Source organism: Rattus norvegicus, chromosome 3, assembly GCF_036323735.1.
Source record: "Rattus norvegicus strain BN/NHsdMcwi chromosome 3, GRCr8, whole genome shotgun sequence".
NCBI lineage: Eukaryota > Metazoa > Chordata > Mammalia > Rodentia > Muridae > Rattus > Rattus norvegicus.
The window spans coordinates 159,150,510-159,261,388 of record NC_086021.1 but is presented as its reverse complement, the minus strand read 5'-3'; the positions used below and the strand labels follow the sequence as shown (position 1 = coordinate 159,261,388).

The 110,879-nt window shown below is 41.7% G+C and overlaps 1 protein-coding gene, 1 long non-coding RNA gene and 2 pseudogenes across 8 annotated transcripts; 1 reads left to right on the top strand and 3 right to left on the bottom strand.

Moving 5' to 3' along the window:
* Window positions 1-9,895: 9,895 nt before the first annotated feature.
* Zfp120 (zinc finger protein 120) lies at window positions 9,896-55,217 on the bottom strand. Of its 6 annotated transcripts, none has more exons than XM_063285044.1 (5): window positions 54,423-55,217; window positions 14,971-15,097; window positions 14,717-14,777; window positions 13,494-13,615; window positions 9,896-13,375 (listed from the first exon to the last, which is right to left on the bottom strand). In XM_063285044.1, exons 1-5 carry the CDS (start codon window positions 54,423-54,425, stop codon window positions 13,113-13,115), a joined length of 576 nt encoding a protein of 191 aa, XP_063141114.1. In that variant the 5' UTR covers window positions 54,426-55,217; the 3' UTR covers window positions 9,896-13,112. The 6 variants fall into 6 exon arrangements, 5 of the variants coding, with proteins under 5 accessions (XP_063141114.1, XP_038962570.1, XP_063141113.1 ...); XM_039106642.2 differs by lacking the exon at window positions 54,423-55,217 and adding an exon at window positions 37,206-37,366; XM_063285043.1 differs by having other exon boundaries at window positions 9,896-13,615; window positions 54,423-55,203.
* On the top strand, window positions 21,026-23,042 carry Agfg1-ps1 (ArfGAP with FG repeats 1, pseudogene 1; annotated as a pseudogene).
* Window positions 54,427-64,903, bottom strand: LOC108350494 (UPF0472 protein C16orf72 homolog pseudogene; annotated as a pseudogene).
* Window positions 64,904-78,870: 13,967 nt separating this feature from the next.
* Window positions 78,871-90,243, bottom strand: LOC134486179 (uncharacterized). 2 transcript variants are annotated; one of them, XR_010064961.1, is made up of 4 exons: window positions 88,796-89,436; window positions 83,853-88,481; window positions 83,626-83,716; window positions 78,871-80,823 (listed from the first exon to the last, which is right to left on the bottom strand). It is a non-coding gene; the product is annotated as an uncharacterized LOC134486179 (long non-coding RNA). The 2 variants fall into 2 exon arrangements; XR_010064960.1 differs by having other exon boundaries at window positions 83,853-90,243.
* Between the last annotated feature and the right edge of the window lie 20,636 nt (window positions 90,244-110,879).

The following is a 110,879-nucleotide window of genomic DNA, read 5'->3' as shown; positions in this document are numbered from 1 at the left end:
TTTGATAGCTGAGTAATATTCCATTGTGTAGATGTACCCCATTTTCTGTATTCATTCCTCTGTTGAAGGGCATCTGGGTTCTTGCCAGCTTCTGGCTACTATAAATAAGGCTGCTGTGAATATAGTGGAGCACGTGTTTTGTATATGTTGGCGCATCTTGTCAGTATATGCCCAAGAGAGGTATAGCTGGATCCTCAGGTAGTTCAATGTCCAATTTTCTGAGGAACCTCCAGACTGATTTCCAGAATGGTTTTACCAGTCTGCAATCCCACCAACAATGGAGGAGTGTTCCTCTTTCTCCACATCCTCGCCAGCATTTGCTGTCACCTGAGTTTTTGATCTTAGCCATTCTCACTGGTGTGAGGAGAAATCTCAGGGTTGTTTTGATTTGCATTTCCCTTATGAACATTAAGAACATTAACATTCCCTTAAGAACATTTCTTTAGGTGTTTCTCAGCCATTCCGCATTCTTTAGCTGTGAATTCTTTGTTTAGCTCTGAACCCCATTTTTTTAAAGATTTATTTTATTCATTATATCTATATCTATATCTATCTATCTATCTATCTATATATCTATATCTATATCTATATCTATATCTATATCTATATATATATATATATATATTGATCTCTTTACAGATGGTTGTGAGCCACCATGTGGCCGCTGGGAATTGAACTCATGACCTCCGGAAGAGCAGTTGGGTGCTCTTAACCACTGAGCCATCTCTCCAGCCCCTGAACCCCATTCTTTAATAGGGTTATTTGTCTCCCTGCAGTCTAAGTTCTTGAGTTCTTTGTATATTTTGGATATAAGCCCTCTATCTGATAGGTCTGCCTTTATATGTTACTTGACCTTTTTCCCTTACTCCTTTTAGTATTCTTTCTTTATTTTGTGCATTTGGTGTTTTGACTATTATGTGACGGGAGGTGTTTCTTTTCTGGTCCAATCTATTTGGAGTTCTGTGGGCTTCTTGTACGCTTATGGATATCTCTTTCTTTAGGTTAGGGAAGTTTCCTTCTATGATTTTGTTGAAGATATTTACTGGTCCTTTGAGCTGGGTGTCTTCACTCTCTTCTATACCTATTATCCTTAGGTTTGATCTTCTCATTGAGTCCTGGATTTCCTGAATGTTTTGGACCAGTAGCTTTTTCCGCTTTACATTGTCTTTGACAGTTGAGTCGATGATTTCTACGGAATCTTCTGCTCCTACGATTCTCTCTTCTATCTCTTGTATTCTATTGGTGATGCTTGTATCTACGGCTCCTTATCTCTTCCTTTGGTTTTCTACATCCAGGGTTGTTTCCATGTGTTCTTTCTTGATTGTTTCTATTTCCATTTTTAATTCCTTCAACTGTTTGTGTTTTCCTGGAATTCTTTCAGGGATTTTTGTGATTCTTCTCTGTAGGCTTCTACTTGTTTATTTATGTTTTCCTGCATTTCTCTAAGGGAGTTCTTCATGTCTTTCTTGAAGTCCTCCAGAATCATGATCAAATATGATTTTGAATCTAGATCTTGCTTTTCTGGAGTGTTTGGATATTCTGTGTTTGCTTTGGTGGGAGAATTGTGCTCCGATGATGCCATGTAGTCCTGGTTTCTGTTGCTTGGGTTCCTGTGCTTGCCTCTCGCCATCAGATTATCTCTCGTGTTACTTTGTTCTGCTATTTCTGACAGTGGCTAGACTGTTCTATAAGCCTGTGTGTCAGGAGTGCTGTAGACCTGTTTTCCTGTTTTCTTTCAGCCAGTTATGGAAACAGAGTGTTCTGCTTTAGTTTTTCCTATCTCCAGGTCTTCAACTGCTCCTGTGGGCCTGTGCCCTGAGTTCACCAGGCAGGTCGTTTGGAGCAGAAAAGTTGGTCTTACCTGTGGTTCCGAGGCTCAACTTTGCTCATGTGGTGTTTCTTATGAGCTCTCCGCGGGGGCAGCAACGTGGAGGACCTGCGCTGCCCTTTCCGGGAGCCCCGTGCACCAGAGTCCCAGATGGCGTTTGGTGTTTTCCTCTGGAGTCAGAGATGTGGGCAGAGTGTAGTCTCTTCTGGTTTCCCAGGCGTGTCTGCCTCTCTGAAGGTTTAGCTCTCCCTCCCATGGGATTTGGGTGCAGAGAACTGTTTATCAGGTCGGTCCCTTCAGGTTCTGGCGGTGTCTCAGACGCAGGGGACCTGCTGCTCCTGGGCCCTTATCTACGGGAACCCAGATGCCATATACAGTTTCCTCTTGGGCCAGGGATGTGGGCAGGGGTGGGCAGTGTTGGTGGTCTCTTCCACTCTGCAGTCTCAGGAGTGCCCACCTGTCCGGGCAGTGAGCTCCACATTTGAGGCTTTTATGCTTGTGTATTTATTCTGAGCTTCTTTGCTGGAAAAGATCATGATACATCAAGAAGAATGTGCTTGTGTTTAGGTTCTGAGAGCTATGAGTGGTTACATCTTAGATTTTTCATAGTGGAAGTTTATGAAGATGAAAATTCTGAAAACATGATCAACAGCAGTGAATCCTTAAAGCAGATGCTGCTCTCAATCTCTCAGGAGCTCCTATCTCTGAGGTGAGGATAATGCCCATGCTGTGGGGAGCTTTTGTCTAAGACTTCTTCTTCTTCAGGGAAGAATGTGTAGAAGGCACACTTTGCTCTATACCCTTTCCTCTCATCTCCTACAGCTCTGCAAGAGTGGAGAAAGTGAAATCTTGAAGTAGAGGAGCACTGTTTTCCCACCTTAGAGGCAGTGGGTTGTTGAGAGGTTGTACAGGGATCTGGGTTCTCTTTGATTATTTTTTCCTCTGAGGAAATCCTTGATGGGTCTTTAGCATGGCTCAGCCATGGATGTAGCATAAGTACCAGAATTACAAAATTCCATATGATCCCATCTTTGGTAATTTATTTAGTAGATCTTTAAGTTGAGCAGAGAGGAAATCTTGCATAGAATTTAGCATACAGTAAAATCTGCCTTTGATTTCTGTCTGTCTGAATGGGAAGTGTCTAGTCACTAAAAGTGAGAGGACCTATCCAAGGCTCCACACGTCAGTGGAAAGCCCTTCATACTATGTGTATGCTACAACACATTGAGGGAACAATATTGTGTAATCCCATAGTAACTCTCATCCTTTTCTCGAGAGGTGAGTCTTTCCCAATATCCAAATCACTGAGTTTAATAAGCCTGTTTCAATCTACTGAGATGTTCTCATGCTTAGTAACTGATTGAGCAAAATTGTGAGTATGCAAAGGTTAAGTAGTCAAAGCCCTTTCCCTAAAGAGAGAATAGGCCCTCTTCTCCTCCAGATACACACAAATTTCAGCAGAGTTACAGCATCAGTAAGGGTTCTGTAGAGTCATAGAAACTAGCAAATGTCTCTACATATTAAGGGAATTTATTGTAATGACTTATAGTCTGCAGTCCAACTACCAACCCAACAATAGGCAGCTGTTAATGGAAAGTTCAAGAATCTAGTAGTTGATCAGACTCATGAGGTTAGTTGTTTCAGCTGATCTTCTGTATAAAATGTAATCCTGAAAAGGTAGGTTCCAAGAGACGTGTTGGCAAATAAATGCAAACAAGTGAAGAAGAATTAAGTTATTCTTCTTAAAGATGTCCTCATGTAGGCCTCCAGGAGAAGGTGTGGCCCAGGTTAAAGGTGTGTACCACCACGCCTTAATCTGGAACTTGCTTTGTCCCAGGCTGGTTCTGAGCTCAAAATTGGCTTACTTCTGTCTCCTGAGATTAAAGGCTTATACTACTTTGCCTGGTCCTAAACTTTCCATGGCCATTATGCCTCAAGATCTCCATGTTAAGATCTTTGTCAGAAGCCTGTGTCTTCCAGCCTCAAGAACTGGATCACAGATGTGCCCTCCATTTCTGGATTGTAGTTTATTCCAGATGCAGTAAAGTTGACAACCAGGAATAGTCATCTCAGTTGCCTTTGCAACATATTCCAAACCAGGTGGGTTTTATTCTGGTTTCCATGAACTGAAGCATTTGTGTGATGTGAGAATGATGCAATGCTTTTAGGAGCTTCATCTGAGAGCTAATCAAGAGGATTGTTTACCTCTTCCAAGTATTTTGATAGCTACTAGGTCTCAGTCATAAAATGGAAAGTCAATGGGGCCTGAACTGAGAGTTCCTATGATGTTGTTGTTTGTTGTTGTTGTTGTTGTTGTTGTTGTTGTTGTTGTTAAGGGTTTATTTAGAGAAACTGGCCTTGAACTCCATTGTCATTATCACACTTTTCCTCTGTTCGCAGAAGTGATCAATAGCAACAGCAAAGAAAAACATCAGAAAATGGAAATCTACCTAGATGTCACTTGTATCGAGGTGATCCTTGGGAAAAGATTTTATAATTAAGAGTCATCTCAGATAGAAAATCTTAATAAATTTCAAGGCACATCTGACCTACTGAAACGGAACCAAGATGTTAGAAAATGCTTAAGCAAACAAATAAAAGTCAGAGAACTTCTAATAGGAAGAATAAAACTTGTATCCTCAGAATGGAGACTCCAAACTGGAAGTAAACACTATGAATTCTCCCCAAGGTTTATAGAACAACTGTGTCCTGTGCTTTTTGGGATGTTCCTTGAAGTAGAAAGAAAGGATAGCATCTATAGGCACTCCAAGAAGTCATTATTATGCCATCCCAAAGTTGGATAATGACAAAATAAGAAGCAAAAGTATAACAGTATACTTGAGCCCAATCCTCAATACATGGCTAAGGATATGAATCAATGACCAAAGTACCTTCCAGGCAAACATGAAGCCTCAGCTCTCTAGCACAAGTATAAAAAGCCAGATTTGATGGTCATTATACCACCTTGTCCATCAGACATACCCTTGTGATCAAAATTAAAGTGTGATTCTTTTTATTATTAAATACTTAGCCATTACATTATTATGTTTTGTGTGTATTCAGGATTCTTTCAGCTCCAGCATTCTGTATGTCACTGAAACAATATTTCTGGCATAATGTCAGAAATTTGTCTCTCTCTTGTTTTTCTGAGCTTATAATTGATATTTCTTCTCTGTGGCACAGTCATTGGTGTGTTGCCATGACTTCCATGACTGTTGGCATCTTTGTGGCATCTAACACCATATCTGATGGCTGAGAACCCTCAGTTTCTGAGAGGTAATGAGGAGTTAGTGGACTTTTCAACTTGATTTTTGAATTAAAATCTCCATTACTTTTAGTGTGAGCTGCCCAGGTACTGAAATTGTAGTTTCCCTCCAAGGCTTCCCCTCAGTGGGAAGCTCTTAATGCTATTTTTGCCTTAATGCTATAGGCTCTTAATGCCTATGAGGCACAAATTTCAATCTAAGGCACTCCCTGGTATGATAGCCATATACATTAATGAGGGTCTGTTTTCCTGGAAAATGGGCTGTTATCATCTGAGGTTTCTATTCCTTGGTTTTTACCCTGAGGTTCCTGGCAGCAAAAATGTAATTCTTATATTCTAGAATAATGTGCTTGTGTGTAGGTTGAGAGCTCTCAAGGCTCGTGTTTTGGATTTGTTCATATTTGAATTTTGTGAACATGGGCTTGTTGATAATAAATCCTTGTAATGCATAATGGTTTCAGTCTCTCTGCAAGTTTTGTTCCTGAGGTGAGCATGTGTCCATGCTGTGGGGAAGGTTTTGGATGGGAAAGTACTCCTCTTCCAGAAGATAGGATGGAAAAGATAGTAACGCAGGTCCCCCCACTCCCCACCTCAGATACAGGAAATTTTGGAATCTGTTCAGGAGTTATTGTTCCACACTGTCCTCTAATGTGAAATAATTTCCACTGGTTCTGGATCAGTTTCTCAGTTATGGTCAAATATATTGTCATTACATTGTCTTAAATATGTTGCTTTAAGACATGCTTGATATCCTGGGTTTGGTATTTCATCAAAAAAGACTTCTATGAGGGGTTAGGCTTTTGTTTCCTTAACATTCCCTGTGAGGACATTTGTGATATGTCTTTTTCATTGCTCAGCCGTGGATATGCCAAGAACTCAGTGACTGTGGGCCTCTTTGTGTCAACCAAAGTCAGTAATTATTAAATGAAATTTTTAAAAAATTATTTTATTCATTTTGCATCCCAATCGGTGCCCATTTTCCTGGTCCCTCCCCCATACAACTCCTCTCCTCCTCTGAGAGAGTGGAGGTCTCCTTGGGTATCTCCCTGCCCAGGCACATCAAGTCTCTGCATGATTAGGTGTGTCCTTTCCCAAGAGGCAAGACAAGGCATCTCAGTTAGAGGAACAGACTCCACAGACAGGCAAAAGCTTTTATGAACCCCCCCCCCACACACACACACTATGGATGTTGGGGACCCACATGAAAACTGAGCCATACATCTGTATATATGTGCCTACAGCTTTGATCCAGCCCATGTATGCTCTTTGGTTGGTGGCTAAGTCTCAGTGCCCAAGGGTCCAGCTTAGTTGACTTTGCTGGTCCTCCTGTGGAGTTTCTATCCCTTTCAGGGTCCTCGATCGTTCCCCCACTTTTTCATAAGAGTCTCAGCATATGTTTCAGTCAGCTGCTGGGTGGAGACCCTTAGAGGACAGTTATTCTGGGCTCTTGTCTGAAAGCATAACAGTGAATCATTGATGGTGTTAGGATCCAAGAATTGCTGGCGCAATACCCCAGCCTCAAATAGTATGCAAAGGCCAATAGTGTTTATTCTGCAGAAATTACCAGCATGCAAGAGTGGCTTATAGGCCACCTTTTATGCAGGGGTGGGAGAATTTTCCAGAAGAGTTAGGTAACCTCTACTGCTATATATGTGCTTGGGGCCTCAATCCAGCCCATGTATGCCATTGGTTGGTGGCTAAGTCTCTGATGATTTTGATAGGAGGCAAAGTAAATAGGCATTAGTAGAGGTTTTGTTTTGATTTGATTTTTTGATTGGCTGCTATGTTAGTTCCATTATACTTGGTGAGCCCTTGAAGAATGCTGGAAACCAGCTCAGTTCTGGCCTTGTTATCTCCTCAGCCAGGTGTCCCAGGAGCTGACTCAGCTCCAGACTTATCGTCCCTAAATCAGGGCTGTCATTGACTAAAGGCCCTTGTCAGTGACTTCTTCTGAGGAGTCCATTATGCTTCCTGGGGAATTGAAAATTTTTATTACTTAGGTTGTTGGAGTTTTCAATATCAGACACTGGTGCTTGCCCATGAGTCTCAAGTTGGGCTGGTTATTGGTTGGCCATTCCTTCAGTTTCTGCTCAATCTTTGTCCCTGCGTTTCTTTTAGATGGGACTCATTTTGGGTCAAAGGTTTTGTGGATGGGTTGGTGTTCATATTTCTCCACTGGTGGTCCTGCCTGGTTAGAGGAGGTGGCTTCTTCAGGTTCCATATCCTCATGCTGTGTATCTCAGTTGAGCTCACCTGCTTTGATTCCTGGCAGCCTCCCAACCCAGGTCTCTGGCAGGTCCTAGTGATGACTCTAACCCCACCACCAGCTGCAAATTTCCATTCATTCTCCTGGCCTTCTGGCCCTCTCTTTTGCTTCTTCCCACCCTGATCCTGATGCCTCTTATTCCCCTCCTCATCCCCTCTGCTACTGAGTTCTCTCCCTCCACCTGCCTCCTAAGACTATTTTATTCCCCATTCTAAGTGAGATCCACTCATTTGAGATAAAATAATTCAGGTAAAGATGATCAAGGCAAGAGAGAAATGCAGAGAGAGAGAGAGAGAGAGAGAGAGAGAGAGAGAGAGAGAGAGAGAGCACATCGAGAGAGATGGAGGAAGGGAATGGGGAAAGAGTGGGAGCAGGAAGGCAAGAGCAAGAGAGCAAGGAGGGTACAAGCAGCCCCTTTTATAGTGAGTCAGGCATGCCTAGCTGTTGCCAGGAAACTGTGGGGTGGAGCTTAGACAAAATGCTAACAATGGATGTGCCTTGTCATGTTTGTCATTGCCATATTCCCCATTTATCTGGCTTGGTGTGAGTGGACACTGAAAGAGCTTCAGTGCTTATGTGGGTGTCATTACTTTCTGGCTGATAGTCCATTCTGTCGGTCAAGTTTCCCACAGATCAAAATGAAGATGAACTTTCATGGGATGACGCTGTTTAGATGAATTAGTAATTTTATGAAATTCATGATTTGATTAGTTGTTGGAAGCTAGATTGATTTGAATAATTTTGGAAAGTTAGAGTAGTTGAGGTGGAATCAAGAACAGAATGTGCTCCTTCCTCATAGAATGGGAAGAGCTTCAGAAGTTAGAGAATGGAGTAAAGTGAGCATGGCACCTTACAAGCACGTACCTGTAGTGGCACACAGGCATGGCAGATTTGGGGTTGAACGTTTTGTGGGTGGGTTGATGACACCCTCCCTTCTTTGGAAGTCCCACCTCACTACAGGAGGCACCTTCATATCCCCATATCCCCTGCTGCTAGGAACCTCAGCTTGGGTAATTGGCATAGACTCCCCTTAGCCTCCCCCATCCCAGGTCTTCAGTGAGTCCCAGAGGTGCCCCTCACCAATTTCCCTAACTCCTTACCCAAAACCTAACCCAAACCCTAACCTAACCATAACCCTAACCCAACTTGAGGTTCTTATCATACAAGTCTTTCACTTCCTTAGTTAGAGTTACACCAAAATATTTTATATTATTTGTGGCTATAGTGAAGGGTGTTATCTCCCTAGCTTCTTTCTCGGGCTGTTTCTCGTTTGTATAAAGGAGGGCTACTGATTTCTTTGAGTTAATTTTGTATCCAGGCATTATGGGGCAAGTGGACCATTCGACCAAACAGAGGAACTGACAAGGTTGAGTGAGACAAACCCTGTAAGCCTCAGACTTGAGAACGGTAGGAGTGGGGCCACTTCCTGCCTGCCTCTACACGCTCTGGAACAAGTCATCACTGACACTCCACTGAGAGGACCGTGGCAATCAGTCACATAGAACCTGGAGTTCTCCATACCTATGAGGTATCTTGATAGGCCCATTTTCAGCCAATGAGCTCCCCATCCTGGGCATCACTTCCTGCAAAAGTATTTAATCCCTGGTTCACCCTGAGTAAGGGGTATATATTCACATCCACCACCCAAAAAAGCAGTTTGAACAAGCAAGGACTGTCTCTTTATCAAGGACCACTGCAAGGGAGACCTTCATCATCAAGAGCTATGCCTAAATCTCCCAGAGAAGGCCTTCTCTCTCCCAGCCCCTGTATTGCCTGCACTCACCGGGAACCAAACTGGGCTCTGCCCCATCCCTGGCTCTGCCCCCTCCTTTCTGCCTGGTATGACCTGAAGGAAGTGTGAATCTCGCACTCCTATTCCCAACTCCCAGCACTATCCCTATGGCACCTGGATATATAGGAGACTGGGAAGCACAAAAATAGTCCCAGACTCTGCTGTTTCCCTCCCAATCCAAGGACCTCCCATTATGGACTGTTCTGCCTCCAGAGCTGTGTGTAGGTGGCACCAACACCCTTCTGGAACCATAAGCCAGATTTATACCTTTTGTAAGTTTCTTAGACATCGTGTTTTATCACAGCAACAGAAAAGACACTAATACACACTCATAAAGTTTTATGCCTGGATGAGTTATTTCATGTAATTGATGAGAATAGTGAAATCTAAAAGGATTACCTTATTGTTTAAATTCAATTCATAGGGCTTTGTTCATATTAGCACGCAAGTATAAACAAGGAGGGACAGCATCCTGTTTGAACAGATTGTTGACCTTGTCATGCTTTTTCCCTCAGAAACATAATTTTGTGTAACTGAATTGCCCAGGACCAGTTTCAGTTGTTTTGAGGGTCTTGAGACTGGATGGATTGGATCCACACGAAAGAAAGAGTCTCAGGCAGGGGTTGGGGATTTAGCTCAGTGGTAGAGCACTTGCCTAGCAAGCGCAAGGCCCTGGGTTTGGTCCCCAGCTCCGAACAAAAAGAAAAAAGAAAAAAGAAAAAAAAAAAGAGTCTCAGGCAAGGATGCAGGTGCAAACTGACAGTAACTCATTGTTGTTCTGAGGCTGTGCTCGGAGACAGCTTTCAGGTTCTCTCTCTGAGTTCACCTCAGTCTTTTATTGGTTACACATTTCCTTGTTATACAATAGTACATAATCAAAAGCCTTTTCATTATTTTCCTCAAACCCATTATTTTTTCTGAAAAGCCCTATGTAACTATGTCACCAGAAAGCACAATGCACTCAGTGTCTGCAAAAGCAAGTTATACGTTAACTTTTAACTCTCAGAAAACCCTCCACATCTCAGGTCATATGGGCACAAACTAGTGGTTACAGCATTGGCATGAGAATAGAAAGGTGCTAAACAGGTCAGGGTTATAGTAGTAATTTTAGCTTGTTTAACTTTGCAGACTCTCTTCCTCCAGTTTACTGAACTCCTCCAAATATCTATTTCTACAGTATATTTCAAACTCTCCCATATGCAATATTAATTTTTTTTTACAGCTTCCTGCAGGGCTCCTTCACAAGCTCAAATTCTATCTCTTAGAACTTGTACCCTAGTTTCTTTAGGTACGTGATGACAGGGGGTCAAATTAATATGTTCCAATCTTTCCAGGAAAGTCAGTTCACTAATCTAATGACCTGCTTGAGGGGTCCAAACACTTCTACTCCTCTTTTTATGTTTTGTATTATACATGTATCTTCCAATTTTCCTTAATAATATTTCTAAATCAAACTTTCTATTATTAGAAATCTCCTCTCGTGGAGACTCTCACCATTGCTCACTTATCCACTAGACCCAGTTTTTTTCTTCCTCTAACTTGTTCATTGTATGGTCATCCCTGTCCGTAGTGACTCAGGCACAGTGTTGCTTTTCCTTGGGGGTCTTCTTTCTTTTAACTACTAAACCTTCAGGTTTCTCAAGAACATTTCCTGCTTCGAATATTTCCTGGTACAACATAATCATCATAAGTTGGCAATAATGTCCCAGAGAACAATTAAGGCAGTCAACTTCCATACAATCCCTTGTCCCATTATGCCTGAAATGACTGCTTGAATAGCCAGGGCTAGAACAGTTTGTTCCTAATAGACATCAGAGTCATTTCCTTCTCTAGTAGTGGCCTCAATCCTTTTCCCAGAATTTTTTACCTGATTTGTATCTGAGGACAAATATGGCATAGAAAAAGTGCAATGACAGACAAGCATGCAAGAAAGAGCAATGCCATCTGTGTGCTAAAAGCCAGAGGTGCATGATTCAGACTGAAAATGCTCCCGCAGCTGAAACCGTGTTGTGCAGCCATAGTCACAACCATGTTGCACTTGGCTGAATGTAAGGGTGTTAGCTACAGATCTTAGCAAATGCTTAGTCATAGATTCTCTTCGGTATCAGTTCTTTAAGGTCCTCAAAGACTACTGTGATACGCAAAAGCTTTCAAGATTAATTATACTCTAAAGGTTTACTATTGTATAAAGATACTATCAAGTGCAAATATTACCATCCTGAGTACATTTTTGGGTTCCTTTGCAATATGTCGTTTAGTCATGATTTTTAAGACTACTGTTACATACAAAGGATTTACCCTACCACATTGCATATTCATAGGATTTCTCTCCAACATGTGTACTTTTATGTACATACCTGTGTTCTAAAACAGCTTTATCATGTTGATTACAACTTACAAGTTTCACTCCAGGGAATACTTTTAAGTATTCAAAAAAAGTGCCTTTGATATGCAACTGTTGGAAACAAGTAAAAGAAACCTGTCCAAGGTATTGCATTTTTTGTTATCAGCCTCCATTTATTCATAGGGTACACCTAAGTTCAAGTTCCCTGGCCCTGTGGTAGCTGGGGCCTTCCCAATAGCAGACCAGCTTCCATTATTCATATATGCCCATGAAAACATATTGACTGTCCCTAACCACAGCTTCTGTTATTCATCTTTTGTTCCTCAAAACATAATGGCCATTCCTAACCACAAAAGAATAAATGGATATGATTAGTTAGACTGTATCAATTGACATAGACCAACTAGATAAGGAAAGCCCTTATCACTAAATCCTGATTGACGGAAAACAAAATGGAGCTGTAACTTGGCACAGATATTTCTGGTTTTCAAACTTAAAAGCTCTATGCCATACTTGCTCTGAGTGGGGAGGTGGATGGGCAACATGTGACAGCTCAGTTTCCAAGTATGTTCTCTGACCCTGATCCATCCGTAGCAGCTTGATTGTATAAGTTCTTATCACTTGCATTACCTGAGTTTGAGTTTTGTTGATCTCAGAGAACCCCATAACACAAAGGCTTTACCACATTGCTTACACTCACAGAATTTCTCTCCAGTATGAATGCTTTCACGAAAGGCTTTGCCATATTAAATATATTCATAAGGTTTCTCTCTGGTATGAATTATTTCATGATTATCAGGACTAATGAACTGTGAAAAGGCTTTAGCACATTAAATACGTTCACAGGGTTTCTCTCCAATATGGATTCTTTCATGATGATGAAGGCTATAGAAATGAGCAAAGCCTTCACCATACTAAATACACTCACATTGTGGGTTCTTTCAGGCCTTTGAAAATTACTGACATGCAAAGGCTTTACAACATTGACTACATTCATAGGGTTTCTCTGCAGTATGTTTTTTTTATGTATTCAAAGATGACCATGATATGTAAAGGCTTTACTACATTGGTTACACTAATAGGGTTTCTCCACAATATTTTCATTTTTATGTATTTGGATATTACTGTTTTGTGAAAAGCCTTTATCACACTGGTTACACTCAAAGTGTTTCTCTCCAGTATGAGGTCTTTCATGCATCCGGAGACTACTGTAACATTCATAGTCTTTACAACATTGACTACATCCATCAGGTTTCTGTCCTGTGTGAATTCTCTCATGCCTTTGAAGAGAACTGTGACGTCCAAAGGCTTTACCACACTGATTACATTCATAAGGTTTCTCTCCTGTGTGAATTCTCTCATGCCTTTGAAGAGAACTGTAGCGTCCAAAGGCTTTTCCACACTGGTTACATTTATAGGGCTTCTCTCCAGTGTGTGTTCTTTTGTGCACTTGGAGACTATTGTGACACACAAAGGCTTTACCACATTGGCTACACTCATAGGGTTTCTCTACAGTATATCTTCTTTTATGATATAGGAGACCACTTTGATATGCAAAGGCTTTACCACATTGCTTACATGCATAGGGTTTCTCTCCAGTATGTATTCTTTTATGTATTAAGAGATGACTGTTTCGAGCAAAGGCTTTACCACATTGGTTACATTCAAAGGGTTTCTCTCCAATATGTGTCCTTTTATGTATTTGAAGATGACTGTGATGCACAAATGTTTTACCACATTGATTACAGTCATAGCTTTTTTCTCCTGTGTGAATTCTTTCATGCCTCTGAAGATGACTGTGGCGTCCGAAGGCTTTGCCGCATTGATTACATTGATAAGGTTTCTCTCCTGTATGACTTCTCTCATGCCTTTGAAGATAACTGTGATATGCAAAGGTTTTACCACATTGGTTACACTCATAGGGTTTGTCTACAATATGTGTTCTTTTATGTATTTGGAGACTACTGTGATGTGCAAAGGCTTCAAAATATTGGATACCTTCATAAGGTTTCTCTCCAGAATGAATTCTTTCATGTCTTTGAGGATGACTCTGATATGCAAAGTCTTTATCATACTGCGTAAATTCAGAAAGTTTCTCTTCAGTATAACTTCTTTCGTGCCTGCAAACATAATTGGCATATGTAAAAACATTTCCACACTCAATGCACTGATGGATATTTTTATGTATGAATTACTTTTACAATTTGGTCTCACTGTAATGTATTATCACTCTACTGACTCTTCATTATGGGTTGTTTGCATCTTTGACAATACATGGGATGGGAAGAGCATGGATTACATGGCTCATATTAATAGCATCTTTTTTCATATGTCTGAAGAGAACTGAAAGAAGTCAGAGCTCTAGCACAACAATTGTATTCATAAATCTTGCCTATAGTGTAGGTCATACTACATTTGCGGAGTGAACCAAGACAAACAGAAGAATTCCATAGTCCTAGTACTCATAGCAATTTTCTACAGTATAAGTTTGTGAATGTCACCAGTAAAATTAGAAAACCAATTATTTGTAAACTTATAGCATATTTAGAAAGTCTACTCAATGTGGGGAGTACTACAGATCTTCTAATTGTGCTGGAAGAGGGAGAGGTTTGTTGTGTCTTTCAATATTCCTATGTTCACATGGCTTATATCCATTGTGATGTTATGACCACCTATTAAAAGGAGAATAACAAGTAAAGGGTTCCACATGGCAATCACACAGTTTGACCTTTTTTCTCATATAGATGTGGTACAGGGATTAAGGTTTTTCCACAGCAGCATTCTTGATCATAAACTGCCCTTCTTACTAAACTTAGCAACATTATTACAAGTATATGATTGATGCCAACTTTAGTGTGGACTATTTGCCTATTAGAAGGTTTTGAACATATACTTATCACCTATTCAGTATGTACGCCTCACAATGTCTAAGTGGTATGGGATTAAACACACTGGCAGTTCCACAGCATAACTATTGGATATGCTGTGATTTAAATGGTGAGATCTGTTGAGACATTATTTCCTTGCTTTGTACTTAGAGGAATGGCTTGAAAATACAAATTATATACCAGGGACTGAGATACATCGTTTGCCTTATGTAATAATCACCCATAACTTAAAGCAGTGCTTTTTTTTTACCCTGTTGCTTTTCTTTAAAACTTGCAGGACATACTAAAATTTCTCCAGAGGCATATTCTTATCAGCTTGCACTTGAAAATTACCTTCCATCTCTTCCAGAACTTAGAAAATGTCCTTCAGTGTTATGGTCTTTCCAAATGTAGCCTGAAATATAGTACCAGAGACTATGTTATATTATTGGAAACTAGGCAAAATTTAAGTTACTATTTTCAGAGATCCTTAGAACCATGACTGAATTCACCTCATCCTCATTCTCAACTGAAATTACAAAAAATAACAATAACAAAGAGACAGTCACCCTAGATTTTAAAAAGTGGAAGAAATTTCACTGTCTTACCTATAGCAGCGAGATTCCGATAGGTCTCCAGCATCACATCTTTGTAGAGACTCTTCTGAGAGGGATCCAGCAAAGCCCACTCTTCCCACGTGAAGTTCACATGCACATCATCATAGTTCACTACATCCTAAAAGAATCCCATACATGTGTACATGAGAAAGCATGACACTGGCAACACAGTACATGGATACTTCATTGACAATATATTCAAGTAATTCTGGTGCTTACACCAGAATGAAATGACCTCTACTTATACCCTGACACAAATGATAAATGGAACCACAAAGTCATTTTAGAAGGAAACTGAATAATGAATGAGGTTCACCTCTGTCATTTCTGCACCCCTTGAATATGATGAAAAAAAAGACATAAAGATACACAAGTAACCAGATCATCAGTATTAATTTAAGCGCACATCGGCTAAATTGTATGAACAAATACTAACTAAAAGATGGTGTATCACTCATGCCTTTAATCCCAGCATTCAGGAGGCAGACTCAGGTGTGTCTCAGAGTTGGAAGCTAGCCACATGCGTGAAATGAGTGAAATGAGTTAGAGGACAGTAAGTGGTACATATTAATGCCCAACTCCCCTGCAAAAATCAGTCTATAGCTGTTGCCTGAGAGGCTCTGCCAGAGCATGACAAATACAGAGGTAAATGCTCACAGCTGGCCATTGAACTGAGAACAGGATCTCAATTGGAGGAGTTAGAGAAAAGATTGAAGGAGCTGAAAGGGCTTGCAACCCCATAAGAACAGATATACCAACCAACCCGAGCTCCCAGGGACTACCAAAAAGACTACACATGGCCAGACCCATGGCTCCAGCTGCATATGTAGCAGAGGATGGCCTGGTTGGGCACCAATAGGAGAAGAAGCCCTTGGTCCTGCCAAGGCTGCCCCCGCCCCACTCAGTTTAAGGGAATGCTAGGGCGGGGAGGTGGGAAGGGGTGGGTGGATGGTTGGGGGAACACCCTCACAGAAGAAGGGGTGGGGGATGGGCTAGGGGGGTTATGAACTGGATACTGGGAAAGAGGATAACATTTAAAATGTAAATAAAAATGCCCCCCAAATCAATCAGTCACACAAACAAAAAAGAACACAGCACAGCGGTATTCACTGAAGTTCCTACAAAGAATTGTACATTCACTCCAGTTCTGTATTCATCTTCTAGAAACCTAAAGTTTAAACTATAACATTAATAAGATCTTACTAAAAAATGAATGCATGTTTAAACAGCTACAAATGGATGAAAACATTAGCAATATAAATGTTGATCAGAAAAAGCAACATAGGGCAGGAGAGATGGCTCGCCAGAGCTAGGACTGGTCATGTCAATAATTGCATTAGGGTTAACTGCCAGTATTTACATGGAGGCTCAAAACTATCCATTATACCAAGTTTAGGAGGTCCTGAATATCAGGCACACATGATAAACATATTCAAGCATATAGGCAAAATACTCAAATTCATTCAAAAAATTTAAAACAAACACAACATGGTAGTAATAATGCCACACTTAAATAATCCATGACTCAGAAGGTCCAGGTAGTATGAATGCCATGAACCCTGAGGAAAATAATATACTCTCTGCTAAATTTCAAAATTTAATATGTAGATGAACACCAGCCCGACAGCATATGCTTGCATGTACAAAAACTAACGGAACAGTTTTAACCACAACACACTAGACACAAACAGGAAATGGGTTTAGTGAATGGTATAGACACACAAATATCATACCTAATAACTTATCCACAATGGCCCGCACTACAAAAATTTCCATATGCTCTTCAGAAAAAGCCACAGAGGAGAGACAAGTGTTCAAAAACACCATCCTATCTAGGAGCCTTTTTGATTCTATCAAGTACATTGTGACTCTAGGATAGTAGTCATCCTATCATAAAAATATATTTAGTCTACATTCCATGATCCTAATAGTCTGCAACAGCCCCTATACTGTTGAAACGTCCAAAGACTCTTGACACTCAGGGTAATCTCTTGATTGCCACATCTTGTAAAATCAAAAAACAAGTTGCATCTTTTCAACATGCATTGGCACAGAATACCATTTGCCATTCCAATAGAGAGGAATGTGTAAGTTGTACCAAAGCAAGAAAACTGATAGGGGCAAACATCAAATTCTGTAGCTCTGTCTCAGACACATTGGGGCTTCAGTTTCAAAGGTCTTAGATGGCTCTACCTCTACGACCTCTCATACATCTCTCAGTTTCAGTATGTCCACTCCTTATATGCACATCTCCATGGCAGATTCCTCATAGCTTAGGAATATAATCATCTTGTGGTCTCAAAATACAACTCAGGCTTCATCCTCATAGCTTCATGCAATGAACTCTTATAATATCCTGACTGGAGCTCAGACTCTGCCAAACAAAGTTGAATAGAACAGTGCTGAACTGAAACCAGAGTGGGAGAATCCATGACCATACATTTCGCATTCTCGTTTCCAGAATCAGCACAAGATGGGAGAGCTTCTGAAAATTGGCTTCTAAATTGAGATGAACCTTGCCACATGTCTTAGTCATGGTTTCTATTTCTGCACAAACATCATGGCCAAGAAGCAAGATGGGGAGGAAAGGGTTTATTCAGCTTATACTTTCACATTGCTGTTTATCACCAAAGGAAGTCAGGAGTGGAACTCAAGCAGGACAGGAAGCAGGAGCTGATGCAGAGGTCATGAAGGGATGTTTCTTACTGACTTTGCTTTCCCCTGGCTTGCTCTCTTACAGAACAAGACTACCAGCCCAGGGACGGCACCACCCATAATGGGCTGGGTCCTACCCCCTTGATCACTAGTTACAGGTGGATCTCATGAAGGCATTTCCACAACTGAGGCTCCTTTTTCTATGATAACTCCAGCTTGTGTCAAGTACACAAATACACAAAACTAGCCAGTACACCACATGTGGACCATAGTTGTAGCAAATTTTATATGAAGTTCCTTTATGGGAATAGGAATCACTTTGTCTACTCCTTCTGTTAACTGAAGGCTTAGCAAGAGGGAGTCTTACTCTCAGGTCACCCTCTTAGGCTTCCAATCCAGAGCAAGGGCTTTTTCTCTTTAATGGTGATAGTGTCCTTGAAAATTTCTGCCCCTATTTCAGCACTGACTGCATCTGAAACTACCTAGTGCTCTTTTTCTCTACAAACCACAGACTGCATTTCTTTCAACCCCACTTGTTGCTTTTTTCCCACTACAGTCCTGAATGAGTCGAGGTAATAACCATCCAAAAGATTCAATATTCCAACTAAAAATCAGCCCCTTATCTTTGAATTTTGCCTTACTCAGTTCCTCAAGGTACGGGCAGAATAACAAACATTTGGGGCCAAAATATCACACATGACCTCTAGCTAAAATTTTCATGACATCGCTTTCCCCCTGAAATCCTATGACGTCAACTTCCTGTGCCTGTATTAGTCTACAGTGTGGTCTGTCAGGTCCCACAAGAACAGCAGATGAAGATCCGTGTGCAGCTTTCTGTGCCTTTGCCATCCCAGTCCTTACGCTTTCCACATTCCTCCAAAAGAGAACATTCCCAGGCTCTGTCCAGAATCAAAATCAATTTTATGTATCTTTTTTTTGTTGTTGTTCTACTTGCTACTCAGGTAATGAATGGTTTTTCTTGATGCTTCTGTCCAGTTATAGCCCATCATTTTGAGAGCTTAAGACAGAAACTGAAGCTAGAAAATGCAGGCCAAAAACCATGGGGAAACATTGTTCTTAGATTGCTCTCTTGTTTGGTCACTGTCCCCTGCTCAGGTAATTAGCTCTCTTATCCAACCCAGGCACACTTGCTTAGGGATATTATTGCCACCTCAGTGAAAGTACCTTCAAACATCAGTCATCAATCAACACAACCTCTCACAGACATACCAACCAGCCATTTTCCTGGGGCACACCCTCAACTGAGGTTCCCTCGGGTGACTGTATGCTTTGAAATGTTGAAAACTGAAGCTACCTATGATGCTCAGAAAATGACAAAGTTTTAATAACCCTAAACCAATGTGCTACCCACACCGATCACTTTAGCGAAGCCCCAAACATTGATGATCACAACTAGAAAACATAGATTTGCCAATAAATGCACAGAGGTGAGTCTTTGAGATCAAGAAAACTAAAACTGTTTCTTCACATAAAGTCCCCCAAACCAGCAAAAACTCAAGGAACTCATAACATATTAAATATTCAGAAGACAAAAAAAGGCGGCACCACTGACTAAAGTAGAAGAAACAAAGAGAGACCTATAAATATGCCACAGCCCTTTAAACAAGAACTATGGGATCACAGTCAAAATCAAAGAAATCACTGGCCAGCACTAAAGCTGTGGACTTTGCCAATAGTAGAAAATGAATTGGGGAGGGAGGCCTATTCTAATTGGAGAGGTTTGCTTAAAGCATACAAATGTTTCAACGTTGGAAAAAGTAATTTTCACTGCTAAAAAATACCTTGTTCTCTTATGATGAAGAAAAGGAAGTCTGTTAGGGTCATTTAGAAATAAATCATTTTGTTTCCTATGATTATGACTGCATACAAGTCTGTGCCAGTTTGAGGTCATGCAAACTTTTAAAAGCCAAATGCAAGAAAGCAGATTTTTTTCAACAGCGCATGGCTTGTACTATACCCCTAAACATCTTGTTTTACACTAAATGCTTTATAAGTATAATCACTTTTAAAAACATATCTATTCCCATTTTATATGTATGGTGTGTATGTGAAAGACTGTCTTCCCTGTGTATACAGGTGGTACGCAGGGGAAGAGGGTTTCAGATTCCCTGGACCACTCTCTGTAAATCCAAAGAGCCAACAGAAACCCAGGAACAAAACTTCCGCCTTGGAAGATAAACCTGGAAATTAGTACCTAGACCTAAAATCAGACTAAATATAGACGCGTAGACACCAGTTTAGGAACGTAATTATTAACAGTCAGCAAAACATGTCATCAACAGAACAAAACTATCCTCACACAAGTCCTAAATATTCCGACATAGGTGAAAGCACAAGACGAAGACCTTAAAAGGAACTACGTGACGATGACAGAGGTCCTTAAAGAGGAATGGATGAAATCCCCTTTATAAAATCTAGGAAAACATAATCAAACAACTGGGGGGAAAAACAACAAGAAATTCCATATATCAAGGGAAGAAAAACCAAGCAAACAATTGGAAAAAAAAACATAACTGTTCATGACCTATAAATGGAAATAGAAACAATAAAGAAAACACAAACCGAGGAAATCCTGGCAAGGAAACTTTTGGATTGCAAAGAGGAACTGTAAAGGCAAGGTTTACCCACAGACTAGAGATCGAGGTAAGAATCTCAGGCATTTGAAGGTTTAATAGAAAAAAACAGATACACAGGACAATTATCTTTGGATAATTACATCTAAAAATGACTTCTGGTCTGCACTTCCACCGGGGCAGACTGGCCTGTCTGTACCTCTTAACATGCCACAGACTGCAAGTCACTTAGGAGATCTGCTGTAGTCAACCAGGGTAACAGATAAGACATCTGGCCAAATAACCACAGAAGCTGGGACCCACAAGAAGCAGACACAGGTAGCCCCACTTCCCACAAAATCCATCCTCCTTTCCATGTGCACCTCTGCCAGGGCAGATTCTGCTGTCTACCACTCTTAACACCCCACAGTCTGTAGGTCTCCCAGGAGATCTGCTGAAGCCAGGGCCACAGGTCTCCCAGGAGATCTGCTGCAACCCAGTGACACAGAAGACAGGCTCCAGATAGAGATACCCAGGCCACTTAACACTAGAGATAACCAGATGGCAAGAGGCAAGCACAAGAACATAAGTAACAGAAGCAAATATACTTCGATACCATCAGAACCCAGTTCTCCCACCACAGAAAGCCCTGGATATCCCAACACACCCGAAAAGCATGATGTTGACCTAAAATCCCATCTCATGAAGATAATAGAGACCATTAAAGAGAATACAAATAACTCAAAGAAATACAGGAAAACATAGTTAAACAGTTGGAAGCCCTTAAAGAGGAAACAAGTCTCGTAAAGATATACAGGGCCGGCTCCTGGCACTGCCGGCCTCCTCGGTCGGTCGGAGCCGTGGCCATGGCGGCCAGCGCGAGGCGGAAGCAGGAGAAGCACCTGAAGATGCTACAGGGCATGACGGGGCTGCCGCACAACCGCAAGTGCTTCGACTGCGACCAGCGCGGCCCCACCTACATGAACATGACAGTCGGCTCGTTCGTGTGCACCTCTTGCTCTGGCAGCCTGAGAGGGTTAAGTCCACCTCATAGGGTGAAGTCTATCTCCATGACAACATTTACACAACAGAAAATTGAATTCCTGCAAAAACATGGAAATGAAGTCTGCAAACAGATTTGGCTAGGATTATTTGATGATAGATCTTCATCAATTCCAGACTTCAGGGATCTACAAAAAGTGAAAGAGTTTCTACAAGAGAAATATGAAAAGAAAAGATGATATGTTCCACCGGAACAAGCCAAAGTGGTGGCACCGGTTCTCGCTTCTATTTCAGGGTCCTCTATTTCAGGGTCCTCTGCCAGCAGCACAAGCAGCACCCTGGAGGTCAAGCCCCTGAAATCTCTGTTGGGAGAGTCTGCACCAGCACTGCACTTAAATAAGGGCACACCTAGTCAGTCCCCAGTTGCAGGTTGCTCTCAAGGGCAGCAACAGGAGAAAAAGCAGCTTGACCTTTTGAGTGATCTTGGTTCAGACACCTTTGCTGCTCCAGCTCCTCAGTTGACAGCTACAGCCAATTTTGCTAACTTTGCACATTTTAACAGTCATGCAGCGCAGAATTCTGCAAATGCAGAGTTTGCAAACTTTGATGCATTTGGACAGTCTACTGGTTCGAGTAATTTTGGAGGTTTCCCCACAGCAAGTCACTCTCCTTTTCAGCCCCAAACTACAGGTGGAAGTGCTAGATCAGTAAATGCTAATTTTGCTCATTTTGATATCTTCCCCAAATCCTCCAGTGCTGATTTTGGATCCTTCAGTACATCCCAGAGTCATCAGACAGCATCAACTGTTAGTAAAGTTTCAACAAACAAAGCTGGTTTACGGACAGCAGACAAATATGCGGCACTTGCTAATTTAGACAATATCTTCAGTGCTGGGCAAGGAGGTGATCGAGGGAGTGGTTTTGGGACCACGTTGGTTTGGCTCCTGTTGGTTCTGTGGTTTCAGTTCCCAGTCATTCAAGTGCATCTTCTGACAAGTATGCAGCCCTGGCAGAGTTAGACAGCGTGTTCAGTTCTGCAGCCACCTCCAGTAATGCGTACACGCCCACCGGTGATCCTAGCAGCAGTGTCTTCGGAACAGTGCCTGTGGGTGCCTCTGCTCAGACACAGCCTGCTTCAAGTGGGCCTGCTCCATTTGGAGCTACGCCTTCTACGAATCCATTTGTTGCTGCTACAGGTCCCTCTGCGGCATCATCTACAAACCCATTTCAGACCAGTGCCAGAGGAGCAACAGCGGCAACCTTTGGCACTGCAACTGTGAGTATGCCGGCAGGATTTGGCACTCCTGCCCAGTACAGTCTCCCCACCAGCTTTAGCGGCAGTTTCCAGCAGCCTCCCTTCCCAGCCCAAGCAGCTTTCCCTCAGCAGACAGCCTTTTCTCAGCAGCCCAATGGTGCAGGTTTCACCACATTTGGACAAACAAAACCAGTGGTAACACCTTTTGGTCAAGTAGCAGCTGCTGGAGTGTCTAGTAATCCTTTTATGACTGGTGCACCAACAGGACAATTTCCAACAGGAAGCTCATCAACCAATCCTTTCTTACAGCCTTACATAGAATAGACACTGCGCTGGAACGAACTTTTATGTGACCATGTTACATCTCTTCGCCTCTAGCACTGTTGTCTTGTTTCTCTCATGTTAAACATGAGAGAAGTCTTTAAAATGCCTGCATTGTGTATTAAACACCAGGTAATATGTGCAAAACAGAGGGCTCAGCAACAATTTTTCACTTGTGAATTGGCAGGAAAAGGTAGCGGCATCATGTAAGTTAAAAATTGGCTAATGTTAACCCACATTCATTATGCTGCAGCACTGTTACATATTTTTCTTAGAAATTAGCTATTTGTGCATATCAGTATTTGTAACTTTAACACATTGTTATGTGAGAAATGTTACTGGGAAAATAGATCAGCCACTTTTAAGGTGCTGCCATCTAGCTTGAAATGAATGATTAAAATCATTTGAAACATTGCTTCTGGAAAATTCAGATTGGAAGGTTCTATTCGTTCTTGAATTTTTCCTTCTGAAGAGCTCTTCTATTCGTACATGGCTAAGTTCTTTAAGGATGTGGAGGACACCTGTCTGCGGCTAAAGCTGATCATGTTTTGCTACAGTTTGCAGGTGAACAAAATAAATACTAGAAAATATGCTATTGTTTTTGTGTTCTTGCTGCAATGCCTTTACCAAAGTGGCCTTAAATAATGAGTAGAGAGTCAAGAACATCTTGAACTCTTAAAGACTTGTAGTGACTAACTTTTTTAAAATGGCCATGTAGAAAATTTATTAAAACTACTACTAGGACTGCTATATTCAGGAATGTGACAGTGGAAAAGCATTTAAATGTAGCTTGTCAGATTCACCATGCTACTTCTAATTTCTCTGCAACTTCTTAATTTTGTGAAATTTGTAAATATGTAGAGAATTTGCATGTATGTGTATTTACAAATATTTTTAAAAGATCTTGAATTCTCAGACTGCAAAGTGCCTACTTTAACTCTTTTCCCTTCTGTGTGCATTGTCTCTGAATGTACTGGAAGCAGACGTGCACTGACCGTGACCATGACGTGGTCGCACCAGAGGTCCCCTCACTTTCTGGACAGACTAATACTGTCTGTCAAACGTTTGTTTGTGTTTGTTTTGGGGATAAAGGAAAAGGAACCCAATGTTACCGTAAAGTGATGAAATACTTGTGTAAAATGGTAGCAATACTAATATTAGTTTATCTTTTTGTTAATATTCAAATGAACTTGTTTAAATATTTATATGTATAATGCCTCATTCATCACGGGATAATTTGGCCCTTTCATCAAAACCAAATACAACTAAGAATTGAAATGATTAAAACAATTTTCGAACAATAAAAAAAAAAAAAAGATATACAGGAAAACACAAACATGTGAAAGGATTGAAAAAAGTGGTCCAAGACCTAAAAATGGAAGTAGAAACAACAAAGAAATCAGAAATGGAGGCAACCCTGGAATTGAAAAATCTAGGGAAGAGGTCAGGAGCTACAAATGCAAGCATCACCAAGAGAATGCAAGAGATAAAAGAGAGAATCTGAGGTGCAGAAGACACCATAGAAGATATTGGCACAATGGTCAAAGAAAATACAAAGCAAACAAAGCCCCTGACCAAAACATCCAGGAAATCCAGAACACAATGAAAAGACCAAGCCTAAGAATAATAGAAATCGAAGAGAGGGGCTGGGGATTTAGCCCAGTGGTAGAGCGCTTACCTAGGAAGCGCAAGGCCCTGGGTTCGGTCCCCAGCTCCGAAAAAAAGAACCAAAAAAAAAAAAAAAAAAAGAAATCGAAGAGAGTGAAGATTCCCAACTCAAAGGACCAGAAAACAACTTCAACAAAATCATGGAGGAAAATTTCCCCAACCTGAATAAAGATGGCCATAAATGTACAAGAGGCCAACAGAACACCAAATAGACTGGACCAGAAAACAAAATCCTCCCATCACATAATAATGAAAACACTAAAGGCACAGAACAAAGAATAATAATAGCTGTAAGGGATAAAGGCCAAGTAACATAAAGGCAGACCTATCAGAATACACCAGACTTCTCAACAAAGACTCTAAAAGCCAGATGATTCTGCACAGATGTAATCTAAACACTAAGAGAACGTACATACCAGCCCAAGATACCTTGTGAAACTTTCAATCAGAATAGATAGAGAAACCAAAATATTTCAGGATAAAACCAAATTTTAAAAATATGTATCTACTATTCCAACTCTACAGACAATTCTAGAAGGAAAACTCCAACACAAGAAAGGTATCTATACCAAAGGAAAAACAAGAAATTAATCATCTCACAACAAACCCAAAAGGAGACAATCACACACACACACACACACACACACACAACCACCTCCAACAACAAACATAATAGCTTTAATATCTCTCAACATCAGTGGACTCAATTCCCCAATAAGACATAAGCTAACAGATTGAATACACAAGCAGGATCCAGCATTTTACTGCATACAAGAAACACACCTCAGTGACAAAGACAGCCACTATCTCAGAGTAAAAGGCTAGAAAAGTTTTCCAAACAAACGGTTCCAAGAAACAAGTGGGAGTTGCCATTCTAATAACCAATAAAATAGATTTTTGATCACAAGGTTATCAAAATAGATGTGGAAGGACAGTGCATATTCATCACCAAGAGAAAGCCTCAATTCTGAACATGTATGCTCCACAAGCAAGGCACCCACATTCATAAAAGAAACTTTATTAAGCTCAAAACTCACATTGAACCTCACACAATATTAATGGGAGACTTCAACACCCCACTCTCACCAATGGATGGGTCATTAAACCAGAAACTAAACAGAGACACAATGAAATAGAAGTTATGAACCAAAAGGATTTAACAGATATATATCTACAAAATATTTCACCTGACAACATAAGAGTGTACCTTCTTCTTCTCAGCATCTCATGGTATCTTCTCCAAAACTGACCATATAATTTGTCACAAAACAAGCCTCAACAAATACAGAAAGATCACAGACTAAGGATAGACTTCAACAACAACAAAAACAGAAAGCCAACATAACTATGGAAAGTGAACAACTCTCTACTCAGTGATAGCTTGGTTAGGGAAGAAATTAAAAACGTTCTAGAATTCAATGAAAAGGAAGACACGGCATGCTCAAACTTGTGGGACATTTATATGAAAGTAGTGCTAAGAGGGAAATTCATGGTACTAAATGTCTTCATAAAGAAATTGGAGAGATCCCACACTAGCAACTTAACAGCACATCTGAAAGCACTTGAACAAAAAGAAGTAAACACACACAAGTGTAGTAGATGGCAGGAAATAATCAAATTCATAAACATAATAAAAGCAATATACAGCAAACCAACAGCCAATACCAAATTAAATGATCAGGTACTTGAATCAATCCCACTAGAATAGGGAAAAGACAAGGCTATCCACTCTCTCCATATCTATTTAATATAGTACTTGAAGTTCTGGCTAGTGCAATTAGATAACAGCAGATCAAGGCGATACAATTTTGAAAAAGTCAAGGTATCACTCTTTGCAGATGATATGATAGTACACATAAGCAACCCCACAAATTCTAACAGAGAACTCCTACAGCTGAGGAACAACTTCAGCAAAATGACTGGACATAAAATTAACTCAAATCAGTAGCTTTCCTTTATACAAATAACAAACGGGCTGAGAAAGAAAATAGGGAAACAACACCCTTCACAATAGTCACAAAAAGTTTAAACTATCTTGGTGTAACTCTAACTAAACAAGTGAAAGATCAGTATGAAAAGAACTTCAAGTCGCCCAAGAAAGAAATAGAAGACCTCAGAAGATGGAAAGATCTCCTATGCTCATGAATTGATGCTATTAACATAGTAAAAATGGCCAACCTACTAAAACCAATCTACAGAGTCAACACAATCCCCATCAAAATTCAGCACAATTCTTCACAGACATGGAAAGAAACATTCTCAACTTCTATAGGAAAGAAGGAAACCTAGGTTAGAGAAAACAACAATAAAACAACTACTGTGGGAATCACCATCCCTGACCTCAAGCTGTATTACAGAGCAATAGTGATAAAAACAAGCAAACAAACAAACAAACAAACAAACAAAAAACATGGTATTGGTACAGAGACAGACAGGTCGATCAGTGGAATAGAACTGAAGACCCAGAAATAAACTCACACATCTATGGACACTTGATCTCTGACAAAGAAACCAAAGATATACAATGGAAAGAAGAAAGCATCTTCAATAAATGGTGTTGGTCTAATTGGCAATCTTTATGTTGAAAAATGAAAATAGATCCATATTTATCACCTTGCACAAAGCTCAAGTCCAAGTGGATCAAGGACTTCAACAAAAAACCAGATACACTCAATCTAATGGAAGAGAAAATGGGAAAGAGCCTTGAACTTAAAAATTAGCACAGGGAGGAATGCCCTAAACAGAACTCCAATGACTCAGGCTCTAACATCAACAATTGACAAATGGGACCTGCTGAAACTAAAAAGCTTCCATAAGGCAAAAGACACTGTCAATAGAACAAATCGACAACCTACAGATTGGGGAAAAAAATCTTCACAAACCGCACATCCCACAGAGCAATATATCCAAAATATAAAAATATAAAAAGAACTCAAAAACCTAACCTCCAAAAGCCCAAACAGTGCAATTAAAAAATAGGGTACACAGCTAAATAGAGAATCACAACAGAGGAATCTCAAATGGCAGAGAAGAACTGAAAGAAATGTTCAAAGTCTTCAGTCATCATGGAAATGCAAATCAAAAGAGCCATGAGATACTACCTACACCAATTAGAATAGCTAAGATCAAAGAACTGTAATGACAGCACATGCTGTCAAGGATGTGGAGAAAGAGGAACGTTCTTCCAGTGCTGGTGGGATTACAAACTGGTACACCACTCTGGAAATTGGAAATCGATCTACCTGAAGACCCAGCTATACCACTCTTGGGCATATACCCAGGAGATACTCTACCAGGAGATGTGCTCCACTATGTTCATAGCAGCCTTATAATAGCCAGAAGCTGGAAACAACCCAGATGTCCCTCAACCAAATAATGGATGCAGAAATGTGGTTCATTTTATACTATGGAATACTATTCAACTACTAAGAATGAGGACATCATGAGTTTTGCAGGCAAATGGATGGAACTAGAAAATATCACCCTGAGTAAGTTAAGCCAGACCCAAAAGGACATACATGGTATGCATTCACTAATAAGTGGATATTAGCCAAAAAGTGCAGAATGCCTAGGATATAACCCACAGAACTTAAGAAATTTTACAAGCAGAAAGGCTCAAGTGAGGATGCTTCAATCTCACTTAGAAGGGGGAAAAATAAATGAGGCAGAAGGGGGGAGGGATCTGGGTGAAAATGGGGACAGGAAGGAGAAAAGTGGAACAGGATCAGGTATGGGGGTGGAAGGAGAGAGGAGAGAAGGCGAAAGGACCAGTAGAATGAATAGAAATATGCAGCCTTGGCTGCCCACTCTCTCCCTATTCAATATAGTTCTTGAAGTTCTAGCCAGAGCAATCAGACAAGAAAAGGAGGTCAAAGGGATACAGATTGGAAAAGATGTCAAAATATCACTATTTGCAGATGATATGATAGTATATTTAAGTGATCCCAAAAGTTCCACCAGAGAACTACTAAACCTGATAAACACCTTCAGCAAAGTGGCTGCGTATAAAATGAACTCAAACAAATCAGTAGCCTTCCTCTACACAGAAAAGAAAAAAGCCGAGAAAGAAACTAGGGAACGACACCCTTCATAATAGTCCCAAATAATATAAAATACCTCTGTCTGACTCTAACCAAACAAGTGAAAGATCTATATGATAAGAACTTCAAGCCTCTGAAGAAAGAAATTGAAGAAGACCTCAGAGGATGGAAAGATCTCGCATATTCATGGATTGGCAGGATTAATTTAGTAAAAATGGCCATTTTACCAAAAGTGATCTACAGATTCAATGCAATCCCCATCAAAATACCAATCCATTTCTTCAAAGAGTTAGACAGAACAATTTGCAAATTCATCTGGAATAACAAAAAACCCAGGATAGCTAAAACTATCCTCAACAAAAAAAAGACTTCTGTGGGAATCACTATCCCTGAACTCAAGCAGTATTACAGAGCAATAGTGATAAAAACTGCATGGTATTGATACAGAGACAGACAGATAAACCAGTGGAATAGAATTGAAGACCCAGAAATGAACCCACACACCTATGGTCACTTGATTTTTGACAAAGGAGCCAAAACCATCCAATGGAAAAAAGTTAGCATTTTCAGCAAATGGTGCTGGTTCAACTGGAGGTCAACATGTAGAAGAATGCAAATTGATCCATGCTTATCACCCTGTACAAAGTTTAAGTCCAAGTGGATCAAGGACCTCCACATCAAACCAGATACACTCAAACTAATAGAAGAAAAAGTGGGGAAGCATCTGGAACACATGGGCACTGGAGAAAATTTCCTGAACAAAATACCAATGGCTTATGCTCTAAGATCAAGAATCGACAAATGGGATGTCATAAAACTGCAAAGCTTCTGTAAGGCAAAGGACACTGTGGTTAGGACAAAACGGCAACCAACAGATTGGGAAAAGATCTTTACCAATCCTACAACTGATAGAGGGCTTATATCCAAAATATACAAAGAACTCAAGAAGTTAGGCCACAGGGAGACAAATAACCCTATTAAAAAATGTGGTTCAGGGTTGGGGACTTAGCTCAGTGGTAGAGCGCTTGCCTAGCAATGGCAAGGCCCTGGGTTCGGTCCTCAACTCAAAAAAAAAAAAAAAAATGTGGTTCAGAGATAAACAAAAGAATTCACAGCTGAGGAATGCTGAATGGCTGAGAAACACCTAAAGAAATGTTCAACATCTTTAGTCATAAGGGAAATGCAAATCAAAACAACCCTGAGATTACACCTCACACCAGTCAGAATGGCTAAGATCAAAAACTCAGGTGACAGCAGATGCTGGCAAGGATGAGGAGAAGGAGAAACAATCCTCCATTGTTGGTGGGATTGCAGACTGGTACAACCATTCTGGAAATCAGTCTGGAGGTTCCTCAGAAAATTGGACATTGAACTACCTGAGAACCCAGCTATACCTCTCTTGGGCATACAACCAAAAGATGCCCCAACATATAACAAAGACACGTGCTCCACTATGTTCATAGCAGCCTTATTTATAATAGCCAGAAGCTGGAAAGAACCCAGATGCCCTTCAATAGAGGAATGGATACAGAAAATGGGGTACATCTACACAATGGAATATTACTCAGCTATCAAAAACAATGACTTTATGAAATTTGTAGGCAAATGGTTGGAACTGGAAAATATCATCCTGAGTGAGGTAACCCAATCACAGAAAAACACACATGGTAAGCACTCATTGATAAGTGGCTATTAGCCCAAATGCTCGAATTACCCTAGATGCACAGAACACATGAAACTCAAGAAGGATGACCAAAATGCGAATGCTTCCCTCCTTCTTTAAAAGGGGAACAAGAATACCCTTGGGAGGGAATAGGGAGGCAAAGTTTGGAACAGAGGCAGAAGGAACACCCATTCAGAGCCTGCCCCACATGTGGCCCATACATACACAGCCACCAAACTAGATACGATGAATGAAGCAAAGAAGTGCAGGCTGACAGGAGCCGGATGTAGATCGCTCCTGAGAGACACAGCCAGAATACAGCAAATACAGAGGCGAATGCCAGCAGCAAACCACTGAACTGAGAATGGGACCCCCGTTGAAGGAATCAGAGAAAGGACTGGAAGAGCTTGAAGGGGCTCGAGACCCCATATGAATAACAATGCCAACCAACCAGAGCTTCCAGGGACTAAGCCATTACCTAAAGACTATACATGGACTGACCCTGGACTCTGACCTCATAGGTAGCAATGAATATCCTAGTAAGAGCACCAGTGGAAGGGGAAGCCCTTGGTCCTGCCAAGACTTAACCCCCAGTGAACGTGATTGTTGGGGGGAGGGCGGCAATGGGGGGAGGGTGGGGAGGGGAACACCCATAGAGAAGGGGAGGGGTAGGGGCTAGGGGGTGTTGGCCTGGAAACCAGGAAAGGGAATAAGGATAGAAATGTAAATAATACCCAAGTTAATAAAGATGATAACAATAACAATAATAATAACAATAACAATAATAATAATAACAACAACAATAATAATAATAATAATAATAATAATAACAACAGGGGGAAAATTCCTAAAAATGTATAACAGGAACACTGATTCCAAAGCTATATGTCATGAGAAGACTCAGAATTCTCAATAGGAATATGAAGAAGTAGTACTCTGGGGCAATGTGACTTCTGCACTTCCAACAAAGATATGATAATCCAGAATATGTACAATATTTGTGAAAAGCACTGGAGATGGGGAAAAAAGACAAAAGCATAAGCCTAAAAATAAAAATATATTCAAGTTTTCATCTAAGTACCTAAGGAAACTACACCAGAAAAAAATGTGAACTTGACCAATGTTACCTGTGATTGTATGGGTATATAAATTAAATAAACACAGATGCCATAACTCCTATAAAAATGACTCGAGGGGCTGGGGATTTAGCTCAGTGGTAGAGCGCTTGCCTAGGAAGCGCAAGGCCCTGGGTTCGGTCCCCAGCTCCGAAAAAAAGAACCAAAAAAAAAAAAAAATGACTCGAATAGTTTCCTAAACTGTTATTATTTTGCCCCATGTCTCTGTAAATGGAGGTGATCAGAAAGGTGGGCTATGACCCTGCAACCACTCATGACCCCTTGTGGTTTCATGCAGACACAGCCCTTCTGAAGCCCACACAAAATAATGCTGAAGAACAATTTACTGTTTGCTTCATGCCACACGGATTATGTCACAAGATGTGCAATTTGTCCAATCCACCTACCCACCACCACGCACACCTGAGAAACGCCTGCGTCTCAGAAACTCCTTTTGTACCCTGACTTGAATTTCCATGAATCATGCCATTGTGACTGGAAGTAACAGAAAAGTAAAAGATTCTAATCAAATATGGCTGAAGGATTATCCCTATCACCTCCCTTCTCCCAATTTCTAAACCACTTATAAAACTTCTCAGACAGAACTGAGTGTGGAACGCGAGGGTCAGTACTTACGGAAACCGGACCTTCAGTTCCCCAGTGTCTCCCTACTGTGCAGCAAGCACACTGCCTTGGGGTACACCTGGAGAGTGATATCATGAGCACCCCAGCTTTGCACTGCCAGTGTTCACCTTAACCTCCCCATCCCAGGAAATCCACACTCAGGGAGGGCCACAGGACAAGAGCCTCTGCTCAGATCACAGCGCTGACCAACGGAACCAGTCTGACTCACAATCCGTCTCAGTCACAGCAGATCAGACGCTGAGGGCTCAGCAGTCTCGCTCCTCCTGGACTGGGGACACCAGTCTCAACTAATCTGGAACCCTGGAAGCTCCCACACAATAAACATGGCACGGCTTCCGGTCCTCCTCACAGCGTGCTACACCTGCATCTGAGGAGAATCCTGTAAAGGATCTGCATGCTACCTTCTACTGGTGATCCTGACTGCTAGGCCTCCCTCATAAGCTTGGAAAACCCAACTGGACCTCATGACGGTAGCAACTCCTCTCCTGAGGGATCAGAGACCAAATGCCTCAGACAACTGAAGCCTTCCTAAGTCTGCCTTTCCAGCCTAGGTGCAGACAGAGCCCTAGTCTGGGAAGATTATATTTAATGGAATTTTCTAGTCTCTTAGAGCACTTCTTTCCTCTTCCAAGACACTGGGTCCTCTGTTTGCATATTCCATTACACACACAATGTCCAGTCCACCCATCTCTACTTCATAGTTGGGAAGTCCTGCAGTCAAGTTCAAATAGTAACAATAATTAAAGCAAAACATGGTCATGGATTTTACAGCAAGAAGCAGTTAATGGGAGGTGAATGGAGGAAAAAAGAAATAAAAAAAGAAAGGACAAGACTGCTCCTACTTATCATGGAGGACAAAGTTTACTATTCATAAAACAGGAGAACATAGCCAGAACCAGGAACATGTGGGAGAGTCCAGACAAGTGTGGAGAGAGGAAGGAGGGAAGAAGCAGGAGTCAGACCAAGGCATCAGTATGATAACTGATAGATGTAAAAGAGGAGGTAACCCTAACCAGCATGGTTGGATTATATAAGGAATGGCACCCATGAGAAGGGTGGTCCTAGACCTGGGCTACAGGGCAAGGTACGCCAACCATACCCTACGTCAGGTAGGGACTGAGGTCTGCTAATGGAACCTGACAGGCAGGTTTGCTTTGCTTTGCTAAATGGGCTCTTCAGCCATTTGTCCCAGGGTTTCAGACTTAACGGTAGGGGGAAAGGAGAAGGGTGAGATGATTTAATTATACTCCCAAAAATTATTTTTAAAGTTAAAACCTGCTTTATGATCCAATATTCTTCAGGGACTAAACATATGTCCTAGAGCCTCTCAAGTATTATCATATCTTTCTGCTCATATTGTGTATTTTAAGCTAGAAAAAAAAAAAAAACAATATTCCTGTTTAGGCACAGCCACACCAGTTTGTCTGGATCTTATGTTACATGAACTAGTTTAAATAGAGAAATTTGGTTTCTAGAAATAAGTTCAGTTCCTCATCCAGATTCCTGATTACTCTGCTCTGGGAACCTCCTAGACGGTCGGTTTGGACTTCTACTGATTGTCTAAAACTGATTACCTGACTACTCATTGCTATTACCAACCACTGTCAAAACAAAAACGGCCCTTCCCCCTGCCTTTCTGTGCTGGGATTACACCAGCTTCAAAGTTGGTCAGTGAACTCAATTCTTACACAGGTCCCTCTTTATTTGTAACCCCCTCAGCCCAAATCCAGACATTCATTCACTACTCTCCTTTTCTTTTCACTGACCAGTCAGAGCCCAGCCTGAAAGGAGTTGCAGAACAGTCTTCGAAGCACCAGGCCGCAAAGGCAGGATTAGGTGTTCATAGCATGTCTTAACTACGTAGCAGACGGAAAGGCTGAGCTATAGGAGACGTTGCTCTAAACAGACACAAATACGAAATACCTTTAGAAAACAATGAAATTCTTAATGAGTGGGAAACATCTGAGAATAAAATCAAGAGATCAGAACTGCAATAAATACATAAGGAAAGTGATATTTAAGAAGTAGCACCAACAATTGACTTTGTAAAAAGATCAATATAATTGGAAGGACACATAGGTATAATGACTTAGGAAAGGAGCAGTCTTCTCTGGTAGAGGGAAAGGCATTAACGTGATAGTGTTTGACCTTGCCCCTGTGTGCAATGTTAGCTGCTGAGATCTTTAACCTGACACACAGGCAATGGCATGTGTTTAAAATCTATGAGCTGACTTAACTGTGCCAATCAGGATTGCACATACCTATATAAGTCCCATAAATAGAAAATATTCATTCGTTCCAACTAACCTAGTCAACGCGTACACCCACCAATAGGGTCTGTTTTCATTCACATGTATATTAGTCAGGGTTCTCTAGAGCCACAGAACTTATGGAATGTCTCTATGTTAAAGGAAATTATTAGAATGACTTAGTCTGCAGTCCAACTAACCCAACAATGGGCAGCTCTGAATGGGAAGTCCAAGAATCCAGTAGTTGATCAGTCCGAGGAGAGTACGTGTTTCAGTTGGTCTTCTCTATAAGCTGGAATTCTGAAGAAGGTTCCAACAGATGTGCTGGCGAATAAGTAAAACCAAGAGAAGGAGGAAGAAGGAGGAAGAGGGAGAAAGAGGAAGTAGAGGAAGAGGAGGCGGCCTTCCATCTTTCATCCTTATGCAGGTCTCCAGCAGAAGGTGTGGCCCATATTATAGGTGTGTACCACCATGCCTGGATTTGGAACTCGCTTTATCCCTGGCTGGCCTTGAACTCAGATCTTCTTCCTCTGTCTCCTGGGATTAAAGGTGTGTATTACCTTGTCTGGATCTAAGCTCTGCATGGCCCCTATGTCTCAAGATCTGGACCATAAGCTTGTGTCATCCCAGGTCAACATCCGAGTCAGAAACCTGTCTTCCAACCTCAAGATCTGGACTGCAGTCCATGCATAAATTAATACATGCTGTAAAATTACAAAGTCATTCACTCTGCCTGAGGTAGGTCCTTTGCATAATGGTGACGCCTGCAGCTGACTCTTCAGCGTTAGTCTGCGGTCTAGCTACTGCCCATCCTGTTTCATCTGACAGTGTACACAGTAAACTGTTCCTCCTGAAGGCAGAAGGCATGCTCCACAGGCAAAATACTTTTCCTCTTACTGAAATGGACAGTTCATTACGTAACTCAAATGAGGAATCTTAAAACACTGTCATGGGTACAGTCAGTCCTTTAACTCGAGAATTTAGGAATTTTATTAACAGGAAAACAAGTTCATTGACTGGAAAGCATGAGACTAGGATCAAAGGTACCTGAGTCAACATGGCTTGTCTTAGAAACATTTCTATAAAAGGGAAAAAGATGCAACTGTCCTAGAATTAATATACTGTCTCCAGAAGAAATCACTCCACAAATGCTTTCAAGATTAATTAAGAAAAATCTCTTTAGTGATAGCATACCTTCAGCTCTGGCTAATGCTGAGAGCGGAGACAGCCAAGACCAGACTTGACATTCCACATATGCTGTTAACCCTTAAGTCTCTTTTAGGTTCAGGCTCAGGTTATGTTTTAAACGATCTAAATATGGACTAGAGACTGCAAGTCCCACAGATGGGAGATTTACAAAGAAATGATATAACCAGAATTATTTCTTACGTATTCCAGTGCACTGAAAAAGCAGACTACTCTTCGGTGATGGAGTCCTGAGTTGGAGGTGCCCGAAGATAGAACATAGGAAAAGTAGAAGGAAGAATATGTAAAAAGCTGGGATGGAGAGGTCTTATACAGCACTGTCTTATGTCAAGTAGGCTTCTGAAGAATAGAATCTTGTATACTTTTTACAGGGGGAAAATGGAACAAAATGGAAGACTTCTGTGAAGTCAGCACAAACTACCATACAATGGGAAAAACACCGGAGGAATCTAATAAAAGAAAGCCAAAAAGGGGGGAACAGAGAACATCTCAAAAACATTACTATTGGCCAAGTCCAAGGTTGATGGGGACTGAGAACCATAGCCTCATGTGGTAGGAAGGGCTGGGATCTCAGGATCTGAAGCAACCCAACCCCAAAGGCCCTGGTCCAACCACTACCTGATTTCCCAAGCACCTTCCTTGCTCTATTTTACTCTCACTACAACAGAAACATGGGCAAGCTCCTAAGGCCTAAGCCCCAGGCTGTTACTGGCTCTGGAGAGTGAGAAGGAGCTGTGCCAGCCTCCATACATGAAGGCCTCATAAGAAGCCTTGCTTGGTCAGGCCAGTCCTCAACACAATAGTGTTTTCTTTTCTTTCTTCCTTTTTTTTAAAAGTGAAGTTCTTAAAATATATATATATATATATATATATATATATATATATATATACATACACACACACACATATAGATACATACATACATACACACACACATATATATATGTATGTGTGTATATATATATATATATATATATATATATATATATATATATCCAGCCCGTCCGTTTTTCCTTTTCAAAGAGTTATCATCCAGTGTAGTCTTGCCCACGTGGCAAAACTATGCTTTTCTCAAGAAGGGGACCTTTATGGCACACCACGGCCTTAATGTTGGTCATAACCCAATACTGCCCCCTTGAGCAGCTTGTCAGAGGCCTGCTCTTTGATATCAGGATAGGTCTAGAGGCTGATTGTAAAGCAGAGTTGTCTCCTATCTTATGGTGTGTAGACAAATGTCTAGATAATCCTGATAAACTAACACATGGATATTAGCATCCTTTTCTCTAATAGGCCGTTTTAGTACATATCTGTGTGATGTTCGAGAGGCAGTCCTCCCTCACCTACATTCTACTTGCTGTCACTATAAGCATTAGTAAATCCTTTACATCACCAATTCTACTCTTCCACATCACAGCTTACTGTTGGAGTGCTTTTGGACACATGAGAGAGGACACGCGAGATGCCTTTTACAGGCTCCACAAAATTAACTCGAAATGGATCTTAAACCTACATGTAAAACGGCTAAATGCTAAGGGCAGAACTTAAAGAAGATACTAGAGAAACTAGGGCTCTCCGAGTTTCGCATCCTGCCAAGGGTATTTCTACACACAAGCCCCTACCCCAAATGTTTTGTGCAGATGCAGCAACCAAGTGAAGTTATTCCCAACCCACCGCCGAGTGCAGGGAGAGAAGAGGACCAGAGGGAACCTCACAAGTCACCACAGCTTCTGTCAGGCTGCTGTTTACCACCGAGCACCAGTGACGACCCAGCACACCGGGCCCCTCGGCTCAGCCGCCTGCTCCTCCCCTTTGTGGAAGAAAGCCCTGTACTTACCATTTCGGGACTCCTGAGCTTGCCTGAGCTTCCCGCACCCAAGAGCGGTACACGGAACACATCAAGCAGAAACATTCACGACTGTCAGCTTCAAAGAGGAACTTGCACGATCGCACCCGGAAGAGCCCGCCTTCTCTTTGGATTGGCCGATCCGCCTACATGTTCTGATTGGCTAGTGAATCTTGAGTGACATAAGCACCATCCATAGGCTTAGAGTGTGCTGAAGGGACACAGCGAACTAGTTCTAGGCACAGGTGGCCAGTCCTTTTCCGTATCTGTAGAAATTTGCATTTCAGTACCACTTGTGTCTCTCCTCCAATTGCCTACCGGTCTGTTTTCCCACCCTGGTCAGGGGAGGACCCACAACTCCAATTTGCTATTGCTCCGTTACCTGCTCCTCCCCTTTGTGGGACACCTTGTAAATTTGGAGCTTGTCTGAGTGAGCTCCAATCACAACTCTCAATTAGGCACTTGACCTTCTTCCTCTAGGAATCAAGGTCCATAACTTGCATAGACCATTACTCAGCTGCAGTGGAGTCATCGGTCTGTCCCACGGGTGGAAGGGTGTCCAGAGAATTATAAAGAGGAATTATAGGAGACATAATTTTTATTTTGTGTCTTCAATCTGGATTCAGGTAAACTGCAAGTACTTTTCACTTGATGAATATGAGCAACCCTCAGCGTAAAGTAGGAAACACGTGACAAACACTGTGGAGTACTATTGTTACCCAGCACAGCTTCCGCAATGGGTAGGGAGAAACAAACAAATAAAAAGACAGCTAGAAAGTCCACACTCGCATTAATAAATGTTCTCTTGATGAACAGAACTCATAGAATCAGACTATTATCTAAAAATTGAATTTACTAGGAAGACTCAAAGGCTGTGTGGCTCAACTAAACCAACAATGCCCGCCTGCCTGTGGAAAGTTAAAGACTCCAATAGCGTTTCAGTCCATGTGTCTGCAAGCCGCAGCGGGTCTTCAGTATACATGAGAATTCTGAAGAAATAGGCTTTAATACCAATAAAAAAAAAAAAAATGAAGCTGGTAGCTAGAGGTAGAGCAAAAAGACGCAGAGAAAGAGGTATCTATCATCTTCAGTGTCTTGTATATCTGTACAAAACCAGAAGCTGTGCCCTATTTTAAAAGTGGATTTTATCTCAGAAGATAGAAAGATGCTCATGGATTGGGAGGATTAATAGTGTAAAAATGGCCATCAATCTACAGGTTCAATACAATTCCCATCAAAATTCCAACTCGATTCTTCATAGAGTTAGAAGGAGCAATTTGCAAATTTATTTGTAATAAAAAAAAAAACCCACAGGATAGCCAAAAGTATCATCAACAATAAAAGAACATCTGGGAGGAATACCATTCCAAACCCTGCTATATTACAGAGTAATAATGATAAAAACTGTATGGTATTGGTACAGAGACAGGGAGGCAGATGAATGGAATAGAATTCAAGACTCAGAAAAGAACTCACACACCTATGATCCCTTGATCTTTGACAAAGGAGCTAAAAGCATACAGTGGAAAAAAGATAGCATTTTCAACAAATGGTGCTGGTTCAACTGGACATCAGCATGTAGAAGAATTCATTCTTATTGCTCTTTACAAAGCTCAAGTTCAAGTGGATCAAGGACCTCCACATAAAACCAGATACACTCAAATTAATAGAAGAAAAAGTGATGAAGAGCATCCAACACACGGGGGCTGGGGAAGTTTTCCTGAACAGAACACCAATGGCTTATCTCTAAGATCAAGAATTGACAAATGGGACCTCATAAAACTGCAAAGCTTCTGAAAGGGAAATGACACTGTCATTAGGACAAAATGGCAACCAACTGACTGGGAAAAGAAATTTACCAATCCTAAATCAAAATATACAATATATCCAGCATATACAAAAAACTCAAAAAAGATAGACTTCAGAGGATCAAACAACCCTATTAAAAATGGGGTACAGAGCTAAACAAAAAAATTTTAACTAAGGAATATTGAATGCCAAGGAGAACCTAAAGAAATGTTCAACATCCTTAGTCATGAGGGAAATGTAAATCAAAACAAGCCTCAGATTTCACATCACACCAGTCAGAATGGCTAACATCAAAAACTCAGGAGACAGCAGATGCTGGTGAGGATGTGGAAAAGAGGAACACTCCTCCATAGTGTGTGGGACTGCAAGTGGCTAGACCTACTATGGAAATCAATCCAGAGGTTCCTCAGAAAAATGGACATAGTATTACATGAGGACACAGCCATAACACTCCCGGGAATACACCTAAAAGATGCTCCAACATATAACAAGGACACATAGTCCAATATGTTCACAGAAGTCTTATGTATAATAGCCAGAAGCTGGGAAAGTCAGATGTCCTTCAACAGAGGAATGGATACAGAAAATGTGTTACATCTAAACAATGGAGTACTACACAGCTATTAAAAACAATGACTTCATGAAATTCTTAGGCAAACGGAACTAGAAAATATCATCCTGAGTAACAAAATCACAGAAAAAATATACAAGGTATGCACTCATAAGTGGATATTAGCCCAAAAGCTTGGATTACCCAAGACCCAATCCATACCATATGAAGCTCAAAAAGGACGATCAAAGTGCAGATGCTTCAGTCCTTCTTACAGTGGGGAACAAAAATATTCACGCGAAGAGATATGGAAACAAAGTTTGGCACAGAGACAAAAGGAATGGCCATTCAGAGCCTGCCCCACCTAAGGATTCAGGACAAATATGTACAGCGACCAAACCCAGACACAATTGGTAATGCCAAGAAAGGCATGCTGACAGGAAGCTGATAAAGCAGTCTCCTGAGAGGCTCTGCCAGAGCATGACAAATACAAAGGTGAATGCTCCCAGCGAACCATTGAACTGAGAACAAGATCTGCATGAGAGGAGTTAGAGAATGGATTGAAGGTGCCGAAGGGGTTTGCAACCCCATAAGAACAATACCATAGAAGCAGAACTCCCAGGGACAAAACCATTACTCGAAGAGTATACACACAGCCACCTAAGGCTCCAGCTGCATATGTACCAGAGGATGGCCTTGTTGGGCACCAATGGGTGGAGAAGCCTTGGTCCTGCCAAGAATGAACCCCCCATTCCCCTGCAGAGAAATGTCAATGTGGGGAGGGACACAGGAGTGGGTAGGTTGGTGATGGAAAGCAGAAGACATTTGAAATGTAAAAAAAAATCCAGTAAAATTAATTAATTTGTTATGAAATATACACTGCCCATTAGGTTCTTATCTTTATACCCCAAAATTATTACATCTTTCACAAAATCCAGTAAATTATTTTTAAAAAGTGAATTTTATCAACACAAAGATACAAATTAAAGAAAGGTTTGCCCACTTCAAAAGCTAAATAAGAAAATCTCAACAGTAGCAAACTGTTTGGGTTTTAATTCCAGATCTACTCAAGAACAGACAACACAATAATTTGGACAGGACAGCTGAGAAAGTCCCCCCCCCCAAAACCCCTAGTGGCAGGCAAGGAAAGCATGGCAGCCATTTCCAAATCAATAATGTTCTTCTAAAGAGAGAAGCATTAGGACTTTGTTAGGGAATAGAGATGAATTCACATATTGATTTGCCTGCTTCTACATTCTGCACATGCTATGTTAAATCCTATTCTGAATTTGGTTACGAGGTAAAAGCAGAGATTTTTAAGGACATTCTTAACTCAAAGGCAGAGAGAAACAGCTGTAAACTATATAAGCGGTGGACGGAAATGCCTCTGGAATGTTCTTCTTGTACGACAAGGTCTTAGCTGGAAATCATGTAGATGACACTGTGAAGCCACATTGCTCTGGAGCCAATGCTACCTGTGAATCATTGCCTATGATCTAACCAATAAATGGATCAATGCCACCATTCCCACGTATAGAAAAAACAGAGAACACAGATGCCAAGGACTGACCTTGACTGGGTCTGGGTTCCTAAGAGAGGGCACTTTTGAGAGCAGCAGGGAAACATGGGTCTAAGTTGGAGGCTTCTGTTCGGCTGAGATACCTTTCCAGATGCGATGGCTTCCCCGGCTGCTTTCTCTCTGTGTGTAGGCTCCAGCTGCTCTGCTCTAGACAGATTTTACTTTCTATTCTAAAAACTCTCTGGTTGAGACAGCTAGCATTCTGCTTGAGACAGCTCTCTCTGCTAGTAAAAATTCTAAAAGCTCTCTGGATAGCTCATCCAGTCATCCTTTTCTGACTTTGGCCAGGAAAACTGATCTCAAAAGTTCTTGGCTCTTCTTACCAAGTCAAAAACACGGTTAGAAAAATTCAAAAAGTAATTCGTGGGTTCTCAAAATCAAAAAGAAAAGAATTCTAGGTGTTCGCAGACTTTGCAGGGACGCCTCCGCTCTCTAACACCAGCGCCGCGTCTCCTTCGCTGAGCTCCAGCTGAAGGAGAAGTGGGGTAAGTAAGGAGGCGCCCATACCTTGGCTTCTGTAAAGCAGACTGCCTGCAGATCCACCAGTGCTAAAGCACCCAGGAAACAACTGGCCACAAAAGCCGCTCGCAAGAGTGCGCCCTCTAGTGGACGCGTGAAGGAACCTCATCGTTACAGGTCTGGTACTGTAGCACTCAGTGAAATCAGATGCTGTCAGAAGTCCACTGAAATTCTGACTCCCAAACTCCCCTTTCAGTGTCTGGAGCGAGAAATTGCTCAGGACCTCAAAACAGATCTGTGCTTCCCGAGTGCAGCTGTCGGTGCTTTGAGGCCTATCTGGTTGGTCTTTTGAAGGTACCAACCTGTGCGCTATCCATGCCAAACCTGGAACAATTATGCCAAAAGATATCCAGCTAGCACGCCGCATACGCTCAGAAAGTGCTTAAGAGTCCACTACGAGAGGAAACATTTCATTCTCTAAAATAATTTTTCCTCTTCTTCCTGATATCTGTAGTTCTAAATGTTAGATTATTTTTTCCATGGGGTCCAAGGTACCTAAGTTATGAGGCAAAACATAGGGAACAGGATCAGGTATTGGCAGCTCCTCCACGTTCGTCTGTGAATTTGTAATATTAATGCAACATGTAAAGCATTAATGCAAGCAAAATGTTTCAGTGAACACATTTGAAAACTCCAACTTTATAAAAAATTATAAACAAAACCTGTTAAAATTTTCTGGATAAAAGAAAAAATTCTAAAAGAGCAGTGTTCACTCTTCATATAGCCTTCTCTTGATAGCTGCTAGGGAACATTTGAAAAGAGCTGTGTCAACGCTCCAAGAAAACCAGGGTTTTTCCTCCTCAGAAATCCTGGTAGAAACAATTCTGAGAGTTGTATTTGCTCTCTGGTGATCTCCAGATAGCTCAGCTCTCACCACAGAAAAACAAATTTCAAGGTACTGCTATCACTTCCTGCTAGCTCATCACATGCAGACCAAAAGCCCAGGTTTTTTTTCTTTTATTACATGTGAATTTGGTTATTTATTCCAGGGTCCCTTTTGATCATCTGATGTATCAGCAGCCTGTTACCCAGCTCCTTGATACTTAGGAGACAGCAAGTACATTTTATTTTTCTCTTAACATTGCTAAAGATTTCAGAGATCTTACCTGCCCGGGATAAGAACAAATGACAATGTGGCTGGGTGTGTGTGTGCTGGAGGGACAGCACAGAGTTGAAAGCAATGGGCTGTCCTAGTAGGAGTGTGGAAGACAGTTGCTGAGAGTGACTTAAACTGCACAGACCTGGCCCGAGAGGTTTCACGGGAGAAGAATTTTACTATGTGGCCTAGAGACTGTTTTTGTTGTATTTTGGGTGAGGAAGATGGCTGCTTTATGTCCTTGTCTGAAGAGTCTGCCTGAGGTCAAGGTAGCGAGATTTACAGTAAAGGTATTGACAAAGGAAATCCCGCCCCCAGAAGACATTCTAGTGGAGACTTTGTTCTTTTGTTTTTTCTTAAGAAGAGTGTTTTGCAAAGGGGTAAGCGGAGAAACGGAAAATATAAAATGCATGGTTCGAGTCATGAAGTGCACCAGGAAGTGAAATGAATCCGATTTGGCGGTCAAAGGGATAAGCAACATAAGGGGGTAGTGGCACTCAGGCAAGATCCCAACCAACAAAGCTTAGGACTAAGCAGGATAGTACACGCCTTTAGTTTCAAGAGACAGAGGCAAGCAGGTCTCTGAGTTCAAGGCCAGCCTGGGGCAGAGCAAGTTCCAAAAACAGAAAAGCTTAAGTGCAGGTGTGGTGGTACAAGATTGTGATCCCAGAATTCAAAAGACAGAGCCTCACAGATCTCTGAGCTCCAGGTCAATCTGCAGAGCACGTTTCAGGACAGCTAAGCATAGGCCATGAAGGAGCTGGAAGACAGAAAGCTGGTGATAAAGTACTTGAAGTAGGAGGGCATGTTCCAGCCCCAGCAAGCAGCAAAACTCAGTAGCTGTGGCCATGTGGCTCTGGCTTTAGAACAAAAAATACACAGCTCATGGGCATTGGGAAAAGTTGCCTGAACAGAACACCAATGGCTGATGCTCTAAGAACAGGCATCCAGGAATGGGGCCTCAAAATATTGCAAAGCTTCTGTAAGGCAAAATACACTGTCATTAGGACAAAAGAGCAACCAACAGATTGGGAAAAGATCTTTATCAATCCTACATCTGATAGAGAGTTAATATCCAATACATACAAACCTCAAGAAGATAGATGGGAGAGAATCAAGTGACCCTTTTAAAAGATGAGGTACAGAGATAAACAAAGAATTCTCAGCTGAGGAAGATCAAATGCCGGAAAGCACCTAAAGAAAGGTTCAACATCTTCAGTCAGGAAAATGAACATCAAAACAACCCTGAGATTCAGCCTCACCCCAGTCAGGATGGCTAAGATCAAAAACTCAGGTACAGCAGACGCTGGTGAGGATGTGGAGAAAGAGGAACACTCCTCCATTGTTGACGGGATTGCAGTCTGGTGACCACTATGGAAATCAGTCTGGAGGTTCCTCAGAAAATTGGGCATAGAAGTACTGGAGGACCCAGCTATACCACTCCTGGGAACACACCCAAAACATGCTCCAACATATAACAGGGACACGTGCTCCACTATGTTCATCGCAGCCGTATTTATAATAGCCAGAAGCTGGAAAAATCCCAGATGTCCTTCACTAGTGGAATGGATACAGAAAACATGATACATGTAAACAATAGTGTATTATGCAGCTATTAAAAACAATGACTTCATGAAATTCTTAGGCAAATGGGTGGAACTAGAAAATGTCTTCCTGAGTGAGGTAACCCAATCAGAGAAAAGAATACATGCACTTACTGATACGTGGATATTAGCCCAAAAGCTCAGATTACCCAAGATACAATCCATACACCACATGAAGCACAAGAAGAAAGATGACCAAAGTGCAGATGCTTCAGTCCTTCTTAGAACCTGGAAAAAGTATTCATAGGAGGAGATATGGAGACAAAGTTTGGAGCAGAGACTAAAGGAATGGCCATTCAGAGCCTGCCCCACCTAGGGATCCAGCCCATATACATACATACAGCCACCAAACTCAGACGATATTGCTGATGCCAAGGCATGCATGCTGATAGGAGCCTCATATAGCTTTCTCCTGAGAGGCTCTCCCAGAACATAACAAATACATAGGCGAATGCTCATAGCCAGCTATGGAACTGAAAACGGGGTTCCCATTGGAGGAGTTAGAGAAAGAATTCAAGGAGCTGAACAGGTTTGCAACCTTATGAGAACATTACCAACCCACCAGAGCTCTCAGAGATTAAACCACCATCCAAAGAGTACACATCGACAGACCCATGGGTGCAGCTGCATATGTAGCAGAGGATGGCCTTGTTGGTCACCAATGGGTGGAGAAGCCCCTGATCCTGCTAAGGCTGGATCTCCCCAGTGTAGGGGAATATCAGAGCAGGGAGACAGGAATGGGGGAGGATGGGTAGGGGAACATCCTCCTAGAAGAAGGGGGAGAGGGGATCAGATAGGGATTTAAGAACAGGAATTCTGGAAAGGGGATAACATTTGAAATGTTAATAAAAATATCCAATAATAAATAAAAAAATGTAGACAGGACAACTGGGACAATTGATACTGGTTAGCCTGAGCTAAGAAAGTCGCCGTGATTAAGAGAGCCTAGCATTACTGAGGTAAAATCTGGGAAGTGTCTTCTGAGAGCACAATGAAGCTGTGTTCCAGAGATAACTAATATTGTACCTTGTGCTGCAGCTGGACTTGGTAAAGTGTAAGAATCACCCAGGTGTGAGTGGTTTTGATGGTATGAAGAAGTCATGGAGAACAGCTGATGCTTGAGATGGTGAGAAACCAGAGAAGGCCATTGGTGAAGGTTCAGTTGACAGCCTACAACCGAAGGGTCATGCAAAGAAATTAAGGCTTTCAATCATCAATCAAGAAAATCCCAGATGAGTTAGCCTAAAGACGAGTCTTACAGATGCATATTCTCAATTAAAGGTTTTCTTTTCACAACAGCCTCTAGGTCAGATCAAGTGACAAATAATTATTTACCATGAACCACCACATACATATCATACACATACGAATAAGTAAGGTTATATAAACTGGCATTTTATTTTTAATGAGTTACATAGCTCAAATACCAGCAAATTCGTGTTAGCATTTGTTCTAATCCTTGCATTGAAAATGAATTGTTAGAAGAACAATTCAAATGTAAAGAATGTGTATCAAAAGAGTAAAGGAGGGTATGACCACTGGGATTACCCCTGTAAATGGTTAAGTATAAAAAAAAAAGAAAGAAAATGAATTGTTTCTTAAGTGTTCATATTTTAAAAGGCAAAGTCGCTTTATTCCTCCAAGAGTGCATCATATTTGCAGATAAAGTTCTAGGATTGTCAAAAATATTTGGAGTAAGTTTCTTTCCTACAGATATAATTACTAGAGATACAGTTACCACCTGTAGTGGCTTCCAAAATGTATGCAAGATTACTAAGGACATAATAAATGGTCTGCCTTAATACAGATCCTCTCCAAACTAACTATGTCCATAACTACACACTGGAATAAATACATCATACACTGAAGCAAAACAGAAGTACCATCCTCTCATGTTAGAAAACCTGAACTGAGGTCGTATATGGGAACTTAGGGAATGTTGGCAGCAAAGCCCAGTCCTTGTGTGATCTGCACAGTCTTCTCTTAAAGGGGAACAGGTCAGTGGTTTGTCAGTTCTCTGTTGGGAAAGCCAGTGGCTAGTCCCACTATGGAACCACTGTGTCCATAAGCATTGGATTCACCAGATAGCATGGTGGTCCTTAATTAAAATTAAAAACCTGTAATCTATAAAACAAAAAAAAATCAATTTAAAACTAATAACTCAGGATTGAAGCCATTCTAGGCAGCAACACAAGGCATGAACCAACCAAGATAATTGGTCTACAAAAATACTTTTAAATTGGCTTAAGAATTTCGTATAATTCCTCTTCTGTCCTAAAAAATCAGGTTTATAGAACATTAGCTTTAAGACAATGCTTTTGTTTCCCAAGGACAAAGGCTTGTCTTATTTTAATGTCTGAGCCATGTGAGGCCACAGCCAGGCCACAATGAACAAACATGAGGGAAGTTTTATGTCTTGGTCTCTTCCTCCTTGGACAGAGTCTTGATGATTTCTTCCTTCTTGGCCTGGAGGCACTCGTCCTGGAGCTTTCTTGCTTCCTTGGTCTTAGACCTGCGAGCCTCAGCCTGGTCAGCCAGTAGCTTCCTGTGGACCTTGTTAGCCTTCAGTTTGTTGATATGCTCCATGAGACTCCGCTTTTTTTTTTTAATACATTCCCTTTGACCTTCAGATACAGGCTGTGATACATATGGTGGTCAATCCCCTTAGATTTCTGGTATCTCCTGAGAAGCCTGCGCAAGATCCTCATCCTTCTCATCCAGGTCACTTTCTCGGGCATCCAAGCATTAGCAGTACCTTTCCTCCCTATGCCCATATGCCTGCCCTTCCAGCAGCAAACCCGGGAATGACGGTTCCTGTCAGCCTGCACTTCTTTGCTTCATCCATCTTGTCTAATTGGGTGGCTGTATATGTATGGGCCACATATGGGGCAGGCTCTGAATGGGTGTTCCTTCTGCCTCTGTTCTAAACTTTGCCTCCCTATTCCCTCCCAAGGGTATTCTTGTTCCCCTTTTAAAGAAGAAGTGAAGCATTCACATTTTGGTCATCCTTCTTGAGTTTCATGTGTTCTGTGCATCTAGGGTAATTCAAGTATTTGGGCTAATAGCCACTTATCAATGAGTGCATACCATGTGTGTTTTTCTGTGATTGGGTTACCTCACTTAGGATGATATTTTCCAGTTCCATCCATTTGCCTATGAATTTCATAAAGTCATTGTTTTTGACAGCTGAGTAGTATTCCATTGTGTAGATGTACCACATTTTCTGTATCCATTCCTCTGTTGAAGGGCATCTGGGTTCTTTCCAGCTTCTGGCTATTCTAAATAAGGCTGCTATGAACATAGCATGTGTCTTTGTTATATGTTGGGGCATCTTTTGGGTATATGCCCAAGAGAGGTATAGCTGGGTCCTCAGGTAGTTCAATGTCCAATTTTCTGAGGAACCTCCAGACTGATTTCCAGAATGGTTGTACCAGTCTGCAATCCCACCAACAATGGAGGAGTGCTTCTCTTTCTCCACATCCTTGCCAGCATCTGCTGTCACCTGAGTTTTTGATCTTAGCTATTCTCACTGGTGTGAGGTGAAATCTCAGGGTTGTTTTGATTTGCATTTCCCTTATGACAAAAGATGTTGAACATTTCTTTAGATGTTTCTCAGCCATTCGGCATTCCTCAGCTGTGAATTCTTTGCTTAGCTCTGAACCCCATTTTTTAATAGGGTTATTTGTCTCCCTGCAGTCTAATTTCTTGAGTTCTCTGTATATTTTGGTTATAAGGCCTCTATCTGTTGTAGGATTGGTAAAGATCTTTTCCCAATCTGCTGGTTCCCATTTTGTCCTAACCACAGTGTCCTTTGCCTTACAGAAGCTTTGCAGTTTTATGAGATCCCATTTCTTGATTCTTGATCTTAGAGCATAAGCCATTAGTGTTTTGTTCAGGAAATTTTCTCCAGTGCCCATGTGTTCCAGACACTTCCCCACTTTTTCTTCTATTAGTTTGAGTGTTTCTGGTTTGATGTGGAGGTCCTTGATCCACTTGGACTTAAGCTTTGTACAGGGTGATAAGCATGGATCGATCTGCATTCTTCTACATGCTGACCTCCAGTTGAACCAGCACCATTTGCTGAAAATGCTATCTTTTTTCCATTTGATGGTTTTGGCTCCTTTGTCAAAAATCAAGTGACCATAGGTGTGTGGGTTCATTTCTGGGTCTTCAATTCAATTCCACTGGTCTATCTGTCTGTCTCTGTACCAATACCATGCAGTTTTTATCACTATTGCTCTGTAATACTGCTTGAGTTCAGGGATAGTGATTCCCCCTGAAGTCCTTTTATTGTTGAGGATAGTTTTAGCTATCCTGGGTCTTTTGTTATTCCAAATTAATTTGCAAATTGTTCTGTCTAACTCTTTAAAGAATTGGATTGGTATTTTGATGGGGATTGCATTGAATCTGTAGATTGCTTTTGGTAAAATGGCCATTTTTACTATATTAATCCTGCCAATCCATGAGCATGGGAGATCTTTACATCTTCTGAGGTCTTCTTCAACTTCTTTCTTCAGAGGCTTGAAGTTCTTATCATACAGATCTTTCACTTGCTTGGTTAGAGTCACACCGAGGTATTTTATATTGTTTGGGACTATTATGAAGGGCGTGGTTTCCCTAATTTCTTTCTCGACTTGTTTCTCTTTTGTGTAGAGGAAGGCTACTGATTTATTTGAGTTAATTTTATACCCAGCCACTTTGCTGAAGTTGTTTATCAGGTTTAGTAGTTCTCTGGTGGAACTTTTGGGATCACTTAAATATACTATCATGTCATCTGCAAATAGTGATATTTTGACCTCTTCTTTTCCGACCTGTATCCCCTTGATCTCCTTTTGTTGTCTGATTGCTCTGTCTAGAACTTCAAGAACTATATTGAATAAGTAGGGAGAGAGTGAGCAGCCTTATCTAGTGCCTGATTTTAGTGGGATTGCTTCAAGTTTCTCTCCATTTAGTTTAATGTTAGCTACTGGTTTTCAGTATATTGCTTTTACTATGTTTAGGTATGGGCCTTGAATTCCTATTCTTTCCAGGACTTTTATCATGAAGGGGTGTTGAATTTTGCCAAACGCTTTCTCAGCATCTAATGAAATGATCATGTGGTTTTTATCTTTCAATTTGTTTATATAGTGGATTACGTTGATGGTTTTCCGTATATTAAACCATCCCTACATGCCTGGGATGAAGCCTACTTGATCATGGTGGATGATTGTTTTGATGTGCTCTTGGATTCGGTTTGCAAGAATTTTATTGAGTATTTTTACCCTGGCATATATCTTTATGCCAAGGATAATGACAACTTTTTCTAATGTTGTGGTGAGCCCAGTTATAAAATAAATAACCCATTTGCAGGCAACCATATTAAAAATGTCTTTTGACCCCCAAATCTTGCAACTAATATGTTGAAAAATTGTGCCAAGTTCTTTTTCAGACTGCCTTGTATCATTATTACATCATAAAATATGAATTCTTCAGTCTCTGGTGTTAAGTTGTGGACCTAATTTTAGTCTTTTATTTATTTTATTTATCTATTCATCAAGATTATATATTAATAAAGACATAAAAATATTTAATAAATGTTAAAATGTCTCATAGCCTTATAAGTTCAGTCATTTAAAAAAGACATACTTAAAAATCATATAACAAAAGACACGTGCTCCACTATGTTCATAGCAGCCTTATTTATAATAGCCAGAAGCTGGAAAGAACCCAGATGCCCTTCAACAGAGGAATGGATACAGAAAATGTGGTACATCTATACAATGGAATATTATTCAGCTATCAAAAACAATGACTTTATGAAATTCATAGGCAAATGGAGGGAACTGGAAAATATCATCCTGAGTGAAGTAACCCAATCACAGAAAAACACACATGGTATGCACTCATTGATAAGTGGCTATTAGCCCAAATACTTGAATTACCCTAGATGCACAGAACACATGAAACTCAAGAGGAATGACCGAAATACGAATGCTTCACTTCTTCTTTAAAAGGGGAACAAGAATACCCTTGGCAGGGAATAGAGAGGCAAAGTTTAGAACAGAGGCAGAAGGAACACCCATTCAGAGCCTGCCCCATATGTGGCCCATACATATACAGCCACCCAATTAGACAAGATGGATGAAGTAAAGAAGTGCAGGCAGACAGGAGCCGGATGTAGATCTCTCCTGAGAGACACAGCCAGAATACAGCAAATACAGAGGCGAATGCCAGCAGCAAAACACTGAACTGAGAACAGGACCCCCATTGAAGGAATCAGAGAAAAGACTGGAAGAGCTTGAAGGGGCTCGAGACCCCATATGAACAACAATGCCAAGCAACCAGAGCTTCCAGGGACTAAGCCACTACCCAAAGACTGTGTACATGGACTGACCCTGGACTCTGACCTCATAGGTAGCAATGAATAGCCTAGTAAGAGCATCAGTGGAAGGGGAAGCCCTTGGTCCTGCCAAGACTGAACCCCCAGTGAATGTGATTGTTGGGGGGAGGGTGGTAATGGGGGGAAGATGGGGGGAACACCCATATAGAAGGGGAGGGTGAGGGGTTAGGGGGATGTTGGCCCAGAAACCAGGAAAGGTAATAACAATCGAAATGTAAATAAGAAATACCCAAGTTAATAAAGATGGAGGGAAAAAAAGTATTGTTACAGCAAAAATAATTAATTAATTAAATAAATAAATAAAATAAAAGATGGATTTATAACTTCCTTCTTTGAGAGGGAGGAAGAAACTATGAAAGTTCTCTGAGCTCATTTCCCGTCTCTTGTTTATATAATACCTCCTAAATCAACTCAGATTACTTCCTGTCCTAATAAAAACTTTTACAGACAGATCCCATGTCTTGCCAAGGGAATGATAAATAGCAATCCTCTCTGTAAGTGATTTCTCGTTTTTAACTGATAAAAAAACCAAAACAAAGCAGAATTTCAAAGAGTTTTTCTAAGTAGCACCAAATAATTTGACTTGTGGCTTTTAATGTTAACTACATAAAACCAATGAGCATTCGGTTATGGAATTTATGAGGTAGAGCCAGTTTCTGTAGAGTGCTTTAGACTACCATTAGTATTCTACATGACATAAGCACCAGTAGGCATTGTACACATGGGGAGGGAAGCATTGTTACAGTAATAGTCCATTGTGTTTACTTCCAGGATCACCTTTAACATTGCTCACCAATTAACATCTTTAACTTAAAGGTGTTATAAAATGTTTGGGAGGTCATAGCAGATATGGCTGCTATAGAAAGCTTCTTTGCTTGTGGTCTGGCTTTTAGAAATTTTTCAGTATTCATTGGTAAGATATATAAAAAAGATGACCTTGGTACTTCTTATTGAGTATATACATTTAATCTATATCTAACATAAATATTATTTTCAGTTTTACTTCATTTAATCTCTGTAATTATAAGTACCTTCCTTTATTTTTCCTTTTGTTACTTTATTATAGTTCACTCTCTCTAAATAAATCAAATCCATTCCAACAAGGCCTTTTTCACTAAACTGTAAATGGATTTAGCTTTTTTAACAGAATTTTAAAAATTTGCAGCTTTTTGTGGATATCTTTTTTGTGTGTACACTTTCGGATTTTCTATTATATAATTATACCATCAGTACACTTTTACACCTTTAATAAATTTTAGTTGTCTTTCTGAAAAAAAAATATGTGCCAGAGTAGCCATATACCTGGGGTGTCCCCACTGTCTCAGAGGAGAATGGGATGGAGTATGGGGGAGGGACTGTGTATGGAGGGACGGGGGCAGCATTGGGTTGTAAGATGAATAAATAAATTAATTAATGGAAAATTATGTTTCTCCTTGCCTAAGATCTTTTCAGGCTAACAGAGACTGATTTAAATATATATGTCCAGACTGAAATAAAACTCATTATCTTCTTTCTTCTACCTCCTTCAGCGAATCTTACCAGCATTCACCCAGGATCTAATGGAAGCAGATTCAGAGACTCACAGCCAAACATTAGATGGAACCGGAAGTGTCTTGTGGAAAAGTGGGGGAATGATTGAGCTAGCTGGAGTGGTCAGGGACACAAAAAAAAGACCTACAGAGTCAAGTAACACGGGCCCTTGGGGACTCACAGAGACTAAATCACCAACCAAAGAGAATGCATCGGCTGGATTTAGGTCCCCTGCACATGTGTAGCAAATGTACAACCTGGTCTTCATGTGGGTCCCCTAAAAAACTGGAGCATGGTCTGTGTCTGACTCTGTTGCTCCTAGCTGGACTGCTTTGTCTGGCCTCAATGGGAGAGGGTGTGCCTAGTCCTGCAGTCTTGGTACACAAGAGGAGGAGGGGGAGTGGAAGGGGGTATAATGGGGGTTCTGGGAAGAGAGGAGTGGGGCTGAGATCAGGATAAAGTGAATACATACATACATACATACATACATACATACATACATAAATAAACAAACTTTTTTTTGTTTTGAATTGGTGCTTTACTGTAAGTTCACCATAGGCAAAACTTATTTTTACTGGTTTTGTATTTATGCTTATTAATGCCATCCTAATTTAAGCATAAGTAATAGTGCTTTCTATAATGATAAAACTTTTTTGATATAAATTCTCAATTAAACCACAGGTTGAACAAATTTGACCTGAAAAAAAAATGCAACAGCAGTTAAGGGCAGAGCAGTTTGTTTCCTCGTGGACTCTGGGTCACTTCTTTACTATACAGTATACCCTGCCATGGCTATCTAGCAAGCATAGCTCTTGCTTTGTTAAGACTGTCTTTGTATCCAGGAAAAACAGTTTAAGCATAAATTCAATCACAAGCCACACTGGAAGAAAATGGCAATATTTAAGAAAGGAAACTATCATCTTCTGCTTCTCCCTAAATTAATCTGACACCTTATACACACTTCTCTTGGAATAGTTTTTCCAAATTTAAGGGGAAATCTGACAACTAATCCACCTAATTTTTTTCCGGAGTTTCAAAGGTGAATAATAGAAAAAGTATTTAGCCCTAAGAACTGCATCCCTACAAACTTCTTAAAGGGTTTTAACTTTGAGGTAAATCTGAAGTGGGGTGGAGGGAGGTGACACACTCTTCCAGCTCCCATCTTTTCATTAAGGGCACAAGAAAATACAGATTGGCTGCCAAAGGGAGGACGGTCTCTGGAGACATTAACATTTCTATAACATGGAAGCCATTTTTACATATCCATTGATTATTAGCAGGTTAGCTTTATTTTAAACGGCCTATGACCGTTTATTTCTCCGACCTAAAAATGTTAGCTGTTGATAGGATACATGGCCTAACTCACTCACTCGTCCCTGGTTATCTGTTTGATCATGTGTCCATCTTGGTTTCTCCAAGTCTTATTTGGTTGCTGCTGTTTACCCATAGCTGCCTACCATGCCACACAGTAAGCAACCCTCTCTCTCATATCGAAGTCTGTAGTAGATAGCAACATCAGACTTATCACTGAGGACATTTGTCTGTCCAAGAATACTAGATCCTGAGCCCAGAACACATTTGCACAACAGACCTGGCCTGGGGAATAGTGACGACTTGGCCATTGACTACACCTCTCATATCCTATCCACCTAAACAATAAGGGTCCAGGGGACAGCAAGCAGAGGGAGTAGGACTTCTCCAACGTCCCTCCCTGGGTTATCAACTCTCAGTCTCTAAACTAAACAACCAAAAGTGTTAGAGGCAGTTCCTGACTCCCATGAGAACCAACTCAACAATTACCTGCCTTACTTGACTATCATGGATGAAGCACTCCAAGCAACCATAAATAGAACTCTTAATCAAGGACTTGCCCTTTGACTCAAGAAAATTAAGAAAACAATGAATTCAATCAGTGATGTGGAAATAACTACTGTAATACTGATAATAAGCTCAAAGTAACCTTTCAAATGGACTGCCAATGTATGCTCTAAGATTGCATTCTATTTCAACACTTCTAGAACAAGAATTACTTACTGTACAGATAGAAACAGGCTACATATCTGGACCTAACCCTAACCGTGAAAATGGGTCCACAGGCACACTCTTAACCATTTTCCAAATAAGTATGTTAAACAGCTTTACCATGCAGAGTTATGGCTTCCCGGAAGGGTTGCAAATCAGTCTCTACAGATGAGCTAGCTTCCGTTGAAGTAGCCCTGTTAGGGAACACTACAGTCAGTCTTGGGGGAGCTCTAGAGTTTTGTGGTGGAGGAACCTTTCCACATAGGAAGCTAATCAAGTCTTCTCGAGGAATAGTTCTTCTGCGCTTTTTAACCCAGGCCAGCACATCCTTATTATTGCGTCGCTAATTGCCAATCTGAATTCCAATATCAAAACTTCGCTGATGGGTATCTACACTTTCTTTATAGAGGTTGGTGATGGCGGTGGCTGCGTTTTAGAAGGGGACCCAAAGAGAAAGTCCTGGCTGCTGACACATTCAGTCTTTGTAGAGCTGAGTCACTGCCATGGCCGAGTTCTGGAAGAGATGCCACAGCTTCTGTTGCTTGTCCTTGGGCTGCTCGGCGGCCGCCGCCTCCTCCCGCAGCTCGCCGGACAGGGCTCATCCTGCTCGGCCTCTGCGAGGCACTGCCGCTCCCACTTGGAGAACCCGTGCTCAGCCCGTGCTCCTGGATCTCCGCCACGCCCTCCTCCTTTCGCTCCTCCATCCTCCGCGGCCTCCCGCGGCCTGGCCGCCTCCTCCTCCTCCTCGTCCTCCTTAAGCGGGGCCCCCACGGGAGCATCATCGTCGACAGGCCCCGGGACAAGGAGCCCGGAGGCCGGACCAGGCCTCTGTGCAAGCCCGCGGAGCCGGACACCACCCCGCACAACCCGAGGCCTCTGCCCACCTACCCTGCTCAGAGGCGCTGCACCCTGCCCTGGCCTCGCCTGCACCCTTTTACTGCCCGCCCACGGCCCGGTGGCCTCGCTCTGACCGCAGCCGCTCTCCGACCCACGTCCATACAAACCTTTTTTTTTTTATGTTCCAATATTTATTAGAGACTGGTACAACATATGTCTATCGCTGCGCTATTTAATAATGTCTTCTTTTTTTTTTTTTTTTTTATTAACTTGAGTATTTCTTATATACATTTCAAGTGTTATTCCCTTTCCCGGTATCCGGGCAAACATCCCCCTCCCCCCCTCCCCTTCCTTATGGGTGTTCGCCTCCCAACCCTCCCCCCATTGCCGCCCTCCCCCCACCAGTCTAGTTCACTAGGGGTTCAGTCTTAGCAGGACCCAGGGCTTCCCCTTCCACTGGTGCTCTTACTAGGATATTCATTGCTACCTATGGGGTCAGAGTCCAGGGTCAGTCCATGTATAGTCTTTAGGTAGTGGCTTAGTCCCTGGAAGCTCTGGTTGCTTGGCATTGTTGTTCATATGGGGTCTCGAGCCCCTTCAAGCTCTTCCAGTTCTTTCTCTGATTCCTTCAACGGGGGTCCTATTCTCAGTTCAGTGGTTTGCTGCTGGCATTCGCCTCTGTATTTGCTGTATTCTGGCTGTGTCTCTCAGGAGCGATCTACATCCGGCTCCTGTTGGTCTGCACTTCTTTGCTTCATCCATCTTGTCTAATTGGGTGGCTGTATATGTATGGGCCACATGTGGGGCAGGCTCTGAATGGGTTCATACAAACCTTTTAAGTTCAACATGTGACAAGATTTGAAAATATAAGCTAATGTTCCAAGTTTTAAATTTGTGCCCGTGGAAAAAAATTATTTCATCAGAATAAATTCCTAAAATAGAGGCCTCTGAAGCAAAAAAATAAAAAATGTGTCTAATGTCTAACCTCATTGTTTTCACTAGCCGTGTAAAGCTGTAGCTGTTTATTTTGGAAAACTGAATCAAAGAAGAAGCTTCTTTTTTTGTTTGTTTTGTTTTGTTTTTGTTTGTTTGTTTTATCTTTTCTCTTTTTCGGAGCTGGGGACCAAACCCAGGGCCTTGTGCTTCCTAGGCAAGCGCTCTACCACTGAGCTAAATCCCCAACCCAAGAAGAAGCTTGTTATGCTCTATAATGACATACCATTTAGGAATCAAGAAAGTTTCCAGTCTCTATGTTTACACGTCTTATTTTGATACTGAAAGAGCTTTAATTCAGAAATTGTAATTTCTTATTTTAAATCATTAAGAATAATTAATAAATGCAAGTTAATAGTCACTTTATAATGACCAAATTCTTTAATATGTTTAGAACTATATTTGTAGTCAGTTTGTAGTCATGATAAATATAATCAATTACAGGCTTAAATCCTATTTAGCCTTTTGTTTCATGATCAAATAACTAAAACCAGACAAAGATTGTTGAACTCAGATATGTTTTGTACATTCTTGCCCTCAAACCTGCCAGATATGTGTGGAATATGGCACCTAAGAGGCTTAATTGTTCTATGACAGAGACACTCAGATCTTAATAATGACCTCTCAGGTCTCCAAGAAGATAATACATGCAGCAGAAAAAGACTCCACCTGATTGTGTTAATACTAACCACTGGGAATGAAAGCCTCACCCACTCCTAGTGCATGAAGTGGAAACTTTAAGGGTTCTTTGGAAAGTCATTTGTGTTGAACGGTGTTTCTTCGATGGGGCAACCATGTGAAGGACTGTTTTGTTAAAGTGGACACAGGTGTGAAAGACTAAGGCAGACTCATGAAGTAATGTTTTGCTGAAGCAGACACAGGAAAGAGGATGTTCTGCTACAACAAGCATGTGAAAGGGCATGTGACAAAGGAGTCTTTGCTAAGAACAAGCATGTATTAGTCTGCCTTACACTACTTAGTTGAGCTGGATTTGTTGGGACTCCATAGAGAGAACATCAAAAACCTTCTCATGGTGTTCTGCAGTTTCCTGTTGGCTTCTTTGGACTCAGGCTGATTGGCAGTGATGTCATCTGAGACAGACGCATGTGCTGAGGCAAGACCCGTGGAGGACATGTGATGTTTGGAGGGTATAAATAGGACTCCACAAACAGTGAGACCACAATGGTGGCTGAGCTAAGCTCTACAATGCTTGTGGGTCTCGAATCTTCACTGATCTTCGCTTCCCTGAGAGAAGCATAGCTGAGAACTTCAGGCATTCCTCCTCATCCCTCATGCAGACTTGAGCTGAAGCTGAGGCCGAGGCTGAGGCTGAGGCCTGGCTGTTCCTGCTAGGTCCTGTCATTGCTGCTGCTGACCCAATATTTCCCTGAGGTGTTTTTAAGTGGTTCTGGCTACCACTGCTAACCTGTAAACTGAAGTACTGATTTCCAGACATCACGGATGGAAGTTACTCCAAGGAATTTTTTTAAACAGGCTCACTTCCTCCATATCCATCTTTTCTATTACTTCTGGAAGGTGGTAGGATAAACAGAGGTTAAAGAGTTTAAGAACCATCATTAAAAAATAAGCATTAAAAAATTAAAGTTACAAAGGCATGGCCAAAAATGTGGGCAACCAAGTCACAGAGACTTGGTCGCCCCTCTTTGCCTAGGTAAGTTGATATCAGTTCCTGCCATTCTCCTTCTCCATAGGAAGGTATACCTCTGTACCCATTGCCATAGAGACCCCAGGAACTTGGAATGACTGTCTAGGTAATGGACTATGGATTAGCCTCTGTTATTTAAATCGATACGTGGGCTATTATAATTTATCCTTCTCAGGCCTCTGGTCATATTAACAAGTAAACTGTAGTTTTGTCAGTCATGCAGGAGCGGACAATCAGCTCCTTCCTCCAAGGCTACAAGCACCTTGTTAGTTCATTAGTCCTTGTTCGTTCATTCATTAATTAAAGCTACTGGGTCTTTGCTTTAAAAAAGTGTAAGCAGGTTTATCTTGCTTTCAGGTTTCATGCTAAAGGATACACAGGTTTTAGATCTCACTTACTACTAAAATAACCTGTTTTACAATGACTTTTTCAATAATAATTACTTATTTATCTGAAAAATGATTAAAATTGTCTCAAAGTCCATACAAGGTATAAGCATATAAAAACTTAAAAAAGTTCTAAGGATCTCAAAAATGATTTCAGATTTCCCTCCCTTTCTGGGTTATTATTGCCCTGGGATTTTAGAAGCACAAGATCTGATGGAGAACTGACAACTTATTACTTAGTCGGAAGCTTAGAATTCTGAGTTTTCTTTGGTTATATTCTAGATATAAATTAAAGATGCTTTTACACCTTAAGAAATGTTCAACATCCTAAGTCATCATGGAAATGCAAATTAAAACAACCCTGAGATACCACCTCACATAGTGAGTCAGAATGGCGGGGGGGGGGGGGGGACAGGTGACAGTAGATGCTGGCAAGGATATGGAGAAATAGGAACTCCTTCATTTTTGGTGGGATTGCAAGCGATACAACCACTCTGGAAATCAGTCTGGAGGTTCCTCAGAAAATTGGACATAGTACTACCTGAGGACCCAGCTATTCCATTTCTGGGCATATACCCAAAAGATGCCCCAACATATAACAAGGGCACATGCTCCACTATGTTCATAGAAGCCTTATTTATAATAGCCAGAAGCTGGAGAGAACCCAGATGTCCTTCAATAGAGGAATGGATACAGAAAATGTGGCACATCTACACAATGGAGTACTACTCAGCTATCAAAAACAATTACTTCATGAAATTCATAGGCAAATGGATGGAACTAGAAAATATCGTCCTGAGTTAGGTAACCCAATCACAAAAAAAAAGCACATGGTATGGACTTATTGATGAATGGATATTAGCCCCAAAGCTTGAATTACCCAAGTTACAATCCACAGACTACATGAAGCTCACGAAGAAGAAAGACCAAAATGTGGATGCTTCATTCCTTCTTAAAAGAGAGAACAAAAATACTTATGGGAGGAAATACAGGGACAAAGAGCGGAGCAGGAACTGAAGAAAAGGTCATCCAGAGTCTACCCCACCTGGGAATCCAGCCCATCTGCACCCACCAAACCCAGTCACTATTACTGATGCCAAGAAGTGCTTGCTGACAGGAGTCAGATATGGGTGTCTCCTGAGAGGCTGTGCCAGAGCCCTACTGATACAGATGAGGATGCTTGCAGATAACCATTGGACTGAACAAGGAGACTTTAATGGAGGAGTTAGAGAAAAGACTGAAGGAGCTGAAGGGGTTTGCAATCCCATAGGAAGAACAATATCAACCAACCAAATGCCACCAGAGCTCCCAGGAACTAAACCACCAACCAATCAATGAGTAAGCGTGGAGGGACCCATGACTCCAGCCACTATGTGGCAGAGGATGACACTGTCCAGGAACAATGGGAGGAAAAGTCCTTGGTCCTGTGAAGACTTGTCTCCCCAGTGTAGGGTAATCCCAGGGCATTGAGTTTGGAGTGAGTGGGTGGGAGTGGGAGCAACTTCATAGAAGGAGGAGCGGGGGGAAGAGGGTATGGGAGAGGGAGGAAAGGAGATAGCATTTGAAATGTAAATATATAAAATATTCAAGAAAAAATAAAATTTAAGAAAATGATGCTTTTAATCAGGCTAAAACATCTCTGTCAAATCTATATACCTTGTGCTCTGAACAAATATATGTACATTTATATATTCATATTCAACATATATATGCCTTTTAACCTAAAACCATATTTTTTCTAGAACACAAATTCTCCTGTTGTTTTACAGACACATGTTAACTGATTTTTCTACAATATGGATTTCAATATAACTGTAATGCTAATATATCTTCTTTTATAAACTAAAAATTCCTGTAAAATTCAGGGAATCAAAGAAGTCATAAGACTTGGGTCTACCTGTCACAGGTCAAGTGGACTCTAGATTAATTACACCCTAAGTTTCAGCATCTGCCTATTCCTGAGAATGGGATTTGCCCCTGGTCTTGGGAATAAGTCCAAGCTATGTGGACTGGGGCCACCTTGGTCCTAGTCTGTTGCTCTGCAAGGTAATGTCCTTGCTGTCTTTCTGACTACACCTTCTAATTCTCAAATTAAAGGGCTCTACGATTGCAGTTTTAAAATAACTTCTTTGAGTTGTGTAGGGGACTGTCCATAGCAATAACAGGGAAAGGATTTGAATGTAGAGCATGGTTTCTGTCCTCGGAGCAGAATTGAAAGAACGGTTTGTTATACACACCGGGGAGTAAATAGTGTAGGCAGTAGCTAGATCAGAGGCTGAAATTTAAGGCATTCGGCTTCCTGGGTCACCATTATGAGGAAGGACCTGATGGGGCAGAGTGAGTGATTTTATAATTCCTCAGCATATATTATTTCATGTCTATGAATGACGGCAGGCTAAGGTGATCAATGAATAACTTAGAGAGCTTAGTTTGATCCAAAGAATACTGAATTTCCTATTAGGGAACTCACCTCTGGTGACATGTACAGTCCTGGTTGGCACCAATAACTCAGCTCAGAGGTTTGAATCACAGGCTACTTACAGATTGGAGCTCTAATTTCCACTAACAGATCTAATACCATTAAATGTATGTGGAATTTTGTTCTAATACTTGCATTAGACATGAATTTTTCCTTAATGTTTATTTAATAAAAGACAATGATCAAAATTATTCCTCTAAGAGTGTCTCATGTAGGCAGATGATATGTTATGATTATCCAAATATTTGATTTAAGATTCTTTTCTACAGATAAAATTCCTGGAGACTCAGTAGTCACCTGTAGTACCATCCACAATGCATGTAAGATTGCTGTGTGTATAGCGAATAAACTGTTGTACTATGTCCTCTCCAAATTATGTAAAGAACAAAACAAAGAAACGAGCACAACAGTGACTAATGCAAGGAAGAAATAAGATTCTCTCATTCTGGGAATTTTTAACTGATATATGGGAGCTAGAGATGCTGAGGCCTACATGGTTCAACACTGCCCAAGTTAGACTCTCACTGTGAGTGACAGGAAGTAAGCAGGAGAGTTTGTTCCTAATAATCTGTCAGCAATCCTTAATACCTATGGGAGATGGCAGGGAACACATAGTCAAGCTGTTGATCGGATGCCTCACTGGGATTATGGCAGACTCTACAGAATTGTGAGGGGCACCGGACAAAACTTTTAACCCTAAGAACTCTTCCCTCTTGGTCTTTTGAAAAGTCCCTTTAGAATTCCAACGGAAACACTTCTATTAATCGTGCTTAAATCTGCATTGGTTGTAATCTTAACCATTGGGGGGGGGGACTCTCATTCATGTAATAGCCCAGCTCAATGATATGTTTCAGGTTATACTATGTATCTTTATGTTTCTCATGAATCTGTAGTTATAGACAGATATGTGCTGTTCTGTGGGATAAAAGAGGCTATTATTTCTGCAGCCAAGAGAGCTTGAAGGTTTCTCAACCAATGAAATGAACCGACTGAAGCAAATCAGAAAAGGCAGGTTCACTGAGAGGCAGTTCTCAGGAGAATTCACTGATTTCACATGCGGAGGTCAGTGACGTCACATGCCTGGGCTAAAGCAAGGGGGGGTTTATGGGTTTGGGGCATGGGATGATGAACTAGGAACTAGGAGCTCTGATTATGCCCATGTAAGGTTAAAATAGCTGAGCCCCTAGGTGGGCACACTTGGGTGAGTAATGAGAAAGCAAAGACAAGGGAAGATGAAGTGGTAGCCCAGGATATTCTCCTTGAGGGTGGGCTTGGGGAGAGAAGAACAAACAAGGTTTCTTAGCTTGTTCAGGGGATAAGCAGGGGTTCCAACCAAACAGAAACACCTAAGTCCTTTGTAGTCCAGGCATCATGATCTCAAGATGCTAGAGAAAGAGCAACAGAGCTGACATTTGCCCTGCTAGAATTTAGACTTGCTCTGGTTTGACTCATTGCTGGACTCTGATTCTTCTTTTGGGATTTTTTTCTTTCTATGACACTTTATGAAAAATATAATGTAGAATGTAGAATGCAAAATAATAAAATTATTATGGCCCCAGAGAGCATTGTAATGTTTGTACTGCTGGAGAGGTCATCTGGTGGATATAAGCTGAGAGAAAAAATAAAATTGCTAGAGATTTGCTTTATCCTGTGCGTGTGTGTGCGTGTGTGTGTGTGTTTGTGTGTGTGTGTGTTTCATTTTAGCTGGCCCCAGAGAGCATTTTGTTGGCCTCAGAGAATTAAGATGTTTTTCCCTCAGAGAAAAATTGGCTGAGTGACAATTCCCTGCCTCTATGCCCATTCTCAATTTACCCCACTTGTAATTCAGTAATAGGAATGATCCCAAAATTGACCAGTCAAGACTGCCAAGAAGCAACTCAGCTAAGAACATGCTCCTTTACTTCTAACCAGACCAATATCAATCACTTGGAAGCTCCATCTTCTGTAGAAGACTGTCATGCTAGGAATGATGGCCCAAGGGCACAGGATTAAATATATACCAGTACTTAAAGATTCAATGTGTGTTATCCATTATACTTCAGGTAGTGAACTAAGTCAGCTGGGGTACTAGATGAGACTTAAATTGAGAAAACCAATCAAAATTATATTCACTATTTTTTCTTTTCTTTCCTTTTCTTTTTTCTTAAATTATTTTATTTATTTACATTCCAAAAGTTACACCTTACTTGTCCCCCCTCCCTGAATTCTTGATCCCATCCCTCATTTCCTACCCCCTCAGGGTGTCCCCACAGCTGTGCAACCACCCCCACCTCAACCCCACTAACATCTCTCTTCCCTGGACCATCAGGTTTCCACAAGATTATGCACATCCTCTCCCACTGAGGCCAGACAAAGGAGTCCTCTGCCACACATGTGCCCAGGGCCCCTGAGCACATGGTTTTTGGCTTAGTCTCTGAGAGTTCTGAGGGTTCCAGGCTGGTTGACACTGTTGTTCTTCCTGTGGGGTTGCAATCCCCATCAGCTCCTTCAGTCCTTTCCCAACTCTTCTACATGGGTCCCAACCTCAGTCCAATGGTTGGCTGTAAGTATCTGCTTTTGAGTTTAGTTTTTAGTTTTTATCTGTTTTTAGTTTTAAGTTTCTGGTAGTCTCTCAGAGGACAGCCATGCCAGGCTCCTGTCTGCAAGCACAATATGGCATCAGTAATAGGTTCTGGGTTAGGTGTGCTGACATGGGATGGATCACAAGTTGGACTGGTCATTGGGTGGCCTTTCCTCAAATGGGGACCACGTTTATCTACTGGAGGTAGAATTTCACTACTAAGCCATTTGCTTAACCTTATGCTTGCTTGCATTTAATTATTTATTTTTGCTTTGTTTTGGTTTTGTTTCGTTTTGTTTTCAAGGAAGTATATAGTAGTGTCTTAGTTTGGGATTTACTGCTGTGAACAGATACTATGACCAAGGCAACTCTTATAAGGACAACATTTAATTAGGGCTGGCTTACAGGTTCAGAGGTTCAGTCCATTATCAAGATGGGAACATGGCAGAATCCAGGCAGGCATGGTGAAGGAGGAACTGAGAGATCTACATCTTCACTGGAAAGCTGCTAACAGAATACTGGCTTCCAGGCAGCTAGGATGAGGGTCTTAAAGCCCACACCCACAATGACACACCTACCTCAAAAGGCCACACCTACTCCAACAGGGCCACACCTCCAAATAGTGCCACTCCCTGGGCTAACCGCATACAAACCATCACAAATAGACACCTGTAAGTTATCCTACTACACACTCATCATGGAACAACATGGAACAAGTGTATACACACGGTTAGCTTTCTTCCTTTAAAAAATTAATTCTTTAGGGGTTGGGGATTTAGCTCAGCGGTAGAGCGCTTGCCTAGCAAACGCAAGGCCCTGGGTTCGGTCCCCAGCTCCGAAAAAAAAAAAAAAAGAAAAAAATTAATTCTTTATAAAATATATCCCCACACAACATATCGTCTTTCCACTCCTCCCATTCCTACCCTCCCTCTCACAATAATCCACAACTTTTCTATTTCCTTTCAGAAAACAGCAGGTGTCCCCAGGATATGAACCTAACACAGCATAATACATTGCAGTAGGATTAGTCAAAACCCCTCATGTCAAGGCTTGACTAGGCAACCCAGTAGGAGCAAAGGGATATGAAGAACAGGCATTAGGATCGCAGATACCGGCCGCTCTGGGTGTCCCCTGGCCCCAGAGCCCAAAACCTGCCTGCTGAGCCACAGCCCTCACCCGGTCCCCGGGACCTGCATGCTAAAGGCCGCCTCCTCCGCTGCACACAGTGCGGGCCAGGGGCGGAGTGCCTGGAGGGGCGGGGGGCGGGAGGATTGGGTGAGGCCGCAGGTGGAAGTGGGACGGGGAGACAGCGTGGTTCCCCTGGCCGCACCTAACGTTGCGGCGAGCGCAACGGAGCCTCTGCCGCCGCTGTCCTGCAGGGCTCAACCTCCGCATCAGTTGCCTTCATTAGCGGCTTTTCTTCCTCCTCCTTCCAATCCTCAGAACCAAAGATTGTAAAGGGGGTCCATTGAGGGCTCACGTCCGCGCATCCTTTTCGGCCACCTAGACCCTTCACCACCAACCTTCAATGGTGACGGCGAGCTGGATCTGCAGTTCTACTCCAACAGACCAGGTGTTGGCGGGACTCCAGGACCCGGGTCGCCTGGGATAGGAGCAGTGGACAGGCGAACAGCGCTTCCCCTGTCCTGTGTGCAGAAAGTACTTCCCATTCAATTCCATCCTGGCTTTGCACCTGAGAGCCCATCCTGGCCTCCAACCTTTCCAGTACCCACATTGTGGCCTCCGCGCAGCGCAGCGGGCTCTGCTGAGCTCACACCTCCGATCACACCAGCAAGAGCATCCACTCAGCCCCGCTGCGTGGCTGCTCCTATCCCAGGCGACCCGGGTCCTGGAGTCCCGCCAACACCTGGTCTGTTGGAGTAGAACTGCAGATCCAGCTCGCCGTCACCATTGAAGGTTGGTGGTGAAGGGTCTAGGTGGCCGACAAGGATGCGCGGACGTGAGCCCTCAATGGACCCCCTTTACAATCTTTGGTTCTGAGGATTGGAAGGAGGAGGAAGAAAAGCCGCTAATGAAGGCAACTGGGCCTGGCGCCTCATCTGCCTTCCGTTGCCCTTTCTGCAAAGGCAAGTTTTGCACCTCAGCGGAGCGGGAACGCCACCTGCAAATCCTTCACAGGCCCTTGAAGTGCAGCTTGTGCAGTTTTGGTTCCAGCCAAGAGGAGGAGTTGCTGCACCTCAGTCTGACCGCTACGGGACTTCCGAACGCCCCCTGGTAGTTACTGCTACGCCTGAATCCCAGCCTCCAGCGCAGCAAGAACCCAGTTCTACCTGGAGCCTGAGCTTGTACCTAAGCCAGAGCCTGAACGTGAGGCAAACCCTGCCCCAACTCCTGCACCTCCGGAGGAGCCCCCTGGCCCACCAGAGTTCTGTTGTCAGGTGTCCTGGTTTCTCAAGGGTCACATGAGCAAGCACAAGGCCTCTCTTGATCATGTGTGCCCTGTATGTGGTCGCTACTTCAAGGTGCACACCAGCAAGCTGGGTCCTTTGTATGCTCCAGGCCCTGGCTCTGTGCCTGCCAGTGCCCCTCAGGCTCCTGACCTGAGCCTGCTGGCTTATGAGCCACTGAGCCCTGCACTCCTCCTGGATGTTCTTTCCTTCAGTCTCTGCTCTACACTTTGTCTCCATATTTCCTCCTGTGAGCATTTTTGTTTCCCCTTCTAAGAAGGACAAATGCATCCACATTTTGGTTTTCCTTCTTGAGCTTCATGTGGTCTGTGAATTGTATCTTGGGTATTCCCAGCTTTTGGGCCAATATCCACTTACCAGTAAGTGCATACCATGTGTGTTTTTCTGTGATTGGGTTACCTCACTCAGGATGATATTTTCCAGTTCCATCCACTTGCCTCTGAATTTCATAAAGTCATTGTTTTTGATAGCTGAGTAGTACTCCATTGTGTAGATGTACCACATTTTCTGTATCCATTCCTCTGTTGAAGGGCATCTGGGTTCTTTCTAGCTTCTGGCTATTATAAATAAGGCTGCTATGAACATAGTGGAGCACGTGTCTTTGTTATATGTTGGGGCATCTTTTGGGTATATGCCCAGATATGGTATAGCTGTGTTCTCAGGTAGTACTATGTCAAATTTTCTGAGGAACCTCCAGACTGATTTCCAGAGTGGTTGTAGCAGCTTGCAGTCCCACCAACAATGGAGGAGTGTTCCTCTTTCTCCACATCCTCACCAGCATCTGCTGTCACCTGAGACTTTTATCTTAGTCCTTCTGACTGGTGTGAGGTGACAGAGGTGTTTTGATTTGCATTTCCCTGATGTCTAAGGATGTTGAACATTTCTTTAGGTGCTTCTCAGGCATTCAATATTCCTCAGTTGAGAATTCTTTGTTTAGTTCTGTACCCCATTTTTAAAAAGGCTATTTGATTCTCTGGAGTTTAACTTCTAGCCCTCTATCAGATATAGGATTGAAAAAGATCTTTTCCCAATCTGTTTGTTGCTGTTTTGTCCTATTGATAGTGTCCTTTGCCCTACAGAAACTTTGCAACTTTATGATGTCCAATTTGTCGATTCTTGATATTGGAGCATAAGCCATTTGCATTCTGTTCAGGAAATTTTCCCCTGCCCCATGTATTCGAGGCTCTTCACCAATTTCTCTGGTTTTATGTGAAGGTTCTTGATCCACGTGGACTTGATCTTTGTACAATGCAAATCGACCCAAGAGTAGACTTTCTATGAACATAGGAGAGCAAGTGTCTATGAGATATGAGGGAGAATCACTGCAAACTAATGTTTTTATTTTCATTTTCTAATTGCTGTGACATAAATATACTATGAAAAAAGAACATTCTAGTATTATTTATTTTTCCAGTATGTGTTTTTTTTCTCTTTCTGTGTCCTATATTTTCTGACTCATGGGTACTTAAGCTGAGATAGCAAATGGGAAAATATACTAATCCTTTTCTATTTCAAGCTGCCTCACTCAAAGACAGCCATCTCTAAAAAGGAGAACTTAGCCTGGTTATCATGCTTGCCTCATATCTGGGGTGAGAAATGTAATAGTGATTAGCAGATTATACATTTGGAAACAGGGTTAAGAGAAAATTTCAAAGAAGTTTATCCCACAAGACACATAAAGTCTCAATTACCGAAAGTCATTAAGGTGACTGATTCCTCTGGTATGTGAGTTTGAATATATCCATTTCAGAAGTTTCGCTGGATGAATATGGAGCAGACAGGCTAAAATCAGACACACAAACACGCAAGGGGAATTCAGTGATGTCCCTAGCATGCCTGAGTCAAATGTCTAGGAGTGGACGATCCGTACAAGCCCTGTCTTCTGCATGACTGGTAAATAGGAAGAGGTTTCCAGATCCATATCTGTCAAGCAGCTAATATGGGAGTGTAATCTACTTCTCTCCTACTTAGGATCTGATTACTGTGAAGAGACGCCATGGCCAAGGACTCTTCCAAAGGAAACCATGTAACTGGGGCTGGCTTACTACTTCAGAGGTTTAGTCCATTGTCATGACTGCAGAAAGCACGGCAGCAGGTAAGTAGACAGGGTTCTGGAGAACAAACTGAGAGTTCTACAACATATTCCACAGGCAGGAGAAGGAGACTGCAAGATCAGGTTTAGCTTAAACATAGAGATCACAGAGTCTGGCTCCACAGTATGCTTCTTCCAACAAGCCCACATCTCCTAGTAACGCCACTCCTTATGTGCCAAGCATTAAAACATTTGAGTCTATGGTGGCCATTCATATTCAAGCCACCACAGTAACCATGAAAGTAAAAGTAGGAGCTTAGAACTGCTCTTCAGGGGCAAGGGAAGAAAATCTTTACTGTCATTTTTATTTATAGATGGGTAACTCTCAGTAAAAACTCCCTCTCTCTGTCAGTTTATTCTTTGGGTTCTCTTTATTTCTGGGCCTTTATTTATTTATTATATATAAGAACACTGTAGCTGCCTTCAGACACACCAGAAGAGGGCATCAGATCTCATTACAGATGGTTGTGAGCCACCATGTGGTTGCTGGGATTTGAACTCAGGACCTCTGGAAGAGCAGTCAGTGCTCTTAACCACTGAGCCATCTCTCCAGCCCATTTCTGGGCCTTAAGAACAAAGTGTCATTAATGTTCCTTACACAGGTCTGGTTTGAATATAACCTGTGGGAAAAAGAGTGCAACTTACAGAAAAATATCAGAGTATTTTATTTTTCTACAACTCAATCTCTTTACAGCATTGGGGTTACTAAGTTTTCCAGATTTTTGCATCTACTTGCAGATGCACCTAAACTGATTGTTTTATTGGTCCCACCAAATCTAGCAAGAAACCATGCAAAGGTTGTGCAACAAAATGATCCCCAAATGGATCCTAAACTTCATTGTTGAATATATGTGCAGAACCTCTTGAAGATACCAGAAAAATTTCACCTCTGAGTTTGGCAAACTGCCTTACACAGCTTTAGTCAAGATGCACTGCACAGTGATTCCAAATGAGTAACATGTCTTTAGGCACAGACACTGCTCCCCATATTGTAGAAAGCACAGTTTGCCGAACAACTTCATTCAGAGGCAGTGTCCTGACCCAGGGTGTTGCAAAGACCACTTGGGCAACAGCTGGATATTGTGTCTCACCTCTATTTCCCTCCGTACTCCTCCATGTCTCTGGAAAGCAGCCCCTAGCTCACTATGTCAGGTCTTCTGAGCTAAAAGGGGCTCACATAGACACTCCTCACAGATCACAGCAATGGTTTTACAGTGTTCCACATGTTCCCACATGAGTGGTGGAGCAAGCCTACAACTTGGAACCTAGGAGAGTTCTCTAACCCTTCAGGCAGACGGGTACACGGGAGGTCATAATTGAGGACCTTCCTTGAGGAGTCAAGTACTAAAGACACACAGCAGGTCCTTATGGACCCTGGCTTCCCCCTAACCCCCGAAAAAGACTAGTTCCAGTTCTGCAGAGACTTGCAATTCAGAATTATTCATTCCTGGCCTCCAAAACCTGACCATGGTGTCTCCCCTTACTTAACCAAGCTCCCAGGAGCAGTTCAGTCATAAAGGCTAGATGTCTCAGCTATATAAGCAGGAAACTAAGAACTTTGCCCTGATGCCATTCAAGGAATGAGCTTGCTAGAGAGAGCTTGGGTAAACCAAAAAGTACAAGAGCTTCCTTTTTCCCTGTTTTGTATATAGACCACTAACAAGTGTAGACCAAATTAAAGGTGGATCGTCTCACCTTAAAATAACAGAGTAATGGTCAATTTACCACTTAATGTAATTTTATTAAGAAAAAACCCTGTTTCCGGTTTCCGCCGGAAGCTGACCAGGTGCCACAGTTCTCTGTACCCAGATCCCGTGAGGAGTGAGATGGACTCTCAGATGTAGGGACAACCCTGAGAGTACAGCTGAGACCACCATTTCTGCTTACATTCCTGGCCCAAGAGGAACACGCCTGAACCCCTCTGGACACAGGAACCAAGGAACAGTCTGGGACAGGAGCCTACCAGTTTACCTGCATCCTGAGCTGACTCTGTGACACAGCTCTCTGTACCCAGATCCGGCCGGGAGGAAATGGACCATTTTCTAGACAGACCAGGTACCAAAGTTAAATCAGGATCAGATAAACCATCTAAACAGTCCCATAACTACAAAATCAACAGAAGCAGTTATTAAAAGTCTCCCAACCAAAACAGGCCCAGGACCAGATAGATGGGTTTAGTGCAAAATTCTATCAGACCTCCATAGAAGATCTAATACCAATACTGTCCAACTGGACAAAATAGAAACACTACCCAAGTCCTTCTATGAAGCCACAATTATGGTAATAACTAAACCATTCAATGACCCAACAAAGAAAGAGAACTTCAGACCAATTTCCCTTATGAATATCAATGCACAAATGCTCAATAAAATTCTCACAAACCAAATCCAAGAACACATCAAAATGATCATCCATCATGATCAAGTAGACTTCATCCCAGGGATTCCGGGATGGTTCAATATATGGAAATCCATCAATGTAATCCACTATATAAAAAAAACTCAAAAGAAAAAAGAAAAACAACAACACATGATCATCTCATTAGATGCTGAGAAAGCATTTGACAAAATTCAACACCTGTCAAGTTAAAAGTCTTGGAAAGTCTTGGAAAGATCAGGAATTCAAGGCCCATACCTAAACATACTAAAAGCCATATACAGCAAACCAATAGCCAACACCAAACTAAATGGAGAGAAACTTGAAGCAATCCCACTAAAATCAGGGACTAGACAAGGCTGCCCACTCTCTCCCTCCTTATTCAATATAGTTCTCAAAGTTCTAGCCAGAACAATCAGACAACAAAAGGACATCAAAGGGATACACATTGGAAAGGAAGAAGTCAAAATATCACTATTTGCAGATGACATGATAGTGTACTTAAGTGACCCCAAAACTTCCACCAGAGAACTACTAAGTCTGATAAACAACTTCAGCAAAGTGGCTGGATATAAAATTAACTCAAACAAATCAGTAGCCTTCCTCTATTCAAAGGATTAACAGGCTGGGAAAGAAATTAGGGAAACGACACCCTTCACAATAGTCACAAATACTATAAACTACCTTCGGGAGGCTCTAACCAAGGAAGTGAAAGATCTGTATGACAAGAACTTCAAATCTCTGAAGGAAGAAATTTTAGAGGATATCAGAAGATGGAAAGATCTCCTACGTTCATGTATGGCAGGATTAATACTGTATAAATGGCAATTTTGCCAAAAGCAATTTACAGATTCAATGCAATCCCCATCAAAACACCAATTCAATTCTTCATACAGTTAAAAAAGCAATTTGCAAATTTATTTGGAATAGCAAAAACCCAGAATAGAGAAAACTCTCCTCAACAATAACAGAACTTCTGGGGGAATCATCCTCCCTGACCTCAAGCAGTATTACAGAGCAATAGCCATAAAAACTGTATGGTACTGGTACCGAGACAGGCAGGTAGATCAATGGAATAGAATTGAACACCCAGAAATAAACCCACACACGTATGGTTACTTGATCTTTGACAAAGGAGCTAAAACCTTACAGTGGAAAAAATATAGCATTTTCAACAAATGGTGCTGATTCAACTGGAGGTCAGCATGTAGAAGAATGCAAATTGATTCATTCTTAAGGCCCTGTTCTAAGTTCAAGTCCAAATTGATCAAGAACCTCCACATAAAACCAGATACACTCAAACTAAGAGAATAAAAAATGGGGAAGAGCCTCAAACACATGGGCACTGGGGAAATTTTCTGGTACAGAACACCAATGGCTTGTGCTCTAAAATCAAGAATTGACAAATGGGACCTCATAAAATTGCAAAGCTTCTATAAGGCAAAGGACACTGTCATTAGGACAAAACGGCAACCAACAGATTGGGAAAAGATCTTTATCAATCCTACTTCCAATATATAGGAATAACACAAAATTAGACCCCAGAGAATCAAATAACCTTATGAAAAATGGGGGTACAGAGCTAAACAAAGAATTCTCAACTGAGGAATATTGAATGGTTGAGCAGCACCTAAAGAATGTTCAACATCCTTAGTCATCAGGGAAATGCAAATCAAAACAACCCTGAGATTCCACCTCATGCCAGTCAGAACAGGTAAAATAAAAATCTCAGGTGACAACAAATGCTAGAGAGGAGCTGGAAAAAGAGGAACACTCCTCCATTGTTGGTGGGATTGCAAGCTGGTACAACCACTCTGGAAATCAGTCTGGAGGTTCTTCAGAAAATTGGACATTCCACTACCTGAGGATCCAGCTATACCTCTCTTGGGCATATACCCAAAAGATGCTCCAACATATAACAAAGACACATGCTCCTCTATGTTCATAGCAGCCTTATTTATAATAGCCAGAAGCTGGAAAGAACCCAGATGTCCTTCAACAGAGAAATGGATACAGAAAATGTGGTACATCTACACAATGGAGTACTACTCAGCTATCAAAAACAATGACTTCATGAAATTCATAGGCAAATGGATGGAACTAGAAAATATCGTCCTGAGTGAGGTAACCCAATCACAAAAACAAAACAAAACAAAACAAAACAAAACAAAATGCACATGGTATGCACTCAGTGATAAGTGGATATTAGTCCAAAAGCTGGGAGTACCCAAGATACATTCCACAGACCACATGAAGCTCAAGAAGAAGGATGACCAAAGTGTGGATGCTTCAGTCCTCCTTAAAAGGGAAAACAAAAATATTCATAGGAAGAGATATGGAGACAAAGTTTGGAGCAGAGACTGAAGGAAAGGCCATTCAGAAACTACCTCACCTGGGGATCCAGCCCATATACATACAGTCACCAAACCCAGACAGTATTACTGATGTCAAGAAGTGCATGCTGACAGGAGCCTGATATAGCTGTCTGCTGAGAGGTTCTGCCAGACCTTGACGAATACAGAGGCGAAAGCTAGCCGCAGACCATTGAACTGAGAACAGGATCCCCAATGGAGGAATTAGAGAAAGGACTAAAGGAGCTGAAATGGGTTTGCAATCTCATAAGAACATCAATACCAACTAACCAGAGCTCCTAGGGACTAAACCACCATCCAAAGAGTACAAATGGACAGACCCATGGCTCCATAAAAGTTGAGAGGATTTTTCACATTCAAAGTGTTATAGAGTTAGTTGTAGAGCAGTAGTTCTCAACTTTCCTATTGCTTTGACTCTTTTATACTTTCTCATGTTCTGGAGCCCTTCACTATAAAATTATTTTGTTGCTACTTCATAGCTGTAAGATTGCTAATGTTATACAATGTAATATAAATATCTGATACATAGGATATTTGGTATGTTCCCCTGTGAAATTGTCATTTGAACCAAAAGAGGGTTCAAGACTCACAGGTTGAAAAGCTATGTTATGGAGCCTACTCACTGTATATTTATTGTATTGTAACACAGATTAGATTGACCCAAACTCCCTGTTCCCATATAATATCCTAATAAACACCTTTTCAAGCCATACTAGCAGAATAAAGAATATTATGAATCAGTATATTTAATATATATTATTGGAAACACTATGTAAGTGCATTACATCCAAGTAAGGAAATCTCTGTTACAGACTTTAGGTAGGATCTCAAAACAATGTCAGTCTATGGGTGTATGCATGAACTATAAAATATGCTTAGAAAAACTGTGATCACTGTAAATGTTAAATAAACAGAAACAATCATTGTTTTGATGAACAGTAACTCTCTTCAATATTCTGCAGTGTCTTATTTTCAACTGGTAATTAATTTCATATGTTCTCGATATTTTGATTATTTTCTTTTCTTTGTTTATTTTAGCTTTTTAAAATGTTCTGTGTGTATAGTCTTGTGCTAGAGTGTGTATTTCTCACTCAGAGGGCACCTTACAGTTATCGATTATTACTTCCTTCATGAGTTCTAGAGATCAAACCTAGATGGTCAAATTTTTCAGCAAGTGACTTCATTGGCCGTTTTTCATTTAAAAATTATTTATATATGTGTTGTTGTTGTTGTGTGTGTCCATGTGTGTGTGATTGTACGTGTGTGTGTGATTGTGAGTGTGTGTGTGTGTGTGTGTGTATGCATTTGTGCATATGCCACAATTGAAGTGTAGAGATAAAAGAAAAACATAGTAGTAATATGGGTCTCTTAGAGATTGAACTAGGGTCATCAGGCTTAACAACAATCAATTTTGTCTAGTGTGACAATTCTCTGGCATCATTTGTGTTTCTGAGAAAGTGTTATGAGCAAGTGTTTAGTCCTAAGAATAAACTAATACATTCCAAAAATAACAACAAAAGCATGTTGGTACATTTCTTTAATCCCAGCATTCCTGAGGCAGAGGTAGGCACAACTTTGTGAGTATGAGGTCAGCCTTGTCTCAAAGAGAGATGCAGGACAGTCGTCAGGGATACATAAAGAAACACTGTCTCAAAAATCCGAAAGAGAGTGTCTGTGTGTCTGTGTGTGTGTGTGTGTGTGTGTGTGTGTGTGTAGGGAGTGGCAGTATTATATTGTGTTCATTTGCAAATAGAATATTTTATTAGATTTTCCTGTGTTCCTTCTATCCTTAAATGACAATATGCTTGACAAAATGATTGTGTGAGTTAGAGATGATGTTTTACTGAATTAATGTTCCTGTTAATCTTATGTCATTGCACTTGGGATGCCCCATTAGGAAAATAATGTGTGCAATGCTGGCAACCTGACCTTGACGACCATATAATGAGGGTCAGTAGAATGTCCACAAAGTTTTCTTCTACTTCACACATATCTAACGTGGACTACAAACTCACATCATATCACACACACACACACACACACACACACACACACACACACACACACACACCACTATGGCTATTTTAAAATAAATCACTTTTCATTTACATTATCTGGCATGTCTATGTAATTTCCTTAAGATGCAATTAAGAGCTTGAAGGGGCTCGAGACCCCATATGAACAACAATGCCAAGCAACCAGAGCTTCCAGGGACTAAGCCACTACCTAAAGACTATACATGGACTGACCCTGGACTCTGACCCCATAGGTAGCAATGAATATCCTAGTAAGAGCACCAGTGGAAGGGGAAGCCCTGGGTCCTGCTAAGACTGAACCCCCAGTGAACGTGATTGTTGGGGGGGAGGGTGGTAATGGGGGGAGGATGGGGAGGGGAACACCCATACAGAAGGGGGGGGGGGTTAGGGAGATATTGGCCCGGAAATCGGGAAGGGGAATAACAATTGAAATGTAAATAAGAAATACTCAAGTTAATAAAGACAAAAAAAATAAAATATACTTAGTCTAAATTCAATGATCCTTATTGTCTACAACAGCCCTTTATGCACGGAGCCATATTGGATTTGGGCCTAGCCGCTTTTTGACTGCATGGTTCAAAGTGACTCTGGGCTGTTTGGCCACAGAGACTCACCCCGAAGATGACTGCCATAAGTCTTAAGATTGTTGGACAGAGCCTCTCCCATGAATTTACGGCACAGGAGTATAACATTCAAGGGATGCCTCAGCTCGAGCAGATACCAGTTATCTCCTCAGTCAACACCCAGTGTCTCCACCACCTGACCTCATCGCCTGACTTCTTTGCCTCCAGCTATCACTGCCTATACCCTCATCTCCCCCTCCTTCATATTTCACAAAGGTCACTCCCCCTACCTGAAAGCCTTAAAAGCTGCAATGTTCATCCCAATAAACGAGACCTTGACAACAGAACTTTTGCTTGGTCTCCTTCTTCTCTTCACCCCCATTTTGGCCCACAGGTAGAAAGCCTCTTCGGGACCCTGAATAACTGGGTCCCCGCTGGCGGGGACACCTTTACAGTGTTCAAAGGGCTCCTTTGACACTTAAAGCAATCTTTTGAATGCCACATGTGTTTTAGGGTCACTTGGAAATCATTCTTATGATTAATGACTGAATACAAGTCTGCAATAGTGTAAGGAAATACAAACATTTAAAACCAAATGCAAATAAGTAGATTTTTCAAAAACTGTATATATTTTGTATTATAAACATAAACAACTTGTTTTAAGCTCACTGCTTTATAAGTCATAAGCACTTTTGAAAGCATATCTATTCCCATTTTATGTGTATGTTTGTATGTGTGAAAGATAAAATGCCTTCCATGTGTGTACAGAAGACACACAAGGAAAGAGGGTGTCAGTCCCTTGGATCTGGAAAGCAGGTAGGTAAAGGCCTCCCAACTTGGGTTGGGTGTTGGTATCTGAATGCAAGTCAACCCCAAAATGAATAGTTTCTGCCCACCCACATAGTACTTTTTATCCAACAAGCAAACAGTGTTTCGTAGATGGACAACAACAAAAAGCTAAGTAAATAAATTAGCCCTGGGAACCTGATGCCTCACTATTAAGGAGCCAGGTAGGATGCTGCCAGACCAGACCAGTTTCTGCTACCTGAGACCCATTTCTTAGTTAGGATTTTACTGCTATGATCAGACACCATGACCAAGGCAACTCTTATAAGAACAACATCTAATTGGGTCTGGCTTACATGTTCAGAGGTTCAGTCCATTATCATCAAGGTGGGAACATGGCAGCATCCAGGTAGTTATAGTGAAGGAGGAGCTGAGAGTTCTACACCTTCATCTGAAGCCTGCTAGTAGGATACTGCCCTATAGACAGCTAGGATGAGGGTCTTAAAGTCCACACCCACAATAACACACCCACTTCAAAGAGACCACACCTACTCCAACAGTGCCACTCCCTGATCAAAGCATATACAAACCATCACATTCTACCTCCTGGCCCCCATAGGTTTGTTCAAAAATCACATGAGTCTATAGGGGCCATACCTATATGTACCATAATGCAAAGTACATTAAGTCCAACTTCCAAAGTCCCCATATTTTATACCAGTCTCTACAATGTTAAAAGTCCAAGTGCAAGCAAGGTCTCTTCTGAGATTCATCACAATCATGTAACTGTAATGCCCAAAGCAAGTCAGGAAAACAGCTGAACAAAGTCCAAACTCTGCATCTCCATGTCTGATGTCAGATCTCCAACTCCTTTTCATCTTTGTTGACTGCAATAAACTTCTTTCTCCTAAGCGGGTTCCACTCCCTGTTAAAAGCATTCCCCAGCAGATATACCATGGTTCTGGCATCTCAAACCCAAAGGGGTCTCCAAGGCAACTTCTTGTTTTAATGTCTGGGATCCACACATGATCTTCTAGGCTCCTCCTGAAAGACCACCGGGTTGGGGAAGACCCCCACTCAAATCTTGAGACAACACAACCCCCAAAAACTCACAAGGAACTAGTCTTGATGTAATAAACAAGAGGTGTATTTGAGGAACCAGAGCTCTGGGGACGACATGTATCTCACACAGGAGACAGAGGAGTTGACCCCGAGCCCAATTAGGGGGAGATATTTATAGGGAAAATTACATAGGCAGTTGGCAACAGTCACACAAAGCAATTTCATTGGTTGGTTTACATTGGCACACATGATCTAACTTGGGCTCAGTTCAACTCTAGACCACCCTGCTCCTGGGGCAAGCTGACCCTAGCTCTTGTTTTTCTCAGGACTGTTGAGTCAGGCCTTAACAAGCCAGATGGTTTGTAATGGCTATGGCCAGGCTACATCCCCAAACATATTATGTTATTCTTTTGTGAGGTGCACTTGTCCTCACAGCAGGGTCAGTGGGGGATAGTTTAAAATCTTTATTCTTTCACTCCAAATGGCTGGCATCACTTCTCCAGCTCTACCCTCTGTAGCACTCTAAGCTCAGGTTGTTCAATTTCCACTGCTGCTGCTGTTCTTGGTGATCATCCCATGGTACTGGCATCTCCAAAACACTGTGGTCTTTCGCTGCAACTAGGCCTCACCAATAGCCTCTCATAGACTGTTCATGGTGCCAAGACTCAAATCCTTTGCATGGCTCCTTCAGTCCTGGGCCATTAACTACAACTGAGGCTATATCTTCACCAATGTCGTTCCATGGCCTCTCATAGTGCTGAGCCTTAGTTGCTCTTCATGACCCCTTCATGCTTTCAAGCCCTATACCACCTGGGTGACTCTTACACATTTACCAAGTCCAGCTGCAGTACAAGGTACAACCTTGGCTATCTCTAGAACACAGCCTCTTTGTGCCCTCAGAAAGCGCTTCCCAGAAGATTTCACCTCAATGATGCTAATCTCTTCTTAATTACAATTCATTTCTTAGCCCTAGCTAACCAGCATCAATTGTTCCAGTAGTCCCTTCTATTTTTCACTCTAAAGCCTGATCCAAATAGCTAAAGCCACCAAGGTCTGCTGCTTGCAGGAGCTGGAACATGGACACCCCTCCCTTATTCTATTACCAGCTTTCTGTTTTCTAATTGCCTCACTGCCTAGTCTTGTCTTTCCTGGAACTTGGTCTGTAGAATTACATTGAACTCAGAGATCCACATGGCTCTGTCTCCTGTAATGCTGGGATTAAAGGCGTATACCCCAGGCCTGGATTTAATCTTTCCTTCACCTAGAACCTGATTTGTCCCAGCCTGGCCTTACACTCAGAGATCTATTTAGCTTTGTCTTCTGGGATTAAAGGTGTGTACCACCATAGCTGGATCTAAACTTAGCTGGGTATGATCTTGCCCCAAAATCCCTTTATCTGTTATCTCCTAGAACATAAGATTCACCTCCATTTCACTTCCTAGTGCCCCTTTAATACTTGAACCAAATATTTTATATTTTTCCTTTCTAAGCTTGCTACGCTTGTTCAAAACAGTCCTCATGAGACTTAACCAGAGAACAAAAAGTCTCTGCTGGGATTTTCTGAGACTTCCTTTGTCAATGCAATTAATATAAATCTCTTTATGCAAGCAGACTCTTCTGACAAGGGCAGAAAGCAGCCACATTCTTCACCAAAATAACAAAAAAAAAAAGTCTCTAGACCACATACTGAAATTCTTCTCCACTGAATACTTTTGGGCCAGGTCTTCACAGTTGAAATCAATCTCAGCAACAAATTCAAGGATACCCCTTTAAGCACCATTTAAAGCATTCCACTGCTTTCCAAGCCCAAAATCCACATTCTTCCAAACAAAAGCATGGACAGGCCTATCATAGCAATACTCCAGTTCCTGTTCCCAACTCCTGTCTTAGGGTTTTACTGCTGTGAACAGACACCATGACCACAGCAACTCTTACAAGGAAACATTTATTTGGGGCTGGCTTACAGGTTCAGAGTTTTAGTTCATCATCATCAAGACGGGAACATGGAAGCATCCAGGTAGACATGGTACAAGAGCTGAGAGTTCTACATCATCTGAAGGCTGCTAGCAGAATACTGGCTTCCAGGATGAAGTCCACACCCACAAGGCCACACCTGCTCCAACAGAGCCATTCCCTGGTCCAACTATATACAAACCGTCACAGATCCAATGCTCAAGGTTGTCCTTAGGACTGTAGCTTCCCATCATATGTCTGTGCCTCCCATAGATCCAAAGATCATTTCTATCTTCCTTTCTGTTCTTGCACTGTCTTTGTATTTGAGCCCTCGACTCTACACAGAAACTTCCTACTGAAAACCATGCCAGAACTGCCAGAAGACCAGGCATTCTGTCCAGAGGCTATCCCACTATCTGTATTCTAGAACCAACTCTCATACTTGCCCAAACACTGTACCACAATAGGAGGAAAAGCTTTTTCTCCCAGTTTCCATGGCCCCAATAAATACCACAGAAAATCCTCAAGTGCCCTTCTTCTCCTGTCTCACCTCTATGTTCCAGCCCCTGCTCAGCAAGATACACACCTTCTCAACCATATGCCATGCTTGCCAGAAGACCACTTAGGCTGTTCTTAGATCTAACACACTATCTGTTGCTCTAGACGCAATTTTCAGTTTTCCCTAGCACTGGACTATATAACACAAAAGAAAGCTTCCTCTCTCTTCTGTCAAATGTCCTATGGATTACTAAGATCATCTTTCCCTTGTTTCCTCTTCCCCCAACCTCCAAAACCAGCAAACACGCGCCCTTAAACACTCCCAAAAACCAAATCAGTAAATGAGCAACACTCATCCAACATACTCCCTGAAAGGGCAGAGAACATAAACCTAGGATCAAAATTCCCTCCAAAAGAAAACACAGAAATCAGCACCTAGAACTATAATCACAACAAACCTAGATGCCTAGACACCAGTTTAGGAATATAACAGCCAGAAAAATATGTCATGATAGAACAAAGCTTTCCTCACACAGAAAGTCTTGAAAATTCTACCATAACTGAAAGCACAAGAAGAAGGCCTTAAAAGCAACAGTATGAAGGTGATAGAGGTCCTTAAAGATGCAATGTATAAATCCTGGAAAATATGATCAAACAACTAGACAAAACCAAGAAATTCCATAAATGAAGCAAGAAAAACTAGCAAACTGTTGAAGAAAAAAACAATAGTTCATGGGGTAAAAATAGAAATAGGAATATAAAGAAAATACAAAGGACAGGTTCACCCCGCCCACCACACCCAGCAGCTGCAGATTCCCATTCGTTCTCCTGGTCCTCTGGGCTTCTCTTCTGTCTCCCTCCATACCTGATCCTCACCCCCTTCTCTCCTCCTCTTCTTCTACTCAGATCCCTCAGTCCCTCTCCGGGGAGCATACATGGGCTGGTCTGTGGTTGTAGAGGGCCGCAATAACATTTGCCACCACAAGATGGCGCTGGCTTCCACTGCACCCCACGTGGAAAGCCAGGATAGCTTTCGCCATTACAAGATGGCGCTGGCCTCCGCCGCGCCAGCCGACTTCCTTTCAGGAAGTTAACTGTGTGCACATGTGCAAGAGTGCCTTCGTGCCAGGTCTTTGCCCACTCCGGGGCGTGCCTATGAGATCATGGGTAAGCGACAAATCAGGTGTGGACGCGCCGCACTAGGGTGTATTTAAGCAGCGCCATTCTGGGCCCCGGCTCTCTCCTCTTCAAGATGCAATAAACGCTTTGCTGCAGAAGGATCCTGATGTCCGCGCGTCGTTCTTGCTGGCGAGACGTTGGGCGCGCGACATGTGGTCCCAGGCACATATGTAACAGAAGAGAGCCTCTTCCGGTGTCAGTGGGAGAAGACGCACCTAATCCTGTAGATACGTATGCTCCAGGGAAGGCTGATCCTGGGGATTATGAAATAGGGCAGGGGTTAAGTTATGGGGTTGGTAGTTGCTTGGGTAGGGGAGCACCTTCTCAGAAGCAAAGGAGTAAAATGGGATGAAGAACTCTAGGAGGGAGGGATGGGGGGAGCAACATCCTGAGCGAGTGAACCCAGACACAAAAAGACATGTTGTGCATTTGAGTTCTGGAAGCCTTTCACATCCCAGGTCTATTGGTCTTTCAGCTATTAAAAACAAGGACACCATGAATTTTGCAGGCCAACGGATGCAGCGCAAAAATATCATCCTGAGTGAGTTAACCCAGACCCAAAAGAAATGTAAATAAATAAAATAATGTAAAAAAAAAACCAATAAAAATAAAAAAGAAAGCACAAACTGGGGGAATCCTGTAAATCAAATTTTTAGGACTGCAAAGAGGAACTACAGAGTCAACAAAGGAGTAAAAAGAAAAGGTGGCTATGAATTTTAAAGCAAGGAACCACTAATGGGAGGTGAACAGGAAAAAAAAAGAAAAGGAGAAGGAAAGGACATGACTGCTCCTAGGTATGGTCAAGTAGAAAGTTGATTATACATGAAAGAGAGACTATAACCAGAGCCAGGAACATCTGGGAGATAGAGCGGACAGGACCCTGAGCCGTGTGGAGAGAGGAAGGAGTGGGGAAGAAGAGCCAAAGAGATCAAGATGATTAGTGAGAGATGAAAACGACCAGGTAACCAAAATGGTGGGATTACGTAGGAATGGCAGTAAGGGGGACCCCTGCTCCTGGGCTAGTGGGTGAAGTATGCCAGCAATGTGCTGCGACAGGTAGGGACTGAGGTCTGCTGAGAGAAGCCAGGTTAGTTCTGATTTGTTAAATAGACCCCTCAACCATTTGTCCCAAGGTTTCAGACTTAGTAGTAGAGAGAAAAATAAAATGATTGAATTATACTCTCAAAAATTATTTTTAAAAGTTGAAGCACAATTTAAGGTCCCATATTCTTCAGGAACTAAGTGGATGTACTAGAGCGCACTAAGTGTTACACCTTTTCTCTCACATTCTGTATTTTTAAACAGGTAAAATAATATTCTTGTTAGGCACACACCACCAGTTTGTCTAGATCCTGTGTTGCTTGAGCAAGTATAAATATAGAAATTTAGTTTCTAGAAATAAGTTCAGTTTCTCATCCAGATTCCTGATTGCCCTGACCTGGGACTGGGACACACACACACACACACACACACACACACACACACACACAGATGACCAGTTTGGACTTTTACTGATTGTCTAAAATTGATTTCCTGACTACTTATTTGCCATCACCAGCTACTATCAAAGCAGAAAGCCACCAGCACCCTTCCCCAAATCCAGCCAGGTCACTCATTCACTGGTCTGTTTCTCTCCTCACAGACCAAGGTCCAGTATACACCATTCTTTAATGTTGGTTGTAAACCTATAAAGCCACCTTAAGGAGCTTGTAAGGGGCCTGTTCTTTGCTATCGCAATGGGCCCAGTGGCTGATTGTAAACCAGAGTTGTCTCATTTGTTATGGTTTGGAAATAAATGTCTGGACAATCCTGGTACACAAGTATGTATTCGACCATCCTAAATTCTAATAATCCTGGTTACCATACTACGTACCTCTCCGGTGTTTTAGAGGCTGTCCTCCCTCAGCTACACTCTAATTGGTGTCACATACTATTCCCTAAGCATCGATAAATCCTTTACATGATCAATATTGCTCTTCTACATCACAGCTTAATATTGGAGTGCTACCCAACATATGAGATGCCTTTTACAGACTCCACAAAATTAACTACAAAGAGATCTTACACCTACATATTAAATGCTAAGGGCAGAACGTACAGAAGGTAATAAAGAAATTAGGGCTCTCTGGTTTGGCATTTGAGAAGGATTTTTCTACACACAAGCCCCTGCCCCAAATGTTTTGTGCAGTTGCAGCATCCATAATAAAGGTATTCAGATACCATCTATGGATCGAAGGAAAGACTAGACCCACAAAGGACCTCACAGGTGGCCATATCTGTTTGGCTGTTGCTTACCCTCCAGCTGCTGGGAAGATCCACCACACTTGTACCCTTTGGTAAGCCGCTCGTTCCTCCCCCTTGTGAGAGATGACCCTGCGCTTACCATGTCTGGAATTTTGAGCTTGCCTGAGCTCCCTCACAGTACCCAGCAGATGCACTCAGAAAATATCACACAGAAAAAAATTCATGCCTGCTCAGTTACACCTAGAAACATTCAGGCTTGGTAACCGGAAGAGCATCCTTCCCTTCTGATTGGCAGGTCAGTGTGGAGGTTTTGATTGGCTAGTGAGTCTTGAGTGACATGAGCACCACCCTTAGGGGTAGAGTGTACTGAAGAGAAACTACCCAGTGCTTCTAGCCTGGCACGGGTCTTTTTCTAGATCTGCAGATTTGCATTTCAGTAGAACTAATGCCTGCCCTTCAATACTCTACGTGTGTGCCCTCCCACCGAGCTCCTGGGCGGACCTACAACTCCACATCCCAGTGTTCAGCTGCTCGCTTCTCCCCATTGTGGTAGTGACCCAGTGCTGACCACTTGGCTGATTTGGACCTTGCCAGAGCTCCAGGCAGAGTACTCAGTAGGCACTTAACCTTCTTCACCTGGAATCAGGCTGGATAGCTTTTCGTGCCCATTACTCAACTCACAGTGGAGTTATCAGTCTGTCTCACAAGTGGACCGGTGCCCAGAATATTATCAACTAAAGAGAGATTTTCGGGAATAAGATTTTGTTTAGTGGTTACAGGCTGGATTCAAGTAAACAGCAAGTACTTTTCACCTGATAGTTATGAGACCCCTCAGCGCAAAGAAGGAAACACATGACAAACACTGGAGCACTACTGTTAACCAGCACATCTTCTTCAGTGGGTCTGTAAAACAAACAAAGAACAACAAACTCAGCCATGTTAGTAAAGGTTCTGCAGGTGAATAAAAACGATAGAAGGAGTCTCTGTTATGTAGAAAATGGATTTTTTAGAATGGCTCACAGGCTGTGGTTCAACTAACCCAAAAACGGGAAAAGTGAAGAATCCTATAGTTGTTCAGTTCATGTGGCTAGATGCCTCAGCTGGTGTCAACGACGGGGATGGGGGTACCTGGAAGAGAATGGGGGACAAGAGACACGAAGAAGGACACCAAGACAAGAGTCTGATCAAGGCAACAATTTTATTTTTCTCCAAGGCTGAATTTATACCATAACAGGGGTAACAGAGGGAGGGGGGAAGTGGGAAACATTTACACAGGCCAAGGACACAGTATTCGTGTGGTCAGGGAATTGGCTGATGTTGACAGGATGTTACAAAGGTCACAGGTTTGTCATATTATTAGTCAGCAGGAGAACTTTATCATATTATTATTTATCTTGACCACCAGATTTGTATTAGACTTCTGCAGCTGGCTGGGGATTTTCCATGAACCTAGTCATACTTAATTCTAACCATAATAATAACATCAACAATGGAGGGCTTCAAGGGCATCACTCCCAACATCTCCCCCTTCCTCATAGTCAAATGAAAAGGTAGCCAAATGGCTGTGCTTGTCCTGGAAATGAGCCCCTCAGGAACTGCGTCTGTCTTAGGTTGGAGTGATATTTATCACATGGCCAAGAGAATCTTGTGGCCAGGGTCTGTCATGGGATAAGGCAGCAGCTAATGGTGGCCCTCCTGTCTTAGGCCCTTTATTCATGAATATATCACTCTCTTACTTGTCATTGACTGTCCAGCTCAGCACACAGGGGTGACAATTCATTGATTTTTTTTTTCAGCAAAAGCATCAGGACAGCAGGCAAAAAAGAATGTTGGCCTCATTTGGCTGAAGGACAAAAATGTCCCTGCCTGGGCTGGGAGGAGATGTGTAGTCATCCTCCATAGCTGGCCTATGATAATGTACCTGGATAGGTTTTGCTGCTATATTATCTACCTGTTGTTTAATAAAGCTGGTTAAACAATTAAATGTCCGAGGGCCAAAACAGAGAGGGAAGCAGAGTGGAGAACCAAAGAGAGGTGGAGAAGCAATTTTGATATCAGCTCTCAGCTTTTTCTCTTTCTCATTTTCTCTTTTCTACGCCTTCTCTGACTTTATCTCTCTTTAACCATATTCTAAGACACAGGAAGTAGCCAAGCACTGCCTTTCTCTCACAAATCAGAATTAATGTGATTGTTCAAAGTTGGGAAATTAAAGATAAAAAGACAACCAGGAAGAAGTACACTTGTTAGCATACACAGCTTATGTAAAATAGGGGTCAGCCAATTGTCCTTTTTAATTAACCTCTGACTCTTAAAGACAGTGCAGGTCAAAATTAAAATAGTCAGATATACTTAAAACTCTACTCCATTTTGGATAGATGTGGAAGCTTAAAAATTGAATGAATTTATATGATTTTAGATGTTTACCATGAAATATCACAGAAGGGATGCCACCAGGCAGAGAATTACAATTTTAACTGATATTAAACATCTTAAATAATTTGGAGAAACCTCAGCATTGAATTATAACCATCAGAAAAAAAAGACATACATAGGTATCCCATGCATGTTAAATCAGAAATAAGCAAACCCCAACTCAGTACAGTACAGCATCAATAACTGAAAATTAAATAATATGTTGATACATAGGAGGAAAAGTAACATGTTGATTGATATTGTTGAAATTCTCAAAATAAATCCAATAGACAATTCAATTTGGGTTCTTTAACAATCATAATAGCATTATCCAAAAAGCCAAACCCTACAAAAGGTATCGCATTGTGGAAGAATACATATCTCAGCTGTCCTGGAGAGGGCGGTAGAGCTTCCAGTTCTTCTTGTGGGACAGCAGTGGTCTTGAAGCAGTGCAGTTCTTTGAGCAAGCAGCTCCTCTTGGTGGAGTGCAGGCTATAGATGAAGTCTCGTGTGCCCTGCACCGTGTTCAGCACCTCCATGGGCTCCTTCTTGGGATGAGTGACCAAAAGGCAGGAAGTAGGAATGTACAGGCTCTTTTAACAATTTTATGGTAAATATAATCCCTTTATCAGCACGTGATTGAAACATTCTAAGACCCCAAGTATATCCACGTATTCAATCCTGGTTTCAAACCACAGAGGTAAATTTAATATTTAGGGGGATACACCATCCCCTTGTTTTAGAATTAGAACCTTCACAATGGGAATCTGGGACATGCATATTAGTAGGACGGGAGGTATTATAAGTCAAACAATGCAGTGTATTAGGTGATAAAATTCTTAAGAACAGAGGAAAGGGGCCAGGCAAGAAAGCTAGAGGATGGCCCAGTGAGAGCTGGCAGAACAACCAGATCAGGTGACAAATAGCATTCAGTCACACAGCTAAACCAGGAAGCTTTCTTGGGACAAAAAGGCCAGTGCAAAAACGAGAGCAAGCGTTGTGCCTGTGAAACAGAAAGGTGAGCAGAGGGGCAGCTGCAGTCTGTTACTGGCTGTCCCTCTGGACTTAGATTCTCCCTTAAGGAGTACCTCCCTTCAGTGTCAGCTCGGTGGCTCTGCCTCTCAAGAGACTCAGCCTCCAAACGTCACTAGGCTTCCAGTAAGAACTAATAACAAAAGGATGGAGAGATGGTTAGGACCTGGGTGCTAGATGCCAAGCGGCTGACAAAAGAATTGTATGACTCGTCCGCTTTAGGGGGGAGGTTTCTTCCAGGATGTCAGACACTCCTGGCAACCTTGAGTCAAGAGACCAGGGGAGAAAAGCATCTGAGTCTCTAGAGTGTTGAAGTTAGGCTTGCCCAGGGGGGTGTGATCCGATTGAAGCCTCGGATATCAGAGAGTAAGCTATAGTTAGAGATGACTGGCTGTAAGGACTCTTTCCACTGCCATTCCTGAGGCAGGAGTCACAGTTGAGTGGGGCTTCCTGCCTCTTATATCCAATAAAGGGATTGCTAACACTGGAGTACTGCCCTTTAATAGTACTATAGCCCTCCCTGTGCCTCTGAATTCCAGGACTTCAGTAGCAGTCCTCACCAAGCTGTCTCACTGGGTTAGAGGTCCATGGAAAAGAAAACATTGATCCTGACCTTGGCCACAGCCTCCAGTTGGAGTAGGCTGAAGAGCCCCTGCCAAGACGTTCTCCTGTTATCATCCTAGAGTAAAGCCTGTTCTGTCTGGCAAAACAAAGTTCCTGCTGCAGACTCTTTCTGAAACTACTTTAGGGGCTCCCTGCCCCCAAGCCTGGGGCATTTTGACCATAGGGGCAGGAACTGACTGCTGTGGGGATAGGATCAGAGGCACTCTCTATGTCAATGATGACTAACGGGGAAGGCGACTTAATGCTGGAGATCAACTCTCTCTTGGAATAGGGCCAGCAGATACGGCAGGCTCCCTTAAAGAACTTCTCTTAATGAACGCTCTCCTGTGAGCAAGTGTTGAAGGTCTGGCCACTGAAGGCAGAGACTGGAATTTTTTTCAGGGCCAAAAGTCTCATAATAATCTTTAAAATAAATAATCACTAACTCTCCACTATCTTTTTGCTGTTAAAGCGTCAGCCCCAGCCGGCCTCATCACCTTGAAACTCCTCTTACACCGACTTGGCCTGAGCTGTGCTGCTGCCCATGCTCAGCCTGCAGCTTGCTTGCTAGCAGGCTCGCTGTCTGTCACCCTCAGCCCCACACTTCACTACTCTGTGCTGTCTCTTCTTTAGAAGCTGTGACTGTCTAAACAACAGAGAGATCCTTTCTTCAGGATCCAAGGCAAAGCTTTCAGGTTCTTGTTTATGCCTACTTCAGACATGATCACTGGATAACCTGGAGTCCTTCATGCGCATGTATGATAAACTGTTAATAGTTGCTAGACTGGGCAAGGGGATCAAAAGGAGGGACATCTGTCCTTGGGGAGGAGGCTCAAGAGAGAAAGACAAAACTCCCGGGGGAGAAAACAATTTCTCTCAAGCAAATTATTTCCAAGTTAAGCACCAAGAGAACCAAGTAAAATTCCTTGACAAACAGCTCCATGATTTGAAACACAGTCGTCAGTCCATGAATTCAAACACAGTCATCAGTCCAAGTCCAAAAACAAAACAAAAGCCAAAAAGACATGACAATACCACAGAAAACAAACTAGACAAACCAGACCAAGAGAAGGCATCCTATAACCAATTTCCACAGATGCTTGATACCTTCAGTACCTGGCCCAAACTGCAACTTAACCTTAGCTGCTTCTGGGATGAGGCAGACTGTCTGATTCCACCTCTCAATGGGATTCTTGAGTGTCCTCTAGATTCCTTTCTCCTCCTAGAGCATCCTTTGGGGCCTGTGGCCTGTGACAACTAGCACGTCTGCCTGTCACAGCCATAAGCCCCTCACAGAACCCACAGCGACCACTGAGGGAACTCTAACCCCTCTCCGAGGGGGACTCAAACCCCCCTCTGAAGGGACTCAAACCCTTCAGACAGCAGACGCAGACAACACAAGACAACATGAAACAAAGATGAGACAACATGACACAGAGACAAAACAGAAAGTAACACAGAACACAGAACACAGATTTGCTCGAGCTTACCACCGATCTCTTTGCCAATTGTGGTCTCGGAGGAGTGCAATTCCCGGTTGATGCACAAAAATGTTGTAAGACCCCATAGTGGCCTTACCTCAGGAGTGCCACCCATAGAGCACAGATTGACAAAGTGACCACTGCAATAGCATGAGAGTATAAGGTTTTTAATCCACGTATGTGGGGTTGCTCATCCATGCAGGGAGAGGCAACCTTGAACCCAAAAAGCACACAACTTTTATTCATTACAGAAGGCAGACTTCAGCAACAGGGTTAGCCAATCCATTAAACAATCACCAACTGTCAATTGTTCCCCCTGGGAGAACTATGGACAAATATTTCCTACAGAATCTAAGAATTTATTTAAAAATTTTAACCCTATTCTTCGCATCCTGAGAGACTCCCTGAGTCCTGTCACAAAAGCTATCTGTAGAATGCTTGTCCCATCACTCACCACTGAGATCTGTGTTGTCAGGGGAGAAACACACACCAAGCCTCTGAACCAAGGTTGGCAGTCCATGGTTGCCAAAAGCGAGGGAGCAAAGGCTCCGACAAACAAGGAAGACAGGCCTGTCTATTCACGGGGGACGATGTTCTCCTCCAGAAGACCTCCAAACAGCTGCACACTGGGCGCCATTTGTCAACGACGGGGATGGGGGTACCTGGAAGAGAATGGGGGACAAGAGACACAAAGAAGGACACCAAGACAGGAGTCTGATCAAGGCGACAATTTTATTTTTCTCCAAGGCTGAATTTATACCATAACAGGGGTAACAGAGGGAGGGGGAAGTGTGAAACATTTACACAGGCCAAGGACACAGTATTCGTGTGGTCAGGGAATCGGCTGATGTTGACAGGATGTTACAAAGGTCACAGGTTTGTCATATTATTAGTCAGCAGGAGAACTTTATCATATTATTATTTTTTTGACCACCAGATTTGTATTAGACTTCTGCAGCTGGCTGGGGATTTTCCATGAACCTAGTCATACTTAATTCTAACCATAATAATAACATCAACAATGGAGGGCTTCAAGGGCACTCTCCCAACAAGCTGGTTTTCAGTATATACCTGAATTTCAAAGAAATAGGCTCTAATGCCAGTTTGAAAGATTGAAATTGCTAGCCAGAGGTAGGGCAAGCGGACAAAGAGAAAAAGATCTACCATCTTCAATCTCCTTTATATATGTAAGCTGCCATGGGAAGCTGTCACCTAGACTAAAGGTGGATCTTATCGCATCGAGAGATCCAGAATAAGGTTTTTCCCAGGTACAAAAATATAATTAAGAAAAATTCCCCACACTACCCAACTCTTTGGGTTTTAGTTAATTCCAGATGTGGTTAATTTCGCTACCAAGAATAGCTAGCATAACATCCAAAACAGAACAGCTGAAAAAGATTTTTTCCTGTGGCAGGTAAGGAGGGCATAGGAGCCATTTCCAAAGCAATGATTGTGCTCAATAAAGGAAGCACTGAGACTTAGGGAATCTGGATACATTCACAATTAGATCCGCCTACTCCTGAGCAAGCTAAGTTAAATCCTCTCCTGAAGATGGTCAAATGTAAAACAGAGATATTTAAGGGCATTCTTAGCTCAAAGTCATCGAGAAACATAGGTGAATTATGAAAGGATAGTCCGAAATGTTTCTGGAATGTTCACCTTACATTAAAAGGTCATAGCTGAAAAATCAAGTAAATGACACTGTGAAAGTAGATTGCTCAGAAGCCAGTGATCCCCGTTCCTCATGTCTGTGATGAAACAAATAAATGTGTCAATGCCACGATTTTCACATATGCAATGGAAAAAGAACACAAATTCAGAGAACCTCAAGGAAAAGTCACCTTTTCAGTATGGTGGACACTGTTCTTAGAAGAACCTCTGTCTTTCTCAGAGCTGTGACATCACTGTATAAAAATTCATGTGTGTGTGTGTGTGTGTGTGTGTGTGTGTGTGTGTGTGTAGCCATCTGTGGAGGCAAACCTCACCTACCTTTTGCTATAGAAACATATATAGACACAGAGAGACATTTATATATACATATATATACACACATATATGTATTAAGTATATGTATATATGAATAATATTTTCTATGCTGTATAAAGTTTACACTTGGGTTATTCAGATGTTGATTTCTGTGCCCTCAAGTCCTGTTTCAATCCAGAAATGGCGTTGTGATGCTTATATCAAGAATCTTCTGGGGTTGGGGATTTAGCTCAGTGGTAGAGCGCTTGCCTAGCAATTGCAAGGCCCTGGGTTCAGTCCCCAGCTCTGGAAAAAAAAAAAGAATCTCCTGTTTCAAGTTTGTATAAACAATTCTTACCATTTATTCTCTACCTTTTCAATAAATATTGATAATCCAATAGCTAGGAAGAATCAGAGTATAGAGTAGGACTTCCATTGCCAAAAAGGAGGAGAAAAGGAAAGCATTTATCATGGGAAGACATAGGAATTTGAGCTATTAGAAGAGGTTCTGAAAAGCCAGATCAATAATAATATGCAAGTATCATGGGCTGTGGATTAGAGGTAGTCAGATTAGCAGAAAAGGTACAGATGGCTCATTTAATGGGTCAGAGATTGAGTTGTAGTTTTAAATAGATTTTGGTTTCCCTGTACAGGTACTGGGGACTAACACAAGGAAAAGAAATACCGCCACCAGATTAACTCACTTTTTATATTTATATTAAAAATAATTTAGGATCATGTGTGTGTGCGTTTGTGCTTGTGTTTGTGTGTGTGTGTGTGTTAAACCTATGAGAGAGAGAAAGAGAGACAGATTGTGTGTGCGTGAGCGTGCGTGTGTGTGTGTGTGTGTGTGTGTGTGTGTGTGTGTGTGTGTGTGTGCTTGTGTCTGGACCAACAGAGGCCAGAAAACTGCAGGAGATGCCTAGGACTGGAATTAGAAAAAAATTGTTTTCTAGAAACAGAATCAGAATTCTTTCTTTGTAACAACAAGTGCTCTGAATTCTAAGCTATCCCTCTAACCAGTTTCTTAATATAAATTTATCTTTATACATTTTAATACATTAAATAATAATTTAATACATTAAAATAATAATAATTAAAATGTGTTAAATCACTTCCAACTTCTGGTCCTAGCTCCATCACATCCCAAATTGTTTGCAATCAATTTCTTCCTACTTAAGTATGAGTGAATGAGTATGTTCAAATATATGAATAATGCATGCTGAGTCCATTTCTGTTGGTTGTGTGCATATGGTTTGAGGACTGACCACATTGCATTGGTTGCATAGCATAGAGGTCAGCCAAAAGACTGAACTCACCTTTTCCTGAGGCTAATTGTCTCACTTGCAGGAGAGTTCTGCTCTTTAATGAGCAACAGGATATTGGGGACACAGAGGCCCTTGCAAACACAGGTAACCTGGCAAAGCAGTAATGTTAAACACACAAGGAATCTCTTCTCAATGAAGATGATAAAATACATACTCTCAGTGCAAAAGGCTTAGAGTAGATTTTATTAGTGACCTGATGACCCTTTGCCATTTGTGGAGGCCAGACTTCACCTACCTTTTGCTATAGAGTAGACCCAAATTCCCCAGAATGAGTATCGCAGACTCTTTTCCCTAGTCTTACATATCCTTAGGGGGATGTCACATGTGTTTCATGATTAGCTGACTTCTATGCTATTGGCCAGAGACCACAATGAATTCTAGGTCTTTCAGCACTAGAAACCATGCTCTTTGTCACAGGTACATTGTGAAAGAGTTTCTATGTAGTCACAAGTTAAGCTTTACTGTATACCTAGAAGTAGACTGATTAGACTGATTGTTGCCTGTAAATCTTTCCCAAATTGTTCTGTGTCTTAAATATGCTGGCAAATATTCCCCTGGTATTTGATTCCCCATGTCTGATCTAGATTGACAAAGTCAATCGGCATTGGGTTTCCATTCTTATCTCTTACCATGGTTTGCTTTCCTATCTGATAACTACAGGGATCCTCTCAACAGAAGTTGGGCCCTCAAGTGACCTAGAATACCTTGAAGAGGAAAACATTAGCAGTGCCAGGGTGCCAGTCCCATCTGTCCTTCTTTCTTGGTTCCTCTTGAGGTAGCAGAAGGAGAAGAATGTCAGCTGGGGGGCAATACTTGGTCTTGGGACATATTCATGGTTACAGTTTAATGAACGATAAAACATTTACCTATCTTAAGTCTAAGTCACTTTGCTACTGTAACTGACCTACTGGAGTTCTTTTGAGGACAGAAATTGCAGTCTCTGCTGTCTAGCACTTCATCATAAAATTATAGCAGGTATTTAAGTAAAGGATTAATTGCTAGAAGCTTTTCCTTCTTGTCCAGATGCCACATGCTTTTCAGGGTAGGGGGAGGTTGGGAGCAATAAACTTTGAACCAGGAGGAAAGAGTCACATTTGAGAAGGAAACTTATTTACACAATCAAATATAGATTAAATGCCCACAAATTTGTATATAAATTCATGCTTACTTATTCTTACATCATCATTCAAACCACTTGGGTTCACCTACATACTTTTCTCATAATTACATACATACACACACACACACACACACACACACACACACACACACACACACACTTACATATGTATATGGAGCAAAAGACCAAGTGCCCATGCAGAATGAACTCAATAATTCTGGATAAAAAATAGGTTCTAATCTTTATCGCAAAGAGAAGTAAAAAGCTTCTACCCTTTTATTGCTAAATGAATTAAACCCAAGTCTGTAAAGTTCTCTTTAGGAATACTAACCCTGCCTTCTTATTCAAAAAAGACCTGTTCTGTCCCATGGTAAGGAGAAACCTGCCTGTTTTATCTGCTCTCTCTGTAGCTTCTTTTTTCCTCTTTCCCTCTGTATTCTGCATATTGTTCTCTTAATTTTTTAAGTTGCCTTATAATTTCTAAGTTATTCCCCTCTGCATTCTCCTTCTAATCTTGGTCTCTCCTGCTCTGATGTAACAATGCCTATACCCCCAATGCCTAACTCCCAATGGCTTACACCCAGTGCTATGTTCCCAAGGCTATACCTGCCAATGTAATCGTTTCTACCTTTTCTAGAAGAATAGATCACATGGTTTTTCCAAGCATCCACTTTTTTTTTTACAAAAGTTTGCTAGAACTTCAAACATAAATTCAAAACATAAATTGAAAAAGAACTATACAAGAAAGACTGTTTACATGCATATCCATTAAGTGTAATTACTGGGCTAAAACTTCATTATCTATCACTAGGTCAACATATTTGTTAAAAACTAAAAACCATATTGTTTTTTATTAGATATATTTCTTTCCTTACATTTCAAATGTTATTCCCCTTCCGGGTTTCCTGTCCATGGGCCTCCTCACCTCCCCCCACAAGGTTATTCCCCCCTATATATCCCCCTTACTGACCACCCCATATTCCCCTGCACTGGGGGTCCAACCTTGGCAGGACCAAGGGCTTCCCCTTTCACAGGTGCCCCAATGAGGCTATTCTCTGCTACATATGCAATTGGAGCCCTGGGTCAGTCCATGTATAGTCTTTCAGTAGTGGTTTAGTCCCTGGAAGCTCTGGTTGGTTGGCATTGTTGTTTTTATGGGGTTGCAAGCTCCTTCAACTCTTTCAATACTTCCTCTAATTCCCCCCAAGGGGGTCCTGTTCCCAGTTCAGTGGTTTGCTGCTAGCATTGACCTCTGTATTGGACATGCTCTGGATGTATCTCTCAGGAAAGATCTATATCCAGTCCCTTTCAGCATGCATTTTTTAGCTTCATCAATCTTATCTAGTTTAGATGTCTGTATATATATGGGCCACATGTGGGGCAGGCTCTGAATGGCCATTCCTTGAGTCGTTGTTCTAAACTTTGCTTCCATATCCCCACCTAGGAATATATTTTCCCCTTTTAAGAAGTGGGAGCATCCACATTTTGGTCACCCTTCTTCTTGAGCTTCCTGTTGTCTATGGATTGCACCATGGGTAATTCATGCTTTTTGGCTAATATCAACTTACCAATGAGTGCATACCAAGTGTGTTTTTCTGTGATTAAGTTACCTCACTCAGGATGATATTTTCTAGTTCATTCCATTTGCGTATGAATTTCATGAAGTCATTGTTTTTCATAGCTGAGTAGTGCTCCATTGTGTAGATGTACCACATTTTTTAAAATCCGTTCCTCTGTTGAAAGGCATCAGGGTTCTTTCCAGCTTCTGGCTATTATAAATAAGGCTGCTATGAACATAGTGGAACATGTGTCTTTGTTGTATGTTGGAGCATCTTTTGGGTATATGCCCAGGAGAGGTATAGCTGGGTACTCAGGTAGTGTAATGTCCAATCTTCTGAGGAACCTCCAGACTGATTTCCAGAGTGGTTCTACCAGTTTGCAATCCCACCAACAATGGAGGAGTGTCCCTCTTTCTCCATATCCTTGCCGGCATCTGCTGTCACCTGAGTTTTTTATCTCAGCCATTCTGACTGGTGTGAGGTAGAATCTCGGGGTTGTTTTGATTTGCATTTCCCTGATGACTAAGGATGTTGAACATTTCTTTAGGTACTTTTTGGCCATTCGATAATCCTCTGCTGAGAATGTTTTGTTTAGCTCTGTACCCCATTTTTAATAGGGTTATTTGGCTCTCCTGAATCTAACTTCTTGAGTTCTTTGTATATTTTGGATATTAGCCCTCTATCAGATGTAGGATTGTTAAAGATATTTTCCCAATCTGTTGATTGCCATTTTGTCCTAACGACAGTGTCTTTTGCCTTACAGAAGCTTTGTCATTTTATGAGATCCCATTTGTCGATTCTTGATCTTAGAGCATAAGCCATTAGTGTTTTGTTCAGGAAAATTTCCCCAGTGCCCGTGTGTATGAGACTCTTCCCCACTTTTTCTTCTATTAGTTTGAGTGTATCTGGTTGGATGTGGAGGTCCTTGATCCACTTGGACTTAAGCTTTGTACAGGGTGATAAGCATGGATCGATTTGCATTCTTCTACATGCTGACCTCCAGTTTAACCAGCACCATTTGCTGAAAATGCTATCTTTCTTCCATTGGATGGTTTTAGCTCCTTTGTCAAATATCAAGTGGCTATAGGTGTGTGTGTGTGTGTGTGTGTGTGTGTGTGTGTTCACTTCTGGGTCTTCAATTCTGTTCCACTGATCTATCTGTCTGTCTCTGTACCAACATCATACAGTTTTTATGACTATTGCTCTGTAACACTGCTTGAGTTCAGGGATGGTGATTCCCCCAGTGTCGCGCCCAACCTCGACCAGCAAGGAAGACACGACCATCGAAGATCTTCTTCAAGCAGATTTACTCAGGAACATTGATACAATCTTCTGACCCCGGGAAATCCCCACACCACACTTAAATAGCTAGTGCTGGCCACCCCTAGAAGCCACGTGGGGACAGCTGATAGGTTGTACTATGCGGAAGCGACCAGGCCAAGCAGAAACAGCCAAATAAGGACTTGTTTTTCTCAATGAGCAGAAGGCGGAAACCAGCGCCATCCCCAGGGTGCAGGACCTCGCAGCTCCCTACACCCAGAAGTCCTTTTATTGTTGAGTATAGTTTTCGCTATCCTGGGTTTTTTTGGTATTTGCAAATTGCTCTTTCTATCTCTATAAAGAATTGAGTAGGAATTTTGATGGGGATTGCATTGAATCTGTAGATTGCTTTTGGCAAAATGGCCATCTTTGCTATGTTAATCCTGCCAATCCATGAGCATGGGAGATCTTTCCATCTTCTGAGATCCTTCTCAATTTCTTTCTTCAGAGACTTGAAGTTCTTGTCATACAGATCTTTCACTTGCTTGGTTAAAGTCACACCAAGATATTTTATATTATTTCGACTATTGTGAAGGATGTCATTTCCTTAATTTCTTTCTCAGCCAGTTTATCCTTTGAGTAGAGGAAGGTTACTGATTTGTTTGAGTTAATTTTATACCCCGACACTTTGCTGAAGTTGTTTATCAGGTTAAGTAGTTCTCTGGTGGAACTTTTGGGGTCACTTAAGTACACTACCATATCATCTGCAAATAGTGATATTTTCATTTCTTCCCTTCCAATTTGTATCCCTTTGACCTCCTTTCGCTGTCTGATTGCTCTGGTTAGGACTTCAAGTACTATATTGAATAAGAAGGGAGAGAGTGGCCAGCCTTGTCTAGTTCTTGATTTTAGTGGGATTGCTTCAACTTTCTCTCTATTTAGTTTGATGTTAGCTACTGCTTTACTGTATATTGCTTTTACTGTGTTTAGATATGTGCCTTGAATTCCTGATCTTTCCAGGACTTTTATCATGAAGGGGTGTTGAATTTTATCAAATGCTTTCTCAGCATCTAATGAAATGGTCATGTTAAAAACCATATTTTTGTGACTAAATTATTAGTGAAGTTTCAAATAGATAAACCCAGTCAATATTTTTATTGTCTTTGCACCAATAGTAAATCTTTAGTTATTCTTTATGACCTTCGGTTAATGGTTTTACAACCTCTTAGAATGTGCTTTAAGTTGTAGATGCCTACTTGTTTCTCAGAAGCAATTAACTCATAATACTTGAAGACTGGCAGAGTTTTTAATGGCAGGTTTTTCTTATTATTATCAGAAAGGATTTAATAACAGTCTTATTATAAAAGAAATTAATAATTTCTAATATAATTTTAGGAATTTAGTGATTGTTAATATATTTAATAATAACAGGAAAAGCATATTAATAGCAGGAATCTTTCCTAAAATGCAGTCTTCTTGACCTTGCCTAGAGATGCAAATCTGTCATTAAATTTAATAGTCCATGGCAGAACCGTGTCAAGAAGATCAACTGCTAGCTTTTAGCTTCTCTTTGATGGCTCCTGGTATACCAGGAAAAGAAAACTTGATGTAGAAAATACCTCAAAACCACACAGAGAGAGAGAGAGAGAGAGAGAGAGAGAGAGAGAGAGAGAGAGAGAGAGAGAAAGAGAGAGAGAGAGAGAGAGAAAGAGAGAGAGAGAAAGAACAAAATTAATAACATAAAGAGAGCACTGGAGAATCAGGTTAATATATTAACTTTGTCATTTTGTTTCAAACCAGTGCCATATCATTTTCAAAAATGAATATTTTCAAGCATGATAGTGTGTGCTAGCAATCTCAGCACTTTGGATGCAAATTCATAACCATGAATTTGAAGTCATGATAGTCCACATAGTTACTTTCATAATATAACACATCTCAAGTAGACCTATTGAGAAAGGAAGAAAGAAAGAAAGAAAGAAAGAGAGAGAGAGAGAGAGAGAGAGAGAGAGAGAGAGAGAGAGAGAGAAAGAAAGAAAAGGTGTGGGGCCAGCATGGTTCAAATATGTAATTCTAGATAAGTCAGGGCTCTATGGAGAGATACTATCTCAATTAAAAAACAAGCAAACAAAAGCACAAAAAACCCTGGACGTTCTCGGGAATGCTACATGGGTGCCATATGCTGTCAGGTAGCTTGCAGCAGCTTTAAAGAATGTTAAAAGCTTTTTCATTGGCTTCCCAAGCCCAAAGTTGGAGGAACCTTGCCTCAGTACTTACTTCTGTTCACAGCAGCTGCAGAGAAGTGGGCCAGTGACAGATCCCAGTGCTGGACACATGTTGAGCCCAGTGAGCCCTCCAGTTGTAAAGACTTGAGTCAGTGTTGGGGCTGACTGTCTGGAAAGACTGCTGTTGCTGGATCACAGCACAGCTAGGAATCCTTTTGGTCTCAGGGAACCTCCAGAGTTCTGGATATCCATGAACACAGCAATAACAGGATTGAGAAAATCTAAGTCATGAAGGCTGACGCAGAGATTGTGGGATCAGTAAAACTGATGTCCCCAAGGGCTAGGCTCCAGCAGGGTCGACAGAGTCTGAGCTGGAAGCTGAACTAGAAGTGGACATTGCCTCCCATTACCCGAAGCAGGAGACAGAACTGCCTATGGACAGCTGCACTGAGGTCACGTTCTCAGTAGAGGTTGGAGGAAAAGAGGACCATGGCCCCCTGACTGTCTCTGAGAAGTGACACCCAAAGTTAACTGGGGCTAGAGAGCAGCTGAGTGTACCCTTGAGATCAGGTTAACACCTGGGAGGCTACTATGGCTTGAACTGAAGCCCCAGCATCCAGAGTAGCCCAGAATGAAGCCTTCAGGTGCTACCAAGAGCTCTGGCCCCCGGGACCCAGCAGTGACCACTCACCATCAGGCTGGTGTCTACTCGGGGAGAAGCCACAGGCTGATTCCAAGCCTCCTTGCCCACACCCTTGTGCCCTGGCTTCTTTTCTTGGGTCTTGAGTGATGACTTACTGACATGCTACCAGCCTCCAGATATTTACATGGCTCTCTGGAACAGAACCAACACCTAACTGCTTTTACTCCTGAGGCAGGGGGAAGTTAAAGGGTGAATACTCATCATCACTGGCACAACGATAGCCTGTACCCATCACTCAGGGAGGGCAAAATGAGACCCTTCTGGAACAGCCTCCCTGTTCTGTGAACCCCCTCAGTAGCTGCATTGACCCGACTTTGACTCTACTTTGCTCAGGGACTTCCTATCACACAGAGATGGGAGTACTGTAGTCCTGGAGGTCCTTAACACTTTGTGCCTCCAAAGCTCATGTCCAAGTGTATCAAGGACCTCAACATAAAAACAGATACACTGAATCTAAATAGAAGAGAAAGTGGGAAAGAGCCTTGAACTCATTGACATAGGTGAAAAGTCCCTAAACAATGCTCTAAGAGCAAGTATTGATAAATGGGACCTCATGAAACTGGAAAGCTTCTGTAACACAAAAGACATAGTCAATAAGACCAATCAGCATCCTACTGATTGGGGAAAAAAATCTTCACTAACCCCACATCTGTTAGAGAGCTAATATCCGAAATATGTAAGAACTCAAGAAGCTAATCACCAAAAAATCAAACAACCCAATAAAAAATGGGGTACAGAAGTAAACTCAGAATTCACAACAGCAGAATCTCGAATGACTGAAAAGCACCTAAAGAAATATTCAAAGTCCTTAGTGATCAGAGAAATGCAAATCAAAACGACCCTGAGATTCCACCTTACACTAGTTGACTAAGTGAATGACTAAGTTGAAACCTCAGGTGACAGCACATGTTGGTAAGAATGTGGAGAAACACTCCTCCACTGCTGGTGGGATTGCAAACTTAGACAACTACTTGGACAATCAATCTGGAGGTTCCTCAGAAAATTGGAAATAGACCTACCTAAAGACCCAGAAATACCACTCTTGGGAATATACCCAAAAGATGCCCCACCATGCCACAGGGGCACATGTTTCACTATGTTCATAGCAGCCCTATTTGTGATAGGCAGAAGCTAGAAACAACCCAGGTGCTCCCACAACAGAATGGATACAGAAAATGTGGTTCATTTACACAGTGGAATACTTCTCAGCTATTAAGAATGAGGACTTCCTGAGTTTTGCAGGCAAATGGATGGAGCTAGAATGTCATCCTGAGTTAGGTAACTCAGACCCAAAAGGACATGCATGGTATGTTCTCACTAATAAGTGAATATTAGGGGGAAAAAAAGGAAAAACCCAGAATACTCAAGATACAGTCCACAAAACTCAAAAAAAAGTCAACAAGCTGAAGGATCCAAGTGAGGATGCCTTAGTCCCACTTGGGAGGGAGAAGAAAGCAACCACAAGTCGGAGGAAGGAAGGGAAGGAGGAAGGGAGGGAGGGAGGGAAGGAGGGAGGGAGAGGGGAGGAAAAGGGGATGAGGCTGGGGGAAAGGGGAATGTCACCTGGTATTGGGTGGGGGAAAAGGACTGAAGCCCTGAGGGCCAGGAGAAAGAATGGAAGCAGGTAACTTTGGGAGGAAGGAGGTTGGGAAGACCCTCTAGAATGTACCAGAGACCTGGGAAGTAAGAGATTCTCAGGACTCAAAGGGGAACCTATATGAAATGCCCTACAATGGGGAGAAGGAACTTATTGAACCCACCACCAGCAGAAAGACAGGGCATCAAGTGTGGGATGGGGTTGCTAACCCACAGTCAAAGCTCTGACCCATAATTCTTCCTGTCTGAAAGAAAGGTAGGGTTGGAAATGGAGAAGAGCCTGAGGAAAAGAAGGTCCAGCAGTAGGCCCAAAATGGGATCCAGCTCAAAGGGAGGCCCCAAGACCTGACACCATTACTGAGGCTATGGGGCATTCACAGAAAGGAACCTACTATGTCTGATCTCCAAAAGACCCAACAAGCAGCTGAAAGAGTCAGATGAAGATATGTGCACCCAACCAATAATCAGTGAATCAATGAACCAATGAAGCTGCTGACCTCTCTGGTTGAATTAGGAAAAAGCTGGAGGAAGCTGAAAAGGAGGGCAACCCTGTAGGAGGACCAGCAGTCTCAATTAACCTGGACTCATGAGATCTCTTAGACACTGGATCACCAACCAGGTAGCATATATCAGCTGAGATGAGGCCCCCAATATATATACAGGAGAAGACTCCCGGGTCTGGGTTCAGTCAGAGAAGATCCACCTAACTCTAAGAGACCAGAGGCCCCAGGAAGTTTAGAGGTCGGGTGGGGTGGGGACATCCTTGATAAGACTGGGAAGAAGGATGAGGAGGTATGGGACATGGAACAGTAAGGGGTGGAGGGGAATAAAATCTAGAGTGTAAAAATTAATTAATCAATCAATTAATTAATTTAAAAAACACTTTGTGCCTCTATCTATTCCACCGTGGAAATGAAGAAGCATTGTCTCTAAGCCACCAGGACAAAGCCTGACACCTAGCAGGTTGGAGCCTACCTTTGGAGGCTCCCTACTGTTCACACTGCTTGTCAGACCCTGTGCTCACGTGAGGAGGAAGTTCCCATGAACACACCTGAAGTTCTGCTTTTAATGTTTTGTTTTTCCTTCTGAGGTACTGAGAATTGAGCCCATGGGTTTGCACATGCCAGGCAAATGTTGCAGGGCTGATCAACACCAGTCTAGCATTTCTAGCCTGGCTCACTCCCTGGCACCTGCATACTCTTGTAACAAACAAGCAGTCAACTGGATGACACATCTGCTCTGTGGCAGCCAAAGGACTCTGGACTTACCCTTGGGCCAGGCAGGGAGAATTCTGTTTACTCACTAGCTCTGTTTGCTGTTTGGAGGAAATTGGGACCCTGTCAAGAATCACTAGGGGAGTTTCTGAAATCTCCCGAATCTATGGGGAAAAGTTGGAGCGGCTGAGTACCACCAGAGGCATTATACCACAGTCTGGATACTGGCCAGAAGGGATGTGTTGGGGCTGGACAGTTGCCCATTTGTCTTGTGGGAGGACACAGTGGATATGTGGGCATTCACAGTGATCCCCAAAGCCAGGTCATGATGACCACATGGATGCCATAGTTTCAGAAGATATTGCCCAACTTTTTCTTCTTCTTTTTTTTTTCTAAGATAGGATCTTGTTCTGTATCCTGGGATAGATTCAAACTTGGTATGTAGCCCAGGCTGATCTTGAACCTGTGACCCTCCTATCGTAACTTCCTAAGGAATGACAGGCTTGAGCCGCTATGCCAGATTGCCACACATTTCAACAAAATGACATAGTCCCTTGCAAAGTAGCCCTTCACACAATTTTTGACCCTCTAAAAATTCCTAAGGGCCTGTAAAAATAAATGGATTTGTGAGACTGAAGACTGATCACAGAGATGAGTAGTGGGAGACCCTGAACACGAAGGCTGGCAGGGGTCTGGTCTGTCCTCCCCAGGCAGGGATGTTCTGTGTGTGCACACGCTGCAGCCACAGGTGCAGGAGCCTGTGAGCAGCTGTGTGCCCTTTAAATCTCTCCTTGTCCATCTGGGCAGGCTCCTCTTCCCTGTTCAAGGCCTGTCCTCCAAGGATGCTGGGAGTAAAGGGCCTCTGCTCACACAAGGAGCGGTGACTAAAATTATGTTTGGTAAAATTTTATTTAATTTCCAAGACCATCTTGCAGTCTTCTATGATTGGGAGAGAGAACTAAACCTCAGTAAATGAAGAGGAACTTTTTATATTAAAACTCGAGGCTATGGTACATAGTGGGTGATTTCTAAACTGGAACTGCTTTGCAGTTGGTAATTTAATTAAACATCTGCCAGTTCTAAAAACGTACCATGAACAACGGAAACAATTTACACTGTGTAAATCTCAAGACTATAGAGGGAAAACAACTCAGAGAGAGAGAGAGAGAGAGAGAGAGAGAGAGAGAGAGAGAGTTGACCTTCAACATGGAACATGATTAGAGAAAACATCATAGTTAACAATATGGAAATTAATCATTTTATCTTTAGGAATAATTAGAAACATAAAGAAAAACATAGTCAGCTGGTCTTTGACAAATATAATTTAGAATTTTTATTTTTTGTTTGAGACAGCTGACCTTGATTCACTAAGTAAACGATATTACATAATGTATATTGAATGTATAATAAAGAGCAGTATATATTTAATCTTGTCCTTTTGGGCCACCATTGCTAGCATGACAGTCTTTTACAATAGATAGGCCTAAGGAATTATTTGATATTGGGTTGGGTTAGAAGTAAAGGAAACTGTTCTTTTTATTATTATTATTATTATTATTATTATTATTATTATTATTATTATTATTAACTTGAGCATTTCTTATATACATTTCGAGTGTTATTCCCTTTCCCGGTTTCCAGGCAAACATCCCCCTCCCCCCTCCCCTTCCTTATGGGTGTTCCCCTCCCCACCCTCCCCCCTTGTCACCCTTCCCCCCATAGTCTAGTTCACTGGGGGTTCAGTCTTAGCAGGACCCAGGGCTTCCCCTTCCACTGGTGCTCTTACAAGGAAAGTGTTCTTAAAAGGGTTGCTTCTTCATGGAAGTCTATATTGTCAATCTTGGGATGACTTCTAAAATTTAAAAGCATGAGACAGCTAATAACTACTCTAGTGAAAATGTTTGAAAAATATTCCTCTCTGGTTTCTATAGTTGGAAAGGATGGTTTTCTGTGTTCTGATCTTCTACAAAACACTTCTGTATTTCCATTGTTTTCATAAAACAGGACAAAGCAAACTATACTTGAAGGCATCAAATCAGGCTTACAATTCCAAAGAGATTCAATACTTGCGACATAAACACACGGCATCAGGTAGAGCTGAGAGTTCACATGTTGAACCTATGACAAGAAGTAGCCAGCAAAATGAAATGATCAGCAGATTTTAAAGCCTAAAAATGTGCCAATGTTGCTAAGAGCATGTTCAAACCCTTTTCCTTTCCTAGCAGTCACACGGCAGCTCACCATGGTCTGTAACTACACTTCCATAAGAGCCATATATCAAAATAGGTATATGCTGGTACCTGGCATTGTCTTTGGTAGTTACATAAATGAAATGTTTTCTGTAAGTCCTGACCTACAGATTCAAAACTTGGTGATATAAAGTTATACCTCCGTTGCCAAGGTCCAAGCCTGGGCTCGGAGGGAGGTTCTAAAAGAGAGTGTCTGGGAGCAGCAAACACAAAGGACTAGCAGTCAAATCTTAGGTCCAACCTGGTGGCCTATGCTCTCCTGGAGACAGCTTCCTAGCCAGCTTTCTCTCTGTTCTGCTTTCTTTCTGATCTGCTTTCTAGGGAGATCTCCAGACAGCTCTCTCTAAGTTCTGCTAGTGACCTTTCTCCAAGATATTATCTCTTGGTATTCTAAAAAATTATCTGGATAGTTTATCTCCTGCAGATCATAAGCCCAGTTTTCTATTTTACATATCAATTCAGTCATTTACTCCAAGTTTCCTTTTGATTATCTTAAGAATCAGCATCCCATGACCCTGGCTCTTAATTCTTAAGAGACCGCAAGCACACATTTTCTTCTAACGTTGCAAAAGCATTCAGAGATCTGTGTGCTTCTATTAAGCACAGAGGCTAAACCAGTTGGGTGAGACCTAGTCCTGAAATTAGCATTTTACCACACCTGGACCTAAACTTGCTCTGTCCCAGGATAATCCGGATCTCAAGAATTTGTCTGTCTTAGTAAGCATAAACAAAACAAAAAAAAACAAAAAACAAAACAAAACAAAAAAAAACTTAGCTGGGAGCCGACCTCCTGTGATCGCCACTTCCTAATCTCTTTATACCGTATGTCCTTTCTTAGCATCTTTCTAACAAGTTGGCTCACATTATATATTTTGTTCCTTTAGATTTGTGAAGCCCCTTGTAATTCATATTGCATCCTTACTTTTTAAGAAATCATATATATATTTGAACCCAGGATTTAGACATATCTTCCACAGCCTTAAGGGCTGTCTTGAAGGTCCTAAGCATTTACCATTTGCTGAGACATTAGCAACACCTTTGCCTCCTGGACTTGTGCTTTCTCTGATTATCACAGAGTCATCAGCATTAACATGGGGATATTTTTTAAAGGAGGAATATAAAATATATACATTATTATACAGACAAGACTTATGCCCATTGCATCCATAGATACTGCTGTAGGCCCACATCCAGCATCCCTATAGGGGCAGGAACCATGTCAATCTGTTCTGACCAAGGCCATATTGGGCTTGGCACTCGATCCTACATGGGAACATGAAAAGGTTGTTTGTTGCTTACTGTCTTCTGCCAGTAACTGGCAGCAAGTGATGTCAAGAATGAAAGGGATATTCTAGCAGTATTTATATCCAGGGGAAATATTCTATTATGATAGCAAAGATTGGGGACAGTCTTGGGAATCGTGTTGGATAATTGGGTCTGAGGAATCAGAGATCAAATACAAATGAACAACCTTGAGTACTTGACAGCAACCCTCTTCTCAAAGGAGGTTCCACTTCTTATAGGTGGCACAACCGCAAAGTAGCACTGTCAGGTTGGGATCCGTGGTCTTTGAAACGCATGAGCTCTGGAGGGCATTTCACATTCAAACCAGAATGTTAATTCTGGAGCAAGACATCAGAGGCCATGACCTAGTAAAAGAGACTAGATTACTAAACATCATGCTCTTCTATAATGGCACTGTCATAGGTTGTTTTCCCCCCACAATAATATAACGAAGGAAGTGATAAATAGATGATGACTGGAAGCATGACACAGATGTATTACGTCAAACTGGGGAAATGAGCTGGGCATGGCACTGCATGCTTTGAATCCCAGCACTCATGAGGCAGAAGCAGAGAATTTCTGTGAGTTTGAGGGCACACTGGTCTAAAAAGCATATCCAGAATAGATAGGGCTCATGTTACACAAAGAAAGCCTGCCTAGAAAAACAAAAGGGAAAGGGAAATATATAAAACAAAAATAAAAATAAAATTCCAGTTTACATCACTTTATCTATTTAGGTACGTTTGATACGTGTGTTGTGGTTCGTGATATTTCAGTGTTTTTGTTTTTTGGGTTTTTCTTGTGTTTTGTTTTTTGTTTTTTTAACAACTTGATATGAGCTAGAGTCATCTGGAAAAGTAAACGTCAAAAATGTATACAATAATAGTGGTCTTTAGCTTAATGAGTGGGAGATTTACTTGGTTGATGATTGATGTGTAAGGACTTAGCCCAACTTATAGTCTGAACTCTTGGCGGGTTATCCGCAGATGTGAACTCTTGGCGGGTTATCCACAGATGTGAACTCTTGGCGGGTTATCCACAGATGTGAACTCTTGGCGGGTTATCTACAGATGCATAAGAAAGGTCTGTAATGAAGCCGGAGACGTGGCACCCTGAGTAGGAACACCCAACCTCCTTTCAGAGGACCCAAGTTTAGTTTCCAACACTTTCAGAAAGCAACATAAAAATGTGTTTCACAGTAGCTCCATGGAGAATATATGCCATTAGTACGTGAACCTTCATTCATGTACTTTCACATGTGCTCGCCCACATGCACAATCACACACACACACACACACACACACACACACACACTCAATGTATAAAGAGACTGAATATATATATATTATTTTAAGTAGCTGAATGAGAGACTGGAGAGTAAGGAGGTATAAAGCATTCCTTCATGGTCTCTACTATAGTTCTGGCTATTAGATGAACACTGATTTAGTTCATTCTTTGTTTTCTCTCCATAATAGTTTTTAATAAAGACAAGTCAAATAAAAGCATTTTCCTCCCTATTGCTTTCTATCATGGTGTTTATCACAGTAAGGCGGAGCAAAGTAATATATACATTCACACCGAGATAATAGGGGTATTTCTAGGATTAGTGCGATGTGCTGCTTATGTGAAGATGGTGGACATCCTTTGAACTTCTGGCCATACTAGCCATTGGGAATTTAGAGCTTAAGTAGCTATGGTGGTAAATTTAAATACAATTCTGAGAGCAATGCTTATGATACAGACCTGGCTTATGAAGCCCTAAAAACACCTGTCAGGGCCATGTGTATGATATATTTGTATTAAAAAAAATCTATGTTTTCTGGTTATCTGGGACAGACAAATCATGAATAATTAACTATAGAAATTATCACTGAAGTGAAATATTGTCTTTATTTGATTAACTAATATTTGTGGACTAGAGATAAGAAATCAAATGCGATAAAAAAAATCATTCCTGTTGCCAAAATTTTTTGAAAGTATTTCCTTATAGTCAGTAAACAAAAGTCATATTCCATAAAAGTCAAAGGCTACACTTTATGCCCACAGTAGAATCCTATAATATACAGTAGTCTTCTAGGTGTTATTTGTTTGTCAGCATAGAAACTGTGAGATTGGAAGTGCCATGGAGCGCACCTTGTACTTGACACTGTGTGGAGGTGCTGGAGTCTCTGAAGAGAGGCCGTTGGCAATGGTGTAGCCTTGGTTGCAGAGCAAACCCCAGATTCAAGGTATCACACAAATAGGGTGAGCCTTGGCACCAAGTGGTGGGGTTGCATTTCCTGAATAGGATAAAGAAGGTCTATCCTGAAGACAAAGTTTCAGACCCACATCTGTAGCCACAGTCCAGTTTTAAAGTCTGTTTAAGCTTGTAAACTTTCGGTTGTTATTCATTTTAACTTCTATTTGGGACGTTAAAGTGTAACTCCTGTGCCATATTCTGCCTTCCTGCTACATATAATGGGCATCCTATTTTCTCAAAGTAAAAATTTCAAGTTTATGCCTAGTAATAATAATAACTTTGCAATATTTGGGGTATATCTCTCAACAATGCTTGCTGCATAGGTTTATTTAGAAAAAAAATTCCATGATACCAATTAAGGTACAGAACAGAGTCTTCACTGGAGAAAGATGATTAAGCCTTTTACCTCTAATGTCAAATCATTTCTCAGCTTATGAGTTGGATCTACTTGTAAAAGCAATGTCCAACAAGCCTCATAACTTGAGAAGGTCCTCAGGGACCTCACATGGTGGGGAAGATTAGAGCTGATGTTACCTCTAATCTCCACATGTATGGCATTGCCATCAAAGGGAATAAGGAAATCCATGAACATGATATAAATTCTGAATAGATTTACTTCACAGACATCTGCAGCTGCTGGTAAAGATATCATCAAGTAGTCATGGGAAGAATTACTTTTTATGAAAAGCCATAATTCAAATTGAAGAACTTTCCTCCATTTGGAAGAAAATCTCATCAGTGATCTCCCTCTTTGCAAAGTGAGAAAATCCTTTTTCTGTTTAGGATTCTATTAAGGGTAGTTCATTTCTAGTCCTCAATTTGTTATAGGTCTTGAAGGCATTATCCTTTTTGAATTTTCTCTTCAGACTGAGGCCTCAATGAAGTAACACATGCTCACCTGTATAGGGCAGTATAGCATCTCAATTAATGGAATCCGTTTGTTCTTTTGTCTTTAATCATAATTCCCTGTCCATTCTACTTGTCTTCAATTGTTAATTCTATTGTTAAAAGTCAAATTCCAAGTCAATGTTCTGTTTTTTTTTTTCTTCTGAGAGGGGGTTGTTTGACTGGTGGGTTTTATTTTTAGTTAACTGACAGTGTTAACATTTTATTACACGCTTTAATAATTTCCTCTTAATGCCTGGAATAGATTGTGTAATGAAATGACATAAGCTTAAAGACCTCCAAAGTTGAAAATGCTTAAATAAAGTATTTGTGATGGTTTGACTACGAGTGTCCACTATAGGCCCATGCATTTAAATGCTTAGTCATCAGAGAGCGGTAGGACTTGAAAACACAAGAAGAATAAAAAGTTCTGGCCCACACTAGGTGTGAATTTTTGAAATTTCAAAATCCCACAACAGACCCAATCTCTCTCTCTCTCTCTCTTTCTCTCTCTCTCTCTCTCTCTCTCTCTCTGTGTGTGTGTGTGTGTGTGTGTGTATGTGTGTGTATCTGTAATGAAATTCACATGTGCAATATTCCTAGTGTAGGTCCTAAGTTTGATCTCCTCCCCACCCCCACAGAGTGTACACGACCGGGTCTGAAGGTACCTGGAAGAGAATGGGGGACAAGAGACACGAAGAAGGACGCCAAGACAAGAGTCTGATCAAGGCGACAATTTTATTTTTCCCCAAAGCTGAATTTATACCATAACATGGGTAACAGAGGCAGGGGGAGTAAGAAACATTTACACAGGCCAAGGACACAATATTCGTGTGGTCAGGGAGTAGGCTGATGTTGACAGGTTGTCAGAAAGGTCACAGGTTTGTCATATCTATGAGTCAGCAGGACAACTTTATCATATTATTATTTTTTTTTGACCGCCAGATTTGTATTAGTCTTCTGTAGCTGGCTGGGGATTTTCCATGAACCTAGTCATACTTAATTCTAACATCAACAATGAAGGGCTTCAAGGGCATCGCTCCCAACAACAGAGCACACATTCATGTGTAACTCCAGTTCTGTGAGGATCTATCCCACCTTTCTGGCTTCTACCAGTGTTATGCATGTGATACATACATATACATGCAGGCACAACAGCCGTACACATAAAAAAACCAAATGCTTTCTCTCAAAAATCGATTTGGTCAGTCTATTTTTATGAATGAGTAAATAAACTCATAAAGTATATAACTACATAAACACAAATATGTATAAACATAAGCATACAAACACAAAGTACATAAAGAAATAAAATGAAATTAATATCAGAGTCCTGCGGTTGATGGTAAAAAAAAATAATGTGAATTCGTGCCTCTTTGTGACTTGCAAAACTTTTTTAGAGGACGATGAAGTTGTTTGTCAAACTGAGATGACATTGAAGGCTGAAAGACTGAGTAGCTGCTCATGTTGAAAAGTGAAAGAATGGTTTTAGAATCACTGTGTTTGCGTGGGATATGTTTATGCACACAAATGAACATGTCCACGAGGAAAGGGCTAATGGCAAGTATTTACAGTGGCGCTATGGTGGTGTGCAGCATGCACACAAGTGCTCTTCCACTGACTCGCTCCCTGACCCCAATGCAAATGTAAGGTCTAATGAGATACCACTTTATAAACTATCAGGTTGACAAGCATCCATGCGTTTAACAACATAGTCTGCCGAGGTGGATGCAGGGAAACAGGGAGTCCAGCATGTAACTGGCAGGAATTCAGGGATATGAGAAGTCCCAAGCACTAGCTAGGCAAACTGGAGTTATTTATCAAATGGCAGGTCCATTGACTCCCTGAGTCTAGCAATCCATTCTCGGGAACTCACCATAGAGACTTCCCTAAACACCCACCTATTTGCTAACAGTTATTACTGCTGAGGATATAGCAAACTCACACCCAAGTGTGCCTGGGTGTGGGAGCTTGTCAAGAAACCATGGTACAGCAACCCAAAGGAATAGCACAGCTGTTATGCGTTCCTTGAGTTTTTGGCTTGGAGGGCTTTTTGTGGAGAAACTATATTGGATTTCTCTTCTTCATCTTAAAGGATCACCTAATCTCATTCTTTGGCATATCTGTGTTTTTCAGTTGTCTACGATCATCATTGATTTGTAGATGTTGTTGTTTGTTTGTTTTTGTACTTAAATGATTGATATGGGTAATAGATTAGTTTTTAAGAAATTGTCATATATTATTGTCTCTGAGACCTCTTAACCTTCAGATGTCAACATGATATACCCTAGCATCACCTGAAGAGACATCAGCTGTTGCCAATCTTAGATAAGAAAGGTTTATGGGAGATTGTGTTGATTGTTGAGTGATATGGGAAGGCTCATCCACTGAGGTGACCCTATCCTTAAACAAATGGGCACGGGTTGGATCAGAGCAAGGTGAGCATGAGACAGTGACTAAGTAAGAGAAAAAGTCAATAAACAATATTTCCTCATGGTTATTGCCTTGAACTTTTAGTTTGAGTTTCTAACCTGTGCTCTGATAATTAATAGTCACCTAGCAGTATCAGGCAAATATACACATTCATTACCTGAGTTGCTTTTGGTTAGCATATTTTTTTTACAGCAACCAAGAAGTAATTAATAAGAAAAAAAATTAGTACCCTAAAAGTGAGTTTGTGGAAGCAAAGAACCTGGGAGTGTTGACTTTGGAAAAATGTGAAGGATATGAGAAATTTATATGAACCAAAGGCCTAGAAAGCTGTCCACAGAGATTAAAGAGAAATTCTTGGAGGACCTGGAAAATCAGAGTGTTGAGAGTAATGCAGAGAGTGGATGTCAAGGTCTAAGGTTTCAGTGGGAAATGGGTTCTATGAAAAATAAACTAGAGGTCATTTGTGTAGTATTTTGTC

Excerpts from the sequence above, each read along its gene's own strand:
- Zfp120 (XM_006235189.5), bottom strand. The coding sequence starts at position 37,280 with ATGTTTCTGCTTGATGTGTTCCGTGTACCGCTCTTGGGTGCGGGAAGC. Across the intron at positions 15,098-37,205 it reads AGCTCAGGAGTCCCGAAATG|GATGTAGTGAACTATGATGA; the intron begins GTAAGTACAGGG and ends GGATTCTTTTAG. Across the intron at positions 13,616-14,716 it reads AGTTCTGGAAGAGATGGAAG|GCACGAAAGAAGTTATACTG; the intron begins GTAATTTTCAAG and ends TTATGTTTGCAG.